Source organism: Talpa europaea (genome assembly GCF_964194135.1).
Source record: "Talpa europaea genome assembly, chromosome: 2".
NCBI lineage: Eukaryota > Metazoa > Chordata > Mammalia > Eulipotyphla > Talpidae > Talpa > Talpa europaea.
In genome coordinates, this window is record NC_140068.1 from 63,970,456 (window position 1) to 64,114,634 (window position 144,179).

General features: G+C 39.0%; 1 protein-coding gene across 1 annotated transcript; it reads right to left on the reverse strand.

Moving 5' to 3' along the window:
* Positions 1-53,026: 53,026 nt before the first annotated feature.
* Positions 53,027-120,456, reverse strand: SH3BGRL2 (SH3 domain binding glutamate rich protein like 2; the record flags this gene model as incomplete). The annotated part of the gene is made up of 4 exons (XM_084258622.1): positions 53,027-53,092; positions 57,846-57,926; positions 83,544-83,729; positions 120,412-120,456. 4 exons carry the CDS (start codon positions 120,454-120,456, stop codon positions 53,027-53,029), a joined length of 378 nt encoding a protein of 125 aa, XP_084114748.1.
* Between the last annotated feature and the right edge of the window lie 23,723 nt (positions 120,457-144,179).

Below are 144,179 nucleotides of genomic sequence, written 5' to 3' on the forward strand. Positions count from 1 at the left end.
GGACATAATGCCTGTCTGGCATTTTAACAGAATTTCCAAACACTTATCTGGTTAAATGTCTATTCCTTTTAAGTAGCAAAGAAAGAGTCACTAATTAGGTGTGCCGAAGGAAAATTCAATTCATTACAAATTATGTAGAAGCTGTATGTGCCATTCTACTATGAAGAATCAATCCTTCTCAGGGAACTAATGAGCCCTAGCTTCTCTGTTAAATCGGTGGCTGTCCTTTAAAATTATTCATGAATTTATACATGCCTACATTCAGGGTGAGGTATTTGTATGTAAATAGTACTTGTAGGGTAAGGAAAAATGTCAGGGTTTTCTGCCCTCCCTCCATTAGGATAAATGATGGAACCCTGCGGTCCTGAATGCATGCCTGATGACGGGCACCTGGAGTAGGGTGTGGGCATAGGTAGATGGGATTCGATTGGGCTTTTAAGGGCGGCATCATGGGGACGCCAGCAGAAGCCGAAAGAGAAGCAGAGAAGCCGAAAGAGAAGCAATGGAGATCGAACGCCAGAGAGCCCAGATAGGGTGAAGACTTGCTGGGGGCTGGGCAGTACCCCTGCCTTCTGTGTACCTGGTAAACCTCAATAAAAGCCTGCAAAAAGCCACTGAGGGCTCCAGGACTCTTTCCTCCTTTACTCCTGTCTGCATGGGATCACAGAAAACCTGCACCGTGTCCGTTCCTGCCCTTGTAGTACATACACCTAGTTTTTCTAAAAAGAAATTCATTCACTACTGTAGGGGCAGGAATGGACGGAGGAGGTTTTCTGATCCAGCAGACCGGGTAAAGGAGGAGTCCTGGAGCCCTCAGTGGCTTTTCAGGCTTTTATTGGGATTTACCAGATACATGGCTGGCGGGGGTTCTAGGGGGCCGGGAGGCTGGCAGGCCTCCCACCCCCCAGCAAGTCTTCACTCTTTCTGGGCTCTCCGGCCTTCTCTGGTTCTCTCTGCTTCCTCTACTTCTGCTGGCGTCCCCGTGACGCCGCCCTTAAAAGCCCAGTCTTAGCCCAGGTGAATCCCATCTATATATGTCCACGCCCTACTCCAGGTGCCCGCCATCAGGCATGCATTCAGGACCACAGAGTTCCGTCCTCTATCCTGATACTTTTTTCCTTACCCTACAACTACAGAGTCTAAAATCGGCATTATACTTTTTTTATGTTTTAGCAGAGCACAAATTTAAAGCTATTTCTTCAGTCATAAAGTGACAATAGTATGCAAATCCTTGAAGTGATATGCAATGCAAGAATAACATGGCTGCTAATTAAATTATATCTGCATTTCTGATCCCAAGCTTATATCTGTCTTCAAATTGCAAGAGAACACTAAACTCACTTCCACCCTCAAGTGTATTCACATGTTCAATTCTTTTTCTATATCCCCTCTTCTGCAGAACTGACGTCCAACTTCCATCATGACTATTAGGATTATTGAGCACAATCACATGAAAGGATTTCCAATAGCTCAGACAAAAACAGAAGCATAAATAAAAAAAGTAGGCCGCAATTCCTGTGGGCTGGCAAGATGGGACCTAGAAGTGAAGGCTAGTTCCCTCCCAGGGAAAATTTGGATTAGCCAACACACTGACTATAAAGTCCCCCAAACAAGGAGGTTTAGACAACTCAAGAATGGTTGCTTGATTTTATTTGTTTGTCAGTTGGTTTTCATTCCACTCCATTTAAAAAATAGATACATTTGCCTCTACTCACTGTATTTTAAAAACAACATAAAAAATGCCTATCTATGTTGGGGGGACTGCTGACCATTGTTTCCTATAGGATTGTATGCATATGAGGAGAAAAGTCTATCCAGTGACCATACTATCACAATTCCTTTATGGGCACTGAAGCCAAATTCAGCACATCCATCCAAATTTCCAGGAATATTTGTTCCTATAAATGGCAATATCAATGAAAGCCTAAAATGAGAGTGATTAGAAATAATTAATGTAATTCCGCTAATGATAAAGCTCAGGAAAAATTTTAGAACCAAAATGTATAGGACAATTTTAGCAACACCACAAATCTTTCTAGAAGTCTCACATTCAACTGATACAAACTTTAAAGTCTTTATGGCTATAATTCAAATTTTTTCTTTGAAGTTGAGAGAGACAAGGTGGTGTTGATATACTAAAAACACTTATGAAGTGTCTGTCATACACAAAATTTTAAAAAGTAAGTTTATTTTGTGAGTCCCTTACCCTATTTTGGGGAAATTTTTCTCTACACCCCTGTAATGTCTTTGGTGTTCAAGGTTTTTTTTCTTCAATTTAAAGATTTATTTATTTATGCACACAAGAGCTGGGGGGTAGGCCAGAGGTGCTGGGGGTGAGAGGATTCACCAGAGACAGAGTGGGGAGCAGAATAGGTGGACTGACTGAAATACACTGCCAAGGGGAGCAGAGGGCCAAGAAAGGAGGGTCTGCTGTGTCATGTGGGTTAGCTGCCTGGCTGGGGATTGCTTGATAGTGCTGGGACTTAATCCCTTGTGCCACCAGTTGTTCAAGTTTGTTTACTTACGAAGACCTAAGCATATACAGTGTTGTAAGCCAACACTACCTCAATAAAAAACAAAACATTAAATAAACTGATTGGTTATTTAAATTAAAAGTTAAAAAATAAAAACTAATTTTAGAAAAAGAGCTGATTAAATTCAATAATGCTAAAGTATGGACCAATTGAACATTTACTCCCAGGGGTGAGGCATTAAGCCAACACTAAAAAGTATTCTGATAGTGGAATTTTAACTCAAGTAATGTTAACAACAAATCTTAAATTTAAATTTATTGCTAGAAAGAGACTTGCTGTTTTTCTCCAAGTCTTAAATAATTTCCATAATTGAAATAACTAGGTAAAAAATCCATGTAAATGACTGTACCAAAAATTTTGCTAGGACTCACCATTTTAAATATTATATCAAAATTCTATAGTGAGCCAAAACCATTTTAGAAAAAAAATTTAATGCCCATTGGATGTATGTGATAAAACGCAGGTGCATGCTTTGATCTTTTACAGTAATATTTGTAATAGTACTATTTGTAACAACAACAAAACTTGTAAATAACAAATTTTCATCCATAGGGGAGCTGTAAACTGAAATACAATTAAATGGTTTGTAATCTTTGTGGGACATTTTTTATGTGTCCCAAATATACAGAAATAAAATTTAGAATTACAACTATTTTTTAATGTAAATTCAGTGACATGCAGCTACTTAAAATAAGGTTGATCTCTGTATGTTAAAATTATTAAAATTCTCCAAGATATATTGTTAAATGGAGAAAGTACAGTAAGACAGTATATATCAAATGAATCTGCTTGTAACACTTTTATTTGAAATAAATTTTTAAAAAGTAATGTGCAGAAAATAACGTCTCACCCATGAACTTACTCATGAAATGGCGATTCTTTTTTTTTTATGAATATATATATATTTTTAAAGATTTATTTATTTATTTATTTATACAAGCACTGGGTACAGTCAGAAGCATGGGAGGGTGAGAGAATTCACCAGAGCCAGAGCGGGGAGCAGAGCAGGCAGACTGACGAAGTACACTGCTGAGGGGAGCAGCTGGCAGCAGGAGAGGTCTGTGCGCCATGTGGGACCCTCCTCTGGTGGCCGGGGAGCAGCCGGGGATCGAATCCCAACCCAGCGCTCAACCACTGTGCCACCGGGGAGGCCCGACGAAATGGCGATTCTTAACACTGATCAACCAATCAATGTGTGTACAAAAATTACAGATTACCTTGAAGTCCCTTTGTCTCTCATCTTCTGTCCCTTGCACATTACTATCTTTCAAGAATCATAAATTTAGTGTTTCTGATTTATTTATCTTATACTTTTCCCATACATATATAAGCAATCAATGCAATATTATCGTTTTACATGAACTTTTAACTTTGCCTAAGTGTTATGACCTCTTCAGCTTGTTTTCTTATTCCTTTATCATTCTGAAACTTGTTTTCTTCATTTGACATTGTTCTTAAGTATGAATGTCAATTGTGTTATTAGTCTATTATATGCTTGTTTTCGTGAGGCAGATTATTGGGGACATACACAAGACATTATTAATAGCATTCACATCTAGAAAGAAACACTGGAATTCAGGATAGAGAGGTAGGACTCTTAATTTTCACTTTATACCCTCTGAAACATTGGATATTTTACTATAACTGTCATTTTTATAATAAATTAATTACATCTTTTAAGATGTGAAATTTTGATCCTATTCACGTTTCAGGGGCTGTGATATATCATGTCAGGTTACATGGGTTAAACGATTTTATTTTTCTGTCAGTGAATTCTGCTATCCAAGTGAAATGGGGACTCTGGGGGACACCACGAATTATGATGAAAGCAGTAACACTTTTAGAGAAATTATAGGTTCTAAGGGGTAGGGGACTCAGAGATTACACAGAGGAGGTCACTCAGCTCATTGAGTGTGGGAAAACTGAAGAATATCTGAATATCTGCCCCTTAGGGATGAATTAAATTAAAATGGAAATGACCAACAGGACCTCATGCTACACGTACAGAGGAAATATATTGAAATTGGGATGAACAGATTTGATTCCAAGTCCTAGTTTTGTCACTAACCATTACATTGTTTGACCAATTCATTTACCTCTCTCATTTTAGTACACAAGAAAGCTCAGATTTCTCCTCACTCCCCACTTACCCTTTCCTCCCTCCCTTCCTTCCTTCTGTCTTCTTCTCTCTGTTTCTTTCCACGAATGGTTATTTTTTTTTTAGGATTTATTTATTTATGCATACCAGAACTAGGGTACATGCCAGAGGTGTGGGGGTGGGGGTTGAGAGGATAAACCAGAGACAAGAGCGGGGAACAGAACAGGCAGACTGACTGAAACACACTGCTGAGGGGAGCCGCGTGGGAGACCGGAGCGGTCTGCTGCGCCATGTGGGTTGCTCCCTGGCAGGTAGGGGATCGAACTCATGCTGCAGTGGCTGGAGATAGCTTCACAGCGTTGTGCTCAGTTCCTTGCTCCACCAGGGAGGCCCCATTAATGGTTATTAAGTCTATAGTAGTTGCCAGTCACTGTACTATGTGATGAAAATACAAAGGTAAACAAGATGGGATTCCTTTCTTCATGAATTCCTAGTTTTTAACTAGAGTCAGTTGACATTCTCATTATCTTGTCACCAAAGGCTAGAAATAGGCAGCATCTCAACCAACAGAGACCAGTAAGTTCTGGATAATTCCCTGGACAGACTTGATGGTCCTAAGACAGAGGTCAGATGACAGAAAAGAGAATAGTTACTCCAAGAATCTAAGCAAGAATCCTGGAAACAAAACAGAAAAGATCCCAGTTGTTCTTGGGATTTAGGGAACTTACTTCAGCTGAAGGAGTACCAGGATGACCTAGAAGAACCACAACTAGAACTACAGAGAGAACTTACAACAGGGATGTAACAGTGAGTGAACAGGGAGGATATCTTTTGCTTCTTTAATCTGAATCAAACTAACTGAAATATGAGATTTATTCTATATCTTAGTTGTTTATACTTTTGAGATTCCCTTGCATGTTTTGTGTATGAACTTTAAAAATGGCTGATAACATAAACTGTATTATGTTGGATCAATAAGAAATGAAGACACTTTTGGAGACAAAATCTTCCTTTTCATATTGAAATTGACAGTATAGTCACTGTAGTGACACCATGAGTCACACAGAGAAGGCTTCCAGGTGCTGGGGGCTGAGAATTAATTCCAGGGCTTCTGAATGAGTCTCAGTTCATTGGATGTGGAGTCAAAATGGAAGAAGAGGGCCTCCCCTGGTGGCACAGTGGTTGAGCACTGGGCTGCGAAGCTGCCCACAGCCGTTGCAGCACTGGTTCGATCCCCGGCTGCTCCCCAGCCACCAGAGGAGGGTCCCACATGGCACGCAGACCTCTCCTGCCGCCCGCTGCTCCCCTCAGCAGTGTACTTCGGTCCTTCTGCTTGCTCTGCTCCCCGCTCTGGCTCTGGTGAATTCTGTCACCCTCCCATGCTTCTGACTGTACCCAGTGCTTGTATAAATAAATAAATAAATCTTAAAAAAAAAAAGAAAATATTTAAAAAAAAAACAAAATGGAAGAAGAACAGAAAAGCATGGACTGACCTCAGGACAAGAAGAAAGTAAATTAGTATCTTATAAAATGGGAATAATAATAACTACATCATAGACTTACAATGAGGAAGAATATATTTTTAAAATATGTATGTAAAATTTATCATTTCTTACGGTAATTTTGCAAAATAGTGTCATTACCATTCCCATTTTAAAAGATACAGTGTTGTAAGCCAATGTTCCCCTAATAAGAAATGATTTTTTAAAATCACATGGTTCACACAAAGGAATGGATTTACAAAAAAATAAAAGTATGTTTATAAAAACAAAATGAAATGTGGCTATCTGGTATAAACTGTAAAGAGCCTCACACTTAAGACTCTCTCTCTTTTGGTTGGGGTTCTGGAAGATATAAGTAATATTATTTCCTTGAAATATATTGTTCAATTCTCTGCACTCATAAAAAGATGCCAGATGCCCAACTGACCCGACTTATTTCAAGTCTCACCCTGTAGACAGCAACCTTATGTCTTGTTTGTGAAGGACTCTCATTACTAGAGGGTGTATTATGTGACCTGGTTCAGCAGAGGTCTGAGGGCATTTAGGGAAATATGAATTTGACAAAATCCAGCAGCAGAATTCAGATGGACATTTAAATCAAGAAACATATACATACCCTAACCTTAAAAACCTTTTAGAGATTTGGCTTATGATGCCAAATGAGGTATTATAATCTTTTCTTACTTGGATCCTGCTCATTATATACTAATTATAGCAGAGTATCTGAATTCTAAGAAAACATTTTCAAACTCTTCCTAGCTAATAATGGCGATGATAAAATTTGCCTCACATCTTTTTAAAAATATCTTTACAGTCTTTGTCACAAAAGATAAACAGTGCTCAATAGCTACACATTTAGAGAGAAATGAGCCCAAAGATAAAACACTTTAGAAATAGCATGTTCTTTTTTTTTTCTGTAAACACAGACAAGAAAAGCAATTTCTTAGCCCAATACAATCAATAGCCTGAAAGATTTTTCAGTATTACAATGATGGAATGCTTTCCACATACATCACTCAAATTTAACAATTTCTAGTCACTATTTAAATGGAAGATTTGGGAATGTTAACAATTTAGGAAATGTGGAGATAAAAGGAAATTATTTAGACTTTATAATTATCTAGTCCATAAGAAAATTATGGGGCACTCCCCTGGGAAAGATAAGAAAACCAGCAGAAAGAAAAAGAAATCAAATGTAATGGGAATTTGGAAAACAGAAAGGGGAAATCATGTCATTTGAAGAAAGGTGAGTTTCAAGGATTCTTGCAATAAGGTTTGGCTACTTTTTGAGGTAGAATTTCTTGCATATTGGACCCACACACATATCTTTGGAATGAGCTCTAGAATTAAATGACTGTCCCTTGGGATTCGGGAATCCTTAGTGAGGTGGGGATAAATTCAAAACCCACAGATTAATGTTAAGGGAGCAAATCCCTGAAAGTCATGTGCCAGACTATTGCAGATGTTAGATGCACTGGACAACTGGATGAGGGACTTGGGGGAACAACATACTTTATGTTCCCATCATGTAGCCATCAGGGAACAGAAGCGAATCAATGTGTCTTGTTCCAAATGGAATACAACCGATATTTAATGGCCCAAGGAGAATCTTATCCAAGTATGAAAATGAAAGTTCCTATTTTTTGTCCAAAAATTAGACTAATCATGCTCTATTGACCCCTCACATGCCTACATTTTAAATTGATAACTTAGGCTGATTGCATAACTTGTCAAACATGTGGTTATTAATTAAGACAGGGTGATTTTGTTTGCTAAATGTTAATCCTTCCCATTTAAAATTTTAATCTTACATTCAATTTAAAGGTCTCTTTCTACCCTCCTCCTTCTCCCTCAGCCTACCAGCTAGCACAGACAAGCTTGAGGCTCCAGAAATTTGGAAGGGGAAATGGGAGGGTTGCTGGGGCAAGGAGGGTGGAAATGGAAAAAAAAAAGTTGTGTCCATGTTATGCTACAGAGAAAATAGGTTTCCTATTTTCCGGTATCAAGGCAGCCCTCATACATGGTAATGAGGTTGTTGTTTGTATTCTTTTGCAATATATCGATAGTGTCATTACCTTGACTTAGCCCAAGCAACTTCCTTCAGTACCATAATCCAAATCTGGGGTCTCAATCACTAGTACCCACTTAGAACTTCAGGGACAGTTTTATCCTCTTTCCGCCACAAAATGCCATTATACCAACGTTCTCCCCGTTGGAAAACCAAGATATTTCATCAAGCATGAAGAGAAAGGAAATAACAAGTGAAAAAAGAGAGTAGTTTCCCTATTTATATGAGTCCACAGACCTTAAAAATAATTCTCTTGTCAAAGTGGATCAAAGACTTGGATTTGAGACCTGAAACCTAAAATACATAGACAAAAACTTAGGCAAAACACTCTATGACACTGGCTTCAGTGATGTCTTTGGGGACTTAATTCCAACAGCAGCAAAAGTAAAAAGATGGGACTATATCAACCAAAAAGCTTCTGCACAGCAAAAGAATCTATCATTAAAATGAAAAGATGCCCTAGCAAATGGGAGAAAATATTTGCACATCATACATCTGATAAGAGTAATTTCAAAGGTCTACAAAGAACACATATGTAGAATATAGAAAACAAAACAGAGTAGCAGGAAAAAAACAAACCCAAGCAAGTCCTAGAAACCTGACTACAAAATTGAGGCTACCAGCAGAGGTGAGAGGAGTGGGGGACAAAGTGTGGAGGGATCCCAATGGACTATGGTGGAGGATTGTTGTGCCTTGGTGGTGGATGTGATGTGGTGACATCCATTTGAAGAGGTGTGAACTAATACCTCTGAATTGTACATGTTATATATCAACATTACCTCAATAAAAAGTTAATACAATTAAAAATAAATAAATTAAAATAAAAGATTTCTTGTGACTTATTAAAAAATTTTCTTGTGGCTGGAGAATCATTGCGGGGAGGTGATGTACCACAGGTACGATGGTAGAGGAGTCTACAGCAGTACAGGCAATAAGACAGTGCATTATCTGTAGAGAATTTTAAAACTGACTAATGCCTCCCAGGTGGCACAAGCGGTTCAGACACAGCCTATGAAACTATCTGCAGCCACTGCAGCACAAGTTCGATCCCTGGTCAGGGAGGTGACCCATATGGCGCAGCAGACCTCTCCTGACCCGGCTGCTGTTTCCCTCAGCAGTGTATTTCAGTCAATGTGCCTGTTTTGCTCCCCACTCTGTCCCTGGTGAATCCTCTCACTCCCCACACTCTGGCCTGTACCCTGGTTCTTGCATGCATAAATAAACAAATCTTAAAAAAAAAACTGACTGTAAGTTAATATGCTTTTTATTACCATCACACACCAGCAATTCTATTTTTTAAGCTATGAAGCACTTGATTTTATTAAATCTTTTTTACATTAATTTTTTTACATCATTGTTCATTTTTAAACAATATTTGCTTCCCCAGCTCCCTCAGGTGTAGTCCCCATAGAGTTTCCTTCACCAATGCACCCGTGCACCATCACCTCAGTCCCCTGTGCTCCTCCCTCCCTCTGATCCCTCTTCCTCCTCCTTTCCTGCAGGTTGTCTCTGATTTATAATTGCCAGTTTTTGCTTTGTTGTGTTCTGTACTGTTATTATTTTTCACACCAGCAATTCTAACAGTATCAGTGAAAAAATTTTACTCCTCATAAATATCTTTTGTTGGCCTCAGCTGTAGACAACTATGGGCTAGTATGTTTGTGTGTTTTAAATTAATATATTTTATTGCTTATCTTTTAATAAATATTTATTCTATGAAGAAGTTAATTTGGAGAACTCCCCATTAGTCAGCTGGGCCCCAACACACGGGAATTCCGCAGTAGCATTCCTTTTGAGAGTAAGTTTGTCTGGTTTGGAAAACACTGTGGAAATTCATAGTCCCGCATTCAAATAGTGATTTAAAGTTAAATTGTAAATATAGTATAAAGATTGTTTTTTTTAAGGATTTATTTATTTTTGTATACAAGAACTGGGGAACAGGCCAGATGTGCAGGAGGGTGAGAGATTCACCAGAGACAGAGTGGGGAACAGAACAGGCAGACTGACTGAAATGCACTGTTGAGGGGAGCAGCAGGCGAGACAGGAGAGGTCTGCTGCACCATGTGGATCACCTCCCTGGTCAGGGATGGAACTCGTGCTGCAGTGGCTTGCAAATAGCTTCATAGTGCTATGTCTTAACCCCTTGCACAACCAGGGAGGCCCCTATAGTACAAAGATTGTAAGGAGAATGAGATAGAGATTTTCATTTTTGCTTGTCTATGTGGACACTCAGAGTTTTTATTTATGTTTAAAATGTAAAAGAGTGAAAATGCAGACTTCAAGGTAAGATATATCTGGTTAGGGTTAGTGCATGCTATTTCAGTTTTTACATATAATATTTTACTGACTTTGAATACATTGTTTAAAAAGTTGAAATATATTATCCTTTTAACTAAGGAATGTTAAACATTAAATCAGTGGTATCATTCAGCAGTGGCAGACATTAAAAAAGCATATTGCTTGGGAATTCTTTTTGCTTCTACTCTTCACACTTCACACACTGATCAAATGTGTAAAGTGTTCAGATATGTCCAAAATGAAGATGGTAAAAGCTGAAATAAAGGAATAATTTGCTATTTCTGGAAGACTGTTGCTGAGCATGCAAAAGAAATTTTGAAACAACTGAGTGGTGATGGGTGACCACGATCCTCAGTCAAGGCCAATGATGTGACAACGTGAAAAGTATAACAAATGCTCACAGTGTCAGGCCCAACAAAGGAATTGCTCTGATCCTTCTGTATGTCTCGTATAAAGCATTCCTTGAACCTTGGCAGAGTTCTTTTCAAGTGTTGCTGTACATGTGGCTCTGTCAGAACTTTGGGAAAAGTTATTTATCTATTTAATGCTCAGCTCATTGATGGGGAATCCTGGTGATGGTCACCCATCACCAGTCAGTTGTTCCAAAATTTCTTTTGCGGGCTCAGCAACAGTCTTCCAGAAATAGCAAATTATTCCTTTATTTCAGCTTTTACCAGCTTCAGTATGGAAGTATCTGAACATTTTACACACTTGATCAGTGTGTGAAGCGTGAAGAGTAGAAGCAAAAATTGTGTATACATTCTAGTATGCACAACAGTGAAAAGACCTTCCCAGACTGGACAACATGCTCTTTATGGGGTTGTCCATTAAGAACAAGTTTGAAAAGTTCATTTCAATCTTAAAAGTGCCAGGCAATCCAAAATAAACTATAAACCCAAGGGGATTAGTTTAAAATTTCTCAATAACATGCAATTTCTTTTCAGAGTTATCTTCACTTCTGCATGAAATTTTAGATGAGTTTAATCAGACCCCTAGGTATTCACAAATAGCCAAAATCAGCCTTGAACAATGTAGAGTGGAAAAAATAAGCTTTAAAATTGTTACTTGAAGATCAACCCACAAAGATTCTGAAGAACACTATATAGTTATGCCACATAGCATTGAAAAAAAAAACTTATTAAAATGAAAACATCCTAACTACAGCAGACACAAAAAGAGATCTTATAATAACTTCCCTTATCTGACCAAAGCAGAGCTTGGCGAGAGTCAGCTGGCACAGAGGCAATCCTCCTTGGGCACTGGGATCTTTCAGAATATTGTGTAAACAAGCCTCATCAGAACCTCCCACTCTGAATCTCCCACTCCTATTTTGCCCCCTTATTAAGCTGGTTTATAAACCTTTATCCCAAGGTGTTTCTGTAGAGTGCTCCACATGCATAACACATTTCTGCTCTGTTATTCTGTCTGTTGTCAAATACTTCACAGATCCCTAATTGTTCAGACATAAGTTGGTAGAGAAAAAGTTTTTCCTCCCAATCAATAAGCAATAAGAAAATTCATATTTACATGAAAAAAATCAAATTTTAAAGAAGAATGGCAGGAGAAATAACAAGAGATGCTAATCTTTTCGCTAGGAGATATAAATAATGGCTGGGATTAAAAAGCAAGAGATGAAATAATCTATCTGATTTTTGCAGAAGAAAACCTTAAAAAGTTTTGACGGACTATGATAAAAATTTATGTCGCATTTACTAGTTAAAATATTTTAGTGGAACTTTTTTAGTAGCGACTTCTGAAAGCTGCTAGAATAAACCTCAAAGAAGCAACGGCATGCTTAGTATTGCAATATCTGGAACTTATTGTGAAATAGGATTTTGTAAATCTCTGCCAAATGTATCCTTATGCTTTAGACTTTCCTATTCTGTTTGTATATGCATTGCTTCATGTGGAAAAGAAGGCTTTTGAAATTAAAATGAATAAAAAGTAGTTCTTCAACCAACCATGAGGAAGGATAGATTGTCAAATCTGGCTGTGCAATCATTGTGAAGAAGAGCCATTTGAATCAAATAATGGATGTTTACAGATCCATTTTGACGAAATTAAGACTTCTCAGAACCTGTAATGTTATTCATTATTGTGCTATACCATTATGAATGCATAATGTTTTTCACTTTTTACAAAAAAATGCATTTATATAATTAAAATATATTAATCTGTCACTATTTCCACTTTCCTGAATTATTTTGTTAATTTTTTTCTTACTAGCATGATTGTGCTTACATAATCAACAAGACATTTCTCACTGTATTTTTTTCCATTATTTAGTTTGTCCATACAACTTGTGATAGTTTCTGAAATAATTTTGTCCTGCTTTTAGAGAGATGTGTGAAAAATGATCTATTCTGGACGGAGAATACCCTAGGTGAGTCTCCAGTTGTACTACTGCTGAACTCTTAACTCCCCAGTCGGCCCTCACTGGCTTTCCTTTCACCCAAGCTCCCCCTCTTTCCTCTGGGCCATCTCATTTCAATCAAGGAGGTTGATATTGAAGTGGAGGTTTTGTATCAGTGATGTCAATCAACAAACACTTAGATACAGTTCTAATTATTCTCTGGAACTTAACGGTGGGATACTTAGTTACATTTAGTGTTAGAATTGGCGTTTGTCATCAATTCTGGAAAACAGGAAACATTTTGATCAACCACTCATGCCACCACACATGTTCAAACAAGTAGGAGATTAGCTCTTGAGTAGGAGATTAGCTCTTCTATTGTGGATGCTATTAGATTGACGTTGCTTAATGTGAATATTAAATGCTTTTAGATTAATGGAATAATTTTGAATCTTCACTTAATAAATTTTTAAAAACATTTTGATCTTTAACTTAAATACCCTGCATTACTTAAACATGTAGTTTTAAAGTAGAATGGTAGAGAAATTTAAAATTTGTGATAACATTTTAATACACAGGAAAAAAAAATAGGATGAATTAATTTCCCTGCAGCTGCTGTAATACTGACAGGATTTGCCAGTAATGAGAAACTGCTTCCATTTCCAGTTGAAAAAGATTAAAATGATTCTGATATTCAGTGGTATTCTGCAAAGAAGATGTATATTTATTAAATTAGGTTTAGAAAACTTGAGACTACGTGACATAAATCCTCTCTGAAATCATTCAGAGTTGCTCGAAGGCAAGTCATATTCCTATTGCTTCATCTGCTTTTGCTTCCCCAGGCTGGATGTGTGAGAGTTTGAGGGTGAATGATTCTCTTTGTGGTTTCCTCCCGGGAAGAAGTCGTGAATGCAGGACCGCAAATGAGCAGCCCAGGCTGTTTCTTGGTCGATGAACCAGAAGGCTGGGCAAATGGAAGCCAGCTTTTGTTTTTCTTTTCCTCCTGTCACTGGTTGTTAATGTAGGGACCTGTGATTAGTGTGTATTTGCTTTTCTCTGTGTAAGCTAACCCCGTCAGGTGGAGCCCTTAGAATAACAGAATGGGAAAGAGGAAAAGAAGATAATGAAGTTTACATTGTCTTTTGATTTGGAAAGGGATTTGGACTTTGTTTAATGATTTCTTTATAATGTACACTGCCTAAGAGAGAAAATGAAGGCTTCTGTATGTCTGTTCCCCACCTAATAAGAATATTGGCTCTAGTTCACTGACACAGAGACAGAAAAATTAGTAAACCAAGTTTAAACAATCATGATTAATGGCTACTAAAACAGTCTTTAAAATTATGCATCTTTTATCATTTAACAAGAGAGTTTGGGGCCTCCCTGGTGGCGCAGGGGGTTAAGCATAGCACTGTGAAGCTGTCCGCGGCCCCTGCAGCGCGGGTTCAATCGCCAGCAGGCTGGTGCAGCAGACCTCTCCTGTCTCACCCACTGTTCCCCTCAGCAGTGTATTTCAGTACATGTGACTGTTCTGTTCCCCACTCTGTTGCTGATGAATCTTCTCATCGCCCCCGTGACTCTGGCCTGTACCCTACTTCTTAAAAAAAAGAGTTATCTAGATTTGAATTGTAAAAAAAAAAATCCAAATTGTTAAAGATTGATATTTCAGAAAGGAAAAAGCTGAATCATAAAGGTGATACAGTATGACCTTAGTCTACTGAGTGAGGTTTTTTAACTTGGGAGACACCACCAGCATTAGGCCATTCCCTTTTAATCATCTGTTGTTATATCAATACTTCAACAAAATAGACTGAGATCCAAAATAAATACTTTCACAATTAAGATCAGCTCCCAGTCCTACATGTCATGGCCATTTAGGTTGAGAGCCTCAAAACCTTTTAAAAATTCCTTCAACCTGCATCTCAAGGCAATGTTTGCCTAGTATAAAGAAACAATTGTGATTATAAATAGAGTTAAAATAGTGGTTCTGTTGATTTTACTAATTCATGGTTTATAAAATTGCCTCAGTCTGTCACTGGGATTTGTCTGTCCAACAAGCTTTCCAGTCCTCTTCTCAAAACAGATACTAGTCCTTGGCAACAGGGGTGGAATCAGCTGATGAGTGAGTCCCAGGGTTCCTTCCCTCTTGGCCACAGCAATTGATCAAAGTGTGAGCGACATTGTGGGTCCAGTCATGACTTTTCGTCTGGATTTGAAAAATAAATACTTAAAGGAAAGAAAGTTCTCTCTTTGTAGCTGAATTACTAAATCCACACCGCCAAGGGACAGATCCCTGTCACAAGGAGATCAATAGGAGAGCATGACAGAGAATATAAGACTTGAGTCAAGCAGAGAAAGAATCTTGGCCTTCATGATCCCCAGGCATCATCTCTCAGCTCTGGTCTCTGAAGTCCTGCCCTTAGGTTTATCAACTGCAGTAGCAGTTCTTCCAGTTACCTAAGCAGTGAAACATCTCTTTTTTTCTACTTCAAAATCATTTGAGTTTCTGCAACTTGAAGCCAAAAAGTGGAGACAAATGCAGGCACAATTTTTACAACTTAGTTTAGCCTTGTGTTTTTGAATATATTTTTTAGTTTACATACAAGAAGACTCACTTTTTAATTTTTTTTTAATGTGCAGTTACCCTAGTCATGTTAGCTTTAGCAAACACATAGAGTCTTGTAAAGACTATCATAATAATATGCAGAACATTTCCATCATATCCCCAAAATGCAGACTTTTTAGAGTCCATTCCTGTAATCCAAGCCCAACCCCAAGTGATCTCCATTTCAATAGTTTTGCTATTTCCAGATTGTGTAAACAGATTGATAACATATGTTGTTCTTTGTGTCTTGCTTCCTACATTATCACAAGGATCAGCAAACTATTTCTGTAAAGGGCAGGTAGTAAATATTTTTGCTGTGTGGGCCATTTGGCCTCTGTTGCAAACATGGTCATGTGTTTCCTAAAGACAAGGATTCTTTCTAGGCAATTTTGTCCTTGTGCACTCATCAGAGAGTGTACAAACCTAGATATATAGCTACTACACCCCCAGGCTGTAGTGTAGCCCTTTGGGACTATATATTGTTCACCATTGACCAAAACGTTGTTGAGCTGTGTTGATTTATTCAACTCTGCCATAGTATCATGAGTGCAACCATAGATAACAGGTAAACCAATAGGTGTGACTGGATTTGGTCTTCAGATCAAGTAATTTGCTGACACCTGACTTAACATAAGCGCACCAATATGGTTGCTTGATTTTTGGCTAATATTCCATTGTATGGATATACCACAGTTTATTTATTCACTCAAGAGTTGAAAGACGTTTATATTGTTTCTAGTTTTGGGTGATTAAGAATAAAACCACTATCAACATCAGTGTACAGATTTTTAAAAGGAAAGTTTTCTTCTCTTGGGTAAAATACCAAGAAGTAGATTGTTGGTTTGTACAATTCTTGCATGTTTAGCTTTATGAGAAATTGCCAAACAATTGTTCAAAGAAGATGTATCATTTTGCATCCTGACATGCAGTATATGACAATTCCACTGCTCCTTATCATTGTTAGCAATTTTTTTTCAGTTTTTCCTATTCCAGTATGTATGTAATGATATCTTATGATTTAATTTGAATTTCTATAATGTTGGGCATCTTGTCAGATGCCTGCCTATCTATCTTTTTCGATTATGTGTCTATTCAAATCTTCTGCCAATGTTTAATTGGATTATTTTTTGAATTGATTTAATTATTTTTTAAATTGATTATTTTTTTCATTGATAGCAAAGTCTGTGCACTTTGCTATTTATTAAACAACTCCTTCCTTCCTTCGTTCCTATAATTTTTAATCTAATTTTAATTTTTTAACACCAGAAATAGTAGGGATGATCTATTGAATAGCTAATTAAGACAAACTTTTTAAATAATAATTTTGTTTCCCATAACTCAAACTCTATGAATTCATTTCTTTTTGCATAGTATATCCTTGAATAACTCCTCATGAAGGTATATGAGTGGTACATTTTCTTACACTGGTCTAAAAATATCTTTATTTTTTAGTCTCAGTCTTAGGTAATAATTTATCTAGACCTAATAAAATTCTAGGTTGATAGTTATTGTTCCCTTAGCACTTCAAGGATATCAGTATATTGCCCTCTGCCATCAATTGCTGCAAGCAATAAATGAGCTGTCAGTCTAATTGTCATTCCTTTATGGTAATCGCTAACATTTTCTGAATAACTACTCTGTGCTAGTGTGCTGAAGCAAAATTCTTCATTCACTTACACTTCACAGTAACTCTATGATATAAATATTGTTGACACATGTGTTATTGATAAGGAAATCAGAGCACCTAAAGTTGATATATCTTTATCAGTGCACAGCCCACTCATGGTAGAGCTGCGAGTGAGTGTCTTTACCATGCTCAACAAACTTAGTATGTGCTTTTGATGTCCTTTGACTCTGGATAATTCTCATCTAAATCTCTTCAAACACTGCTTTTCTATTATTCTCTCCTCACTCTCTTATCAAATGCCTTTGTTGACAAAGGTGCTATGTATGGTTGTGCAGGTAAACACTGCACAATTCTAGGGGTGCCTTTCTCATCAGAGACTATGGATTCTTTATTTTCAACCAATTTACACAGATTCTTTATTTTCAGCCAATTTACATGGAAACTTTTTTAAATTCAATTTTCAAGTGTCATGCTCCACTGTTTTAAAAAAATGATTGAGATGTATTGTTGAATCTAATCCTCATTACAGTCCTATAAGATAGTTTGGGAATAATCTCCTTACCCTTATTTGTTAGAATTACCCCCATTTGTTAGATAAGGAATCAGGTTCACAAAGAAACTAAGTGACTTACATAAGGCAGAACAGTAAGTGGGTCTTTGTCTTCTGAGTCTAAAATAGTGTTCACAACACTCTCAAGAACTAATGGTATTGCATAGTGAGGTGTAAAGCCAAAGGAAGCTATATTGTACCACCCCTGATTTGCCACTACTGTTATTAACTTTACCATTAAATAGACTGAATTAAGTAACACAATAAACCGCAAGGTGAGAAGTTTTAATGTGACACGAGATTATGTAGCACAAACAACATGAGTGGTTTCCCATGATTGAAGGATGAAGTTAGACACCATACCCTTTCACCTCTTGATTTTTTCTGGTCACTTTTCTTATTATTCCTGTGTTAGGTGCTACAATTTTTCAACATCCCTAAATACTTCAAGAATTTCAGAGCTGACATTACTCTTTTCTCTGATTTCTGCCTCTTCATTTCCTCTATGGAGCCCTTGGAGAAGACCACTCATAAGGTTGCCATGGATGAGATGACCTCATAGATCCTTCTTTACCAGTTTTCTCCTTTTCTGTGTTAGCTTCTTTCCCATTAAATTCTGAGATCCTAGAGAGTGGGAACTAGTTATTTGTGAATCCATTGTTCTGCATACAGGGCTTTGGCTGTACATAATGGGACCTAATATTTGATGAATGAAGGAATAAACTGAAACATATAACAAATATACCGATATAGTGTTATTTTGAGTTTCTCAATTTGAAAGCACTTTTACTGGAAATACTTAACCTTTCCATTTCAAGCTCTCTGAAGGATGCTAAATGCTGCATTAATATATGCCAAATGAATAATGAACAAATTAATGAATGAGCTAGTAGATCAAAACAATAAAATAATGCAGTACCCCTGTGTATTTAATAATAACTACTCTCACTTTAAAATTTAACGCAGTCCTTTTCATGTGCAATTAACTCTTAACCTTTACTGACATTAAAATCTATAAGCCCACAAAGTTAATCCTTAAAATAAATGCAATGTGAATTATTTAAAATTTGTCAGGGACTCTGAACCAAAAGGTATCAGCAGACATAGCTTGCCATGTTAGATATTGATTTCATCATTTCTGACCTGGGAAAATAAAATCAATGTTTAATATGGCAGCTGATGATGGATGATAGTGGAAAATGAGCTTCATGTGTGTATTCACTCTGATAATAAGTGAAACAAAAAGGATCCACTGTATATTACGTCTGCGGTGAAGTTGATTAAAACCTGTGTGCACCGCCACAGTATGACGGAAATATCGTCGGGTCCATGATGAGTTGCTTCTTCGGATGCTGTTTGCCTTGCGGGAGCAAGAGGCAGGCAGCTCTTCCTCAGCTCAGTGATTTTACTGCGTAGATACAATTTCAGCCAAGTGCAACAGAAATTTCTCGGAATAAGGACGGCATCAAAAAGACAGCCAAGCATAAATGACAGAATGGCTGTTTCAGAAAGCTCCGATGCAAGCGGCTGGGATGCTTGAGAAGCGTTAAGAAAGGAGCAATGGACGCCAAACATTCCATTACATTGTCAAATCCAGACTAGAGAAAAACACATCTCTGCTGGGTTTGTTAGCAGGCAGGGAAGGAAAGTGCAAGCAAATGTTCAAAGAGAGAGAAACATAATGTATTCACACCTGGTTCAAGTACATCCTGCTAAATTTAAAGAGAAATTTAAGAGATACAGGAGGTGGCAGTAGAGCAAAGGTAGAAAATTGTCATGTGATTGCTTGTGCTGGTGTATTTCCCTTCTCCATTCAACCGATATTAATAGGAACTTAACTGCGATATGTCTAGGATGCAAAGGAAACAGGTCCCATCTGTGCTCAAGTAGGCTTGCTCGTTTACAAATGCACTTTGCTATGATCAATTCGATTGTAGGTAGAGGTTGTAAGAGATGCTTGCATGAGCACATTTCCCACAGAGTCCTGAGAATTCTACATTATGTTGGATTCCACTATTATTATGTCATGGTGGAAGTATTTATTTGGGAGGCATGTAGCATCTTTTGGGCCATAGGAGTGTTGTTTAGGAAATGGTTGTTTCAAGTGCCTGAACATTATTATCTGTTTCAGCAGAGGATAAGAGTTAGGGGTGTTTATTTATTTATATGTTTGATTTAAGCAATTTACTTATTTCCTAAGGCTTTTTATAATCTGGTGTTCTCCCAAGCCATTTTAGAAATCTCTATTAGGCACATCCATTAAAACTGGATTCTATTTCCTCTGCGCTAAATAAGACATTAATTCTAGGTGTCAGTTACTTATAAAGTCTTTTCAGCTTTTATTCAAAAGCAAGCATAAAAATAAACATGGGTCCAGAAGTTCATGGGCTAAATTATCTGCCATATGGAAATAGTGGGAACAGCTTTTTCTGGGTCTCTGCATCTGTGGGTGTTCAGGACAAGTGCTGTAAACATATCAACACAATCACTTCACAGGTTGAGTTCAGGAATCAAGGGAGGGGCCTCTTAACCCTGGTGGCACAAAGGGTTAAGATGCAACCTGTGAAGCTATCCACAGCCACTGCAGCATGAGTTCGATCCCTGGCCAGGGAGCTACCCACATGGCACAGCAGACCTCTCCTAACTCATCATCTGTGCCCCTCAGCAGTGTATTTCAGTCAGTCTGCCTGTTCTGTGCCCCATTCTGTCTCTGGTGAATCCTCTCAACCCCCCACACCTCTGGCCTGTATCCCAGTTCTTGTACACATCAATAAATAAATCTTAAAAAAAAAAAAAAAAAAAGAACCAAGGGAGGGAGGAAACATCAGCAAAGGTGAGTACAGTGCTTATTGGGGGCTTATGCTATTCTAGATTTTTTTAATGTCAAGTTGCCTCTGTCTTGACTCTGTTCTCTCAGTTATTCAGCATTTGGTACATATACTTCACCATATCTTACATTATCCTTGTTTAATTCAATTCAATAAACAATATAAAGATTTTACTCATACTCCTGTCAACTGAAAAGCATATATCCCAAGGTCTGCATGTTAGAAAGACAAACTAACTGAAGCATAAACTGTGGGACAGTTTCTGGAATCTAAATTTTATGCAGGAGTCATCTTAAACATTTTTAATTAAAATTACTAATATCATTTGATAAACCTGAATATAAACTTTACATGAATTTTTTAAGATAAAGCACTTCAAAGGAGTTTCATCCTAAAGCAGTCTGAAGTTATATCTCCTTTTCTACTTTAAGTGGTACCTAGGGGGAAAACGTGAGCATATTCTGTACAACACGAGAAATGAAGCATGTAGCAAGGAAAGTACCAAGGCTGGCCATGTTCCTTTTACTCAAGGAGCTTATAATTGGGAAGTAGAAAATGTTTTCACAGTGAACAAATGAGGAGCTGTGGAAAGACATGAGGGAAGGATGAATCTGATTAATAGAAATGCCGGGTGACTGTTTGTACTTGGATAGGGCCTGGAAATTTGAGCATAGTTTCAGTAGGTGGAATGTGTAGGAATGTCCAGGGGCATGAACCAGATGCAGATCTAGTAACTAGAAACCACAGCATGTGAACCTGGGTGCTCATAGGCATGGGGCACAGGGAAGTAGATGTATCAAAAGTTGTGCTTAAAACCTCCCTGGTGGTGCAGAGGTTAAAGTCTCAGTGTTACGAAGCTATCTCCAGCCACTGCGGCATGAGTTGGATCCCCGGCCAGGGAGCTAACCCACATGGCGCAGCATACCTCTCCTGACTCACCCACTGCTCCCCTCAGCAGTGTATTTCAATAGATCCACCTGTTCTGCTCCCCTCTCTGTCTCTGGTGAATCCTCTCACTCCCTGCACCTCTAGCCTAGATCCCAGTTCTTGTATGCATAAGTAAATAAAATAAATCTTTTTACAAGAAGTTGTGCCTATATGTATTTTTTCTGTGTTATTTCAGGTAAACCAATGTCCAGTCATTCACAAAAATTTCTGCAAAGAATTAACTTTGTAAAGTGGAAATAACTGCCTTGTTTTTAAGCAAAAACTGATTTGGAAATTCATTTATATTGGGGCACAACTGCATATGATCACTCTGACAAAAGATTGGGTGAGCATTTTCCCCTCCATTTATCCACAGGTCTTCTGTTTGTTTCCACATACATTTATATAGTGCCGACAGTTGCTACACTCTGTGTTGGAACCAACTGGCAAAAAAAGGTCTTCCTCTTGCAAAAGAAAGGCAGAAAATTTCTGAAAGACACCTCAGAAAACAGAGCCATTTTATCCTAAGCTTGTGCTCCTCTGAGAGTTGGGAAGGTCAAGACTTAGTGGGACCTAAGAGTTAGGGGGATCCCAAGAAGGCAGCTTTTGGCCTCGGAGCACCTACTTTTGCCCTTTACCAACACATCCCAGTTGAAATCTGAAATTCAGTGCACCAGAGAACCAGTCCCCACGATGCCACCAGTTAAGATAATAAATCCCAATATACTCACAAACATAGAAGAAAGCAAATAAATCACACTTTGAATTCAATAGTAGAATTTCCTCTACAAGAGTTGGAGGATTTCCCCAGAGACCTCCCCTTACTTCCTTTTCCCTCACTCAGAAATAAACCCTCAGTTTCCTCTGAATAACCTGAGAAATTCAAAATTGTGAAAAATCAAGAAAAATGACCACATTAAAGTATTGCTTGGGAATGAAAAGAACAGCTGTCGAGGAGGAAAATTATTTCATTATCAAGAAGAATATTAACACTGACCCACATTAAGGTCATAGAATGACATAGCAAAATAAGTTTGGGTCTTAGCTGACTCTTAGGGTGCCTGAGACAGGTAGACGGAAGTAAGACAGAAAGACTGTCCAGGCCAAGAGGGCATTGACAGTTTGGGGACTCCTTGTTACAGTCACCACAGTCAGGGACTATGCACTAGCTCCCCACTCTGTCTCTGGTGAATCCCCTCACCCCCTGCACCTCTGGCCTGCACCCCAGCTCTTGTAAGCATACATAAATAAATCTTTTAAAAAAGAGAGAGATTTAATTGTGGTTTCCCAGGAAAGGAACCAGTAAGGCAGGTTTGGGATTGACTAGTTTTGAATGTTGTCATCTGGCTCCAGGGCATAGGGGCTGTGTACCTCATTGTCTGGTCCCCGATCCTGAGGTGATAAGGACAGGTGGAGAGTAGCAAAGAGTGTGAGTCCAATAAGGGAGATGAGGGGTGTGGGCTGCGGATTGGAGGCTTTGCATGTGAGGATGCATTCCTGGGTGCGTTAATTATTTAATTGAGAGGGGTAGTTTTCTGGCGTGAGCAAGGTCCCAAAGTGTCAAAGCTTCAGAAAATATGGTCATGCCTTGCTTAAAGACAGGGATATGTTTGGAAAAATGTGTCATGGGGCAATTTTGTTGTGCGAAAGCAATGTCAGCGGTGGATGGTGGATTTTGCATGTTTAGAGGCCATGATGAACCAAAAACCAAGCAATTTAATCAAGCACAAGGGAAAATTATGCTATTAAGAGATGTGGTAAACATCGCATTATAAAGTTGTTGCTGATTTAAAACACTATGGCAATTATGACATCACTAGGCAAAAGGAATGTGGGGCCACTACGGTTATGTGGTGCATGACTGTAAAAGACGTGATTAGTACACCAATTGAGGTCAATCTGACATAGACATAAATATTAGAGAAGCTCATTAATTCAAACTTTAATAAACATCACAAAAGGAGTAATTGAAAATGACTTAATGAAGACCATATGGAATAAGAACTATAAACAAATTATTCTAAATTAGCTTGGGCACCGTTCTTTATTACAAACTATAAATGCTATGCACAGTGCTATTTATAATAACTTCTAATTTATCTCATTAGGAATCCCTAGAACCCTTAGTGCCATTGGCTAAAGGATATTTTTGGATTTTTATCTTTTCTATCTTCAGTCCTGATATCCCAGTATTTGAGATCCTCTCGTGATTTTCATCAGTTTTTTTTTTTATCATTTTCATCATCAACTATAGAAAACACAGATTTTATTTTATTTATTTTTTTAAAGGTTTATTTATTTATGCATACAAGAACTGGGGTACAGGCCAGAGTTGTGGGGGGGTGAGTGGATTCACCAGAGATAGAGTGGGGAGCAGAACAGGCAGATCTACTGAAATACACTGCTGAGGGGAGCAGCAGGCGAGTCAGGAGAGGTCTGCTGTACCCCAGCTTCCTGGCTGGGGATCAAACTCGTGCTGCAGTGGCTGCGGATAGCTTCATAGGTTGCGTCTTAACCCCTTGCGATACTAGGGAGGCCCAAAACCACAGATTTTAGAAAGGCAAAATCTTCCCTAATTGTATTTTCTGCAACTTGTCAATTTGTTTTTAACTTAAAAATTTCATGAATTCTTCCTGAAAGGGCCATTGATAATTACCTTGGGATCGAGGATCGTGCTGATAGGCCAAGTTACAGAATACCACCAGACTATGTCCTAAGAGGTTTTTATCTAATACTTGGTTGTGACAGAAATTATGTTTTCTTCAATTAGCTTTCACATTTTATTTGATCCACTTGGGGTGTACCAGGACAATCTTCTCCACGTTCCCTGCAGACTCACTGGGCCTGTGCTGAGCTCTTTCACACATGAGGCCTGAGGTTGGTAGCACTGCCTTCTCCCACATCAAACTCTGTTTTCAAGTTCTATTTCTGATATTCAGCAAATTAACCTAATCTCTATATGCCTCCATTTCTTTCTCTATGAAACGAGCTTCCCAGTAATAACCCCCACTTCAGGAGCAGCACTGCTGCCCGCCTGTGCGTATGCAGGCCTCTCTCTTAGCAAACCTGTCTCTTTCCAGGCAGCTCTTTCTGCCGGCTTGTGTCTATGCAAATTTCCTATATTCTTCTCTCCCTCTTTATAATAAACCTACCCTTTTGTCTATAACTAAAATAATAATAATAATCACTTCATAAGGTTGCTATGAGGATCCATTGAGCGAGCACAATGAACATGGTATATCAGCACCTGGCTGATCGTAAATGCTCAATATTGGTTATAATTATTGTCACAGATATCCCAACTTCACTCTTCCATGGAGGTTTCTGTGTTGTAAGTAGTATTTGTAAATTATTGGTCCCAGTCATTGTGGGACCAATTTATTAGTTTTCATCTTAAAATGTAATTTTATTTTTAAGTGTTTCCACCAAAACCATCTAGAGCACCTAGAATGCAGAAACTCTTATAACCTCTCCTAAATTTCATCCAATCTGAAGTTTTACAAATTCCTGTGTGTCAGGACCTACAGTGATAGAGCCACATTATGACTTGTGGATCTTTCCCCCATAAAAAAATGCTAAAAACGATATTCATGAATGAACTATTGGTAAAAAAAGGCAAGTGCGATTGAGCCTGTATTTATTATTATATAGTCACCATTATTCTATCCCTTTTTTCTTCTAATTTTAAAAGAAATTAAAATGTTTTCATGGGGTCCTAAAAGTATCATGAACCCTAGTGTGAACCATGTATGAAGGGCAAGTCAGCTCTAAGGGTACACTCAGACCATGGTCAAGGAGTCCCCGTCACAGTATCTGAAAATGCAGCAAAAAAATACCGTATTGCTATAGCTATTTTATTAATGGAGACAATAAAGTCACTAGTAAAGTCTTGTAGTAAAATATAGAATGGCAAAAGTTTCAAGTGCCTTTGACCACCTAGTTCAAGACCATAGTCCAGCATTAAAAAATTAAGACTCAGTATCCAAATGATCTACTTGAATCCTTAGAGAATAAAAACCCATTTTTCTTGATTACCATGCAGTATTTTTCCACCACATGATCCACTGCTCTTCAAAGCCTGACCTGAGCTTATACCAAAACATTATGCAAAATCATCTCACTTGTTTCCTCACAAAGTAGCACTCCTGACACTGTACTGCCCTGTATATTTATAGGCCCTTATAGCATTAGATGTGAGCTGTTATTCTGGGATGGGATTTGAAATCTCTCCCCTACTGTATTAGCAGCAATTACCTTCCCATGTACACTGACTCTTCATTTATTTAAAATACTCTTAATAGTTTTCTAACATGAAATAACCCAGTTTAGCAATTAGAATGTAATCAACAGAACTCTGATGTATTCGGTGGCTTTAGAAAATGGTATGCTTGTCTAAATACCCAAAAGGATATCAACATGAGATCAAATAGATGGAAAACAATAAATGAATCAAATATTCTGTTAGTCAATAAATGATTATGGATCATCTGTCTTGTATCAGGGCCTGTGTCAACTCTGGTGATAGACATTTCATAGTAATACACGTAACAGTGTTGCTTTGATTTCTGATGATAGAAATAATGTGTGTTTACAGAGGACAATTTGTAAATGACCCAATTAGATATTTCAAGTTATTTTTAAACTATGTAGAACACTTGCAACGGACATTCTTGGTTTTCATTTGTTTGAAATCTTTTATATTTTGCTCATTTTTGAAAAAATAGTTTCTGTGAACATAGAATACTAAATTGACAGTTACTGTCACCTAGTACTTAGTTCCACTGTTTTCTGTATTTCATTAATGTTGAGACATTACCTTTTAGTCTAACTTTAGTGTAATCTGTCTTTTCTTCCCCTCCATTCTTTTATAAACTTTTTGGTGTCCCAGCATTTCACACGTCTTAGCAAAAATTACTTTTTATTTATCTGTCTTGGGATTTGTTTGGGCTTCCTGGATTTGAGAATTTGAGTCTACAATTTTGGAAAATTTTCATTATCTTCTTGGTCATTGACTTTCCTATATTCTGTTACCTTCTTCTCAAACTCTGAATTAAATAGTTAAACCTTCTCACTATAAACCTTTCTTTTTTATTTCTTTTTTTATAATTTTTTAAAAGATTTATTTATTTTTATACAAGAACTGGGGTACAGGTCAAAGGCGCAGGAAGGTGAGAGAATTCACCAGAGATAGAGCAGGGAGCAGAACAGGTGGATTTACTGAAATACACTGCCGAGGGGAGCAGCAGGCGAGACAGGAGAGACCTGCCGCACCATGTGTGCATCTCCCTGGCCAACTGGGAATTGAACCTGCACTGCAGAAGCTGCAGACCGCTTCACAGCACTGCACTCAACCCATTGTGCCACCAGGGAAGCCCTCTTTTTTATTTATTGTTTATTTTTAACTTGAGTGATTTCCTCTGATGTAGCTTCCAGTTCACAAGTCTCCTTCAATTTATGCCTGTTATTTAACATATCCATGGAGTTTCTAATTTCAGTGATTCTATATTTCTTTAGTTCTGTAAGTTTTATTGTTTTAAACTGATTAGTCACTTTATCTTTTTGCCCCACTCATATTTTTTAAGACTTTTTATATTTCTTTAAGACTACTAATACTTGATTTTCTATTCTGGTATCAAAATGTCCAATATCCAACTTGAATTCTACAGTTTATTGTTTCTCTTGGTTCTGATAGTTTATTTCCACTTGTATTTAGTCATTTTTAATTGGAGCTCATGTTTCCTGGGATATTCTCTCTAAGAATTTTATTGTGTTCTGAGTTTACAACACTTAGACTAGTGAAGAATTCTATTTCCTATTGCTAGGGACATTGTCTTGGAGCAGCTTAGACTAGTTCTCACCTCTGTCCTGTTTCACAAATCCTGCAGGTTACCTCTGTCCCACAGAGGCTGTTGCCTGGCACGGCAACCCTGGGAGAAGGCTCCTTCTCCCCAGGAGATGTGGCTTCTCCCTAGGGATTGAGTTTTCAAAGGCCAAGAAGCAAAGTTGGGGAAACATTTGTCAGGACTCTAGGACAAGTTCTAAACTGGGGGGTTTATAGCCAACCTGTCTTTTCATCTGGAGAATAGTTATCAATAGCTCATATCTTGAGCCCCACACCCCTATCGCTTGCTAAGTGAGTCAAACATGTAGGGAAGGCTGGAGATAATGAATACACTGAACATGCTGACTCTCCTAGGTACCATCCTCTCTTGACCCATAATTTTGGAGTGAATTCCAACATGAATTAAGCCTCTGCGGTTGTAGACCCAGGTTTTCCCAAGGTGCACATGTATTTGAATGCCATATTTTCCAGTAGGCTGTTCTATGTGGCCTGGTGTCAGTGATTCCAGCTTTGCTATAATACAGATTATAATACAGATTAATTACATCCTTGTGAAAATGCCAAAAGTTCAGCTTCACCAAGAGATTGTGTTGATCTATGGTGATTACATTAAGCACCCATCAACATTGCTGAGAAATAGCCCAGTACTATTGCAAAACCACACTAATCTAGCTGGAGCAGTCTTCTTATTATACACATACCATCAGTATTTCCATAGGATAGTTTCCATATGGATCATCTCCATGTTAACATACTAAAAAAGTATTTAAGATGAAATATTTAGCCTAAATGGAGAGGCATTAAAAACAAAGACCAGCTGTTATGTTTATGTACTTGGTAAAGAAACAGCTGGAATCAATATAGCATTTGGACACAAGGCTGAAGATGTGCTTTGTGTGAGGAATATGCCCTTGGGGCAATAGAACCTTTGCATTTGTGTACAACTGAAGTGGAAAATAGGAGAGAACCTTGAAAGCCAGGGACTGTCTTTAGTTACATGATAGAATGAAGAGTGAACAGTGAAAGCTTTGAAGGTTATTGATTATAAGGCAGCTGTGATAAACTGTGGAGTTTTAATTAAATCCTGCACACTGGCAGTGAAGGCCCTGTTCCAACTTCATCCTAAGTTTCAGGAATTGAGTATTAACAGGGTCTCTCAAAGTATGTAAATGGCCTGCACATGTTAGATCTGTGCTGTCCAGAACTAATCATTTCTGGCTATTTAAATTTAAATTAGTTTAAATGAAATACAATTTAAAATTCAGTTCCTCCGACTCACTAAAAACACTGTTCAAGTGTTCAATAGTCACATGTGGTTTGTGGCCATTGTATTGAACAGCACAAATATAGAACACTTCCATCACTGTAACAAGTTTCTTTGGACAGTACTATATTAGACAGCCAATAAATATACGTTAAATGAATGAGTGAATGCTCAACATTTTAAAGGAGAGAAAAGGTACTGCTCTTGTAAAAAGTTGAACAGATTTTTTTAAAGAATACACAATATTTGACAGGGGAGAAAATAGTGGTGAAGTGACATGATGACCTTTTAAAAAACATAATGTCACAATTCCATTGGTCACGGCTTGGATTTCTATGACAAACTCCTCTGAAATCTTCAGTAAGGTCTGCTTTGTTCCAGAAGGCTTGTGGGTGAAGCCTCTTTTGAGGAGCTCAGTGAAGGGGCTGCATTTGATATAGAACAGAGGCCAGATGTGAGGAAGGAGGAGCCAAGAGGTTGAGGAGGTCATGAGAGCATATGTCCACAGCAAACAGACAGGAACCTCAGTGACGGCTTTAAAATTCCACAGACCAGGGACTAAGGTCAAGCCAATTTGACCTTTAATTAAAGTGCCCTGGCTGATGTCTAGACTGACTTTAATATACGGTACCAGAGGTCAGCAAGTCAAATCTGTCCCACCACCTGTATTTGTTAAACCTAAAAGCTAAGAATGACTTTTGCATTTTTAAATGATTATTTTTAAAAAAATCTTAAAAATACTTATTCATGATATATGAAAATAATATGTAATTCCAATTTCAATATTCATAAAGTGTTTTGTGGGAACACAGCCACCTTATTTGTTTATGTAGTGTCTGTTGCTGATTTCATGTTCATGGCTGACTTGAGTGGTTGCTACAGAGACCACATGGCCTACAAATTTAAAATATTTATATTCTGGCCCTTTATAGAAAGAATTTTCCTGCCTCTGTACTTTTCCATCAATCATAGGAGAAGTAATTTGCAAACCACATATGACAAAACTCAAGGCCAGGAATGGGTCACACCTAAAGCAAAGCTGCCTCATGGGGAACCAGAACAAGACAGAATATTTAGAAGACTGGAGGATGATGGAAGGAATATGGAATTAGTTAACAGGGAAAAAAATCTACATCAAATTTAAACTACTAAATTTTTATTGATGCTGAAAGTAGAAACCTGTGGTATCAGGCAATTAAATATCTAATCCTCCTGACGATCAGTTCAATGTCACTTTTTCTTTATACCTTATTGGGTTAATGTTGAGGCTCGAATGCAAAGATCTACAAAAACTGTTTTGTATCATGTGCCATATAACTGTAAAAATAATCTCTACTATTAATTATATATAGTATGTATTTTTCATGTATTGTTATATAAGTACAATTAAGAAGTTGATTCTGAATACTTTTTGGAAACAGAGAGGCTGATCCCTATTTTACAGAGGAGTTAGTAAATAAAGTGTTTGGAAATACCTAATAAGAATGTCACTGAACTGCAGCCAGGACCAAGCAACCTCCACACGGTAGGCAAATTCCAAGAATGCCAAGCATCCAGCTGAACAGACAACTGTTGCCTGCTCAAATGCTGTCTTTACTACTCCAGTGCAGGGTGCCCTGCAGCCACTCTTCAGACAGCAGGGATCCACGTGCCATACAGCATAGGTTGGCACCAAAAGTTGCAGGTCATTTGCTCAAAAAAATGCCTATTGAGGGCCTCCCCGGTAGCACAGCAGTTGAGCGCTGGGTTGCGAAGCTGCCCGCGGCCTCTGCGGCGCTGGTTCGATCCCTGGCTGCTCGCTGGCCACCGGAGGAGGGTCCCACATGCCATGCAGACCTCTCCTGCCGCCCACTGCTCCCCTCAGCAGTGAGCTTTCCGGTCCTTCTGCCTGCTCTGCTCCCTGCTCTGGCTCTGGTGAATTCTCTCACCCTCCCGCGCTTCTGACTGTACCCAGTGCTTGTATAAATAAACAAATAAATTAATTAAATTAAATAAAATAAATCTTAAAAAAAATGCCTATTGAGTGTTGCCCATGGGGAAGCCCTGTGCTAAAGTCAAAGGGAGAGAAGAATAGGAAGCCTAAATTGTGGTCCTTATTCTCCAAAATACATTATCTTTTTGGAGAGGTGAAGAAACAGATTGGATTATTGGTGATAATCAAGTGGCAAAGGAGAAATTTGTAAACAAAATATAGAGCCATTCAGAAAAGAATAAGCTGACAATAGAAGACATAGTTAAGAAAGGAATTCAAAAGAAGAAAGGAAGGACCTGGGTTGGAGCTTGAAGGCTGTTTGGAGTGAAGAGAGGGGGAGAAAGGCATTTCCAAGTGGGAAATGGACATGTAATGGATGGACCTAGCACTGGGTGGCAAAAAGGCACATTTCAAAAGAGGAGGCTGAAGTAGGTAGATGCATATGGAGAAGATGGAGCTAGAGAACAATAGGTCAGGGACAGGGGTTTTGGAAAGTTTTTGAAAACAAGGATGAAGGGCTTGCCAGATTGACAGTGGAGAAACCTAGAGCATTTATGTAAAGAGGAGAGACAAGAGATTTGTATTCACCAAACCAATAACACAAAGCAAATAGAAAAGCATAAAGAAAAGAAAAATCTGATGGTATTCTGATAGGAGATAGATGAGTAGCAAGAAATAGAGTATACAGTCAGATTTACAAGAGAGGAAAAATATAGTCCTAACAGACAAATCATTTAGAACTTCTGAAGACAAAACATGACAAGAGTCCAAGAATAAAGATGGAATTGAGCAACAAGAAATGTAAGTTCAGGTACTTCATGCCCTGACTATCTGCTCGCCACATGTTGTGAGTGGCTTAGTTTTCACAAAGATCTTACAAGCTTCTTTGAAAAGATAATGAGTAGAACCATAGACACAGGAAACTGGCTCCTAAGAAAATGTTCTAACCGACTAGGGAAACAGAGACACCCTCTACCTTCCTAGTTAAAGGTTTAGAACAAACATGGGAAAATGACTTAGGAGAGATTCAGAGAATATTTGCTAAAATCATCATCCCTGAATGGGGAGGGAAAGACATTCTGAGTGGAATCCTGAGTAATAATTTTACTATCTTCTGACACAGCCTTTCCAGAACTTCTTTCCAAATTCCTACAGAGAAAGGAGCAGGAAGTAGAGGAAGTATAATGCACAAGAGCAAATCAAATAAATTATCTTTACTGTTGGTGAAATTACTTAACACACAGCAATGTCATTATCTTTTTTATTTTATCCCTTTTCTTGACCATTTCAGGATGGCAACAGAGTGAAATAGTGGCTACAACCTCAATTTTAGTGACAGGTAGGTGACCATGGCCTCATAACAATGCTGAGACATAATCATTGTCCATGAAGATTGGGATGACCCTCCTAAGGGATGCTCAGTGCACATATTAAGGTTTATGATCCCCTGTCTATGAAGACAATAAAATAAGCCTAAGAATTGCCGTTTCAGAGATTTCACTAAAATGCTAAGCAGTGGAGGCTACTGTTTTTATAGTACATTTAAGGACCAAGAATTTCACCATTTAGGTTGATGACCAACCCTAAAAATCTTGGCTCATATGATTAAACAAAATTATCTTTTATAAATTAGAGAAAAACAGTTTTCATTTTACAAGCATATTGAGCTTTGTGTATGGCTTCCACTAGGGAGTCATTCTGTCCCAACTATGACAACAAAGAAGACTTCCACGCACACAGTGAGCCCTGACTTGAACAGATCAGACTGGCTTGGAATGAATGACTTAAAGGCCAGTTTCATCTCATACAGAGGTCTTGTCGACACTGACCATAAATGCCCTTGGCATTTATATGAAAATAAAATACCATAAATAGAAATTATTCCATGATTAAGATGGCCTTTTGCAGGTGTGAAATAAAAAAATAACCTATTATCAGGCTGATTGCATAATTGAGGACATGAACTTGTTTTAAAAAATTAACAAAAATTTCAACACTCTACCTACCACTTGCAAATAGATTCATTGTCTCCAAGTATAAGGAGATTTAGCATGAATGGTTAGAAGACATAGTCCATACAGTTTCATATTTTAAAAGGTGTCTAAGACATGCAAACATTTTGCTAATGAATTCACAACTACATGAATAACTGGACTGGACAGGTATTGATGGCAGTACACTATGTTTCTAGACTAATATCTTTGTAGTAGTGTGCTTATACTAAATGAACTAACTCTATGAAGAACTAAAGGGTACACATGCATTATTTCTAATATCACATGATTTATTTTTGTGAAAGACAGGGAAGATAAGTAGAATTAAAAATATATGCAACTGGATGTCTATTTTCTTTTTTAAAATGTGGAATTATTAAATTATTCTGGATCAGATTATCAGTTACATTTTAATGGAACTCTTTAGGCAATTAGAATTAGATTGTAAAAATTCTAGGAAACTCAGAAACAAAGAAAAAAATGAAACTTCAAAGAAGACAAATTGATAGCTTGAAAAAAGATTTTATGCACCTTTCAGTTGAAAATAAAACACATTTAAATGATATCCAGTTTCTTTTTAAGAGTTTTTTTTTTTTAAATCATGATGTTCATGTAAGTCCCTGCAGTGAATACTAATGAGTGGTGAATGGTTTTCCTGGTACTTTCTCCACTCCATAAATTCAACAATGATGAACTGTCAAAAAAAAAAAAAAAAAAGAATACATTTATTTGTTTGGGAGTGCAGGCCACTACTTCCAGAACCCTAATTAGAGGGCAGTGCGTAGAACATTTTTTTGCTAACAAATCTAACCTATTTGTAGTTGAGATACAATCCTGGGAACATACATTCAAATGAAAAGGAGAACTTATTGTGAGTAAATGACTCTCTTTGCTTAAAATTGAATTGTTCTGAGGGAAATATTTGTTTGAAAGCAAGAAATGAGGTAAAGCATAATTAACAAATAAAGCATGAAATCAGGAAAATGAAGTACGGCAAAGTTCACCATTCACGGGATAAAGATATGTTTGGAGATGGAATTTAATCATATAACAAACAATTCATTTAACACTCACTTTTGGCTGGGAAAAAAAGGAGAGAAACGAGGACAAGGCACAGCTGCCTGACCTGACCACAGCAGCGCTGGCGGGTAGCTGACAGCCTGCAGCGGTAGCCGCGGGCGCTGGGAGAGGGTCGGAGGGTCCGCTCACTGTTACAGACGTGGAATTCCACAGACTAAACCTGTAGCAGCAGACAAACTAAACCTGTAGTAGCGTCTCAACAATCCTGAGACGCTTAACAAAATAATGCTTTCCAGTAGACAGACCATCCCCAAATATATACTTGTCACACAGGCAGGCAGCCCATTTTCTTAAGGCTTTAGTAAAAATATGCCTGCAAGTCCAGGGAACAGTATCTTGAAGGTAGTCTTAAAGTTATACACCGGAAAGTATGACCCGTTCTTCTGGTAGAACAGGTTATTCTTATTTAACTGAGATCTGTTGGTTATTCTTTTTATTTATTTAAAGATTTATTCCATTATGTATATTTGAACTGGGGTACAGGCCAGAGGTGCAGGGGGGTGAGAGGATCCACCAGAGACAGAGTGGGGAGCAGAACAGGCAGATTGACTGAAATACATTGCTGACGGGAGCAGTGGGCGAGACAGGAGAGGTCTGCTGTGCTGTGTGTGTTGCTCCCTGGCTGGGGTTCAAACTCGTGCTGCAGTGGCTGTGGACAGGGAGGCCCTGTTGATTATTCTTATTTAGCTCAAGGTTAGCTCTTATTTAGCTCAACAGGTTATTCTTATTTAGCTCAAGAGCTGTTGTGTTCAAGGGTGGGTTCAAATTTCATAGTTCTAAGAGCTTATGCAAAATTAATAATGAAAACAGTATGTAAAAGTGAGAAATTAGGTCTCCCCGGTGGCGCAGCTGGTTGAGCGCAGCGCTGTGAAGCTGTCTGCAGCCTCTGCAGTGCGGGTTCAATTCCCTGCCTGCCAGGGAGATTGCCACATAGCGCCGCAGACCTCTCCTGCCTCTGCGCTGCTCCCCTCAGCAGTGTCTTGGGTCCGACTGCCTTTTCTGCTCCCCGCTCTCTCTGGTGAATTCTCTCACCCTCCCATACTTCTAACCTGTATCCCAATTCTTGTATAAATAAATCTTTTTTTTTTAAATGAGAAACCATAAAAATTGTTTTAAAAAATGTACTAGTACCAACTCCTTAATTCAAAAAAAGCATATTTCTTATAATTAAATATCAAGCACATCTCTCATAACTTTCCTGACACTTTTGATTGTATATTCTTTACTTCTTTATATGAAAAAATTTTCCCCACATTTTAACAGCACAGGGGCACAGACACAAGCAGGTGGAAAGAGCTGTTGCTGTTGTTTTGCAAAGGGAAAAGTTTTGTGAAAAGAAACATCTGCATAGTCGCAGGCCAGCAGGAGAGCTGTTGGAAATTATTTTTTAATCCAATTTTGTGCATTTGTAGAGAAATAGATATCATTATTTCCTCTAGTATAGTTGATTGAATTTTTTAAAAAATGTATCAATAATTTAGGAAAGTATTTTTCTAACTTCACAACTCATTATTGTAATAGTCTATATATATTTAGGAAACTTCTCTCATACATGCATTGTAAGATTTCAGGGCATTTCAATTTTTATGTAGTGACAAATCTTAAATATTATTTGAACTGATAATACTCAATTTTGTGGTTTGTTTTATCTGGAACTACTGACCACATCAAGACAGCATGTACTAAAATTGCCAAGACCCAGTCTGATATATTAGAATGCATTAAAATATGTGACTCATTTATAGATATGTACTAACCTGCTACTGCTTATACGTCCAGACTTGGGAATTCCAATAGCTTTTATTTTATACAACTCTCATCAAAAAAAAAAAATTTAAAAAACATATGATGTTTTAATGATATGTGTGGTTTATTGCCTACATTCCTGACCAGAAAGAATTCTCTTTTGATGAAGTATCATGAGAACTGAGTACTCTGTGGACAATTTTATACAGAGAATTGGAAGATTTTCCACAGCCCCTTTTAGGACTCTGTATTACAAACCTTATTTTTCTCCTGTGCCCATATGTTTCAGCGGCAGCAGTTGTAGGACACATTTATAGCACAATGATGATGAGGGCCTGGTGTCCAGCAGGAGTCAGACTCCAAAGGGCTCTCTGTTCTTGTCTCAGCAAGGAGAGAGTTCAACATCAAGACCAGAATTAAGCAGGAAAGCAAGATGTTAATTGTCAGATAAGAGGGACAGGAAAGCTCTCTGAGCAGAGAGGGGACCCTAGGAGTTTGTCACTAAGGGAGCAAGAAGCAGAAGTTTAAATGAGTTTGCAGAAGGTGGCGTGAGGACTCAGATGTTCTGTGTCTCCTTGTTATCTCTTGTTGATTGGTTGAGACCCGTCAGGTCTCCCTGGTTACTTTGTCAGTTTTCCCAGAATGAGTTTTGGTCCGTTGCTTCGGCATTGTATGGGTTTTCTGAACAGTCAGTTTTTGCTGGCTTGGGGTACCCTGATCCTACCTGACTACCTACCTACTCCCAGTCTAACATCCTCATTCAGTTCACCTCTTTTTCTATCTCACTGTGGCTGCCAATCAGTGGCAACTAGAAGGGTTCCTGGAGCTCACCCTACACCAGTTAGCAATAACTTCCTTATACAAACTTACATAATCAATGAAACATTTTATCAAACTATGTATGTCCTCAATTCACCTTCCCCTTAGCCAAAATTTTGTTCTATGGTCAGTCCAACGTACTGGACACAAGAGGAGGGGTGACAAAGTACATCAGAAAAGAAAGAAATGACAATCTTATTTCGTTTATGGTTACCTTATACAAATATAAAGTCATGTGAGCACATTACTTGGGCTCCTTCCATAACCTTGAAAAGGAACTATGCAGACGAGGGACTCTGGAACTTAACAATCGTGAACAAATTCACCTCTGCTAATTAGTAGGTAATTTAACCATAGGCTTCTTGGTTTCTCCAAAAAGATTCTTTTCATTCATTGTTCTGTCTGAAAACTTGATGCAGCAAAACTGAGACTAGCCTGCTATAACTAAACATGAGGAGCTTTCCCCGAAGGTGTTCTGAACTAAAATTCAAGTGCACTGATACTCAGAGTTAGTGTGCAACGACTCTGAGAGTTAGCCCATGGCCTGAGATTATTCAACTGTCTAGCCTCAGCTTCTTTACTGGGCTTCTCTGTAGCTGGAATCCAGAAGAACAGAATGAAAGCAGAAGTTATCGAGCTTCATAAAGCCGATACTTGGAATTAGTACAGCCTCACTCCCACCCTATCATGCTGATCACAAAGCAAATCACTAGGCCAGCCCAGCTTCAAGGACAGAGGAAGCTGACTACTATTGCTGAGGCATGTGCTTGGCAGGTACAAGGGTGGAAAAATGTGTTGGTAGTCACCTTTGTAGGTAGTCTGCATGAAAAGAGACGGCCAGAAAAGTAAAACAACTCTTAGAAGGACAAAAAAAGTAGGAGGGAGTGAAACTCAGGGTTTTTTTGCCCTTTTGGCACCAAGAACTCTAAGTCTTCATTAGATTTCAGCAATTCTTCCTCTAATCATTCAGTCACTTGCCCTAAAGAAAATTGATAGTGCTGGGAGAAGGGAAGCTGCCTGCCCTGCTAGAAGGGAGCACCAGGAGGGTGACCTTATCTGAGGACCAACTTTCAGCGTGCAGGCCTCCAAACTGAAGATTTTCAATAGATGTTGAGCTGAGCTGATTCACTGAAATAAACACATTTTGCACACACACAGGCTGTGAAAATCATATTTCCATTTTATTAATTCGAAATTAGGAAATAACTGCTAAGATAACCAGAATATTATGTTCTCTGATTAGTACATTTTTTCATAGACATTGGACATTCATCTTGGAAAGCCATATTTGTCCAGAGGCAGAATGGAGGAATTAAATTTTCTTAAAATGGTGTCCTCTACTATAAACTTGAAGGAAGTGCTTGCCCAAGGGAGTAGTTAGCTAGACTATTAGTTCACCAATATATCAAACCTATGGCCTGTTTGTGAGCAACTTTCAAGGCAAGAATGAAAGTGTTATAAAGAAAAGCAAAGAGAAATCTATAACAGACCGTACATGACCAGCAAAGCTTAACATATTTACTACTGGGCCCTTTACAGAAAAGTATATTGAGCCCTGAACTGGGCAGTGAATTATTTGACAGCAGGCACTGTTTTTGCCTCTTATAAATATGAAATACACTGAACTGAAAATGTCATGGAGCACTGACTGCCATTGAAACAGTGATGTAGTATTATTATAATTATGATGTTTGGTGTGTGTGGGTGTGGGGGGGGTGTGTGTGTGTGTGCCCGCGTGTGTCTGTGTATATATAGGGTCTTGAAATATGATGTGTGATGTGTTTTTCAATTGGCTTATGGTCAAAATGTTTCAAAGCCCCACTGGTTTAGAATATAGTAGATGTTTACTTTATTGGGTAGACACTACTTGCCTCATCCTGTCAGTGTCCCTTCTGGGCTTCACTGAGAGATCTGCTTTTTGCTTTCCCTTCACTGTGAGGCTGCTGCGCCCCTCACATTACTTGTGGTATTATATTGTGCCAGGTCAGTTACAATCTTTTATACTGTCATGTCTATGACTCTGCCTTAAATCAAATTGTATAGCTTCTTGAATTGTGTGACTTTGATCATGTTCAGAACATTTCCAAATGGCTGATGTCACTCATTTGTTGGGATGTAGTTGACACTGATTATTTTCATATGATCAGTGTATCTTCCATGTGGCAATAGTCTCCCAACTTTTCTTTTCATGAATCACCCACCCTCTTCCATGTAGTTTTGGTAGGCTATCCTGCAGAGTGGGCCTGTGACCCAGACTGCAAGGTCCATTGCTGTAAGGACCACGTGGAGCAGGAGTTGTTTTTCTTTTGGCATGGAAGAACCCTCTCTGTGGAATGAAATCAGACACAGACTCAAGCCAAGTTGGTGAGAAAGAGTCCTGGCAACATGGCTGGACTCCTGAGCACCAACCATGCCTAAAGTGTGGACTTCAGTTCTCAATCTTGTTATCATTGCTCAAATTTAGCAAACCAGGCTGGTCCCATTTGCCTCACTTCTGAGTTTACCCTTGGGCTACAGTTTGCCATGAGTGCATGTAATGATAATAGGCACTAGCTCAACCAATAAGGAGCACTGGAGTGGTAAATGAGATGGGTTTAAGGAAAGATGATGGAAGCTAGATTCAGTACTGAGTGAATTCAATTATGAATTCAATCACCTGGGGAGATTGTTAGATGTGATTTTGACTAAAGTGGAGATTCCAGTAAACTCCATAGGTTGCTGCAGCTCTTTGCAACACAGTTTGAGTCTCAAGAATACCAGTTTCACGTCCAAATCCCAAAGCAGCACATACTCTGGTCCTCACTTAAGATTACAGCTGCAATTCCCAACATTTCCCCCAATACACCAGTGATGTTTTAATCACGCCAAACCTTCACCTCCTTCCAATGATCCTCCCAGTTTTCTAGTCACATTTCTCATATCTTTTGTCAGTAAGTGAAATAAGCACCAGCTGGGGATTAGTCCATATTCAAAAGATAAAGATCAAATAAAATTTCCATAATAGTAAGGAAATAGATGTTTTACAAGCTCTTTAGTGTGAAATGGTTCAATAATATCACATTTGTCTCACATTTCTTAACAATTCACCTTTGGGTCTTTACTACGGTAATCTTTTTTCCTTAATGAAAATCTCACTAAAAATTTTATAAGGCCAGTAGTGAGAGAACAGAACTATATTAAGAGCCTTATGAAAAATATATTATACATCTTTCTTCAGATATTGTCTTTTAATATTTCCATTGGATTATCAATTGCTTATCTCCATTCTGGTTTTATAACTCCTTTTTCTTCTATCATTAGCATGGCTAGTAAAAAGGTAGAATAATACAATTAAAAATACAATTGGCTGTTTGATGAGGATTATACATAAATTTCCTACAACACGAACCCCGGGAAGCAATGTTTTATTTTTTTAATGATTTATTTATTTACACATACAAGGGTTGGGATACAGTCCAGCAGTGTGGGGGGTGAGAGGATGCACCAGAGACAGCGTGGGGAGCAGAACAGGCAGACTGACTGAAATACACTGCTGAGGGGAGCAGTGGGTGAGTCAGGGGAGGTCTGCGATGCCATGTGGGTAGCTCCCTGGTTAGCTGGGATCAAAAAGTGCTGCAGAGGCTGTGGACAGCTTCATGGGTTGCGTCTTAACCCCTTGCGCCACTAGGGAGGCCCAAGAAAAGCAATGTTTATGTGAGAGAACGTCTTTTTTTTGAGCCCAAATATCATTATAGGAAGAAGAATCTCTTATAACATAGTTAAGCCATAGGTTCAACCTTATCTCCTACCTCATCACAAGAACACAGTCTGACATCTTAATCATGGAAACTGCTGAGCTTTTTTACTCATTTTTTAACTTTTGCATATGCTATTTTCTCTAATTAAAGCTGCCCTTCTCACCCTTCTAACTTTCTGAAATATTTTAGTTTCCCCTCCCCAAGCCTTCATTTCCAATCTAATGTAATTAAATATACAAAAATACTTTTACAAAAACTGCAGATTTCCTTTTCAGAGCTATTTTCACAGGTCTTTTTAATTGCCATGGTGACAGTTAAAATACAACAGGAAGTCCACTTTCTAACTTGTACTTGGCCATTAAGCCTCTAGGTGTCGCCACCACCCAAGTCCTGTTAGCAAAGGATGTGTCTACCTTATACGTCTGTGCTAAGCATTTAGTCATTTTTCAAGGCTATTGAGGGGGGGTGTGTGGAGGTTTATACACGGGTGCGTGTGCGTGTGTGCGTGTGTGCGTGTGTGTACACATATATAAATTACCTATTGGGGAAATATATATTGTTACAGGGCATGGAGAGGGGTACCTTAGAACCCCCAAACCTGCCAACTCTAAATAGGTTCTGCCATCCACCACATCAACACAAAACATTTAAGACTTTAATGGAAAGGAACTTAAATACAATTAGTAAACAATACAGAAAAGACAAAGAATAGTTTCTAAATCAAGCACCCAAAGTTACCCTTCTCCTCGTGGGTAAAAGTCCACCCAAACGGGATTGGCCCAGAACAAGGCCCAAAAGCCTGCCACACGTCTAAAGCACCTTTTAGCAGGGACCTGTAGACAAGGGTCAGAAACAGCTAGACACGTTTGGGAGGGAAAGACAAAAATTAAAATCAAGATAAAAGCTGCCATTGTTAACCTCCCCATGGGTCTCTCACCCACATCTGTTTCAACCAGTCCACGACCAAAAGGCAAGCTCAGTTTCTTCAAGTGTCTCTCTGCTCCATGTGCCTCCTCCAGGTCTTCTTCTGGCTCTCCATCCTGCTTCCTTCCTTCCTCAGTCTCTTCTCCAGCTTCTTCTCCCTCCCTGCTCAGCTCCACCCTCCCTTGGGTGGAGCAGGGAACCTGGAACTTCCCCTTTTCCTGGGGACCACCCTGTTACAATATTATGTATATTATACACACATAACAGAAGGTTGCTATTTCCCTTAACTCCACTCTATTTCTAGTTTTCTGTGCAAAATTTAAACTAGGAGAGTAAATGATGTACCTGTATACTTTAGCATTTTATTCTTTTATTCTGTTTTCCACATTAGCAGTGTAAATGATTTTTGACTATCAGAATATTCTCTAAAGATGCACACAGTTCCACAGACACACAAAACAGCTTGCTTTTCCTGTACAAAACCATTTCAGTATTTGCCCTTCTTCTAGATTTGCATACATTGTTGGAAGCTGCTGTGAGTTGATTTGGTTTTCAAAGCAAATGGAAGGCATCAAACATCAAAGTGGGTGCATTTGAGTTATGGGAATTCTCTGAAAGTTCACTACCCAGCCACCAGCATTTATTTACTTCTTGCCCATTCTGAAATTTTGCTACTGGTAAATATATGGCATCTTGAGCCTGAAATACAAATGCTGGGTGGGAGAATTTAGATGGGTTCTGAAAGGTTGAAGCCCTGCTTCTAGTATCCCATTTTCTGATTTTATAAACCTCTTTTTTTTAAATACCACTGAATTCAGAAGACTTATCTGTCTTGGTTTCAAAATATGCAACAAACTTTTTGTAAAAACCATCAATTTAGTTTTACTTTTTCTCTCTATGCTAAAATTGCATCATTTTCTCATGTGTCTTTAGTTGTGCTGTGGCATCGCTGACACTTCTACATTTCTGCCTCTCATAGACTTTGTAATTACCGCATTTACTTCTGAAGGATGCTTTAGGTCACATTCCATAGGCTAGGTGCAGATTTAAATAACGGGAAGAACATTCTGTTGAAAGAGACTCCTAATCTCTCTTCTTTTTTTTCTAAAACTGAGGTTTAAAAGAACTAAAAATGGAGACAGATCTCCACTATGTGTACACACACACACACACACACACACACAAATGAGAACTTTCCAAGTAGTACATTTAATATTTATGCAGTCATTTCTGACAGTTTTGAATATAACCAAAGCTATTGTTAAGCAAAGAACTTTGAGTATAATCAAGGTTATTGCAAGACAAGAGAACATGCTGCTTTTATCATCCACCCACTTGCTCTACCCAAGAAAAATACTGAACAGCAGTTAGCTCATATTAAGGGCTATATCTAGTTACTGCTAAACTGGCAGGCTTCTGTCAGACTTCTAAAAGCAATTCATATTGATTTCTGACTTTGGAGCTAAAATTAATAAGGATCCTAGAAAGGTCAGGTTTTTTCTTTGAACAGAGAAACAAGGTGAAGGCTGTGCTACTGACTGAATTGACTGTGCTAGTTAAGGATTTTTAAGACAATGTAAAATAATAAGAATATAAAAAGACTGTCAATCAAATTGAAAAAGTGGGTAGTTACATAATAAAAGTAATTATCAGATTTTGGTCTGCTTTCATTGAAAGCTCTCCCATTTTGATTTTGGAGAAATTAGAAAATTTAGTTAATATTTTTTTAAAGTAGTGAATAGTCCCAAACCTTCTTGGCACATGTATAAAACGTGGATAGAGTCTGGGCCTGTGGGGTAAGGGTAATAAATACTCAGAACTTGCACTGATGTCATGTCCTGACTTACAGACATCTGTAAGAGCCTAAGAATTAAAAGGTGCAGACGATAATCCCTTCCAGCTCTATCCATGTTGTTGCAAATGTCATGAGTTTATCCTTTTTGATGGCTAAGTAGTATTCCACTGTGTATACTATACATCTTCTTGAGTCACTCACCTGTTTTTAGACACTTAAGATGTCTTTATATCTTAACTACTGTAAATAGTGCTGCTATGTGAAGTAAGCCAGAAGGAGAAAGATAAATATTGGATGGGGTCATTTATGGGTAGAATATAGGAAAAACAAATAAAAGGTCAAAGACAAACTTTAAAACCAATCCTTGAGGGCATCCCTGGTGGTGCAGGCGGTTGAGTGCTGTGAAGCTGTCCACAGCCTCTACAGTGTGGGTTTGATCCCAGCCAGCCTGGGGAGATACCCACATGGGGCAGCAGACCTCTCCTGTCTCTCCCACCGCTCCCCTCAGTAGTGTATTTCATCAGTCTGCCTGTTCTGTTCCCCACTGTCTCTGGTGAATCCTCTCACCCTCCCGCACATCAACCCTCTACCCCAGGTTCTTGTATGTATAAATAAATCTTAAAAAAAAAAAAACCCAACCCTTGAAAGCTGAACATAGATCTGCAGCTTTCGGAGAGTGAGGGGGTTAGAAAGGGGCTAGAATGAAGGGGGTGGGAGAGCACGATGCACTATGGTGGGGGACTAAAGGTGCTTGGTGGTGAGAATGCTACATGACTACCCCTGAGGGGGAATCCAATACCGTCAAAACTCTAGTGAGGGTGTAAATCAATGGCACTTCAATAACAATTTTTTTTTTAGTAAATTTTATTGTTATATTCCCCATACAATTGCAGCCCCCCCATTCTGACCCCAATCCCTCCCCTCCCGCCCCCGCCCCCCTAAAAGTGTCTCTGGTTCATAGTTTTTTGTTGATTTTGATTTTCACTTTCTTATAGTTATTCATTTTCCTGGTCCCTTATTTAAGTTTTCTAGATTCCTGCTATGAGTGAGACCATCCGGTATTTTTCTTTTTCTTTTTGGCTTATTTCGCTGAGCATGATCCCTTCCAGTGCCATCCATGTTGCAGCAAATTGCATGTGTTTATCTTTTTTGAATGCTGAGTAATATTCCATGGTATATATGTACCACATCTTCTTGATCCAGTCATCTATTTTTGGGCATTTGGGTTGTTTCCAAAGCTAAAAAAGGAGGTACAGAGGTTCCCAACTGCAGCCTACTCACCTTCACAGAAATCCTTCCTGCGGGTGGACTTGTAAGTTCCTAATATGAGACACACCACACTGGGAGTCACTATCTCCAGAGTGGTGTTGGTACTCTGGCTGATACTCTTGATTTAGTACACGTCTTTATGGCACACAAAACCCTCCGCATCAGCAGCAAGTGGAGAGAGGCACTGACAAGGAACTGAGTGTCCTGGACTCACCATCTTTCGAAACCAATTACTTTCTAGATAAAATTAATTTTTCTTTCACTTCAGGCTCACTTAAAGTTAATAAAGGAAGGATATCTGGCAGGATCATCTCTCTCTCCATCTATCCACCCACTTAATCACTTAGACTGAGGGTCTGGGAATGCACATAATCATTGGAGTTAATTGGTTCTGGCACCTTCCATTTCCTAGTAACCTCTGCCTTGTCTCCCATTAGAGGTAAGATCTTTTAGGGTGAGAGTATAGGTCAGACTTTTCAGAGAATTTTTTCAATTTTCTGTATGCCACAGGAGTAAATTAAAATAAAAAGAGAAAGAGCCAATAGCTATGTCCTTTATGAAGTACTGGGCTCTTGTTATTGTAGGATTAAAGAGAAATTCCAGTGGTAGGCTAAGGCCAGTGCACATACCCTCTCCATAACTGATTAGTGAGAAGACCTCTCTATAAGTTTTAAGTACATACACGTTCATGCTTTTTCCTTTAAATAAATTTCAACTGCTTCATAAACTGAGAGCCACAAAGTAAGGATGACTAGAAGCCACAGTTATATACAAATCCTATAGCATTTGTATTTGTAATAAGACAGCCACAAGCTTCATTAACAGCTACATTTGCTAGCTCCCCACAATGAAGTTTTGGATAATTGAGAGCAAGTCAGCAGCATAGTTTTCTTATTCTATTAGAAAAAAATTACATGAAATTTTATTTAAATTACCTGTATGTGTGTGGCAAAGCACTGATGCCCTTTTGTTCCCAATGAACATGGCTAATTCCAAACAAGAAGTCACTAAGAGAATCCTTTTATGACAGATTCCAGTGCTAATTCATTAGGTCTTAGCCCCAAATTTATCTTAAAACACATTTTCTGTAATAATGGACAGAATACCTTGAAGCATCTTTTGTTCAGAGAGAGGACTTTGGCTTTCTCAGTAGAGTGCTGGAGGAATACTGGAGAAAAGGGACTCTCTCAGGGGGCTGCTGAAGGGGGTGTCATTAGAGTGGGTGCTGTCTCAGGTTGGGGGTCCCAGAACATGTGTCCTTCAGTGACCTTGCAGCTTTGGCCTGGTCTGGTGATAACCTCCCCACAGGTCCTTCCACATGGACACAATATGCTCCAGGGCTCCTGTCTGCACCGGCAACATTAATTTGGTGCATACACACACACACACACACACACACACACACACTCTCTCTCTCTCTCTCTCTCATACACACACTCACACGTGCCAGGCCATGGGCTGTGGCTCACCTGGCCCTCCATGCACTTCAGTGAGTTGCTTCCATTCTGTCCAGGACTACTGACCAGACTCATTTCTCTGCCCTCCGGTGGGCTGAACTTGTCCAAGGTCTGAAGTCCAGTCTTCCTTCCAAGTTTGTACCTTCTTTGGTGTTCTTCCTCAGTTAGAGGGTAAAATCAGTTTTCTTATATCTGATAGCAGCTTTTATCGGAATTTAATAATTCTTCACATTTCACTTCCACCATTTAGATCACCATGTGGTGTTTATCCCAACTGGTCACAGACTGAAACAACACACTACACACTACTCAGCAACTGGTAAATGTCAGGAGAAAAGAGAACAAGGAATCAAAGTTATTAGTGATGAAACTAGACTCTTCAGTATGTGGCCATTATTCACAGACAAGTATCACTGCAGACACACACCAATAAACCATGTACTTCACTTGATGTAGGGTCAGCTTTTATTTATTTTTAATTTATTTATTTATGCATACAAGAACTGGGGTACAGGCCAGAGGTGTAGGGGGTGAGAGGATGCACCAGAGACAGAGTGGGGAGCAGAACAGGCTGACTGAAATACACTGCTGAGGGGAGCAGCGGGCGAGACAGGAGAGGTCTGCTGTGCCATGTGGGTAGCTCCCTGGGCGGGGATCAAATCTGCAGTGGCTGCAGATTTCTCCATAGTTTGTGTCTTAACCCCTTGTACCACCAGGGAGGCCCAGGGTCAGGTTTTATATAATAAATGTAAACAAGTAGAACAACACATACAAGTAATTACTGTCACTACAAAGTTGACCCAGACAAATAGTATATACAAATTAAAAAAAAAATAACAAAAAAAGCAGCTTGTGAGATATTAAACAGCAGATATTTATGTTCACAAGTAAATTGCAGAGACTATACTTTCATCAACATCATGCAAACATAAATACTAACACCCAGGCCCAACAAACTCCACGTTAATATAACTAAGGGATAAAGATCTGTTTTTCTAACAACATACTGAATTTAACTGGTGACTGGTGATTATGCCCTTACTGAAAGAGGAAAGGTTTATTGTCTCCTTTTTCAAATGTTTACCAGGTACAAGACACAGTAGAGGTAAAAAATGACTTATTAGCATAAAGCTTTTAGGATTCAGCTTATTTGGTGACTCATGTCTACTGCAAGTCATGCAGAAGATGCTGTTCTAATCAGTAAAAAATGAGAATGTAACAAGATAGTGAAAATACTACTCAATAAAGAGCATTTGCAACGAGTGACTAATAAAGTTTCCAGTAATAAACATTGGAGAAAACAAATCAACACTTTTCATCTGTTCTCTGCTAAAATGACTCATTTTCAGAAAGATAGCTCTCTCTTTTAGGACACCACCACCACCTATATTCCCTTATCACTACCTTGTCATTTCCCTTCACCTATCTGATTCTGATTCTACTAGTACCTCTATCCATCCTCACTGCAGATATAACTCTTAAAGTTTGGGGGTTTTGGTAAAGTTGAGATCTGAGTCATTCTGAATGGATATACATAGGACATAGGAGCCCTAAATGAATCAACATCTCCAGAGGAAAGGATGTTCCTGCTATTGTCCTTCAGAAACTCCCAAGCCTGAATGCTGAAGTCATTTTACATGCTGAACACGTAACTGGTAGAATTCTGTCTGCCCAGTCACTTTATGACTAGGGTGATATATCCGTCAGTATTCAGTTTCTCATGATTGGGACACAGTATAATAACCAATATTTAGTAGGCATGTAAACTAAGACAGTACAATAGGGAGGCTGCAGCTGGAATCATTCCTTTTGGTTACCAGTCTGGGGAGTGAAAATATTGCTGTAGTCATCACTTCTGCTACTAGTTGGTTAGGATGTGGCAAAGAGCAGATTGTTTAAGAGTCGCTGACCACTAAAGACTGGAAGGGAGAGCAAAGGACAAGTCTAGTCTAGTTGATCAGAGCCATTGCCAAATGCTGCTCTCTTTGCCCCAACTATTGATCTCAGAGGGATTTTTTGAGCTTAGTCGTAGGTTGTCCCAGAGTCCAGAATCTGAATTTCAACAAGTGATGTGAACAGTATGTGACACGAACTGGATTGACAGGTGAGAAAAAGAGAGACATTTTAATAGATGGGATAATAATATCAATGAACTAAATAAATCAAATTAGCATGTAAAGTATTTGTCTATATTTATCTTGGGCAAGACCACATAGGTGTGGTAATTCACTAGAAAGACAAATAACGAGGTACAAAGCAACATGCAAAGCAGCTACAAAAAACGAGGCTTGTAAGGACTATAATTCACTCTAACTCTCATTTCAGGGCAGGGTTCCAAACAAAATAATTTAAAAAAAAAAAGAAAAAAATCCTTCTACTTAACAAGCATGGTTACCATCAATTATTTTAATGACAAAAACACAGGTTTTCCCCAAAAACTACTTTGCTAAGAGACTAGCACCAAAAATTGTTTAAAAGTCTGTTCAGGGAAAGGAAGATATTTTCCCATAATACATTCTTTTTTAATCTGTGGCAGATTAAAGATTAAATCTTTGGCAGAAACAAACTTTTTAACAGCAGATTATCTATATATTCTTATGAGCTCATATGAGTTTCACAGAGAGAATTAACATTTTAGAAAATCTAGGACTGAATCCTATTAATATTCATCACTGTTTTGTAGACTATAGATGGTATCTGTGTGGTTCATTAAATTCCCTCTTTTACAAAAAGGGAAAACACAAAATGCCACCCCTACTTAGTTCACAGATGTGAACCAATTCAACAGGGTCATCAACTTTGTAAGCCAATGCAGGAAGAAGAGGCTGGGCACATTAAGAGAGGTCACATGTTACAACACACACACACATTAACTTTTTTATTCCAGGCTAAAAAAGAACTTCTCTAAGAGAAATATTTTAAGTCAGAGGGACAAAAAAGCAAATGAGAAAAGCATTTATATCTTGGCAGTGGTAATAGAAAATTATCTTCCAGAAGCTGTTCACATTTCCTGTCATTTTACAAATGAAGGAAGGAGCTATTCTGCCAAAACTGAAAAAATGTTTTAAAGGTATTTACTTCTCTATTGTAAACTAGGGTAAAGAGGCTGGTACAGAACGGTTTTGTCCAAGAGAACTGTAATGCCACCCATATGCACAATTTGAAGTTTTCTAAGTGGTTATATTTTTAAAAGGATATTAGTCTTAATATTCACTTTTACCCAAAATTTAAAAATGCAACCAACATAAAATATTAATAATTTACATTCTTTCTTTATAACCAGCTCTTCAAAACCTGGAATATATTTTATACTCACAGTACATCACAAATTCAACATGGCACATTTCAAATGCTCAATTTCTCTGTGGCTTGTGGGTACCACACTGGACAGTACTGTTCTGTACAGAGAGATTTCATTTCTCTAACATTAATGATGAAAGATATTTATATTAGAACTTTTTCCATGGAAAGTTTGGTTATAGTGAATTTTCTTTAGAACCAAAAATGATGCATATAGTAAGCGTGGAGTATTGTTTTATAAAAAGGTCTAACATTTATGCCATTCATTATACCAATGTTGCACTTAATATATGAGTGCAGGGTCCTTAGCCTGTTAGCAGGAGTCTCAGAAGATCTATATTCTATATTCTTCTTGTACTTAAAACTATGTGAAACGTGCTGCTGCCACTACACACTCTGGGTGTTGCCCACATGATGTTCATTCAGTCAGAGGATTAATCTCGAGTATAAATTTAATACTAGTGCCTATGACTAAAAGAAATATTTTTTAAAACATTCTTTGAAGTATAACATCATTTTAGCCTATAGTTATGTCTATTTATATGTTGACATATTGGGGAAATGTGCATATATAAACATATAGTCTACGTTGAGATTTCCTATTGGTGAAATTTAGTAGCAGAAAATCAAATCTCGACATTAATTTCCTACCATGTAACTGGAATCATGAGCTTTAAAATAACTTCAAAGAAGGAAGCTTCTAGAGCATAAAGAGATTTTGACAGTACTTTTTATCTTAACTGATATGCTAACAAGTTGCAAAAATTAGACACAATTAAAACATATGCATTTAACTTTATTTTCTCCAAATAGGATAAAGTTTCACAAGCTTTTAATATTTCTACAAATATTTCATATTTTTCTACTCTAAAGATGGTTTCTTTTGACCTTAATAGTTAAATAAGCATTAACTGGTGAAAGGATAAAGAACTTTTAAAAATTAGTTTAAAATACAAAAGTAAAAAAACATGAATTATTTCTAAGAAGAAATACGAATTCCCATGGTAAAACATGTTCAACTTATTAGCAATCAAATACATGTAAAGTAAAATTACAATGAAATATCCTTTTACACTCATTAGCTTGTTAAAAATTTGAGTCTGATGATCCCAAATGCTGGCAAGATCTAGAACACTAGAAATTTTAGTATACTGATGGAGATGTAAGTTGTCATCATTATTTTAGAAATCGGGCCTTATCTATTAAAGTTGTTAATGTGCTTCATTACATGACATAGCAATTTGATATCTGGTATACATCCATTCCTATTTAAGTCCACCAGAAGCCACATAAATGAATGCTCATAGTACTACTTGTAATGACTTAGTTTTGTAGAAATTCATCAATTGGACTAGGATGGCTAAAGCCCAGTCTACCACCTTGTCTTCAATTCAAATTAAGTCTTGCTAGCAGAATAAGGAGGGTGAAACACTAAAATAATCATGTGGCTAATACAACTTTTTCAAGCTGTTTTCACTACAATTACCAATCTCGTATTTTCCTCACATTAAAAACTTACGTAAATTCAATGCATAAAATGAAAAGGAAAATGCCATTAAAAAATAATGTTCATAGAGACATTTCCTTTTTTATGTCAAAGAAAGTAGTTTCAATATCCAGCAATAGGGGAAAATTGTGATATATTCAAACAATGAAATAATACTTAGCAGTGAAAATAAACTAGAATACTTGTTTCAAAATGGTAACTCAATTGCAATGAACATAAAATCAAAGTGACAAGAATACAGTTTAATTCCATTTATTATTTAAGGATACATACATACAGATAAAATGATAAAGGACAGAAAGGCTATGATGGACAGAGTTCAGGAGACAGACTCCCTTTATCAAACGGGGGAGCACACCAAGCCTTAGAGGGAGGCCACAAGCTGGTGGCAGGGATGCAAGGGCTTATTACGCTTTCTATTTTTATATGTGTGAGTGTGTGTATTACATGGTATGCATATATATTCTATTGCATGTATAAAATAATTTCAAAACTGGAATCGTTGTAAGAAGCAAAGAAAAAGATCGTGCACAATGTTTGAGAATTCAATGAACATCACCTGGAGCGCTATGAACTTACCTCCGCTCTCATTCACCCTCGGCAGTGAGTGCTGCCTTTGCTTCTCTGTGTCTCTCATCCTTGAGGGAGAAGACTTGCTCTATTTAGTCAGCACTCGTAACATTCTGGGGCTCAACACTTAGTGACTGAAAGGATGACCAAACTAACCTGACCTGCATTTTTAGAAGAACTAGAAAATTCCAAAAATCTGGGTTACAAGTGGGTGGTAATTTTGGTTAAGTTTCACAATTTAGCATGTTTCTGAAAACTTACAGCCTGTTCTCTTTTATCTCCTCACATGCCCTCTGTTTTGGTGTTTAAGATTTGTAATAGTTCTGTGATGAAATCAATCTCCAACTCTGCCTTCAGAAATGGTTTCCTCTGCTTTCAGAGAAGTTGTATCAACGGGGGCGTGTTAATAGGATCTGGGGCTACAGTGTTCTTGTTTTCTGCAGCCAATTATAGGAACAAGTGCACCCCCTGTGGCTTCAGTGTACTTTGGGATCACACAGTAATCCATCTGAACCAAGCATGGGAGGGGAGATTTAAAGCCAGGCTAGGGCCTGGTCACTGTCTGAGATGATTCTGTGGTCCCCTCCCAATACACACAAACTTAGATCCACATGTGCATTTCAATGGTCAAATGATCTTTCTGTATCTTTACAACTAATTTGCAGCTTTCATGTATGGAGTTCACAGGTGGGAACAGAAATGTAGCATTTCATCAGGAAAGTTTCAACCAAACACAGAACTAAAATTAGAAAAATTATAAGAAATGGCAGGGAACAGTCCATTTTCAGAATATGTTTTCTGGAATTTACTCCCCTTTAATGCTGAATATAAAATTTGAAATTTCACCAATGCCTTTAGAGACAAATACATACACACTGAAATGTAAAAACAGTAATTGTGTGGATTAAAGTGGACGCCGACACTTAAGAAGAGCTGTTAAATTTCCAGAAAAAAACAAAACCCTACATAGCAAAATCAAACAAACAAGGAAACAAAATAAACAAATAGAAAGAGGCTTTGGTACCTTTGAAAAACAGAAGACAAAAATAAGTTTAATTCATTAATAAATTCATATAATACAAAAACATATGTGGGGGGTGTTGACTTAAATCTATAAAACAGAAACCAGTCTAAAATATATTAGAGTATGAGGGGGAAAAAAAAATCTTCCTTTTTTCTTCTCTGATTTTAAAGGAACACTACAATTTGGGAAAAGAAGTATTTCCCCAACTACATTTTCTTCTGGTCTGCATACACCTACAAGGATGGCCCTCTGTATTTTACTTAATTTTAAAATGGCATGATTTGACTTTCAGCAGCATGTTTTCTGTGCCCCAATAAGCCTACTACAGGAAATGCAAATTCTGCCTTCAGATACCCTTGATATCACATCTCTGTCTGCAATTCCCATCCATTTCTTTCCTAGGTTTTAAAGACAGCAATTATCAAAATTTAAAGGCAGCTAGTTAAGGAAAGGAATAGGAAAAATCATTATATGTTTGAAATTCAGCTGGCAAAACAGTCCAAGTAAAGACACAATATTTTCTGGATATTGTGTGGTTTCAAGAGATAATACCGCAGTACTCTACAGAGCCTGGGCACTGTGATCAGTGCCACATGACATGTTTCTAGTTGACTGTTAACAAGTACAGTAGCAGCTGGGACTGGTCTCATTTCTTTGCTAATTAAAAACAAAACTGGTGGGTGGGGGTAGATGACATGCACTAATTCAACACTATTATCTATCTACTCTGTTTAGGAGGATCATACTGGGTCTACTAAGGTTAATTTAAAAGTTTTAAGACAAACCAGTCTGAGTAACTTTTATTGTCTAGCCAGAATCATGTTTATCCTATAAACCCAGAATTAAACTTACAAAGTCTCAACATGACCAAGCTGGTTCTTGGTACTCACTGGCGAGAATAGACTAAATGTAAATCAGATAATTGTAACACAAAAGTTTAAAATTGCTGTATCTTAAAAAAAAATAATTGAAAGTCTTCAACAAAATATCCAGTTCAAAAAAATTTTTTCCTGGATAGTCCCTGGGATTTATCATATGGAATTTGATATGGACCTTATTTTAATATCAAGTAAACAGTAAGATCCATGATATCACAAAAAGCTTTCCTTGGAGAGGAAACTGTTGCTCATGTTATCTGTTCCAAGAAACAAGAAATCTGTGTCATGCTTTTCTTCTGGTTGTAGTCCTGGGCTGCAAATCTCAGGCTGGGATTTCACTTTAGCATTCAACAAGTTCTTTAGAATAGCCCATGTTCAACAAGTTGGGGGCTAAAGGAGGTGAAGAGGAGAAGGGGAGTGGGGAAGAGAGAGGCGGTGGGAGACACATGTGACAGGCCTTAATTCCTCTGTTCTTTCAACTTCTTCCAGACTTCCTGTTCAAAACGTGTTCCAGCAACATGATGCTGAGAATAGCAGAAAATTTTAGGCAGCCCTCTGAGCACTGATCCTCTTCAAGAAATGTTCCCACATTGGACAACTAAAATAGGCAGGTCAAGGACGCAGAAAAGTGCCCCCGTCCTAATAAAGTGGATGTGTTCTGAGTTTCTTAGCATCCATGCCAAAAGGGACAGAGATTTTACATAGCAAGTACAATTTGGAGTTATTCCAACAGCCCTTTTCTTATATATGCTGATCTGAAAATTTATTGGTGCTCATATATGGAATGAGAACATGTATCTACATTATTCTGAGAACTCTGAGACTGTGCATTGGCCAGAAACACATGCTAGTAAAGTCAGAGGACCAATGAAAAGTAACACAGGAAAAAAATTAAAATTTTGCAACAATATTAATGTCTTTTAGTATGCCTCATCAAGGGTTCACAAAATATCAATATATCTGAATAAGATCTTCCCTTCTCAAAAAATATAATCCCTTCACAAAATAGAATAAGCAGCTGTTAGGGGAGCTGCATTTAAAAATATATGTGCACTCACATAAAATAAATTGCTTAGAGTTGAAAATGCCTTCAGATATGAGTCAGACAATTTTCCTATAAAGTTACTATCTGATTTAGTGCACCTCTTAAAATATATCTTTTAAGCAATCTCATGTATTTAGGTGAAACCTTTCCCTCGCAAAAGATAAAGAAGCATATATTTTCCAACATAGCAATTACTTTCATCCTTGTAACTTGTTCCGATCATACAATATTACAAGTGATCTTCGATACATTTGTAGGCGCTCGGAAGATTTATGGGGGTAAAAATTTCTATTATCAAAAGAAGATTAGAACATCTAATTGTTTCTGCAGGTATTATTGCAAAGCACTGGAACAGTGATGCTTGTGATTCTGCAGCAAAAATTTTCAGCCCTTTGTCAATCAGCATTACTTTTTGCCTTTTCTGATCACAAGATTCTAATAGCTTAACAGACTAATTTCAAGGTTGCAACCCAGGCAGCTTATAGAGAAACAGGTCCGAAAAAAACTGGCATCAACTACAACCACCGGCAGATACAACATTTTCGCTCTAATGGTGCCACCCACTTGTTTTAGTAATTAAGGAAGAAAACCCATAATAGATTATAGTGCCTCCAGGTGAGTGAGGCAATGACAAGCAAATCTGAAAAAAAGAAAAGACCCACCACAGTCCTGATTTGATTTAAAGCAATCATGCAATTCCGTTATACCCACACCTTCCAAAAACACCTTTTTCATGGCAAGCAAAGTTACTGATGATGCATGTGGCTTTTGTCACAGTGATGCATTAGGTAAGCAGGTGTGTGCTGAGTACCAAGGGGCGCTCCAAAGTCAATCTCCATCATCTTCTGCTTTTCGTCTTTAAGGTTCTGCCTATATATTTTTTTTTAAAAAAAAAGTCAGTTATTGTATTGTGTTGTTAAGAAAATTCACCCTGCCCATAATAATTTAAATGTCAGGAACACAGATATTGGAAATCACAATAAATCACCCCCACGTGTCTGATAAAAGCAAATCTCGGGTTTTAGAATCAGAGCCCAGATTTAAATCACACCTACCCAACCTGCCAAATATATGAAAGTGGGAAGAAATTCATTTTCAAAAACTGCTGAGACTCCTCCCAGAGGTACTGTTCCACTCACACCCAGGGGAGTGGGGTGTGGGGGATTAGCTCGTGCAAAGGGCCCTGTAGAGGGTGACCTGAGGTGAAGAACAGTACCGGCATAGCATACCTATCCTAATAGCTGCCCCAGTCTCCCAAGAGCCTTCACTGACCCCTCCCTTTAGGAAGGCTCCAGGATGCATCCACTACACAGACGCCTGGCACAGGGGGCCAGTACCCAGGGTTTACATTTTATATATTTAAATATCACTCTTCAATGGCAGAGATCTGAAAGGAGAAACTTCTATTCAGGTCTTGACTTGAATCTATTAAAATAGCAAAGTTCATGGTTTTCTAGCTGAAAATCATAAGTACAACAGTCTCCTTTTCTCAGGATTAGGTAGGTACCACGTGGGGCAAGGTAGGTACCACTATAGCCTCTGGCATCCATGGGACACTGTTACAGAAAACTCCCAGGGTTTCTGTAACTTTCAACTTCTCGAGGTAAGTGGGAGATTGGTATTTTTGATATCAGCAAACCACTAGAATTCTCATTTTTGTTTTTTTTTAAGATTTATTTTTTATTTATACAATAGCGGGGATACAGGCCAGAGGCTCAGGAGGGTGAGAGGACTCACCAGAGACAGAGTGGGGAGCAGAACACGCAGAAGGACCAAGAGCACTGCTGAGGGGAGCAGCGGGGGTGACAGGAGAGGTCTGCTGCGCCACTACTGGAATTCTTTTAATGATTCTGTACAGAACAAATACATCTGGGGCCAATGTGGCCTGCAGGCTACCAACTTTGACCTCCTCCCTTCATCTGTCTTGGCCACCTTTGAGACAGTCCTGCCAGTCGGAATCTATGCTGCACCCAGGCCTGTTGGGGCCATGAACATTCTCTTTGGGTTGTCTTTCTTCCCTCGCCCTACTGTGTAGCAATTATAGATGCTAATGGTGTCTTTATATAAGATCCCTAGCAGGCTTTCTATGTTTTTTTTTTTTACATGTGTAAATGTAGAGAAGAAAGGGGAACTTTCACCTTTTAGTATATTGCACTCATGAATGCTTTGTTGCATACTTAGGCCACAGATTGTGTAATAAATTGCTACCAAAGGAAAAGAATAAATGACTAGAAAGGAGGCAAACACTGAACTGCTCTTAAAGATAGTGTTACTTCTTATCTAGAAGATGAACTATGAGCTGTTATTAACCCATAAAATCCCGAACAGCCGGTGAGATGGAAATACTGCTCCATGGACTTTCCACTCCGGTTCCATGCGTTACTACCCGGAGGGACTAACGCAGCCACCTGAAAATGGTGGGCTGAAAGGGAGGGATGCCCAGAGCCTTATTGCTTTCAGAATGGGCGACTGAAATCAAGTAAACATGAATGGCATCAAGACCAACTTTAATACTTTGGCCAGTAAGTCATGTGAGAATACACATTTTACAATTCATAGACATCCTAGAGATTTCTGAAAGAAATCATTTTTTTAAAGAGTAAAAAAAAGCCAGCCTGCAAAGTCTCTTAAGACATCTATATCTTTGGGGAAAATGAGAACAAAGATGGCAAGTACAAAGTATTTTTTAAGGTTTTTGCATAGAACAATGATGTGCACTGTATTTATACATCCATGATGTTACTCCAACCCCAGTTTTTTCCAGTTCTGTGAAAAGAAATCCAAAGTGTTTAGTATCTTTGGATGAAACACAACATAAAAGTACTGTAATTTCCCTAACAAGTATTCCAGTGTTCTATCTTTATAAAAATAGCTTTAAATATTATATATGTGGGTTTGCCTCTGTTTAAAACCTGTGCATGGAAACCACCCACAACCATCTGTGGACTTGCTGATTTAAAAACAAAGCAAGACTTCATATCAGCTATGAACTGCAGGTGCTAGTATATAATTTATATTATTGCTAGTCTCTGCCTTCCTCCCACAGGTGTTCCAGAAATGGTACAAATCCTGGGTGGCCGCAAAAGACCTATTACTTATAGACATCAAAGTTCCCAGTAATGTACTTTCATTTCAATTCAGTGTTAAAAATAGACACTTTAGAAATCAGTCTCAATCTGAAATACAGTCAAAACATCAATTACTATGTACTATATAAAGAGTACAAAGAAATATACCAAAAATATTAATGTAGTTATCTCTGGGTGGTGGGATAATTTTTCTACATGAGCCTAGACTATAATAATTTTAAAAAGTATTTTTTAAAGGGGGAAATAAAATATTATCTTACCCCCTGCCAAAAAAAATTCTATTTCTTACTTTGAAGGTAAATCCATGTGCTTCACAAACTTGCATTAATATAATACAAGACCACTTCCAGGTCTATATTTAGAAATGTCTGAGTCTTTTGTGATCTCTAAAAGACATGTAACATAATGAAGTGGCTTTAAAAACAGTCTGATTTACTTTCTGTTCTAGGTTGACCATCTGTTACTGTGGACCACCTCTCCTCCAATGTAAATGAAATAAACATACAAAAGATCTTAGAAATATGGGTCTGAAGCTATCTCAAAAAATATAATGTAAATTTACACTTAAAAAGAAAACACCAGGGCCTCCCCAGTGGCACAGCAGGTTGAGCGCTGCGCTGCAGGGCTGTCTGCAGCCTCTGCAGTGCAGGTTGGATTCCCAGCCAGCCGGGGAGAGACCCACATGGCATGGCAGACCTCTCCTACCTCCCCTGCTGCTCCCCTCAGCAGTGTCTTTGGTGTGTCTGCATGTTCTGCTCCCCGCTCTGTCTCTGGTGAATTCTCTCACCCTCCCGTGCCTCTGACTGCACCCCAGTTCTTGTATAAATAAATAAATCTTTATAAAAAAATGAACAATGATGTAAAAAAAATTGTTTAAATTAATTTAAAAAAAAGAAAACACCAATTGCTTTTTCCTACCTTAAATCTTTGACAAATGGGGAATAAATTATAAATAGGCTAAATTACAAATAAAAATAAATTCTAATATACAGCCTCAACTGAAAATTTGAAAAAAAAAAAAGTGAGTTTTTTAATGTTTTTATATTGGGCAGTCTCTAATTATGCTTTTCTCTAATATCTTCAACCCAACCCCTAAGAACAATTCAAGAAAGATAAATTTAAAACAAGAAAAGATTTCCTTACCTTTGATGCCAACCGTGATTTCAGGCCTAAGAATGAAAAGACTGTATTGCTTTCTTTTGATTCAAAAAAACTGTCATAATCCTAGGAAAAAAAGGAAAAAGAATCAAAAAACAATTATCTAAAAATTTGATATTTTGAAATTCTTACGGAAATAAAAAATGAGCCATTGCACTGGTCAGGCCAGGGTTTGCTATGCTTGGGTCTAAAAATTCCTTTGAGGGCCTCTCCAGTGGCGCAGCGGTTGAGCGCTGGGTTGCGAAGCTGCCCGCAGCCTCTGCAGCACCGGTTCAATCCCCGGCTGCTCCCCAGCTATGGAGGAGGGTCCCGTATGGTGCACAGACCTCTCCTGACGCCCGCTGCTCCCCTCAGCAGTGTACTTCGGTCCTTCTGCCTGCTCTGTTCCCCACTCTGGCTCTGGTGAATTCTCTCACCCTCCCTCACGTCCGACTGTACCCAGTGCATGTATAAATAAATAAATAAATAAATAAATATTTAAAATATATATATATATATAAAAATAAAAATTCCTTTGAGTATGATGATGAATGTAGTAAGTTTTTAATCTGAACCAAAAAGTAAAATGAAAACAGAAATGAAACTGGAAAGCACTCTTTCCCTTATGTGCCAAACTAACATTTATTTGTGTGTAATCACTCTGACCTAAGATTCCACTTTAGTACTTAAATATGGAAGGCTGCCTCCCAATTTCACTCTTGATATTTTGTTATCAAGAGCTTTTAAAAAATCACTAGGTAAACAGAAAGCCATAAAGGTCTCCATGTGTCAATGGGAGTGCTTCTATTCTGCTTTTGAAGTTTTCTACATTCTTTGAGACTGTGACTTCAGAGAGAATAAAAAGATCAAATAAAAACTAGAGGAAATGACAGTCTCTATTACATTATCTTTGCCTTGGATACAGAATCCTTTTTCTCTTGCTATTGTCACAAGAGAAGTCATTAGGACATTCCAGGAAATATGTTCATCAACTATTTCTTTGTCAAAGCTTGCATATATAATATTGCATAGCTTCTAAGTTGATGTAAAACACTCTTAAACTTTGGTGGAAGTTTCTTTTAAAATGTTATCTTAATGTTAAATATCATAAGTAGACAATGATCAGAGTCAATTTTAAACATTTGATCTATTGCTTGGGGCCTTACAATTTAATTTAATCTCCACGACAGCCTCCAACCAAGTTGGAGAAAGACTGAGCAAAGAAACACATTGCATGAGCTTCACTGTCAGTACATGCTGAGAATGCTGAGTTTGGGCCCATGTCTCATTGACATGGAAACTGATACATTTTCCATTGAATGATGTTTCCTGCCTAAGAGGAAAGCAGGCATGGGGCACTCTGTGTGCCAGTCACTAACCTTACAAATTCACTCCTGATATGAGTTAATGGCATCACAAGTACTTTTGAAACCTGTCTAGGAATCTAAATGGAAGTCAGTGACTTAGAGAATGGAGATTTGCTTCCTGCAAAGCATGCCTCATTTGATTAAAATTCTGAATTATGTGATTTTGTGTAGAGATTCTGCAAGTTGAGTCCTTTTTGGATTTGAAGTCTCCTGGATTTTAATTCAGTCATCTTAGCCTCATGTTTGCAGCTGATACTTCTATATATCTCCATGTAGCTTCCTGTCACATAAGATCAGCTCCAACAGTCACCTCCAAAAAGGCCTTCCTTTACCATGCCAAGGACAGCTGAACATATCTGAAGAGGGAGGTTCAGCAAAGACCTCCTTGAAAAATGGCAGTTACCTGAAAGTTGAAGGGTGAACAGAACTAATCAAGTAAAGCACTGGGACAGGGTATGCAGGGGTGAGGAACAACACGGTGGAGGAAAGCTGGAGGTTTGACAAGGTCGGCATATGCCTTATGTTGTAGACAAGAAAAGAGCTTGAATTTTATAAGTATAAAAGGAAATCATGTAAGGATTTTCAACAAGGGAGCAGAACAATCTAATTTCCTTTAAGAAAATACCTAATTCAACTATGCAAAGAATGGCTTACAGAGAGGGGGAGAAGGAAGGTAAGCAAGGAGAAAAGTTAAGAGAGTACAGAGGTAGTTCGAGTAGGAGATGGTCGCAGCACAAAGCTGAGGAATGGCAGTGGATACAGAGAGAAGTGGATAAATTAGGGATATATTTTGGAAGTAGAATTGATCAAATTTGATTGTGGAATTGGTACAGGGCATTTGAGAGAAATAAGAATTAAAGCAGTCTGAGCTTTGTGACTTGATGGAAAAGGCTACAAAAAACAGGTATAAGAGTAAAGATGGAGCTCAGTTTCAACATGTTAAGTTTGAGAAACTATGAGACAGTAAAGTGAAGAAGATACCAACTGGGCGGCTGAAGAGTTTCCTAGCAACTCTAGGATGTTATAGGTTTTATAGAAATTTATGGAAAGTTTTACAATTTTTTATTTAAAAAAAACTATGTCACAAGTAATACAGGTCTATGTTTACATAAAATATCAGTTCAGTTCCATGAACTGATCATTTTGTTACAAATACTCTTTGTAATAATGATATTTCTAAATAGTTGAGTAATATTTCATTGATCTGGTTCAGGATATAACCCTGTTCTATACACACTGTCTCTACCTGACAATTACTTGCTTATATTCAATGTAGAATAAAAGCTAAATAGGAAGAGCTAAATTACAGACAGATTTATTACATCCTTTTAGATAGCTACTATATGAAAACCGGTATATTTGATTCTCTCTTTACCAAATTCTGCTACTACTCAATCTAGATTCTTTCCTCAGGATCTCATTCACAGCCATGGCCTTCATTAAATTCTTGTCTCTAGCTCTTGATCTCTCTGCTGAGATGTGTTCTAGTTGATTATAGCAACTGACTGTTTGTAGACTTTTAAACAAGAGTCTAAATCACAATTCATGATTTTCTTTCCACTCTACAAGATGGAATTCTTAGCCCTACCTAAGGGGCGCTATCAGTCAGAAGTCTACCCTACTACCACCCAGTCACTCTCAAGTAAGGACATATGAATCTTTTTAAAAATGTAACTTTGATCATATCACCTTTGCCTTAATTTTTTTAAGAGTTTTCATTGCTCTTAGTTAAAAGTCTTATATGGCAACAAAAGTAGGAAGGGGGAGGGGGGGAGAACAAGTTCCTATGTAATCCAGTTCTGACTTAGTCAAGGTTGGGGGAAAAGAAATCTTACATTTCCACCTGCACCAACTACCATCTGGTTCATTTCTGGGAAACTCACTGGTAAATACACGCAGTCACTGTAGATATGACTGACATATGTGAGTTCTATGACCTTGATCAAGTCATTTAACTTTCCTCAGATTGTTTCTTCCTTTCTGTATCAGATACTGACAAAGTCCCTTGAAGTAATGGAGCTGGGTCCAATGTAAAGTCCAGAATGGGTATTCCACTACTAGACACACTGGCTTGAAAAGTTTAACCCAGTTTTAACCCAGAAAAAGAGACCGGTAGGAGGGAAAAAAAAAAAAAAAAAAAAAGAGAATTAATAGCTTAGTCATCAAAATGCTGTCCCTATTCTTGAAATTTTGAGAGATCTTTATTTGTTTTCACTTGGTTAATAATCTTTGACAGTGTGAAATTTAGGAATGAAAAACTAATAGTGTAGGAAATAAAAAATGAGAAACAACATCTCATTCTAACTCTACATATGTAGTGTGAACTCTATTTTCAAAAGACTAAAGTACAGATCTGAAAAGAATTGGGCAAAAAAAGAGATCAAATGGCAAGTTACAATAATATTCAATGTGTATAATTCCAGATTCAGAATTTACATTAAAAACCTTAATCTTAAAGTAACAATGCCCCAAATCACAAAACTGGAAATAAGGTCAACTCTCAGAAGCAAGTGTCACATATATAAGCAAGACATCAAATATACATGTGCAGAGACAACAATATATAATATTACAAACAATCCTTTTATACACACTGAACTAAAACTATTCTGATAAATTTTAGTCACCAACAAATGTATTAGAAATTTCACATACTGTAAAGATTATTGTTACTTTATGATCTCTTAATTCAGTGCAACTTCACTATGGCTATAGAGCTTCTTACCTAAATGGGATCTTTGCAACGATTTAGAAATTATCACTTAAGGTAATTAATTCCCTCCAAAATGACAAATATGAAATTTTGTAATTGACTTTGAAAGCATAATTTGAGAGGAAATCAATTTTAAAAGTCAATGTTAGGACAATACCTTGACATGTACTAGATTACCAGTAATATCTGTCAAGTGGATGAGTGAGTTCTGTTTTCTAATTAATGACTGATAAGCCATGTTTTACATAATCTCATCTCTTGCCAGTAATATAATTAAGTAAATTCTATTTCTACTCTTTTACTTACTGGTTTTAAAGAATTACCTACACTTTTTTTTTTTCACTCTTTCTTTTTTTTTTATTTTTATAATAAATTTTATTGTTATATTCCCCATACAATTGCAGCCCCCCCATTCTGACCCCAATCCCTCCCCTCCCGCCCCCGCCCCCCTAAAAGTGTCTCTGGTTCATAGTTTTTTGTTGATTTTGATTTTCACTTTCTTATAGTTATTCATTTTCCTGGTCCCTTATTTAAGTTTTCTAGATTCCTGCTATGAGTGAGACCATCCGGTATTTTTCTTTTTCTTTTTGGCTTATTTCGCTGAGCATGATCCCTTCCAGCGCCATCCATGTTGCTGCAAATTGCATGTGTTTATCTTTTTTGAATGCTGAGTAATATTCCATGGTGTATATGTACCACATCTTCTTGATCCAGTCATCTATTTTTGGGCATTTGGGTTGTTTCCAAAGCTTAGCTATTGTAAACAGTGCTGCTATAAACATAGGGGTGCAGGTGTTCTTTGGAATTGATGTTTCTGTGTCCTTTGGGTAAATACCTAGGAGTGGAATTGCTGGATCATATGGAAGCTCTATGTTTAGTAGGTCCAGAAATCTCCACACAGCTTTCCACAGTGGTTGGACCAGTTTGCACTCCCACCAACAGTGCAGAAGAGTTCCTTTTTCTCCACACCCTCGCCAGCATTTGTTGTTGCTAGTTTTTTTAATATGTGCCATTCGCACTGGTGTAAGATGGTATCTCATGGTAGTTTTGATTTGCATTTCCCTGATGGCAAGTGATGTTGAACATTTTTTCATATGCCTGTTGGCCATTTGCATTTCCTCTTCACAGAATTTTCTTTTTAGCTCTTCTGCCCATTTTTTGACTGGATTCTTTTCTTTGTTGTTGTTGAGTCTCATCAGCTCTTTGCAGATTTTTGTGATCAGTCCTTTATCATTAGTGTTGGGTGCAAAAATGTTCTCCCAGTTGGTGGGGTTTCTCTTTGTTTTTGTTATTGTCTCTTTTGCTGTGCAGAAGCTCTTTAATTTGATGTAGTCCCAGCTGTTTATCTTTGCCTTCACTATCACTGCTTTGGGTGATGTGTCTGTAAAGATGTCTTTGATGTGCAGATCACGTAGTGTTTCGCCTATATTTCCTTCTATATATTTTATGGTTTCAGGTCTTATGTCTAGTTCTTTAATCCATTTTGAGTTGATTTTTGTGTATGGTGTGAGGTAGTGGTCAAGCTTCATTCTTTTGCATGTAGCGACCCAGTTTTCCCAGCACCATTTATTGAACAAACTTTCTTTGCTCCAATGCATAGTCTTTGCTCCTTTGTCAAAGATTAGTTGACCATAAATCTGTGGGTTTATTTCTGGATTTTCTATTCGATTCCATTGGTCTGTATGTCTGTTCTTGTTCCAATACCATGCAGTTTTGATGATTATGGCTTTGTAGTACAGTTTGAAGTCTGGGAGTGTGATGCCTCCATTCCCTTCTTTTTTTTTCAGGAGAGCTTTGGCTATTCGGGGTTTTTTGTGATTCCATATGAATTTCATCAATAATTGTTCTATTTCTTTGAAGAATGACACTGAAATTTTCATTGGAATAGCATTGAATCTGTATATTGCTTTTGGAAGGATGGCCATTTTAATAATGTTTATTCTTCCAATCCACAAGCAGGGGATGTCTCTCCATTTCTTTGTGTCTTCTTCTATTTCTTTTAACAGTGTTTTATAGTTTTCTTTGTATAGGTCCTTTACCTCTTTTGTTAGATTTATTCCCAAATATTTGATTTTTTTTTGTTTCAATAACAAAAGGGATGGTTTTTTTGATTTCTTCTTCTTCAGATTTATTGTTTGTGTATAGGAAGGCTACTGACTTTTGCATGTTGATTTTGTATCATGCCACTTTACTGAACTGATTGATGAGTTGAATTAGCTTTTCTGTGGAGTTTTTGGGGTTCTCTATGTATAATATCATATTGTCTGCAAATAGTGATAGTTTGACTTCTTCTTTTCCTATTTGGATTCCTTGGATGTCTTTCTCTTGTCTTATTGCCCTGGCTAGGACTTCCAGTATTATATTGAAAAGCAGTGGTGAGAGTGGACATCCTTGTCTTGTTCCAGATCTTAATGGAATTGCTTTCAGCTTTTCACCATTGAGAATGATACTGGCTGTTGGCTTGTCATAGATGGCCTTTATGATGTTGAGGTATGTTCCTTGTATCCCAAGAATTTCAAGGGCTTTTATCATGAATGGGTGTTGCACTTTGTCGAAAGCTTTCTCAGCATCTATTGATATTATCATATGGTTTTTATGTTTCTTTTTGTTGATGTGTTGGATAACGTTGATTGATTTTCGGATGTTAAACCATCCTTGTGCCCCTGGAATGAATCCTACTTGGTCGTGGTGAATTATCTTATGGATACATTGTTGGATTCTGATGGCTAAAATTTTATTGAGGATTTTTGCATCAGTGTTCATTAGGGAGAGTGGCCTGTAGTTTTCCTTTTTTGTGTTGTCCTTGTTCGGTTTTGGTATTAGTGTAATGTTGGCTTCATAGAACGTGTTTGGTATTGTCCCTTCCTTCTCAATTTTTTGGAAGAGTTTGTGAAGGATAGGCACTAATTCGTCTCTGAATGTTTGGTAGAATTCATTTGTAAATCCATCAGGTCCTGGGCTTTTGTTTTTGGGGAGGTTTTTGATTACCATTTCAATTTCGCTAATTGTAATTGGTCTGTTTAGGTGTTCTATTTCTTCTTTATCTAGCTTTGGGTGATTGTAGAGTTGTAGGAATTTGTCCATCTCCTCTAGATTGTTAAACTTGTTTCCATATAACTGTTCATAGTAGTTACTGATTATTCTTTTGATTTCTGCTGTGTCCGTTGTGATTTCTCCTCTTTCATTGATGATCCTGTTTATTTGTGCTTTCTCCCTTTTTTCCTTTGTGAGCCTGGCTAGGGGTTTGTCTATTTTATTGATTTTTTCAAAGAACCAGCTCTTGGTTTCATTGATCTTTTGGATTGTTTTTTTAGTTTCAATTTCATTTATTTCTGCTTTGGTTTTTATTATTTCTTTTCTTCTACTGGTTTTGGGGTTTTTTTGTTGTTCTTTTTCTAGATCTTTGAGCTTCGAGATTAGGTTGTTTCTTTGAGTTCTTTCTTGTTTCTTGATGTGAGCTTCTATTGCTATATATTTTCCTCTTATTACTGCTTTTGCTGCATCCCATACATTTAGGATATTGGTGTCTTCCTTGTCGTTCAATTCAAAAAATTTTTTAATTTCTTCTTTGATCTCCTCATTAGTCCAGTGGTCTTCCAGTAGTGTGGTTTTTAATCTCCATGAGGTAGGAAAGTTCCTTGCCTTCTTTTTATGGTTTATTTCTAGTTTGATGCCTTCATGGTCAGAAAAGATGGTTGATATGATTTCAATCTTGGTGTATCTGTTGATGTTTGTCTTGTGCCCCAGTATGTGATCGATCCTGGAGAATGATCCGTGTGCGCTTGAGGAAAATGTGTACTCCGTTTTTTTGGGGTTTAGTGTTCTATAGATGTCTGTTAAGCCCAATTGCTCTAGGTCCTTATTTAGAGCTTTGGTTTCTTTACTTATTTTTTGTCTTGTTGATCTATCCATTGTTGATAGTGGTGTGTTGAAGTCTCCCACTACGTATGTGTTTTCTCTGATGTCTGTTTTCAGAGAGGACAACAGTTGTCTGATATATTTTGGTGCTCCTTCGTTTGGTGAGTATATGTTAATGAGTGTTATTTCTTCTTGAAGTATTGTCCCCTTGATCATAATGTAGTGACCATTGGGGTCTCTTTTTATCTTTTTGAGTTTGAAATCTGTTTTATCTGATATAAGTACAGCTGTTCCTGCTTTCTTTTTTGGTCCATTTGCTTGTAGGATTGTTTTCCATCCTTTAACTTTGAGCCTATTTTTATCTTTTGTAGCTAAATGTGTTTCCTGGAGACAGCAAAAGGTTGGGTTTTGTTTCTTAATCCAGGCTGCAACTCTGTGTCTTTTTATTGAAGAGTTTAGTCCATTTACATTTAGAGTTAATATTGATATGTTAACATCTGTATTTGCCATTGTGTTTGTCTTTCCTTTGATTTTATTTATTTATTCTTTCAATAACTTTTTTTTTTTTGGCCTTCTTTCATTGTTATTCGTCCCTCTGAGGTTCTGGCTTTAGGACTCCTTGTAGTATTTTTTGGAGTGGGGGTTTAGTTGCAATGAAATTCCGGAGTTTCTGTTTGTCTGGGAAGGTCCATATTCTTTCTTCAAAGAGGAAGGAGAGCTTTGCGGGATAGAGTATTCTTGGTTGGCATCTGTTTTCTTGGAGTCTGTTGACTATGTCCCTCCACTCTCTCCTTGCCCGTAGTGTTTCTTCGGAGAAGTCTGATGTCAGCCTGATTGGCTTTCCTTTGAATGTTATCTGTTTCTTCCCTCTTGCCAGCTTCATTATTTTTTCCTTGTCCTGGATTCTAGGGAGCTTTACTATTATGTGTCTTGCTGTATTTTTTCTTTCGTCGTGGAAGTTTGGTGTTCTTCTTGCTTTTTGTATATCAATTTTCAGCTCCTTCTTCACATTTGGGAAGTTCTCTTCAATTATCTCTTTGAATATTTTCTCTGTTCCTACTTCTCTCTCCTCTCCTTCTGGTATTCCTATAACTCTTATATTTCCTTTCCTCATGGAGTCAGATAGTTCCCGAAGTCTTTCTTCATTCTTTTTCCTTCGTACTTCTCTTTCCTTTTCTGTTTTGGTTCTTTTTATTTCTGTGTCTTCAAGAGCACTTATTCGTTCTTCCATTTCATCAATTCTGCTTTCATTGCTTTTCCCAGAATTCTTTAGTTCTTCCACTAATTCTTTGATCTCCTGCATTTCTTTTACTTCCCTCTTTAGGGACTCAATTTCATTCTTCTGATCGTTGATTATTTTTCCCTTATCATTGTTTTCCTTTATGACTTCTGTCAGTTTTTTAATCACGGCAATTTTAAATTCTCTTTCTGGAAGGCTCAGAAGTTCTTCCAAGTTACTGTCGTTGCAATCTGGGGGCTGGTTTTCTTTTTGTGGTGTGCTTTTTCTCTGGAGAGTTGCTAGGTTGCGTGTGGTTCTTCTCCTCCCTACTGTCTGTTTTCTAATTTGCCGTATGCGTTGGGACACTGTGTTGTTGGGACTGGCCGGCATCTTGGGTGAGCTTCTCTGCTCCCCTCTGGTTCCTCCAGGAGTCATCTGTCAGTTTCAAGCAGTCTTTATTGGAGAAAGGTCCCTGTCCTAAAATGTCGATGTGGGGACACACTCCCCTGTGCGCCTGGTCTGCCCCGGCGGTAGGTTCCTGCTCCCCCTCTGGGCTTGGACTGCAGGCCAGAGGGGGTCTGTCGTGGGTGAACTTCCCCCGCTCACCTCTGGCTCCTGAGGAAGCCTTCTGCAGGTAGTCTTTACTGAAGAAATGTCCCTGTTCTAAAATGGTGATGTGGGACACACTCCCTGCGCGTACGGTGTCAGGCACACTCTTCTGCGTGCCTGGTCTGCCCTGGCTGTGGGTGCTCGCTCTCCCTGTGGGCTCAGACTACTTGTTCGGAAGGGGCCGGGTGTGGGCTAACTCCCCAGCTGGCCACTAGCTCCTTCAGGAGCCTGTGCTGGCTTCAAGTCGCTAGGTGGCGCCAGAGATCTCTCCTAGAGCCCTTGGGGAGCTGATTTTCCACCCCGTGGGACAGGGAGCAGAGCGGGGATGGTAGGGTACACCTCAACGGCTTTGGGGTGCTGTATCTGCCTTGTGCCCCACCGTCGTGGGGAACCCACACCCCTAATTTCGTGCCCCGGGTCTCAGTTCCAAAGCCCTCAGTTCCAGGACGCGGGCTGTAGCCCAGTTCAGTGGCGCGGGAATGGCGCCTTTTGCACTGCTCCCGTGCCTGGGCGCCTGGTTCCTGCTTACTCAGGGAGGGACCTTCACCTCAGTGAGGACCTCCGCACGTCTCCCCGCAAGCCTAGGTCGTCTCCCAAGCCTAGGTCGCAGGCGCGGGGACCTGGGCAGCCGCTATCCCGGTCTGCACTTGCTTTTCAAGCGCGCCGAGCGCGCCCTTTTCCGCACAAGCTTACCAGCAGCCCGGGCTGTGTGCGACTCTCCCGGGGTCTTTGTTCTTCTCTAATGGCGCCCGGAGCCGTTCGCTCACCGCCGTGGCGAATCCTGCAGGGTTCGCCTCAGCTCCCATTCACGGGGTGTGGTGGCTGCAATAGTTCCTTTCCACTCACAGTCCCGCTTGCTGCGTCGTTTGTTCTTGTTGGCCGTTTTGGTTTGTTGTTTCCCTCCTCTCTGCCGGTTGGAGAGTGCCGCCTCTGTGGGCGGGGGAGGGGAGCAGGGTTCTGCGCTTCCCTCCCTTCTAGTCCTCTTTTATGGCCACTTTCTTCTTCGGGTAGTTTGCTGGAGTCACCCGTTTATCTTCCGTGTCCCAGTTCTCACTGGGACCTGCCGCTTTTCCTCCCTATTAACTTTTTTTAATGGGAGATCTTACTCACAGTGTCTCCTCGCCGCCATGTTGCTCCGCCCCCCTCTACCTACACTTTTTACTTTCTGACATCCAAAAGCTCTTGACTGGACTGGTGAATCCCAAAGAGCAAGAGCCTAAATTATTTTCTTTGTCATGTTCAGGCCAACATTTCTTAATGTTGAAAATTTCTTAAGAGTTAATACCACCTTTCAATGTCAATAAATTAAATAGTAAGATGTGAATTAACTTATGAGTAAAATATTAGACATTTTAAAATCATTTCTTATTAAGATATAAATTTTTATATTATGATCTTAGGTATTCTTCAATAAAAAGAAAATTTTCTTTCTTATAGGTTGATATTTTTAAAAACACATTAGGGTTTCTACTGAAAAGGTTAATGCACTGTATTTTTAAAACTCCTATAGAATTTCTAAATAGACTTTCTGAATTCCTTATAGTCAAAGACACGCTCTGAAATCATAAATACAAATCTCTAAGTTGCAGTATTCAGGACAAACAACCTTCTGTAACACAGAACATATTATCAGTTAACATCATCTTTGGAGAAGGGTATAAACATTCAAAGCATATTTAAGATTTAACTGTCCAGTTTTAGAAGCTGGTTTACTTTCATTGCATTTAAGACAAAGGACGAAAAATTCACTTTGTTTTCAGTGTCAACTGCTCATGAGAAGAAAAATTTCTGGACACTATAGCTATCAGCATAACTAAACAGTTTCTAGTGGAATATTTATCTAAATTATGCAATTTTAAGAATAAAGCAAGTCAAACAGCTGTTAAAAAGAGGGGGGAAAGAGCTTCTTCCATCACCTATACTTCTGCGTGTGTATAAATAAAAACCAAAGTTAGAGACATTTATGAGCTCATGATAAAATCTATAACAGGTAGACTTCACAATAGTCTCATTCTTCCAGAGCTTACTGAAGGACATTACTTGTATACCATGGTTAGATTATTATGGACTAGACCAGTATTTGAAACAAAGACCTTAAAGTTCTTTGCCCTTTCAGTGTTCCCTAAGAGAACAGTGAGGAAAAGCCACAACAGCCACTCTGAAAAGCTGTACTGCTTCCCACGCTAAGTCAATGACAATTAAGTGACAGACTATTATTTCTACACACCAAGGGTATAACCAAAACAGGAGGTGGTAGGAAACAAAAGCAACACGTGGCCTACAAGGAAGTGGTGGCAGCAATCAGTTCTAAATGAGCCAAAGCAAATTTTGTTTACCCCAAAGAAGAAAAAAAAGCATTTTAAACTTCTTTTTAAGACTACAAGAGTGACCACTGCTGCTACTTAACATGGACAGAGGCTCCTTCTTAAATCTCTTTCAAGCCTGAGGGTAAGCCTTGAGCAGAATTTATTGATTTTGTGGTTAAGGAAGGTGAATGCTACATTCAATTTTATAAAATCCTGATACAGAAAGAAAATGAAGTTTAAAGTTTAGATTCTGGTAGGATATGTAAGATATCATGTCTGAAACAGGTTCACTCAGCAGTTTTTATGCCAAATATGAAAAATATGAGCAGCCCCAAAGCTGAGGATTTTAAATTCCTAATTCATAGTTAATATTTCTGACCATACTGGCTCAAGATGGCAGAGCAAGCCAATACAGCAACCCGAGCACCAAATGAAGTTAGAGGGGTGAAATTTCTTTTGTGGTAAATTTGGGGAAGGCAAGTAGAAATAAACTCTTAAGAAATACCTGGAATATATAAAGCGAATACTACTGGACTGGTAGAGAAAACGAAGGGGAGGACACCACAGCCCCAAACAAAAGAAAAATTCTCTTCAAGGAACCCCCAAAGAAAGTGAAAGTCTGAAACAATTAATACAATGATCTGAAAGGGCAGCTAAGGGGCAAGCAGTAAGTACAATTGTCACTGCCAAGTCTGTCAAGTCTATGGGTACTTTTTCAAGTGCAGACAGCAATTCCAAGAAGTGTACTTAAAGGAATGTCGACTAATTGATGCAAACTACTAATGAGGCTTCAGAGAGGTCAGCAGAGACTACTGTGGTCACTTTGGACCTTACATGAGACAGAGAGGGAAAAATGGAAAAAAGCTGTGTCCCAGGGTGACATACTCTGAAGTCTGGTGCCTGAGTAAGTTTCTCCTTTCATTAGCATCAGAAGGTTGTCAGGCAGCTTTTCTGTTGCTGCATCCCCCTTTAGAAGCCACCCCCCCCCCAAACAACCCCCACACTGAAAGGGAAACAGGCCTGACTGCAGAAGTCTGGAGGAAAGCCAAGATAGGCTCCAAAGAAAGACAAAAATCAACAACCAGAACCATCCCCAACCCCTGAAAACAATAGAGATATTTCATAGAACATAAGAATCTTTTAAAAATGCCTTTAATATCCTTGGAGAGATTAAAGAAGATACTACACCCACCAAACAAGGGGGAAAAAAAAACACCATTTTTAAAACAGTAGTAAGAAACAAACAACAATTAAAGAGTTCCTGGAAATTAAATGTGACTGCCAAATTAAAATTTTAATAAACAGAACTGAATGATACTAAAAACCAAGCTGGTGATATAGAAAGCAAAAATTAAGAATGCCTCTTAGACTCTCAGAGATTCAAGATCAAGATATAGAAATTACTATACAAGAGTACTGCTAATTATAACATGGGGGTAGAACTTGATAAAGAAAAAAAAATTAAAACCCCACAGGTGGAAAAGAGAAACAATCAAAGAGAGGAAAAAGAAATCCAAGACAAAATAGGATTGATTCAAACTGGGGGGGGGGGGGTACTTTTAGATTAAAAAGTCCCTCCAATTCCTGAGAAGAAAGTTTTTGATTTTAAAAAAACACATACTGATTAAACTCTAGAAACTTGAAGAAAATTCTCAAACTTTCCATTGAGGAAAAGATTTTAAGAATCTAATCTAGCAAATATTAAGTCTCTTGAATAGAGAAAACAGAGTAATGCTTCCTGAGGAAACCTGAGTTAAATCTAGAATTTTATATCCAACCAAATTATACATTGACATATGTAAAGGCCAGGACTGGCCACAGTGCAGGTTTTCTGATCCCATGCAGACCGGGTAAAGGAGGAGTCAGAGTCCTCAGTAGTTTTGCAGGTTTTTTATTTGGGGTTCACCAGGCATATGGCAGGCAGGGGTGCTGGCTGGGAGGCTGGGAGGTTGGCAGGCCTCCCAGCCCCCAGCAAGTCTTCACTCTATCTGGACTCTCTGGCGTTCGTTCTGCTGCTTCTCGGCTTCTGCTTCGGCTTCTGCTTCTGCTGCTACTGGTGCTGCTGGCGTCCCCCCATGACGCCGCCCTTAAAAGCACAGTCTTAGCTCAGGTGAATCCCATCTACCTATACCCACACCCTATTCCAGGTGCCCGCCATCAGGCATGCATTCAGGCAAGGATCCATCATCTATCCTGATGGCGGAAGGGTAGGAAAGCCTGATATTTTCTTTACCCTACAGTCCACCCCCTCAGGGTTTTCTGCCATATAGTCCACGTATATACAATTTTTTAAGCAAACATAAACAGTGCAGCCATGGCCCACAAAAGCAAATACATCACAACAAAATACAACAGAACACAAATAAGTCCAGGCAGGGCACCAACCTAGTGCAAAAGACAATTATTGGTACCAGCAGATGAGCCACCAAATCTGCTGCCGAAGGCCCTGCTCATACGAGGGAGGGGAATCACTCACGGCATCTACTATATCACACCAGGAGCTGTCAGGCTTCCTGGCCTTCTCTGGCTGTAGTCTCGGCTACAAGGCACACACAGCATCCACCCCCGGGATGCACTAGCTCTGGGATTGGCAATTCTATTCTGTTGGGGGTAATCGCCAACCCTCAGGGTTTCTGTCTGCAGTCGCTCCAACACTCGGCCTTCACAGCCACCAGTGCAACTCACAGACCCCTGCACTCAAGCCAACCCACTGCACAATCACATGGGTCGGGTATCCAAACTCTGCATTCGGCTTGGGCTCCACCCCAAGCCACATTCCCCACCCGTCCCCCAAGGACAGGTTCCTCAGCTCCTCACCCTCACTCAAGAATGAGCAGGGCATCACCCACAGGTGATTTTACGAGACTCACAGTTCTTCAGCATACCCAGGCTGCTTAACAGCCGCTTAGGGCTTCTCAACTTAGCATCAGTACCAGCTTTTGCCTTCTTAGTTGGCTTTTCTCCTCCACCTGGCTGCTGGGCATGCACAGGCTGCTTTTGGCCATCAAGGCCCACTGGCCACCCCCAGATTCTCAAAAAAAAAAAAAACATAACCTGCCAAGGTCCTCCGCCTTCTGGCGGGATTGTCAGTCCAAGTTTATCAGTCCATGTCCATCAGTTGAAGTCCATTGGCCTCTCCTTGCATCAGCAACGGCCTGCTGCCTCAGGGGTCATTGGCTAGTCCTTTCCGGTGTCCTTGGCTGGTCCTATCCGGTGTCGTTGGCTGGTCCTTTCGGGCGTCTCCTTCACGCCAGGTCTCATCCTGTAGCTCGTGGACGTATCTACTATACCGCCATGGCGCCTCCAGCATCGTCACAGGCAGTCTTTTATTCCTTAGTCCCTCCAGGTCTTCGGAGGGCTCCAATACCCGTCTGCATGGATCCTGCTGACTTACGCCAATTGTAAAGGCAGGAACGGACACGGGGCAGGTTTTCTGATCCCATGCAGACCGGGTAAAAGAGGAGTCAAGAGTCCTCAGTAGTTTTGCAGGTTTTTTATTTGGGGTTTTCCAGGCATATGGCAGGCAGGGGTGCTGGCTGGGGGGGCTGGGAGGTTGGCAGGCCTCCCAGCCCCCAGCAAGTCTTCACTCTATCTGGACTCTCTGGCGTTCGTTCTGCTGCTTCTCGGCTTCTGCTTCGGCTTCTGCTTCAGCTTCTACTGTTGCTTCTGCTGCTACTGGTGCTGCTGGCGTCCCCCCATGACGCCGCCCTTAAAAGCACAGTCTTAGCTCAGCTGAATCCCATCTACCTATGCCCACACCCTATTCCAGGTGCCCGCCATCAGGCATGCATTCAGGCAAGGATCCATCATCTATCCTGATGGCGGAAGGGCAGAAAAGCCTGATATTTTCTTTACCCTACAACATTTCACATTAACACAATGCTTCAGGAAGCAATTCAAGCAAATAAAAAAGAAATATAAGAAAAGATGTATCTCTTATGTCTTTGCCAGACAAAGTCTAAAATTAATAAAATCCCTTGGAATATTGACACTTACATCATTTTCTAAGGTACGGGCATTTAGTCTGTAGGATTATACACTCTCTTCTATGGTTGCTCACACAACTAAACAGTTCAGTGGAGAACAGTATTTATATAGTTATAATACAAAGGAAATATCTTTATATATTGTATATTAGAGAAGAAAGCAACGTGATTAGCTATATTGTGCATATATGTGTTGTTAAATCAAACCGGGGAGAAAAAAGAAGTTGTAAGAATGCAAATTTCTCTTCATCTTTAAAAAAAAGCAAAAACTTCCTAAATTTTAAAATCAAGGAATACAGCTATTAATATATGAAACATAGAGTGGTGATAACTTAGAGAACTACACGGCAGAACCTCATAAAAGAAGTTACATCTAAGGACTCCAGGGGAGGACTCATATAAAGAAGAGCAAAAGAAAACTGATTTTTCACTTTTGATACTCCTGTCAAGGGGCTTTATTTTCTTCACACTGATATTAATGTAGCCTGGTCATCTTACTGTTTTGTTTGCTTTTCATTAACTTAAACTGCATAAGGCTCAGAAAGAGTGGAATTTTAATAAAAAGAAAACCTCCAGATGAATATTAGTTAAGATATAATGGTAAACATGCAATTCAATTGACCTTAAACTGTCTGGATGGAGATTTTCAATATTCACAGCACAAGCCATAGTTTTTATGAAAGTCACGTCCCAGGGATTCATCACTGTAGAATATTAAAGCAAACATCTCAGTAAGGTGAATTTGGGAGATTAAACATTTATAGACAGAAGGATAAAAACTAGTACTATAAAGAAGAGATAAAACTGCAAAAAATATCTAATTGATATGCTTCTGGGCTAATAGCTGATTAGCAATCAGCAATAAAAAAGAATTTATATCACTCCTTCCCCATCACCCATTTTTTTCTCTCCTAGTATCTGTGAAGAAGCCATGTGATGTTATTTACAGTAAAGCATCTGAAGAAGGCTGTCCTTGATTAGGTAAGTGATCTTTTAGACAGAAGGCCTTGGAATCCAGATTTCCAAATTGAGAACAAAAGGATCAAAAGTTTCCTAAGAAAATTCTATCTGTGGGATAGGTGAGCTTCTAATAGAGATAATTTCCCAGATTTCATTGTAAAAGTTTAGAAGAATGTTTAGTAAGCTTAGTTTCAACACATTTAGATTTTTTCTTTTATTAATAAAACAGGGATGCAAATCCTCAGAAAACCTTGACAAGGCAAGTCCCAACAAAATAGGGTAACTACCACTTCAGCTGAAAACATCTGTGTAGCTATTCACAGCTGTTACCAATGTTTAAGTATGTGCCATGTTCCTATATTCTGATAGGAGACATACACTGAGAGAAATATGACACAGCCTGCAGAGGGCTAGCACAAGTTGCTCAAGAGACTGATTAAGGGTAAAGACATGCAAAAAAAAAAATCTATACAATAAATGTCTTAACAGCAGTAATGAGGTACAGTTTTCCTGGGCTTGGGGGTGGGAGAGAAATAACCAGAGTCCTAGTTAATTAGAGAAAGTTCAATAACAAGGCACATTTGAATTGAGTTTTAAGAGAGAAATAGATCAGAATTAGTAGGAGATAAAAATTACAGGATTTAGTAGCCAAGTGAGTATACAAAGTAAGGAAAATGGTGTGGACTTTCAGAGCTTTGCCCTAAGTTACTAGATAGATGATGGAGCCATTAATCTGTGCGTAATTAAGAAAATTTTGGATTTTAGCTTTCTTTTTTATCCTTTATTGGCTCTAGATAGTGTTACATTAACCCATAATAACTGCAGACAGTCAGCTTTCAATGGAGGCTAAAATTTCTGTCCAACACTGTATTCTACTTGATTCCGATAGAGACACACTTAATTTTCATGAAGGAGAAACAGTTAATCATGCTATTTCTCAAATGTGACCACTGAAGGACCAGAAGGCAGACGGAAATGTGAATGGTATAGCAGGGTAAACTGGTGGCGGGGGGCAGGAGGGCTTGGGGAGGTGTCAGAGCTAAAAATGGTGTTGACACAATGCCTTAAGTATTTTACTAGTGGCCCAAAACCTGAGCCTAGAGGGTTGATAGATATATCTTGAGGCAGCTCCTACAAATTTGAAATTTCTTTGAAGTCTTATTTAGTCTTAAAAATTCATGGAGATGTGCATTCTGCCCCATAATATATCAGTGTTTGTTCTGCTATTAAAAAGTGTTGCCGGGCCTCCCTAGTGGCACAGTGGTTGAGCGCTGGGTTGTGAAGCTGCCCGCAGCCTCTACAGCGCCAGTTAGATCCCGGGCCACAGGTGAGGGTCCCTGTAAGGGCAGGACTGGGCACAGGTGCAGGTTTTCTGATCCCATGCAGACCGGGTAAAGGAGGAGTCAGAGTCCTCAGTAGTTTTGCAGGTTTTTTATTTGGGGTTCACCAGGCATATGGCAGGCAGGGGTGCTGGCTGGGGGGCTGGGAGCAAGTCTTCACTCTATTTGGGCTCTCTGGCGTTGGTTCTGCTGCTTCTCAGCTTTTCTTTCGGCTTCAGCTTCGGCTTCTACTGCGGCTGCTGCTACTGGTGCTGCTGGCGTCCCCCCGTGACGCCGCCCTTAAAAGCACAGTCAGTACTCAGCTGAATCCCATCTACCTATGCCCACACCCTACTCCAGGTGCCTGCCATCAGGCATGCATTCAGGATAAGAATCCATCATCTATCCTGATGGCGGAAGGGCAGAAAAGCCTGACATTTTCTTTACCCTACAGTCCACCCCCTCAGGGTTTTCTGCCATACAGTCTATATATATACAATTTTCTTATCAAACAGACAATGCAGCCATGGCCCACAAAAGCAAATACATCACAACAAAATACAACAGAACACAAATAAGTCCAGGCAGGGCACCAACCTAGTAGCAAAAGACAATTATTGGTACCAGGAGATGAGCCACCAAATCTGCTGCCGAAGGCCCTGCTCATACGAGGGAGGGGAATCACTCACGGCATCTACTATATCACACCAGGAGCCGTCAGGCTTCCTGGCCTTCTCTGGCTGTAGTCTCGGCTACAAGGCACACACAGCATCCACCCCCGGGATGCACTAGCTCTGGGATTGGCAATTTTATTCTGTTGGGGGTAATCGCCAACCCTCAGGGTTTCTGTCTGCAGTCGCTCCAACACTCGGCCTTCATGGCCACCCATGCGACTCGCAGACCCCTGCATTCAGGCCAACCCACCGCACAAGCACATGGGTTGGGGATCCAAACTCTACATTTGGCTTGGGCTCCACCCCAAGCCACGTTCCCCACCCGTCCCCCAAGGACAGGTTCCTCAGCTCCTCACCCTCACTCAAGAATGAGCAGGGCATCACCCACAGGTGATTTTACGAGACTCACAGTTCTTCAGCATACCCAGGCTGCTTAACAGCCGCTTAGGGCTTCTCAACTTAGCATCAGTACCAGCTTTTGCCTTCTTCGTTGGCTTTTCTCCTCCACCTGGCTGCTGGGCATGCACAGGCTGCTTTTGGCCATCAAGGCCCACTGGCCACCCCCAGATTCTCAAAAAAAAAAAAAACATAACCTGCCAAGGTCCTCTGCCTTCTGGCGGGATTGTCAGTCCAAGTTTATCTGTCCATGTCCATCAGTTGAAGTCCATTGGCCTCTCCTTGCATCAGCAACAGCAACGGCCTGCTGCCTCAGGGGTCATTGGCTAGTCCTTTCCGGTGTTGTTGGCTGGTCCTATCCGGTGTAGTTGGCTGGTCCTTTCGGGTGTCTCCTTCACGCCAGGTCTCATCCTGTAGCTCGTGGACGTATCCATCTTCTATACCACCATGGCGCCTCCAGCGTCGTCACAGGCAGTCTTTTACTCCTTAGTCCCTCCAGGTCTTTGGAGGGCTCCAATACCCGTCTGCATGGATCTTGCCGACTTACGCCATTTGTAAGGGCAGGACCTGGACACTGTGCAGGTTTTCTGATCCCATGCAGACCGGGTAAAGGAGGAGTCAGAGTCCTCAGTAGTTTTGCAGGTTTTTTATTTGGGGTTCACCAGGCATATGGCAGGCAGGGGTGCTGGCTTGGGGGCTGGGAGGTTGGCAGGCCTCCCAGCCCCCAGCAAGTCTTCACTCTATTTGGGCTCTCTGGCGTTGGTTCTGCTGCTTCTCAGCTTTTCTTTCGGCTTCAGCTTCGGCTTCTACTGCGGCTGCTGCTACTGGTGCTGCTGGCGTCCCCCCGTGACGCCGCCCTTAAAAGCACAGTCAGTACTCAGCTGAATCCCATCTACCTATGCCCACACCTTACTCCAGGTGCCTGCCATCAGGCATGCATTCAGGAAAAGAATCCATCATCTATCCTGATGGCGGAAGGGCAGAAAAGCCTGATATTTTCTTTACCCTACAGTCCCACATGGTGTGCAGACCTCTCCTGCTGCCCACTGCTCCCCTCAGCAGTGTACTTCATCAGTCTGCCTGTTCTGCTCCCTGCTCTGTCTCTGGTGAATTCTTTCATCCTCCCGTGCTTCTGACTGTACCCAGTGCTTGTATAAATAAATAAATAAATCTTAAAAAAAAAAAAAGTGTTCCGCTTCCCAGCAGACCTCTCCTGACTCCCACGCTGTCCCTCAGCAGTGTATTTCAGTCAATCTGCCTGTTCTGTTCCCCACTCTGTTTCTGGTAAATCCTCTCACCCTCCAGCCTCTGGCCTGTACCCCAGCTCTTGTATGCATAAATAAATAAATCTTAAAACAAAATGAATAAAAAGTGTTGCACTTTCAAGGGGCAATAGTGATGGATCACTGGTGCCATGCTGGTGGGAGAACTATGGGAACTACACCAATGGAGAGAAATCAAATCCTACCCCAAAATTAACATAGATATAAGGAAAAAAATTAATTTAAAAAAAAGTGTTGTGCTCTGAGAGGTACTCAAAATCTTCAAGTCAAATGACGGATGCTTTAGCCAGATAGAAAGCCTTTATTCTATGACTTTGGGCACGAGACTAAGCATGGAGAAACACAACTCTGATTTCACCAGCACTACATAAAATAATCACTTTGTTTTTAGTTTTACTAGTTTTCATTTCACAAATGACATTTCCTAGACCTTGAACAGAGCCTGGGGCCACCTACAATAATCTGTTCTATCTTGTTAACAGTATGCCCAAAATCTTTGTTATTTGACAGAGAACTCTAAGAACAACTCTAAAGGCTCTAGAAGTGAAACTCCCTTCCACTATATAAGGACAGTGTGGGAAGCTGGCAATGTGCAACACAGAAGAGAACCTTCACTAAAACCCAACAATGCTGTCAACCCTCTTTTGTACTTCCAGCCTACATTAAGTGTGAGAAATAAATTTTTGTGGTTTGTATATTACCCAGTTTGTGGTATTTTTTTATAGCAGCCTCAATGAATAAGACATACTACATGAATGAGCCGTGAGGACATTATACTTAGTGAAATATGCCAGTCACAAAAGGAATACAGTATTATTTCACTTCAATGAGGTATATGAAAGAGTCAAATTCATAGATACAGTAAGTATTTTGGTGGTTTCCAGGTGTGGAGAGAAACAAACAGGAATTGTTTGTATGTGTGTATGAATTTCAGTTCTGTAAAGTGAAAAAGTTCTACACACTGGAAAACTATTCAGCAATCAAAAAGGATAAACTCATGACATTTGCAGCAAATTAGATTGAGTTGGAAGGGATTATACTCAGTGAAATAAGTCAGAAGGAAAAAAAAATATCAGATGGTTTCAATTATAGGAGAAATATAGGGGAACCAAATAAGGGATCAGGAAAAAATAATAAATTAAAAAACAAAATTAACAGGTAACTATATATCAGAGACATTCTGCAAGGGAGGAGGAGGGAGAGGGGGATCAAAACAGGGAGGGAAGAGCACAAGGGACTATGGTGATTGTGAAGTAGTAAGTTGCTAAGTCTGCTGCTTGGATTCTGCTGCTTACTGGAGCGGAAAGTTCCTGCGGTGTGCTGCTCACCCACAGTAGCTGCCAAGGCTACCTTGAACCCCTTCCCAAACAATAAAGTCTGTGATAGATGGGGTGAGAAGTTTCCTCATTCAAACTGTAAAAAACCTTACCATTCCTGCAATTCGGGGCTCAGACTTTTGGGGAGCTATCCCACTGGACCTGCCGGGTATGAAAAATAAATCTCTCTCCACCTCTCTGAGTGCCATCTGCTTTCTCTGGGAAATTGCCATAACAATAGCCACTCCCAACAGATCCTGTGTTTCTCCATCATCTCCTGGATTATCCCATGTTCCCCTGGATGTTCAGATCCTGGAGTGGGAAGAACTGATTGAGCATGCTAAGGGGCTTCCATTTAGTGTGGTATTCCTTCCAATAGACAAGATAGTCAAATGCTAAAGGAGAGAAAGAAGGCAAGTGATAACATTGGTCACCAAGTAGCTTAGTGCTTTTTACATCTCACACACCCAGTAAATCCAGTCTAAAATAAAATGATAGGGCCTCCCAGGTGGCGCAGCGGTTGAGCGCTGGGTTGCGAAGCTGCCCGCGGCCTCTGAGGCGCCGGTTCGACCTCCAGCTGCTCCCAGGCCACCGGAGGAGGGTCCTACATGGCGCGCAGACCTCTCCTGCCGCCCGCTGCTGCCCTCTGCAGTGTACTTCGGTCCTTCTGCCTGCTCTGCTCCCCGCTCTGGCTCTGGTGAATTCTCTCACCCTCCCGCGCTTCTGACTGTACCCAGTGTATGTATAAACAAAACAAACAAACAAATAAATAAATAAACATGCCTCTATTAAAAATAAATAAATAAATAAAATAAAGTGATAAGTTTCCAGTCAATTTCAGGGAACAGGAAAATCTTCATGGTACTGGATTCTGACATTGGCAATGTGGCAGGTTTCCATAGGTTATTGAAGCAGATAGAACTACTCATAAAAAAACTATTACTGGGTAAAACAAGGAACACAGGACCAGTGGAAAGTCACAGTTAGTTGCCCTCTCATGCTTCTGCTTTTGACAAAGTTGAATTTACTTGACCTTGATAAAAGCAGGCACGGTCTTCAAAACTCCTGCCTGGACAGACTATAAAGACAGAGAACGTATACCAGTGCTGCTGTTACTGTCGCCATGGGACTAACACTGCTCAAGCAGAGAAATGTCATTTATCTGGCAAAGTTTAATCAACATGTAAGCCTCTAGCCAGCTTCCAGACAGTCTATCTGAAAAAAAATTTCCATTAACTCTGTAATGCAAAGCTACACAGGATTTTAAAAGTCTTGAAGAGGTAAAATAAAAAGGAATTAATTTTATTTCAAAATATTACATTATTTTATTTATTCAATGCATTACTCCATTGAAAGGTATTCTGAAGACTTGCTTTTATGATGATAGAGCAATGATGTCTTTACCTACTTTCTTTTGAAAGATTAACAAAATGACAAGGATTTAAAAAAAAAAACTAAAACTATCACTTTCTTACTCAGATTAGGAGATATCTACAGCCATTGTTAAAGAACAGAGAATGGTCAAATCTCAGTGTCTGCAGAGGCAGCATTAACAAGTTTCAGGGCTCCCAGAAAATATCAGGAAATGGAGGTATTGCTATTGTGAAGATGGGCAAAGGCAGAAAATAAGGAGACTGTTTGAAAGTCTATATAGGCAGCAGTTAGACACCTAGGATATCTTATTCTCCCAAAAGAAGAGAGGAAGACACTTCCTTAATACACATGGCTTTTGAGTAGCAACAAACTTACAAACACCAGCACAAAAGAGAATGGCGGTGAAAATAGGGATATGATGTGAAAATGTGCAGGATAGACAGCAAGATCGACAAAGTCCCCAACCCTGCAAACCTAGAATTCCAACAGCCAGATTGATATTCCCAAAGAAAGAGACTGAAGGGCCATTCTCTAGAAAAAATAGACCATCATATGAGAAAAGACCTACAGATAGTATTATCAGTATCTTCAATGAGAATACTAAAAGTCTATCCCATTATTCTACAACAAAACCCACCAAGAAGCAAGTCTACAAGCAGATTCAGGCACAGACAGAGCTTCTAATTAGCTTTTTAGTGTCTCACCTCATAAGTAAATAAATGACAAGGATCACCGGACATCTGAGGAAAGTCTGTCACACTCTAGAAAAGACCAAAATAAACTAAGAGGAAAGTTGTAGAAATGGGGATGATATTGAAAAACAGGGAGAAGAGAATTTCAAAGACATATAATATATTCATTAAACTGAGATGTTACATTCACACTATAAAAGCAAAACATGATTAAAATGATAAAAAAAATCAGAACAAGGAAGAAAAAAAGATATAAAAAATTCAATGACAGGATTAAGAGGTAAAATTAGAAAAATCTCCCAGAAAGTAGTCAAAAAAATAAAGAAGTGGGCAATACTCCCCAAAAAGATGAGAACATTAAAAATCAATGTAAGAAGTCTAACATCCAAATTAACAGGTACTCCAGAGCAAGAGAACAAGGGGAAAAGAAGGGAGAAACTTTTCAAAGAAAATAACATAAGAACATATTTAATAACTCAATCCCGTAATTCCTAGAACACAGGGCTTACTGAACACTCAGAACAATGAATGAAAAATAGCATTCACACATTTTAGGATACACATGAAAAACAATCTTAAAAGTTGGCACAGAAGAAACTGAGGGGAAAAATGCAAAAGATTAGGAAAATGGCACTAGACTTCTTTGCAGTACTGGAAACCAGATGGTAATGAAGAAAAACCATCAAAATTCTTTGCAATCTAGAATTCTATACCCAGTCAAATTACCACAGAGTCAACATCTATGTGTAGTGCCCAGTTTAGAATTCTCCTCATGACAAGTTTGTCAAAAGTTTGTGTATAATATTTATGGCTTTATTTTCTAATATCGTATTCTTTTTATGCACATGAGGGAGGGGATCCATTTCAAGTCACAAAAAGCAACCTGCCATCCCTGTCCTAATGCCACCCCAACAATAATCCAGCTACTTATTTTGTCTCAAGTACCTCAGCACAGTAGCCCCTTCTTCTCTAGACCATCCTTAAAGTACAGGTCCCAATAAACACAGACCTATATACTTAGAATTCTAGGCAAAAGACAAGTAATAACATATTCATTAGAAAGAAGTTTCTCTCTTTTTTTCCTTACCCTAAAGAGCAAAAAGGAAAATAAATAGCCAAAACTACTTCGTCTTCTCATATGCTATATACAGCAGAAGGGCACCTAATGCACTTTAGATGTCCATAATGATCCATCTGGATCACTATCATATAAAAGTAAAACTCTAGTCTATAATCAGTTATTAGTTCTTTTACACTATGGAAGAATAAACATTCAAGAATAATTATCCCTTCCAGTCTATCCCCCCAAATGTTTTAAATATCAAAAAATGTTCCATAATTTTTTATAATTTTACAATTTTGAACATAATTATTATGTTCCCTTCCCAGTCCCTTTTCCAAAGCAAACAGAGAAACAGGAAGACTGACAGATACACATATACTCATATTTACACACAGTCTGTGACCCTGAACTCATATTCCCTCTCTGCTTCACCCTCTAATGAACATGTGGATCTGAATAAGCACTGGGTGAAGAGGTCACTGTCCTCACTGAAAAAACCCAACTGCATTCTAGGTGACTCCATGGTTTTGAGTCATGCAAAGAAATAGTCTGGTAATCTGGCTACTTACTCCACAGTATCGATCATCATTGAATATCTGAGGTGGCAGAGGGTTGCCCTGAGTGGGTTTCTTTTCCGGAGGCACATTTTTGTACATCCATTGCCTTTGTTCTTCGGACATGGTAATATCCACCTCCTCAAATTCTATCTTGTTGGCTTCTAGAAATCTAACCACATCCTGCTGTTTCTTCTTTATCTAAAAAGAGAAGACAAATAAGGAGACATGATCATCCAAAACTATATGTAAATATTCCCAAACTGAACGAGATTTGATTTCCCATTGTCAGAAGTCACTGATAGAGAAAGGAGCAATATTCATTGGCACCATACACTGACCACTGACTGGATACGAGCAGACATCTAAACAACTCTTGATGCGGTGATTTCTCCACCTACACTCCCCAGGAATCTGGGGTAGAACTCAGGCTGCCTGGAAGGAACAGACTGTCTAAGGTGAGAGTTTGACTTAGTTCTCATTGGGTCATAATCAATCCTCCCTCCCTCCCACCCACAGGAGTTCACATTTTCATTCATGAAAGCTCCCTTGGCACAAAGCCATTTGAAATCACGTATAGCCCATCTGAGACGTCAACACTTCATTGATTCCTGTGAGTAGCAACATTTTTATTCCCCTCAGCAGCCTTTCAGATATTCCACAATGATAGCCCCTGTCATGAAAGCATCCTTTCATCAATTCACCAGAGAAAAATGTTCTCCACCTCTAAAGTGTGAATAAACAACAAGCCCCATCTACTTAAGACTATTTCTTAACCCCTGTCATTCCCCGATCTTTCATGTTTCCTTCTTCAGTCACTAGGGGGCAGGTGTGCTCTTAGGAGTGGCAAACACATCTGTAGGCTTTCAAAATGCTGCCAATTCTCCTTAATTTAAAGGCACATACTGGGCCTCCCCGGTGGCGCAGCGGTTGAGCGCTGGGTTGCGAAACTGCGCACGGCCTCTGCGGCGCCGGTTCGATCCCCGGCTGCTCCCCGGCCACCAGAGGAGGGTCCCACATGGCGTGCAGACCTCTCCTGCCGCCCGCTGCTCCCCTCGGCAGTGTACTTCGGTCCTTCTGCCTGCTCTGCTCCCCGCTCTGGCTCTGGTGAATTCTCTCACCCTCCCGCGCTTCTGACTGTACCCAGTGCATGTATAAACAAAACAAACAAACCAGCAAACAAATAAATAAAGCATGCCTCTATTAAAAAAAAAAAAAATTAAAAAAAAATATTTTAAAAAAAAAAAAAAATAAAAAAAAAAAATAAAGGCACATACTAATTTAGATGGGTGATAATACTGAATATCTTAAACACAGCACTATATATTGATAAATACCAAAACAAGTATGTTTTTTATAAAGGTTCTTGGAAATCTGCATAAAAACAAACTTAAGTGGTGAAATATATCTGTATTTTGGTTTATAATAATTTACAAAAGTTATTGATGGAACATTGCATTATAACATTATGTAAGTTTCAGGTTTACATCATTATAAATCTGTATCTGTATACATTAAAAGTCCAATTCTATCCATTACCAAATATCTAACACTTTTAACCCAATTTGCCCATTCCCCCTTCCTCTTGGGGCAACCACTAATTTGGTCTTATATTTTAAAATTTTCACCTTTTTCCTTAATTCATTTACTTGTTTTTCTTGAAGTAAATAGTTTAATGGCCAAAGAAAAGAATCATCTTGAGAGGTTAGACCTACAGAAAGAACTTGTCATAGAAAATAAAATACTTAAAGAACAAACTTTCACATACCAACTGCCACTACCAATCCCTCTCCTTCTAAATGCCTCCCAGAATGTTCAAAGACCTGTGCCTCTGAGGTGGAAATCTGTAATATACCTTGAGTAAAGAGATTCTGATTACCATTTGAAGTCTATGAATGACTAATAAGATGGCATAATTACTATGGACAGAACCAAAAAAGATATCTTTAAAATCAGTATCAGAAAATGAGAGAATTACTGTATGGTTATAAATCCAGAATGATAATGGCATTATCTTAACTTCCCAAATTATTTTTCATTTCTGAAAAAAGTTAACTTTCTTTCCTTACTAACAGACAATTTCAGAAATATAGTTACATTACTTTACTTTGACTGGCAAAAGGATACCATCCATTCTACTTCCCCTAACAGTCCTACAAGGCAGATTTTATTATTTCTGAAAGTAGTCAATTATTTTGATCAAGGCCTGGGGTGTGCTCTTGTTAAGACAATCATGTCATTCTCTACTTAAAATCCCTCTTTAGTGGATCCCGAATGCCCCTGGAAGAACATACACATTTCTCAGCATAGCAAGATGCCCTTCATGATCTAGTTCCCTTGACTATAAAAGTAATTTATCTACATTTTCAAAAAATACAGAAACTGTAAAATGACAAACAGAAAAATTACCTAATTCTTCTATCCAGGTGACCACTGTAAAAATTTAATTAAAGGAAATGGTCTGGATCCAATGTCCAGATTATAATACAATATGTGGAATCTACATATCCAGCACATTTTAAATGTTCATGAGTGATAAAAAAATGAACTGACATATAGCCAGGCCTTATTTTCCTTTATAACATATAAACACATAGCATCCACCACTATGCTAAAACACTGAGTACCTAAAATCTATATCTATACAGTCTCAGTATTAGCGTGCATCAAAACACATGCTTACTTCTTTACTTTCCCACCCCCTTGTCATACAGATACATGCACATAACTTATAACTTTCACCACTAGAAATAACATCACATAGTGAACTCCTTTACTTAGAAATCTTTAGCTACTCCCTCAATACTACTCAGTACTACTTAGAACAAAACCCTATGAATAAAACCCAGGGCATAGGTCAGATATATTTTCCAAGCTCCTGAAGGATTCATGCCATTAATAAACTACTTTTCAAAAGGGCCCCATCAATTTACATTTCCACTAGCAATGTTGGAAGTGTCCATGTCTCAATACCCCTCCCTCCTTATACTAAGTATTTGAAAGCTGTATTGCAGAATATTAAAATTTTAATAATGTGAGGTGATGAATGCTAATTAAACTATTGAGGTAATCATTTTTTGGAAGCAAACTGAAACTGATTTGGGGGTTAGGACTTGGAACTAGGGCAGAGTTAAGCAGCCATGCATGGCTTAAAACAGAACACATGTAGGCTTGAGCTTCGCTGGCTTTTCCAGCTCAGCTTGCACCCTGGCACTGCTTAGGAGACTTAGAGGTTTTCAGGCCTCAGCAGTCTCCACTTTGGGTCAGTCCTGTTTGGCTGGGCATTCACCAGGGTAATCTGAGAGTCTTACTGGGAAACTATTTTTTTTTAATATTTATTTATTTATGCATACAAGAACTGTGGTACAGGCCAGAGGTGCAGGGGGGTGAGAGGATTCACCAGAGACAAAGTGGGAAACAGAACAGGCGGACTGACTGAAATACACTGCTGAGGGGAGCAGTGGGCGAGTCAGGAGAGGCCTGCTGCGCCATGTGGGTCAACTACCTGGGTAGGGATTGAACTTGTGCTGCAGTGGCTGGTGATAGATAGCTTGATAGTGCTGTCTTTAACCCCTGCGCCACCAGGAAGGCCCCTCTTGGGAAACTATTATTGGAAATCGTTTTCTCTCTATCCCCCAATTGCCCTGCACACTAATTCTTTAAAAATCTATCACACTAAGAGTGCTTCCTTTGCCTTTGTGCATATGAATGGCTCAACCCCTTTTAAAGCATGAACTACTTAACATTTTTGGGTCCTGGATGGCCCTTGGTCATGCATTAACAATTTCACAACACATACACATATCAAGTCATTATATTGTGTACCTTAAACTTGCACAGTGCTGTGTGTCAATTATATCTCAAAGAATCTAGGAAAAAAATGGTTGCTGTTCTAAAAAAAAAATTCAAATGCATCATTTTACACTAACAATCCTCAGAAAGCAAAGGACAGTCCCTTACTAACAATGATGATGATTGACAGTAGCGTGAGAATAAATTGTAAAAAAAGGAGGGAGGCAGGGAAGGCATGGTATGACCAGGTTTGTGTTTCAAAGAAATCACTTTAATACTACACAACTTAAAAAGAAAAAAAAAAAAAAAAAAGGAGAAAAACTGTGTGTACTCTGTTAACACTTATAAAAAGATCTCCAAGATATATTAGTAAATGGGAAAAAAATAAAAACAAGTAGCAGAACTGTGCATAGCCTAGACATACATTTGGGGGGAAAAAAAGGGGACAAAGATAGGAACACATTTTTATTTGCCAGTACTCATATATATATATTTTTTTTTTTAACATGGCCAAGTTCATATGAAAAGCAGGGAGAGACACCTGAATAGACACAGGCAGGCAGGAGAGCTGCCTATATTCACATTTAAAATAAAAACTCTTGAAGGTTAGATAAGAAACAAAAAAAAAAATTACCTGGATATTGGGACAAGTTTTCACTCTCTTCTGTGTAAACCAAAATTTTTGAACAGTGTGAATGTGTCAAAAGATTAAATAGAAGAAATTTATTTTAAGAGAGAAAGAGCTTCACATGGAGAACAGTAGAGATGGGGAAGCTTGTCTATGGGGGCACAGACAAGCGTGTTTGACAGAAGCCACGCTTTCCCAGCAGAACATGGGGTAGGACTTGGAGAATGTTGTTACTCATTGGTCTCCAAGTTTCCTTACAGTTGTAAGAAAGGGCAGGTGATTAAAAAGAAATTAAAAGGAGAGGTAAGGCTATAAAAAATTGGCAGTACTACAGCAACCCACCCAACTAAACAAAAAGGAGAAATTTAACTCAGAGAAGGAAGTTTTCAAGTGGATACTTGTGCCACTAGTGTTGGGAAGGAAGATGAGTCACTTCACCATGGATGTTTTTTAAGAGTTGTTTTTAAGATTTACTCAGGTGACTGTGGCGTGGATTGTGTGAGCTCAGGCTTGAGAGAGAGGAGGACAGGCCACCTCAGGAGGCAGGGACTTCTGAGAAGACACTGGCCTGCTGGGTAGGGCCCAGGTAATAGAAAGGCTTCCCCTGTGGCCACAGGAAGCTGCTAAGGGCTTCATGTGCTGGCATCAACCCAGAGTTCAAATAACAATAACATACAGTCATTTCCTTGATACAAAGAGCTTCATTCTCCCAACGTTCAACTGTTCTGAAACAAAATGTACAATGTCCAAAGAAATTTAGGGAACAAATGGAAGAGAAGAAGTAAATTGTGGGACCAAGAGTCACTGCCTTCACTCATGACAATTTAGCCATGAATGGCTAAATTATGTAATGTGATTTTGTTTTTTGTCTTTTTTAAACACTTAGAAGCCAAGGCTGATAACTCTACTTATTTACCCAATAGCCAATGACCGTATGTTTCTTAATAACAGAAGCCTGGTTTTTGTTTAGAAAAGCAATGTGCTCAGCTACAAAAACTTATTTGCCAAAACACCTCTGCAGCTAGGGGTGCTTGATCACATGACACAGTTATGGCCAACGAGAGTAAGGAAAGGTTCCATTTAATGAGCAAAAAGACAAAGTTGTTTCGCACTCGCCCCTTCTTCCAGGTAGAAGCAATTTTGCAAATGTGAAAACAAACACCCCATGTTCAGACTGGTCAAGCAGAATGACAGGAGGCTGAGTCCCTGATGACATTTTACAGCTTCCACACCAGTCTTATGTAGCTGACTCTAAACTTTCTGTGTTAGACAAATAAATCCCTAATTAGTTTAACCACTCTTCATCAAGTTTTCTATGCTTGCATCTAAATGCAACGCTACTTGGGCCTCCCCGGTGGCGCAGCGGTTGAGCGCTGGGTTGCGAAGCTGCCCACGGCCTCTGCAGCGTCGGTTCGATCCCCGGCTGCTCCCCGGCCACCGGAGGAGGGTCCCACATGGCGCGCAGACCTCTCCTGCCGCCCGCTGCTCCCCTCAGCAGTGTACTTTGGTCCTTCTGCCTGCTCTGCTCCCCGCTCTGGCTCTGGTGAATTCTCTCACCCTCCTGTGCTTCTGACTGTACCCAATGCATATATAAACAAAAAACAAACAAACAAACAAATAAATAAATAAAACATGCCTCTATTAAATGCAACGCTACTTGGTAAAATTCATAACTGCTACTTAAAATGTATTCAGAAACATGATAGTATGGTGGATTGAAAATAAAAGTTGTCACTCCAGAGCAGAAACTAAAAATCTAAGTGTTACGATATAAATTTAATATAAGTAAGGTATTGGTTATTGTATAAGCAGATAAATTTTCAGTTTTCTTTATAAGACAGCAAATTCCCTGGTACTAAAACAGGAAGATATTTATGAAAGTATGAAAGTCATATTTTACCTTATCCTTCAAACATACACCATTACATATCATCCAAAGCAATTAAAGAAAACAGACATTGCTCCATCTCTTGGGCTAGATCTCAGGTAGCAAGCTAAATCTAGCCCATTATTTTTATATATCCCACAGCCAAAAATAGCCTTATATTTTAAATGGCTGGGAAAAAATAGCATTTTGTGACAAAAAAAATTACAAAATACAAATTTCAGTGTCCATAAATAAAGGTGTATTGGAAGACAATTGCATCCGCTCATTTACATATTGTCTCTGGCTGCTTTCACCCTACCTGGCATGGTTGTAGATGCAACAGAAGCTGTGCAGTTCCCAAAGTACAGAAAAAATTGCCAACCCTGGACTAGACCACAGAGCTGCATTAGTGGTTCAAAGTTCACTTTCTCAGTAAGGCCTTCCCTGCCCACTTGATATGACGTTTTTCCCAGTTACCCAGAACTCCCTACATCCCTGACGCCTCCATTTTTACCACAGGACTTTGCATCTGACACACTGTATGCTTAACATATTTGTTTGCCCATCTCCCCTTGCTAGAATATAAATTCCTTAAGAACAGGGGTTTTTGGCTACTGTTTTGTTCACTGCTGTTTCCCATGGCTTAGAATGGTATCTGGCACAAAGCAGACACTCAATAAACATTTGTTAATAAGTATACAGGATTTTTACAAATAGAAGGTCAATTGTAACAGGAGGGTTTCATTGCTTCCCTCAGCTGTGCTGATACTCTCATCATTTAAGAAGAAGCACCTTAAGTGTCACCTCCTTGGAGAACCCTCGCTAAGCATCTGAGGTGAAGTTGTATTGCCTAAATTTATTAACATTTTACTTGTTTTACTTGTTTCTTTGCTCATCTCTCCCTCCACAATGTCAGCGTGGGGACTGGCACACAGGGGACCTCTCAGTAAATATTAACTGACTGGATAATAAAGAATTGCCACTCTAGAGCTGAACATCAAAGGTTTCCAGGCGATGTTCAAGAAATCAAACTGAGTGGGTAACCTAAGAACAAATGGATCTGAAGTTTAGTCAGACAGGAATGTAGATCAAATAGCAATATGAATTTAAATAGTGTGTCTGGGATGTTACATATAACTGTAAATAGTGTAAATAATTTAGAATCTTTAGACTTTGGATGTGAAAAAGGTTTTACTTCTAACATTGACAATGAAGAAGAACGTTGTATGAAATTGGTATGTTTAAATAAATGCTATTGACTCATTTATGAGGGGAATAGATCTCAAAAATATGAAGATACACAAAATAGTTCTGGATTGTCTGTCTGATTCAAATATTAAGTAGATAACCTTATTTGACTAAAGTTTATATTTGTCTTAAAAAATAAGGCCTTAATATTTTTAAAAAAATAAAAATTTACAAGTACATAATTCAATGTTTTGTGCAAACTCTTATTAAATTATTGATATATTTGCAAATTGATGGCAGCTGAGAATTAAGCAAATATGCTGGTATTTTCCTTGACTCTGCTTCCAATTGCTATCGCAGAATTCATCCACCCTCAAACACTTGCCCCAGATATCTCCAGGAGCTCTTAAACACTGTTTTGAAGCAAACTTCTTGGCCACTGCATGGATTGTATGGTCTAAATATGCCCCCTCCCCACCCCAATTCATACAGTATGTTGAAACCTATTTCCAAGGTGGTGGGTATTAATTTGAAGGTGGGTCTGTTGCGGGGAGTGATAGGTTATAAAGCAGAAGCCACATGAATGGGGAACTCCCTTGGCCCCTTTCAGGCATGTGAAGACACAGCAAGAGGTCCACAGTCCATAACCCCAAAGGCAGCTTTTATCAGAACCCATCCATACTGCCACTCTGAGCTTGGCCTGCAGCTTCTAAACAGACAAAGAATATAAATCTTTTTCTTTAACTCTGGACCCCTCTGGACCCCTCTGGACCCCTGCAGGACCCAATCTGCTGAGACCTGAATGCCTGCAGCCAAGTCCTGGTGACCCAACCCAACACATGCCTGGGTGATAAGCTGTCTGGACTGGTACTACTGAATACACTGATGTGATCTCATTGACCCATGGAAATCTTAGTGAAGATTCCACAGCTTGCACTGACAACCTCTTGGCTCCAATAATCCCTTGGGAATGGATCAGAGGACATCCTAAATAAATTACATTGCCCCTACTCTGTGGCACAGAATTCTAAGTAATCGTGCATTCCTGCACTCTCTCTTCTTATAGGATTAGTTCTTTCCCAGAAGGCTGCCAGCTGACTTATGTATTATGCAGCCCCTGCCAGATCTCTTTCACAGGCTTCGAGACATGTCTAGTCAAAAATGAATTCCAGGGTGTAGACAGTTTATGTTGTACCCTGGGACCTTAGAAGTCACTAGTAAATAATGAGACATAATGAATTTAAATAAGGTAGGGATAGAAAAAAAATTGTATACATAATTTGTAGTATATTATTACCTTTATTATTTTTAATTGAGATAACATTGGTTTACATCATTGTTTTTAGAAGCGTTAAGATCTCCTCCTTCACACCACACCCACCACTGAAACTCCCACAGTCTACTGTGCTCACTCCCCACTTTGTTCTTACCGGCCCTGCCCCTCAATTCTATAGTCAGCTTTCAAGGATTAGTTTTTTTAGTTTGGCTATATCTGGCTCTTTGTTTGGTTTCTTTTATTCTACATATTAGTGACACTATCTTGTATTTCTCCTTCTGACTCATTTTGCTTGGCATGCCCCCCTCCTGCTTATTGCCACCAAATGCAAGAATTCTTTTTTGATAGCTGAATAGTATTCCAATGTGTGTGTGCATGTGCGCATGCGCTCACATTTACTTCATGTGAGCAGTTGTAGGAAAGCAAGGTTAAAGACACATGAGGCACAGACGGAAGACAACATGGATAAGTTTGGAGTTAGATTATCTTAGCTTTACTTCTAGCCCTTTTGGTTGAGCAGCCTTGGAGAAAGGACTTAGCTTTTTTCTCAGCCTGAGTTTCCAAATCTATGAAATGGACCTAATTATCTTTTTTTCATAGGTTCACTGGGATGATTTAATAAGAGCTAAATAACAATATGCACTTGCTCAATTGTTTCATTCACTCAAACATATTAACTTTTCTTTCTTTGCCCTAGATTTGACCTTCTGAAAAAAAAAAATACAGTTACCTCTGGGTACTTTCAAAGACTAGATTTCCCACACAATACTTCTGTAGTATACCTATTTTGCAATTCAAAATCTGTTTTCTTTTTTCTGATTTGAGGTAGATGTCTGATTTATGGCCTTTTATGTGTATCACATGGAAAAAAGTCAAAGACAGGAAAGAGAGAAGGAAGGGCAGAATTTCCCACAATTTGTAAGAACTCTTAGATTATAAAAGTTTACATACTTTTTACAAAGGAGGAGCTGGACTGGACCAGGAGAGGCAGAGGGCCGGAGGAAACTCCTCTTTTCAACTATAAGGGAGTAAAGGACTCATGATCTTGCCTTGGCAAAGGACCCAGGAACTTTCCAGCAATTGAGCGGGGTATCTCAAAGACAACATTTCAAGGCAAGTTCTTTAAATAATACCTCACTTTTGGACTCACTAAGCATTATATTGTCATAAAGAGGATACAAACGCCATAAAGTATTGTGGTAGATACTAGACTACTTACCCCAAAACTATTCATCACCTCTCCTGTGAATGCCCCCATTTGTCTTGACATCCTGGCAGCTGGGGCTACTCTGTGACTTAGATCTGGCCCCTGCCAGATCTGGGCGGGGCTCTCCACACCTGATGATGCAGATAGATTAAGATGGTAGGTCCTTTGTCCCTGACCTTCTTTCCACTTCCTGCTTGGATTGCAGGTGGGAGGGATAGAGGTGTGGAGGTGAGACCATAAGTATGAGGGAAAGGCCAGAAGAATTTTAGAAACACATGTCCTAAACAAGTGAGCCTCCAGACCTACCAGGAAGGACCAAACAGTTGTATTCATTTAAGCTCCTGTTAATCAGGTTCTCTCTTACTTGCAGATCAACACATTCCTAACTAAAACACTCACCGATGTTTCATTGTTAGGGAGTAGGACAAGAGTGCTGAGTAAAACTTAAGAAGTCATCTACTGTCAACATTCTAATGATATTAAATTAAACATGAGATTGCCCATAAAATACCATGTCTTTGGATTCTGTTTCAGTTTATCTTACTAGAAAACAAATACCAGGTTACCAGGCCAAAGATAACTAAAAAGCCTGTCTTAAAAGAGATTGCAACTTGAGTTTTAGAGAATCAGAGTGTTAGAAGATAGACTATGAAATACAGAGTAATTTTTGAAAGACGTTCCATTACAGGTTGTAAACTACAGCAATATAATTTTAATGATAGAAAAGATTATGTGTTTCTGTCTATCATTAGCACAGTCCCTGTCATCAATGAGGCACTCAATACGCTTATATTAAATAAATGTTGAGTTTTAATAAATACTTTTATTTAATACTTCTCTTTTTCTTTTTAACCAGTCAGCAATTTTTGGTCCAGTTTTCTTAACCAGCTTCTATTAAGCTTCTTTTTCCATGTTTATGATGTTGCTGTCATCTTTTCAATTTAAAATGTTTTCAATTTAAAAAGCTCATAATCTCATTATCCTGAAGTAATTATTTTTCATAATACCTTCCAAGGACTCAACATTTAGAAATGTAGTTTACATTGTTCCCATAACAACACACATTTTAGGGATGGAATGTTTCAATTGTTTTACTAGTATTTTGTTTCTATAATCATCATCTTATAGCATTCATAAATTCTATTAAGTACTTACTCTACTGTGGTATAATGTAGAGTATTATCCTACTATTGGAAATTTAAACACACTCTAGAGGTTTTTTCTTTTATAAAAAAGATAACTGTTTTAAAAGTGCTGACTTTTTCATGATGACCAACAGTATCAGCAGTAAGCTAATTAAACATATCAAAACACAATGACTCTCACAGATACAGACACACCCTCTTCCTTCTTGATTTGTCCCTTCAAGGGAAATGTATTTTGTCAAGAAACTTGCTTTTCAGGATGTAAGGGTTTTGCAAAATGTAGTTTAAGAAATGTTTGATATTATTTTGTTATTGAAAACATTGCTTTTTGTCTATAAAAATTGTTACTATAGAAACAGAAACAAATTTCTAAGCTCCTCAAATCTTTCAAATGAAAAATTTCTGTAAGCTTTCTTTTTTTTTTTTTAGGTTTATTTATTTATGCATACAAGAACTGGGGTAGCCAGAGGTGCAGGGGGTGAGAGGATTTATCAGAGACAGAGTGGGGAACAGAATAGGCAGACTGACTGAAATACACTGCTGAGGGAAGTAGTGGGCGAGTCAGGAGAGGTCTGCTGCACCATGTGGGTAGCTCCCTGGCAGCCAGGGATCAAACTCATGCTGCAGAGGCTGCACATTTGCTTCATAGTGGGGTGCTTAACCCTTGTGCCCCCAGGAAGGCCCTCCGTGAGTTTTCTTAATGTGAAAAAAAAAAAATGCAGTGTCTTTCAACTGATCGATACAGGGAAGACAGTACATTTTCACCATCAAAAATTTTAACAACTTTTGGCAGCAATCCCACTGCCCACCTGTGACTATGCAGGTGCCTCTTTTCACCAACTCTCTCCCTCTGCAGGGTAGCAGCCTTCCTGCCTCCCTGTGACCTGTCAAGGATGCCCACCTGCAACCATGCAGACCTCTCCTAGCAAACCTGTCCCCTTCTGGGACAGCTCTTCCTGCCCGCTTATGTCTATGTAAGTGTCATTAACTGTTTTATCCCTTCCCTAATAAAGCTGTCCTTTAAATACAAAAAAAAAAAAAATTAACAACTTTTGCATGACTAATAAGCTCCAAAGCACAATTATCATTATTCTTTTTTTCAATCTTTTTTCTTTTAAATTTTATTTTTATATTCCCCATACAATTGCAACCCCCTTATTCTTTAATTATAATGATGCTCATCTTTCATTTGCATCTATGTATTTTGCTGAGGTACCTTTTCAACTTTAAAGCATATCTTCAGAGTATAGCATCAGTAATTGGCTCAGGTACTCAGTGAGAAATATTGTATTTGAGGAGAGAAAAAGGAATCATTTAATCATTAAAAATTAGTATTAAGAATACTGTCTCAACTGTATCCCATCATTTCCATTGCTATTTTGCGGACATTTTCTAACATATACATTTTGCTAGTATAGTAATATATGTATATATAACTTATTTAAAACATACTTACATTGAAAATATATGCTCAAACAATTTTTTTATTATTGGAGTATGTAATCAAAAATCTTTACAGACCATTGCGCAAGAGAACTGGGAAGACCAGGAGAAATGTGGGTATACAAACACAAGATTATATATTATTTCCTCTAGCAATATTTATGTCTAAATAACTTCCAAGCCAGAAGGCAAATTTATGGTCCACACATTTGAAAATATTAAATTCTATTATTCTGATTTTCCAGTGCCCATTTTCTTATACTAGATTTTAAAAGTCAATTTATATATTCCTATCTTGCAAAACTAGCAAAAAATAAAAGGAAAAAAAATCTCATCACATTTCCAGAAGTATATCTTAAATCTTAAATGCTAGAAGCATTTTAGCATAGATAACTGGGAAATCATAGAAAAGTAACCCAAGTTTCACTGTAAATACAGAAGTATATTGTACTAATATATTTTTTATGGATTAACAAAAATGGACATATTAAATCTAGAGGCAGAAAAGATAGGAGTATCAACACACACAACATACTTGAATCAGGCAAAACAGAGACATCATAAGGTCATGCAATATCATTTATAATCTGTTTTCCTTCATATTAATAGTTTTGCCTAGGAGGCATCACAAGCTTCTATGACTTCAACCATCATCTCTACGAAGAGACAGCAAAAATTTGCATTTAAAAACTGGCCTCTTCCACAAGGGTCAATTCCATAGTTCCAAAGCCTTTCTGGAAATTTATGCTTATATGTCCCACAGTTACCTCAAATCTGACTGCTAAAACAATAAAAATCTTGTCAACCCATCAACCAGCTCTTAGCTTTCTTGTTCTTATCAACAAAACACCACTTTGTTAATGACTCAGCACACAAAACCAAAACTTAACCTGTTACAAAAATGAAAACCACCACCACCACCACCCTCACACACAGTTTTAGACCACAGGAAGGGAGCCTCCTGTGTTCAGTTTGCAGCCTGAAACAGGGACTATAAAGAGTAGATTGGGAGGTTAAGTCTGGCCTTTATAAACTTTACTCCGAGGTCTGAAGGGGCCCTGGTTCATCTGGGACATTCTCCCTGATGGTTAGAACACTGTTATAATGATGCCAAGGGCAGTAAACTAAATTCTCATTTGGCCCACTTAGCTGTGATTTATGTTCTAACCTGGACAGTCAGAAAAAGATCGTTCTATGTTACCTCAGGAATGTTTCTAAATCTCAGTTTCCTCATCTGTGAAAAGCTGATCATAATTCAGCTCAGAGGGTTGCAAAGAAAATTAAATGTCATAGTGCTCATGGAGTGGTGCATGGCATGCTGGAACAATGCAGCTCCGTTGATTACTTTTATTATAATGTCTATTCTAAAGCCATAGCCTCATCACGTATTCTGTTCTTCAGCAAGAATATTCTTCTGCCAGTCCCTGGGTTACACATCATTACAGCCACTTGTTTTCTCTTTTTCCTTTCATCCAGACTCACTTAACTGTTCATCCCACAAGGGTATTTTTAGGATCTAGCAGATGTGAGGCACTCCAGCTTACCCCCAAGTAAGGTGTGAGTAAAAGGGAGTCAATAAACAAGCACTGGTAGTGCCTGAATGAGGGAACTTGACACAGGACCCACTCTATGGGAAAGGACACTTCAGTAAGAATGGATTTCCCTTTAAATCTAAGCAGACTGCTGTCACACTAGCAGATCATATTCTGACAGGGTTTATTTTCCACCCAAACTCATGCTAACCCCCATGCTCCCATGCTAGCCCAGGCAGCAGGTTAAAGCAGACTGACAATGAAGAGGGCACAAAAGGGTCTCCTTGTCGAGGCCCTTGCACAAAACCTGACATGAGCAAAAGGAGTTCCACCACCCCACCCAGACTAGCCAAACCAGGAAGCAGACGCTATTCATTGCTGTGTTCACAAGAGTAACCTTTGACTTCTGCATCTCTGCTGCATACAGTGACTTGGGAAAAGGAATACTAAAATTATAAATAGAAAGGGAAAACCAGAGATTCCAGCCACGTAAAAAGGAATTAAATGTCCCTACTACTCTGTCCCCTAGGACTTAAAATCTCTCCTGGTGTATTTTTAAGCCGGTAATCAGTATAAATTTAAACACCTTTTTATTTTGAGACCCACTCAATTGTCTCTCTTTTAGAATCACAGACTTAGATGAAAAGTTAATATGTAATTAAACCCAATCATTTCATTTAATTTCCCAACTGAAATGTAGGCAGGTTTTCAGATTTTATGGTCTACTTAAGCTTAAGGAAATATCTCATAACAGATCAAAGAAAGGCATTACTGCCTTGCCTCAAGCAAGAATGATTCTTCTGATGAATTTGACTCTAATCCACCATTAACAAAAATGTTACCTATGAAGATTTCCTGACTGGGAATTCATCTTTTCACAATAGCATAGTCAACTCCCTTCACATTCCAGGGTCAAAGGTTACTGAAATTATATTTGTTTCTAATTCCTGACATAACTTTGTAAGACAACTAAGTAGGACAATACTAGAAATAAATTAAAGTTGAAAAAGAAAGATAAAGGAGTCTATAAAATCTGTTGTCTCAAATTTAGTAACCGTTTTTCAAAACTACACTTAAATATTTAATACTATGTAATTACTTGTTCATGTTAAAAAACTGAAGTCAGTGTCTTCCACTGCCCTTCTCTCTCCACAGTTTCTCCATCAGGGGCTACAAGAGTCTTATCCTTTTCCAGCTTCCTAATAACCATGAAGTTGTCTCCTTTGTTTCTCTTTCCTTCAGCTGCCAAGTCCTGAAAATTTTACTTCGACTCCTATATTGTCCATTTCCCCCCTTTCTACAGTCTCTAGCCTGCTGCTATCTACACCTCCAGGAATTTTAGGAGAGTATGCTTCTCAAGCAGGTATCACTCACTGCCTTTTCAGTATTTTACATTCCCCATTGGGGAATGATAAAAATAATAAATTTGATAAAAATAATAAATTTGATAAATAATAATAATAAATTTGATAAATAATAAATTTGATAAAAATAATAAATAAATAAAACACAGTTCCAGAGCCTTCAATCCCTAGATTTCAGGGCCCTCATCTTCCACCTCACCCTTAAAATCTGGGAATCTTGAGGTGTACTGGGTCACACCCCCCACCCTAGTCAGTTCACACCTCAAATCTCTTCTCTCATCAACACACTGCATTTCTTCTCTCTAAATTATACAAATCTTGGAAAGATCTTTTCACACATGGTTGTAGTCAAACACCTTGGTCACAACTTTATTTTCTATTTTCTCAAACATTTATATTCTTTATTTTGTTACATACACACTAATATTGGTTCTTACATTTTGAGAGATGAGGGAAGTCTCTGTAGTGCTAGAAAGGCACAGAGCAGTATCTCTATGATCTGGGCAGATGAGTAAAGGAGAGTTCTGAAGCCCCCGGTGGCTTTTCAGGCTTTTATTGAGGTTTTTAAAAGGCAGGGGGACTGGGGGGCCAGGCCCCCAGCAAATCTTCACTCTGGGCTCTGGCGTTCTCCTGTGGTCTCTGCTTCTCTGCTGGTTCTCCTCTCGCTCTGTTGTTCTCATTCTTCTCATTCTGCTAGCATACCCGTGATGCTGTCCTTATAAGCCCAGTCTCAGCCCCAGCGTGCCCACCTATGCACGCCCACACCCTACTCCAAGGGTCCGCCATCAGGCATGCATGTAGGACTGCAAGGATCCATCATTAATGCTAATGGTGGGAGGGCGGAAAAGCCTGATAATTTTTCACTTACCCTACATCTCCCAAGAGCATTTTCCACAGAGTATGTAGGCAAATTTTATCCAATACTATTTTCTCTGGGGTTGCTGGAAGAGTAGATTCCAGATGGAAAACCAGTGGCTATGATTTACCCATACATCAGACTACCAGAAAATTCAGATCTTAGAGATAAGAGATAGTACCAATCCCCTGCCCAACCCAGAAACCTGGATTTCACCTTTGACTTTCATTAATGATGCAATTAATCATCAAGTCATGGGTATTCTGCTTTCAATTTTATTCTTAAACCCATCAATGTTTCTCCATTTTTACTTCCACAAGCCCAACCAACATCTCTGGTCTGAAACTTTCTGCATATTCTACTAACTAGATTTCCCCAAAATCACCTTTCATAGTTAAGCTAAAATCGATTTTTAAAAGCATAAACCTAATAGTTTCACATCTCTGTTTAAAAACTTTCAGTAACTTATCAGTATTGAGAAAAAGGTAAAAATCTCCACCCCAGCCCATAATCCCCTTCTCCAGCTCACCTCCAGTCCCTCTCCCACTCATCTGCAGCAGTGATTTCTCTGCCAGCAGGTGATATGGGCCACTTGGAGGGCCAAAGAAGGGAGGTCAACTGTGAAGCTGAAGTTTCAGTAAGACTTTGTGTGGGACTCAATAGTTTGCATCCCATAGTCATACAGTGGAGTACTATTTGACCAAGTAATACACATGACAACATGGATGAACCTTGAAAACATTCTAAGTGAAAGAAGCTACTCATAAAGGACCATAACTTGTATGATTCCATTGATATAAAATGTTTAGCAAACAGACCAATCTACAGACACATAATAAATGAGTGCTTGCCTAGGGCAGGAGTGAGAAGGATAAGGGACGTGGGGGGTATGGCTGAGTGTAAAACTGGCATTTTAGGTCCCTAGTTCTCTATCTAATCTCCCACCTTTCCTTTCCTACACTTACTTGCTCACCACAGTGACTGGTCCTTATTTCCTTTGCCTTGAATGCCCTCTTACCTTCTCAACATTTACGTCCTACTCTTCTGACAATGCCCAATACTTTCGCATAGTACCACTTCAGACCAGAATATTCACCACTTCCTTCCTCTGAACTTCCAGAGAATATGCAACCTGTATTCATTTTGAGTCTGAGATCTACTGAGTCTTGTCTAGTCAAGTCATTTTAACTTCTGGAGGGCAGAGAACCTATGGCATGCCTCTCTGACTTCAAAGAACCTTCCACACTACCTCAGTAAGTGATGTTGCACAATGGAGGTGAAACTGCCTTAAGTCTAGATCATGATCCTGCAGTCATTTCCCCTACACTTTTTAATGTACTATCAACCTACTCTTTAATAAGATGATAAAACTGAGAGGTAGAGTGGTTAAGCAACTTACTCCAAATAAGGACAGGACAGGAACCCAGATCTCCTAATAAGCAGTCCAACACCCACTTGCCATTCTGCCAGATTACTTAATTAGGAGTTGGGAAACCAAGAGCTCATGTCCCATAAATTACCAAATGAAATACAAAGCCTTAAGCTTCATATATTATGCTAAGCAATTAGTTTCAATATACTTGCAAACAAGTAGTTAATATTTAGAAATTAAGCATTCTAAGAAACATACAAGGCATCCTGAGTTACTAACATTAAAAGGGGAAAATCCAAACACTTCACACTGAAATTATCAGGTACAGAATATTAAAAAAAAAAAAAAAAGTATGCCTAAGGTGTTCAAAGGCAGGTGGAATCTCAGCAAACTAAAAAAAGTTCGCCAAAACTTCTAGAGAAGATGAGCACAGCCCAGGCCACTGCTAAGCAATAGCCTCCATACCAACATTATCCACAGGTCTAAAGAGAATTCAGATTTCTGTAGTGAGGCAGACACATTACTATATAAATAGGGTCAAAAGTACAGACCTTTTCCACTCACAGAAAATGCCAATAAATCAAAATGTACTTTCTTATTTCTTTAAGGGACAATAATAAGCATCACCAAATAACCAAAGGCTATTCTGTGCCAGAGACATACCAGTGTTTATAAACCCCAAGAGAAAAGGGCACACATAATTTGACACACAGGCCTAAAACGTACAAATCTATACAAATTAAATTTTCAAATGGATAATTACATCTTCAAAATTATAATCTAAGGGCAAACAATTACAAAAGACTTCTAATGGGAATAATCAGATGAACTGAAAGACAAAAACCAGAGAGAGAGGCTAAATTACATTAATATACCCTTTTAGAAGTCACTTCCATCTCAAAGACAGTCGCTGGATCTTCCCTTCCCATTCCTAAATCCATTCTGCTCAGCTTGGAGGCTTTCCAGGCATTCATTCAGTCAGTCATCTTAAAAATAATTATTGAGTCCAGGCCTAAGATGGGTCAGATGCCTTACAAGAACTCAGAAACCAGTCTGACTACCCGGTCCATCAGGCGATCATTCTGCCCCACCCTGCACCCTAAATCCAGTTTAGTCACATCCTCTACACTTCTCAAAGTATCAGTAGTAAAGGACCAGCTTGCTGCTGCTGTAGTTTTAAAGCTCCAATCTGTCACACCCTGATAGTTTTAGAAAATGAATTTCTAGAAAAATGGAAAAAACAAAATACTAACCTAATTTTCAGCATTTTAAGTCAAAAAATATAAAAATGCTCTATAGACTTACTATAAAAGTTTATAAATTCAATTGCAGTGTTACAGCTACCCATGAGTTCCCAACATGGGGAGGGGGTAGATTTTGCCTCCCCCAGGAATTTGGCAATGTCTTGAAACAGTTTTGATTGTCACTAATGGAGGGTATTATTAGCACTTCATGGGCAGAGGCCAGGGATGCTGCTTAACACCCACAGCTGCCCACAACAAAGCATCATCTAGCCCAAAATGTCAGTAGTGCCCAGACTGGGGAACCCTGATTTCTGCCAACTAATGAACTCCAATACAAGATCATCTCCTTCACCAAACTGATTAAAACTCGTAGTCGCCACCAACCTAGCAATGAATGACTCACAGTCTGGCACTGTTCAGTCCCATTTGCATGAATCTGTGCCTCTTTCCCCAACTTACCACAAATTCCTTTGGAAGGTGAAGACTGTGCAAGTCACCTCTTCATCCTACAGGGGACCCAGAAGGTAGCTTCAGGGGAGATGCTCAGTCTTCTTTCCTACATGTCTGATGCAACGTAAGTGGCTCTAACTAAATTCTCCATCAACAAATGTATTAAACTACTTTCAGTCTGCATATTTAAAAAACCCTGTATTACTTAGAGATGTGAAGCCATAATAAAACACTAACCAAAAAACATGGAAAAGGGATATGGGTGGTTTGATATTGTTTTTCCATCCCCTGTCAAAATTATGTTTACTTTCTTAAAGAGAAAAGTCAGCCAAGTATAAAATATGAATTTCTCATGCTACTATTTCATAAGACTATCTATGAAAATTATATACAACTATTCAAACACTTTCTTCCTATTAATTAGAGAATACTCTGTAGAAGAGCTGCTCCAGCAAAACTTGCTGTAATAGTCAAAATCCTGTGTAGTAAGGAGGAAATTCTGCTGAGGATAGTATTTCCCCCAGGCAAGAATTACAGGACTTCAGCCAAAGGCCATGCTTTTATCAATGACCTGAAACATACTCTGCAGCATGGTGTGCTTCGGAATATGGTGTTCCCATAGTAACCCCAGTCAATCATTTGTGTGAAAAGTGATCCTGAAAGATCGAGAAGCTGATTGCTTATATTTGAAAAATAATTGGGGGAACCACATATCATTTTCACAATTACATTTTATAGGAGATCATGTAATTAGTTCACATTTCCACAGCAGGCACAAATAGGGCACCACTAAGAAAGGTTGGATGCTCTTTCCTGTATTCTGTGGATCCCATCTTAAGAGTTTTTTCCTCCCTCCTTGGGCTACTGAGTGATGCTAGTGTGTCTTTTCTTCTAAAAATTTCAACTACCTAACTTCAGCTGGAAACACAGCTGTTTTGGTCCTGCACGACTGCCACTGGGAGCTTTCACAGATCTCTGAACCCCCCCACAGGTACTTCCTACAGATGACTCTAATTCTTCCTTTCCAGACAAGATAAAATCAGTCCAGAACAGTGCCTCCAAATTCTGGGGTCTCCATCTCAAAATTTGTCTCTGTCTTTGGCCACATAATTCTCCATTTCATCTTGATGCGAAAGAGAAGGTAGAAAATTAACAAAGGAGGGTGAGAGAGGAAGAGCAGAGGGAGAGTGAGGGAGGGATATAATAAAGCCTTTAATTTGATTAGTGCATAGTCTAATGGGAGGGGTAGGGGAGGGAGGAAGGAGACAGAGCGAGTCAACAAGTAATTTCCACAGGAAAAGTGGCAGTAACAGAGGAGCGCTCATGTGGTCGGCAATGATACAGTCCCTGCCTTAAACTTTAACCTAGCAGCTTTGTTCAACACACTGCACCACATTCCTCAGGGTCATGGTAATGGGTGGCCTAATACTTAGATATTTTTGTTCCTTCTAGAATGCTGATAACATCAGTGCCTGATGACCACCTGTAAGTCACTGAAAATTTTTTTTTCTGTTTAAATTTTTTTTTATTGTAGTACCACTGGTTTATATTATTGTGTTTTGGAAGTATAGGATCTCCCCCTTCAGAGGTAGTTAATGTAGGGCATCCATCACCAAAGCATCCATAGTCCTCCACCACAATCCATTGTGCTCTCTCTTCATTTTAAATTGACAATGCGGAAGTGAGCAACTACCCAGGAAGATCATCCATAAACCTGTGGCTGATTGACCCCAGACTGAAAACGAAGAAACCCTCTTCATACCCCTCGCTCCCTCACATTCCTTTCTTACCTGTATAATCTTCCTTCACTTGGCACTTGGGGAGATGTTTTTTCCAGACTACCAACTGCTTTTCTCCCATTATCCTTTGTGGAAACCATCTCATGGCCCAGAGTCTGTCTTTTGGAGCAGTGAGCCACGTGACCCAGGAATGTGGGTAACACCTACAGAGCCAGGGCAGCCCAAAAGTGGGCACTGCATGGGCAGGTGTATAGGGAGGGCTGCAAAGTTCCAGTGATGTGTACACCAAAGACAAAAGCACATCAGAAATATAAAAAGAAGAAATATAAAATAAAGAGTGTCTAAGATGGTAAGGGGATGTTTCACCAGAAGATGGAGAAAAAGAGGAAAATGGAAGGCAAAGAGGTGAGGAATAGAGTTAGGAGCAGACAAGTAGCCTTCTCTTGAAGCTGGAGACTGAAGCTTTCTGTATAACTGAAGCTCATCCCTTTAAACACAAATTTGCTATTATTTTATTTTTAAACTATTTTTGTTTAGAAATCTTCTTAAAGTGCACCACATGAGTTCCTGCATTATTCAGTACATCAAACCAAAATAAGGCAAACCCAACTGAATCTGTCCTGGACTAAGAATCACCATTATGATCCATGGTTGTACTTTGATGTGGTGCTCAGAGTCCACTGATGTGAAAAGTCTGTTGTTTTACACTTTACCTAATAGAATTCAAAGCTGAGCTTCTAAAATTCTCCAGTTTTGCCTCCTGAAGGCAGCTGTCCCTTGTAAGAGCTTTTCCTGTGACTCCCTCACTTGGGCCAAAGACTCCTGTGGCCCAGTTTCATTCACAGTTGTCTGGGTGGGGCCCTGAGGGCAGCCCCCTATCCTGAGAATGTAGAATAGCTGATAATCTCTCAGCAGCCTTTTGATTTCATTCCAGGTCTCCAGCTTAGCACGCGCTCTAGAATTCTAACATCTGGATAAGAGAAGCAACAGTATAATAAAATTACCACAAATAACACAGATTCTTCATGCCACTGATTTGAAAAGCAAAAAACCATGATCCTCCCAGCCTATGTACACTCTGGAGGGTCATGGCATCTCCATTAGCTTTACATATTTGATCTGGAAACCATAGAAACAATATATCCTTTTTATTCATTTAAATAAAACTACATGCCAATCTTTCTACTAGAAAGCACTGGGCAGGGGCTTCCCTGGTGGCAAAGGAATAAGACTATGAAGCTATCCACAGCCACTGCAGCATGAGTTCGATCCCCAGCCAAGGAGGTGACCCACATGGCACAGTGGACCTCTCTTGTTTCGCCCACTGCTGCCCTCGGCAGTGTATTTCAATCTGCCTGCTCTGCTCCCAACTCTGTCTCTGGTGGATCCTCTCACCCCCACATATCTGGCCTGTACCCCAGTTCATGTATGCATAAATAGATAAATCTTACAAAAAAAAAAAGCATTGGGCAGAAGAAAAGATAAAGGGACCCACCCCTGACATTATACAGTTCAATCATCTTGGTACAAAATAATTAGAAACAAGGGTACTACATGCTGAGACCCCCAAAAGAGCAGTTCCATGGGCTGTACCAAGGAGGGCGTTGGAAGCAGTTTTCCCGGTTTAGAAGGGGAGGAGGGTGGGAGAAATATCTCAAGGAACACTCATTGAAAAATAGCATGGGCTTAATAAAAACACAATCAAGGCAAAGAAAATGGCAGGAGAAAAGGCACAGACATGCTGGGTGGTAGCCTGGTGTGTTTAAATTAGAGTCAAAAGAATAGTAAGAGAAAATGTTGCAAAGGAATGCCAGAACCAGATCAAGTTTAAAATGCCAGGCAAAAAAATTGAGGTCGTGAAACTCTAAGCTCTAAGTGGCCAGCGAGATTTTTTTAGGCTTTCTGAACCTAACTACAGAATTACTTTTGTTAAAAGGATGATGTCTTTTTTTTTTCTTTAATGGAAAAGGAATTAAAAAGCTGAATTATTAATCATCGCATCCCTGTTAATTATCTCCTAGAACCAAGCTCATTATTAAAATATCACTAGGGAACTAACTATAGAGCACCCATTTGTCTTGCTCTCACACCACAGGAAGTATATACCAATGAAAAAGGAGTCTTTTAGTCTAAAACAAAAGGCAGCATGAGTATACAAATCAAGTTTATTTCTTTGATAAAAAAAAGAACAGGGAGAATGACATCTGTTCCAGTTCACAAGTTCATACATAATATTTTGAAAAAGAAAATCTTAATTTTTTACTGGTACCTTTTATTTAAGTAACATTTTCTACAATCCTTAAAAAAAAAAAAAATTACTTTCCCAACTCAAGAGTTGCTATTTTTCTGTCCAGCTCTGAATATAATTTCTTTTGCCCTTATCCAAATAAATATACCTGCCCAGTGACTTATCTGCAGGATGGGTAGTTTTATTAATAGCATTACTCCCTACAACTGTGCTATGCTCCACTCTCTATATTCATCTTGTCTCCTCAATCAGATTATGAGCTATTTGGGGGAAAAGGACTATGCCATATACTTATTCTGCACTCTGAAATGGGCTGAACGCTGGTTAATAGAAGGTACTCTTAAATACATAGGAAATGATTAACTTCACAACAATACATGCCCCAAAGATTCAATTCTGTCATATTGGTTTGTGTGTGGAACAGATGAAAAAATGAAAAACTCAGAACCAGATCTTTCAGAAGATCTAAACCAGTTCTTAAAAAACAACATTAACATTATCAGTCACGAGGGAGATATACATCAAAACCACACTGACACAGCACTGAAATGGCTATCATCGAAAAGACAGATGAGTAACAAGTGTTGGTGAAGATATAGAGAATTGGAGCCCTCATATATTGCTTTTAGAAATGTAAAATGGAAGAGCAACTTTGGAAAACAGTTTGAAAGCTCCTCACAAAGTTAACACAGAGTTATCATGTGAAATCACCAATTCTACTCTCCTGGGTATATACCCAAGTGAACTAAAAACATATGCTTACACAAAAGCTTGTATACAATGTTCACTGCAGCATTATTCATAATAGCCAAAGAGTAGAAACAATCCAAACATCTACCAAGTGATGAATGAATAAACAAAATGTGGTATATTCATACAACGGAATATTTTTTAGTCATTAAAAAAAACAACAAAGTGCAGAAATCATTCTACAACATGATGGACTTTGAAAACGTGCCAAATGAACAAAGCCAGAGACAAAAGGTCACAGGCTGCATGATTCCATTTACATAAAATGTCCAGATTAGGCCAATCTACAGAGGAAGAACATAGATCAGTGGGCCAGAGGGAAGAGGGAATGGAGAATGAATACTAATAGACATGTGGGCTCCTTCTGGGGCGATGCAAGTTTCCAGAAGTAGACAGCAGTGATGCTTGCACTACATAATGATTACACTGAAAACCACTGACACGTACAGTTGAAAGGAGCATGTTTTATGATATGTAAATTAGCTCAATTAGAAAACAATGGTAAAAGCACCTGTGAAGCCTGAATCACAAAGAAGCTAAATTTCTTGTCCAAAGATACAACATTGACTAAATGCATCAACAGAACCAGACTTCAAGTCTCCTAGGCATAGGAGACTTTGAATCCTAGGTCTAGGTCCACAGTACTTGGCTCTAGGAGTATTCAGGACAAGCAGTAGAGACTTGAGCTGGTTACTTAACAGCTCACATCTCATCAGAAAAGGAAAAAAATTAAATAATCTCAGTCACTCCCAATTTTAAAGCAATATGAGTCTTCTCATGTGAACATTTCTTTTCTCATAGTATTGTTTAAAATAGGGGTTCTCAACAAGGGGTGATTTTGCCCACCCCCCAGGTGACATTTTTGGTTGTCACCACTGGGGATAAAGGACCAGGCATGTTTCTCTATGTCTACAATGCACAGGGAAACCCTCACAACAAAGAATTATGCCATGCAAAATGTCAACAGTGATACTGGTGTTAGACAACTTCATTTTTAAGCTTTTCATGGACATTCACTCCTAGAATATAATGACCTCAAAGCAGCAATTCTGAGAGTTGAGAGTGACTGGGAGGCTAGCTCCTGGCACCCAGAGACACTTCTTACCCCTTATAATAATTAGCTTCCACAAAGAGTTGAATACTCAAATGCCCACAGGCATCAGTCAGTTAACATAAAGGAATGAAGCCAACAAACACCTCATAACCATTTAGAATTATTATTTCCTTTCCTCCACAAACAACTTTCACACTGACTCCCATTATCCATGAAATATATGTAACCTTTTCAATAGAATCATGTAGTTTTCCAAGGTTGACAGATGCCAACAAAAACTTTCCATTATAAGACCAAGAATACTACAAGTTCAATAACAAATGGCTCAGAGTTGGAAATGGTGGGGAGCTGTCGTGACCCCAAGGGTATATGCTCCAGTGAAAGTGTCACTGCTTAAACAGCTTCAATGGATCCATGCCAGGAGGATGGAGCAAGGTACTGGGATCAAGAAAGAGATCTTCAGAAGTCTTAAAAAGACTAGGAAATTCAGATAATGTGTATGTGTGAGGAAGCTATCTCCCAGTATTTAAAATGTCTGCTCAAAATATTTTACACTAAGGCAAAAAAGGAGGGGTTTCAGTTTTTGCAGCCAGATTGTGACCTCTTGCCTATACTAACCCTAAAAACAATGTCAGTTTTGGGTCTTCCTATGGCTTTGTCTGCCTAACTCAGGACCTTTTTGCCTGATTATAAGAATTTTTCTTCCCCTTAATTAAGTCTTTATTGTTCATTTAAAGTTGGAATTTCACCAAAGACCAGATAATTATTGAAGACATAAATTCAAATTAAATTCATATTATTATTAACAGCCGATATTTCATTAAGCTGCAACATCTTTGATACTGAGATCCAGAAGTTAAAAGACTTGCTAAGCCAGCAGGTCAGGGTTCCAGCACCATAATTTAAATGTCAGGTCTTGCTTCTCCTCAAGTTCACATCCTTTTCACGTCACCTTGCTTGTATCATAAAATTTATTCTATACAGCAACATTATCAGACTTTTTCAGCAAATTACATGTACAGAATCTGATCTTTGAAAAAGAGATGGCTGGCAATAAACAAGACACAAGGTCAAGGATTAATTAAACTGGATGAGATGTCTGAATGGAGGGTTCACAGGCCCAATCCTAGGGTCCTCTTATCCCCCTGTTCCTACTGACAGCATCTTTCCCCTTATACTTGTGGCTGCCTGCACTCTGGCAAGCCAACCTCATCACCCACCAACCACAACAGCCATCACTCTGGCCTCCCACTTTCTTCTTCACTCTTGTATTGGACACCCACAGTGGGCTGCAATAGGCTAACAAATTCTTTCTACTCAAAAGAAAACAGAGCGTGATCAGCACATGGAGAAGATGTCTGCCAGAAACCCAGGACTTAAGACAGAATAAGGTCACACACTTTCACCATTACCATTTCTCCTGTTGCCCAAAAGATCCCAAGAGACTAAATATCTGTGTCCTCAGCCAAGTTCTGTGTTCTAGTCACCCCCAACTTTCCTTCTTCTATATCACCTTCGATCCCATCGTGCTCCCTCCAGTTCAACTTAATTTTATCAAACAAAACAAGACAATCACATTTGAAAGCAAATTATACATTTGGCTTCAGGGCATGCAACCAAATACTCAAAAGTCCCTTTGGAGCACTGCCTATTCTAACTTCTCTTTAACCTTTGATTCTTTGCCATTATTAGGAAAAAGGATGTCACTGATCTGGGTTTGTGTACCTTCATGGTCATGACAAGGCAAGTTATTCAGAGCTTCTGAGCTTCGATTTCCTATTCTATGAGAAGAGGCTGGGGAAAGAAGATATAGAAAATGCATGACTGTCATGCTGAGTAAGGAATAGAAATAAAAACAAAGTTCCTTAGTACTTTTGGCACATGATGGATAAAATATTTGTTATTATTGTTTACTATTATTATCATTGTGAAATTAGTTTTCCATTTCAGCCCACACTTACAGCTTTTATCAATCTCTACAGAAGCAAAACCATTGCTTTCACATGCCCTGGGGACACTGTCTACAATTACCTGCTCAGCAGCTGACGGGAAACACCTGGAACTACTCTTTAGGCATCTTCCTCTAGCCCCTCTCTCTAGCTTGGGCTCACACACAGTTAGCCAAGCCTGCATTCTGGGTCAGCACAACCCAGGTTCTCACTGGTTTCTGATCAGGGGGCTCTTCTAGTGGGCAATGTGGAGTAATAAAAAAAGTACACAAAATCAGAAGACAGAGGTTAGAATGGATACAATAAGCCATAATTTGTAAGGTTTCTGTAAGGATCAAATGGCCTGCAGGGAAAATCCTATCATACCATTGGGCACAGTAAATACTATTTACCTGATCCTACAAAGCTCCACAGCTCAGCACAGCAGATAAGCAAATACCAGAGGCCACCTATTCCAATGTCTTTCCCCTCTCTCTCTCCTATTTTTACCATCTTTTCCATAAATCTCCCTTAAATTTTTTCTACCATCCATTAGCCCATCTCCCAAATTTGGAAGTATGTCTATGTTTCCACAAGCATCAAGATTCAGTGTTCAGTTTCATGGCAAGGCTAATCACTATCTTTTCTGAGAAGTACCACATATCTTCACTAAGCACAGAAATCCTGGCTCTTACCCAACCTTCCCCCACCCTAAATGTGAGGTGAGATGGTTTCAGAGGATATTATCAATTCAACTTGGTGTTTCATATTCCTCTTTCCTATTACTCACAGACTGAAAATATACTACATTCAGTTACACAAATTTGAAAGATGGAGTCTAACTAAACAAAGTCTACAAAGAGATCTGCAAACAGATGGCACAAATCTGTGCCATCTCTCCTCTGGTGCCTGAGCAGACATCAATAATCAATCACACTACTTTCCAGTTGATCTCAGACAAGACTCAAAACCCTCATCCCTCTCTCTCTCCAGGCAGTCACAATCTATCAGTCAAAGCTGTCATTTGAGATGAAATCTACTTGCCATGTTTGGAAAGCCTTAAATCAAACCAGGACTTTAAAATCAAGTATTATACACAGCAAAGAATGGTGACCATATGCACAGTAGTGAGCACTTTGCAGGTAGTGAATAAATACAGTTTAGTGAATCACGTACAGCATGTTCCGCACCCATAAAATGTCCGAATCAGAGAAGAACTTCAATTAAGTGGTTTGGAGAATGACCTCAAATTGTAATGTTCTTATTAATTCAAATTTCAGTAGGAAACTACTCATAATTAAACTTACTAAAAATTCTAAAATTATACCAGCATGCATGCTCAGCTTAGTAAGTACTATATATTTTTTTGGATAATTAAAGATCTTACATACACCAAGGTTATAATTTTTGTTATTTTTTTTGCTACTATTGTACTGCTACTATAGATAATACAATAAAAATAGCAGATAAAGTGCACTGAGTACTTTATTAAGTACCTGAAACTCTGTTAAATGCCTTATGTAAATTATATCATTTATTCAATGCTCACAGCAACCTCATATAAAAGGTACCATTACTATCCCACTTTTACTTACCTAAGGCCACATCTCTTATCAATGGTAGAAGTGGGATTTGACCTTAGCCCCTGCCTTAAACATGGGGCTATGCTGCCTCCTCTACCCTCCCCCTCCATGAGAGGTCATCCATAACTGAAAAGAGGTAGATACATTGTTTAAATATAAGCTGACTCCAGAATTAAATAAATAAGCAAATTTTCAACCCAAATACCTACTTTAGCTAGCAAGTAGTTTATCATAAAGGGCAGTACAACCCCAAACTCCTATGAACTGGGGGACCCAGGCTCACAGAAATGACTAATGCCCATTCAAAGAAACTATGCTAAATAATTAGTAAATTATTTACTAAATATTACTAGAGGAGAGAACCAGCAAACTTCAATCCACATAGGAATGTAATGAATGAAGAAGATCATACTCCCACTCCTTGTGCAACCCACAGAAGGAAAACAAACTAAATCAAAAGATATGTTGGCTATGTTGCTTTGGGGTTTTGTTTTGTTTTTTTTAATATTGGATTGGTATGCAGTACTAGCGGCTGGCTTACATTTGCATTTACCAAATACCACTGAACTGACCTGTCAAACGAGACCCCTAATTGACTCTCATTCTCAGCCCTCCACTCCCAAAGCCACTAGATTCAACATGATAAAAATCCATTTCCAGATCTGGGCCATCACCAGGAGGAAATGGAAAATACATCCTCAAGTACTTAGAACCTTTTGCCCTCAGTCATAGTCAACATCCCATTTCCGGCTTCGGAGGCACTCAGAAGCGATGTTGGCAGAAAGCCCACAACAAAGCAGACACACCCTGGTGTACATCCCACCCTGCCCTTCCACTTCCAAGGGTCAGGCCTCCTCAGGAATAAATAAGCTGTCAATGGTGATAACAAAAGGAACCAGATCCAGGGGACCAACCAAATTGTTCCAGAGCCAGGAGTTGCACCAGACTAAAAGTACCTGGAAGGAAAGAAGAAGTCATCAGCCTGTGTCTGAGTTCAGCTTTCAGAGTCTAAAGGAAATATTCAAAATTACGTGCTTTTCCTAGGTTGACAAATTCGGAAAAACCCAACTGAACATGAAAGAAGTAACAACACTAAATTTAAGTTACCTGCATACAGCCAACACTGGCAAATAAGCTCAGATAAATAAGCCTATTAAGAGAAGGGGACAGGAGGGACGTGCACTGCCTTTAACTAGATGCCCACTTCTCCCAGTCACCCCAAACAATCCCCCAAAACTAGGGCAAGGTACACACTGATCATTATTGATCTAAAAAAATCACTCAGCAGAAAAGGTCAACACATGTTTGTAAAGCTACAATTAGAAAGAGGACACAAGACACTCATTTGTACATTATCTAGAATGGGGAAATGTCCCCGAAATGGTAGCATTTGCCATTTCAGAGAAAAAAATACATTTTCATTAAATTTCTAATTTGGAAAACTAAGATCCTTTTACACAAAAATGGATAAATAGTATAATATATAAAGTTAGTCACAGAAAAATAATGAATGCAGGAATGTAATTTTAATCAGAAGAACCCAAGTTTCTAACTGTAGTGATAACCATTAAAGTAGCTCCTGCTAAAAAGGAAAAAAAAAAAAGGCTGAAACCTAAAAGAGTCACCTGCTGATTTTAGAAATTTTAGAGTTGGGAGGATAACTATTTTAAAAATTGATCTTTAGCAGCTGAATTAACAATTCATTGATCCCATTTTTAAAATCTGCATTTCAAAATAAAGTATTTCAAACATTCATATATAATGATCAGTAAAGCATGCCAATTTTTAAAAAGCAAAACATTCACTAAGAATCTAGACTTCTGTCACCAGTTTTAACTGTACTTAAAAAATTATTTTCAGAAAATTTTATAAATTAAACATTAAAAAATCTAAAGAAGGGGGCCTCCCTGGTGGCGCAAGGGGTTAAGACGCAACCTATGAGACTGTACTCTGCCTCTGCAGCACAAGTTTGATCCCCAGCCAGCCAGGGAACTACCCAGATGGTGCAGCAGACCTCTCCTGTCTCACCTGCTGCTCTCCTCACCTGCTGTACTTCGGTTGATCTGCCTGTTCTGTTCCCCACTCTGTCTCTGGTGAATCTTCTCACTGCCCACCCCGCATACCTCTGGCTTGTACCCCAGCTCTTGTATGCATAAATAAATAAATCTTAAAAAAAAAATCTAAAGGGCCTACCTGGGGGTAACCCACACAACGCAGCAGACCTCTCCTGTCTCTGCAGTGTATTTCAGTAGATATGCCTGCACTGCTCCCCACTGTCTGGTGAATCCTCGCGTACTCCCACACCTCTGGCCTATACCCCAGTTCTTCTATGCATAAATAAATATATAAATTTTTTTAAAAATCTAAGGAAAAATATTTTTATAGTTAGTGTCTCACACTGCTTTCCACTGAGCTGCTGGGTTTTTGTTTTGTTTTTTTTTTTCCCCCACACTAGCTATTTTTCTTTTTTGTTTTTGGGGGAAAAAAAAAAGCCTGAAAAACAAAAATCAAGAGTCCAGCAGTCTTACATCCCTACAATGTGGAAACCACCATATACTTCATATTATAAATATTTGTCAAAATTTTATTTACTCAAATAGACCGAGATGTTTATTAAAAGCATCCTAACACATGGCTTAAAAAGTCCTTAATTTCATAAAGGAGTCCATGCCTGTGATTATAAGTTTAACATATTATTGCAGTATAGAAAAACATCAAATTTGGTAAATGTTAAAATTAACTAGAAAAATGGAGATGAGGTCTTCACTTGGGATATTGACACAGACCCCTCTTTCTTGCAGCAGACCTTATATATTGTCTACAAGTCCATATATTCCATATCCAGCTGCTGACTTGATTCAAGAAATCTGCCTATAGTCTTTCCAATTTAAGGGAGGAAATTCCATCAGTCTTTCTATTTCAAGCTTCATTTGCATACTGGGGTTGAATTGTGTTCCCCCAAAAGATACCGAAGTCCTAATCCCCATTACCTGTGAAAATGACTTTCTGTAGAAATAGTATCTTTGCAGATGATCAAATTAAGATGAGGTATTAGACCAGACTCTAATTCAATATTACAGTGTCCTTACAAGATGGGGAAATTTGTGCACAGAGACAGACATGCACACAAAGAAAGCCCATGTGAACAGGAAGGCAGATATCAGGGTGATACATCGATATACCAAAGGAATGCCAAAGACTGCCAGGCAGGCACTAGAGGCTAGGAGAGAGGCATGGAAAAGTCTCCCTCGCAACCCTCAAAAGGAAGCAACTATGCAACACCTTATCCAGACTTCTAGTTTCTAGAACCTTGAGGCAATTTCTGTGGTTTAAGTATCCCTAGCTTTTGGTACTTATTAATTGTGAAATCTTGAGATAAGGGCTGCTTTCTAATAAACATGCCTTCCCAGTTCAGCCTTCCCTTAAAACTAAATTCCTGTCTTTGCATTCCAAACCATTCCTGCTACTCATGATCATTTCTTTGTTCCCCCCTCTTCCTTAACCTCACCCCACACCCTGCCTTAACAATGCCCTTCAGCACTGTTTTTTAGCAGTTCCACTGGCATTTTGGAAGACACAGTTCTTATGCAGGCTTGTCCTAAACTGCAGACTGCTAGGCATCCCTGGTACTCTCATTCCCCCAGGGAGCAACCGTGCCCACAGTGTAAACTTCTGCCCTAGAAATTTTGGAGCTACTAGCATGCCAGAGTTTGAGGGTCCCACTATCTACTGCATAAGATCTCAGTGAGGTCATTAACAGCCATCTCTCCATTTGCGAAAGGGGAATAAAGAACTACCTTGCTATGCGACTCTCATGATTCAATGAATCAAAGTTCCTAAGGAATCCAAGTTTATCCCTACCAGCTCACTTAGAAATTAACACCTAGTTTGTTCTACATGGTCACATCTTAACATTAACAGTCCTGGGAATCCTTTTAGAGGATTCCTTATATAGTGAAGCTTCACTAAATACGTTTGTGGAAATGCAACTGCTTAACTGCTCACTGCATGTTTAAAATAGCTGTAAGTCAAGCAAAGTAGCAGGACTTTGCAAGAACACTTGCAAAGAGCCAGACAAGTCTGAGAGGGGCTTCTGTGTTGCCCTCCCTCCATTCCCACGCTCACCTGAAAACATAGCTGCAGCTCTAGGCAAAGCACCTTGCTTTCCAACTTCACTTCCAATCTCCCTGCTTCTCCAACAGCCCTGGATATACTGCCCAGCTGGCTAAGGAAACATCCCCCAAGCCAGCATCAGCACTAATTTGTGCCATGAAGCCAGATCTATGCCCATTCCCTGACCATCAGGCACACTCACACTCAAAACAACACCTGGGGTTGCTTTAAGAGAGCCTGGTGCTTAGTAGGTTTCAATGACTGGTGAATACATGGATCAATCAATGCATGCATGAGCACATGGCTGCATGAACAAGAAATGAATAAATTCAAGTTGTTAAATTCAACTTCCATTTTACCTTCAAGCTCAGCACTGACACAAATGACCTCAGAGCAAGACACTTTACTCTCTATACTGAAATTTCCTCCTCTGTGAAATTAGGTAATTGGATTTCACTATAAAAATCTCTTAGGTTTTCTTCTAGCTCTAAAAACTAAGCCCAGGAACTTTATAGCCAAGAACTGAAGATTTTATATCCTTTTTGAGAACTTTTATTTAAAGCAATGGGGGGGAGGGGTAAAGGTTTTTCTGAGATCACATACCATAGGTCCCTTCCTCGAAGGTAGCACAAAAGGAGGGGATGAAAGCCTGCAGAAAATATACAAGCTGCAAATAAAATACTGAAGACAAGGCTGAGTTAACTGAGCACTGTGGAGCAAATTATTTTTGGTTTCTTTCAAGGACTCAGAGTCTACCCAATCCTCAAAAAAAGGACCTTAGGGGCCTCTGCTGACTGCTCCCTCCCACCTAAAGCTCCCCTTTCCAGCCTAGGAAGGCTCATGCACTCTCTCCCAGGCCCCAAATCTAACCCAATCCCTCTCCCTGCCATCTGCCTAAGGCTCCCACATGCATAATTTATGATTTCTGGCACATTTCCTCCTTATCTGACATCCTGCAATGCATCCCTCTGCCACCTATATTATTTCTATCTCTGGTAAGAATGTTCCTGAAAGAGGCATGTGTCCTTGAACTGTACTTTATATCACTGGTTTTACCTTTCCTATCTTATCTCCTCACCTGGTCCCTGAATTCCCAGAAGAGAAAGACCACACCCTCTGTTCTCCTTCAGTTCTCCACCTATAGGACCAAGAGAAGAGGTGGGCAAGCAGCAGATATTTAGAAAATACTTGTTGAATGAACAAAATAATGAATGAATTAATGAACTGACAGATTTCCATGTCTTTAAATGTAAAGACATTAATATATTAATATTAAAAGTCATATTAATATATTTATTCCTAGATAAAATGACTAAAACCTTTTAAGGTATACAACCCAGAATAAATTAAATCTTTAAAAGATACTTCTATGAATACACTATATTTCTTCAAATTGAAATAAAATGTCCTTCACTACAATATGACTGACAGCAACATTATCAGCTGCATAAGAAATCTGATTTTCAGGTATCCATAGCATAATAATATGGCATTGTTCTAATTCCCTAGTAAAAGAAAAGTTTACCTGGATCTGGGAAGGATAAAAGGGCAAATGACCCTTGGTATTAATTATTACAACTATCACTGGCATGTTTTGAAGCTGAAGAGTCTGGGGAAATCAAAACAAGATATGAGGATGTCTTTTAGATTGTTAACTTTATTGTTGATCTGAGCAGAAGATCATTTTGGAATTCCCTAGGACTTACTTAGCTAAGTCTAATTCTAGTCACATTCCTTGCTTGGGATTTATCAATTCCAGCTAAAACCAAACTGACTTGGGAATGAAATTATTTTTCTCCCATTTCTTGCTGGTCACCACAGATCAGCGTCAATGGTCAATGCAAACCGCTGAAGGGAAAGCATTATGACTCTGTCATCAGTAATACAACTTAATGCTACATTCCCCATTAGTCTCCTCATACCTATAGTTGACCTACACAATTTCATTATCTCTTAGAAATCATTATTCTTGCAAATAAGTATAAATTTAGCATCACCTATTTAGTATACTACATTTACAGGAAAACTGTGTACTAACATAGGAGATAATATTACAATTAGAGAGACTCCATGAGTATTGCCTAAAAATCAGGTCTTAAATAACAGACTATTAACATAGATAATTAGTGTTTATGGGTTGTCCATCAGGTAATAACAGTATGTTTTCCAGCTCACTCAAACCATGTCAGAACACACACTACCAGTGAGAGCACGGCGGACACCCGCGATCACAATAAAACACAAAGGAAAAAACACACACACACACACACGTTAAAGTAAAAGAAACTGTTAGGAGAACATATCCACATTTATCAAACTGATAAAGTCAAAACATTTTAAAGCTAGAATTCAATTCTGAGTTATTCATCACAATCCTTCACACTCCAGAAGAGAAACTCAGGCAAGGACCTTATCCAAGTTTACATCAGCTCTTGGTCAGAGCTCACATGAAAACTGGGGTTCTTGGTCTAGCTTCATGTGCTGAACATATACCATTAAATTTAAAAATTAAAAAGGCACATATCAGACAGGCAATAAATACCTGTCAATGGAATTAAGGTACCAGAGATGCAAGGTTCCAGAACTATCTTGAGATACTACCTACTGCCAGGGCAAATCATGTACTGACTTCAAGTTTTCACTTTGACTAGATCAACATAGCTTAGGCTTCTTAATCTTGAAAGCATCCCTCTACAATCAAGAAAATGCTATTGGAACAATTACTGAAGGAAGCAAGTTGGTGGTGAAACCAAAAGCTTTGTAGCATTCTTAGGATGCTATCCATGAAAAGATGGGTCTCCAAACATGTGAAATACAGTTTCAGTGGAGAAATCTTTAAAAGGCAGGTATGACTAAGCAACCACAAATAACTAGAAATGGCAAAAACTCAGCACTCTGGGGACAAGTGCATGCCTGCATATACAGATAAGTTGGAGTTTCCTCATCTATTGTTCCTAATGCAAAAGGGGGTCTTTTTTTGCACTAGTGTTGATTTCCTTTTAAATAAATGATCTTAATGGTTAATAAGGATTTGCAAACAATATTTTATTCCATCCTGTATCCCACCTGCTTCAGAAATAAAATTTGGGATAGCCTGGTTGAGTTAGTTGGTGGGGATCCTAATGGCACTATTCGATGTATTTGATTATATACTTCACCAAAGAGCCTCTTAAATCGATAATTTAACTCTTAGCTAAGGAAAGTAAATATTAATAATGTAAAACATGTTGCTACATGACTTAAGTACAGTACCACGTGTTTCCTTAAACTCTAATAACTCTAGCTATTTAACTTCTCTTCTTCCTAAGAAAAATTCTTCCTACAAAAATCATGAACATGGACTAAATAAAACAACTTAAAATAATTACATCTATCTATCTATATAAAGAGATATATGTATATATGTGTATGTATATATGACGAAATTGACCACAACATTACAGGGGAAAAGAACCCAAACACACAGATTTACCTAAAGATATAAAAATATTGATAGCACCTTAAGCAAAAAAAAGTGACAATTAAACAAATAAAAATCCCTGGCAGGACAGAACAAACCTGGTTTGTTGTTCTCTTGGCTCCGATATATAACTAAAGAAATGTACTTAGTGGTGGGGAAGGGCATGTGGAGAGAAATGACTACCTAAACTTGTTTCAATCAAGACTTAGTCTAGCAAATCAAACAATCAAGAAAACTCCGGTACGAAACACAACCAGGCTGAATGTCCCAAAACGGAATGAACTGACACTAAGGGAAGAGGGAACCCCAAAGCTCTCCGACACCCCTTTCCCCCAAATTACCGAGGCACACAAATGGAGTTGGGGGCTTATCCCAGACTCCATTTTCCCCGCCAGCTGTCTCCTTCCCAGGGCGCACAGGATGGGCACGGAGGTGAGTCCCGGAGTCTCCCGCCCACCTTAGCTCTCCAACCCTTTCATTGTTGTCCAACTGTGCTACATCACCTGCCCCGCGCGGACTCCCGCGGTGGGACGCGCCGCGCGCCGGAACCCGCAGGAACCAGCGACCCGAGCCCCCCGCCGGACCGCGTCCCCCACCCCCCGCAGAGCCGAGCCCGGTCGACTGCCGGACCCCGCAGTGCTCACCGCCACGAAACCCGAGGAGGAGGCGACGAACACGCGCACGACCATCCTCTCACCAAGACGGGACAGACCGTCTGTCCCGCCGGCTCCGGGCAGGCTCCGGATGCTGTGGCAGAAGTCAGTTTACAGAAGCCGCCGCAGCCGCCAAGCCAAAACGCTCCCGTCGGGCAAGATCGCGGGGATCTGCCTCCCTCCCGCCGCGTCCGCAGATGAAAGCCCAGCGTCTGCCCGCCGCCAGCCGTGGGGGAGGAGGGGGAGGAGGAGGAGGGAGCCGCCGCGGGGCGTGATGGGAGTTGTAGTTTCCGCCTCGCCCTGGTGTGGCTTGTGGACTGAGCTCTTCCCGGTCCCCTTTTTACTGCGCGTCAGGGTACGCGCGCAGGTGAGCGGTGACGCGGAGGGGGCAAGGACCCTGGCTAGCGAGGGTGGAGGCGTCGGGGATAAGAAAAGTGGGCACGAGGGCTAGGTTCAAAGGCCAAGTGTGAGTTTGTGTTGTGATTTTTGAGTTTGGAGGTTCCCCACCCTGAAACACCAGTGTACTCGGTCGAGCCTTGGAGACCCTTCGCCTCAGGGCCGCCCGCGCGCTGGGCTGGCGCAGCTACCCGCGGCGGGCGAGGTGGGTGGGCCGGTTCCGGGGGCGGGGGCGGTGGGGTCGGTGCGGCTCTCTTTTCCCAGAGACTCTGGAGACTAGTGAAAGGTGATTCTTTTCGGTAAATGAGATGATTTCTTTTTCTGTGGACGCTGAAAATTAGAAACCCAGATGAGAGCACAACCGATATTTTCTTTTTCTCAGCAAAACTGTAATTGTAGTAGAAAAAAATAAATAGCAGGCGAAATTAGAATCCTTCGATCAGCACTGGAATCAAGACCCCACCCGCCACACCCCTACCCTACACAATGGCTTTGCCTCTCTGCACCTAATATTTACAGTTGAGCCAAATCTGTGCCATTTTCAGACCCACTGCACATTCCAGCACAGTCTCCCAGGAGGTCGCTGTTAAAATAAAAACCTTTATGTAGTTGCTAGTAGTTTAGGAATAGTTCTTTAGCAAGTGTTTGCTGTTAAACAAAAGCGCAAGCCTCTCACAGTTGTGTGGCATTGAACCAATTTTCCCTACAGTACTGTATTTACTTTGTGCCTCTCAGCAGGGGAGTCTAGCGGAGTTCTGGGAACATTGTTAATTAATAGTTTGAGAAAGAAAAAAATTAGATGTGGTTTCTGCTCTCGGATAAATTACTTGCACGAATACTAATCGTTTTTGGATCAATTTTTTAGAGATCTTTTGAATATCTCAAGTTTATAACCTTTCCTATTATCTAAGTTAGTTCTGTAGTATTCCCTATTGATTTAGTAAAATAGCAAAAGATATAATCTTAATGAAAAATTTTCATATTCATAATATTCAACAATTTTAAATGTGTTTTATCACAGTTAACATCTCTGCTGATGTATCTTAATTTGGCTACCAAAAATGTAGACATGTTTGTTTATAAAATTTAAAATAACTTTCTTAGATATTATATTTACTATATAAATATCTTCGTAAACGTCAACATTTTCTTAGGTTGGAATTATTCAACTATGAAGTCATGATTAAACTCAAATAGGAACTCATAACCTATTCTGTGAAATGTTCCAGAGTGGATGAAAAGTTGAACGAGTCGTTTCAGCACCCAGCAGAGTATCTATTGTCTGCAATAAAGGTACAAAAATAGCAACTGAACAGGACACCACGTACCAAAAGAGTGTTGTGTGGATATAAAGAAAGAGAGGGAAAGGGTGGGTTTTTAGAAGACACCTTAAATTTCTTTGGGCAGGTGAGGATGCTAGGTTAGAACATGCAGTGAGTGTGAGAAGAGCAAGGAGTTGGTTTTGTTTTAGAGAGGAGTATGAAAAGACTAATAGACAAGTTGAAACTGTAAGTTGGAATGAATACAGCAGGGGTCTGTCAATGGATTGTCTGCCCAGCTCTTCTCCTTTTCTGTCATCTGTTCCTCTGCTTTGATCCAAGAGGTTGGTTATTCCCCAATACCTGTCATACAGCATAACCCATCCCCTGATCCCAGCTGTTTGGTTAGGGGTAACACCTGACTCAAGCAAGGCTAGGCAACATTCCTACCCCCAAAGAATTAGGACTGGGAAAGAGAGAGAGAACTTGAACTTCAACTTAGAAGCTAAGTTTTTCAGAGAAACTGAAAAAACTAGTCAGTAAGAAGAGAACACAGAATATTAAACCAATTTTTAATATGGTTATGTATATACTTCTGTATTATTAAATGTCATGATATAGTGGTGGACCAAATAGCTACCATAATTTTGAAAATCATGGGAAAAAATAAAATTTTGAGATATTTGCAACAATTAGAAACTGAAAATACTTGGGATTTCTGTTGGTTACAAAGTCACAAATACTATTGCTGTTACAGTGGTTTGTTGTCTGCATTCACAGAGGAAGGTTTTCATAAATATATGTTAGAGTTTAGTGCAAATATAAAGATTTTTTTCTCAAGTTCATGAACCCTCTAAATTGTATTCAGAAGTCCCATACTAGAGGTGAGTGGGGAGTCCAAGAACCTCAAATTAAGAAGCCCTGGTGTCTGGTTGTATCCAGTTTATACAAGCCTACAAATTTGCTTAAGAAAATAGTATAACATACATAAATAAGGAGCCAAGATGAATGCCTTGGAGAACTCCTACATTTAAGAATTAGAAAGAGAAGAGGAAATTAAAGAGTGGAAGAGCAATCAAAGTGCAAAACCTAAATAGTATAATGTCACAGAATCCAAGAGAAGAGTTGTAAGTTTCAGGAAGTAGAGGAGAGCTATGAATGTTACTCCACCTGGAAGTTAAGAAAAATGATTACAAAAATAGAGACTGAATTTGTTGGTTATGCAATCTGAGTTCTCATTCTAGCTTTGCCATTTAATATTTTGTCATATTTCATCACCTCTCGAAGCCTCAGTTTTCATGTCAATAAAATGAATATAAATAATGCCTCTTAACTCAAGATTAATTATGCTTAGGATACTCTCCAAGTTATATCTTGTGGTATCTGTCTACCCATAGTCCTTCTAAAGCACATTCCAGTCTACCTAGTTACAGCTTCGTTTGAAACACATCTGTGTACCTACAGTGTGACCTATTACAGCTTGAAAGTAATGTATGATATATATGATGGTGCCTAGAAATACATGCTGGTCTTCTTTCAAGGATCTGCAATTGAAAAATGGAAAAACTAGCAGTGGGAATACAAAGGAGGATGCTGCAGGGAGGGTAGAATGGGGGTGAGAAACTGAGCAAGTAGAGGCAATGAAGGAAATGAAATGAAGAGTAAAAGGAAGTCCATCTATGACAAGGAGAGAAGAGAGCCACTATAGAATGAAAAGCAGACACTAGCAAGGAGATTTGCAGTTGTCTTTTTTCCAACCTCTCTTTCTATGAATCCAGGTTGGCACAGTTCCTGCCCTGAGGTTGCTGTTTAATAATACCCACCTTTTATCTCATGAGGTTTAAATAGGTCTCTTTTCCTGGGACCGATCCAATCCTGAAAACACCCATACAAATCATTTTCCTCTGTGAGTATTGCAGGGGGTGTAATGTCACATACCAACTGGAAAACATAGACCCTAAATAGATTTTTGTCTGAAGTATTTTGATTTTTTCAATGTTGACACAAAAACTGAGTCAGCTAAGCCAAAACTTCTACAAATCCTATAAATATGGTTCTCCAGGTTTCTTCTTCCAATGAAAATTAAGTGTAGAGCCCGTGTTTGGTGCCCAATAAATCCACAAGAAGTGCTAAGTGTTATTATCTTGATGATCTATTATCACCACTGACCTTTGTGAAAAAGAACTTGCAGCGGAAGCACAGAGACTGAAGACAGATTGCAGTGGCTTTGGGACTGAGAGCCAGTGAGGCCAGGATGGCAACAATATAGTCTGTTCTCATTGGGAGTTGAGTAGTATTCAGAAGGGATGAGCAAAGGCAGAAGCTTGAAGGGGAATCTGGGAACATAAACATTCTTCATTAAGGTTTATCTACAGATTAAATAAAGAGCTCTCTTAAACAGTCTGGTATCTCAGCTGTCCAAATTTTATTTTTAGAATGGAACTGAATCTGATTGATAATTCTGTGAGGGCTGCCCTGTTCTTACACACTTAATCTGATACCATCTAGCTCCCCATAGATTTAACTCTCAAAGAAAGTTAAATTGTTCCTCTGAAATTGTTGTTCCTCTGAAAGCTGAGTTGACATCTTTGACAGTTAGTAGGTGACAGATTTGTAGGCGAGGAGGTTATAAGCCAAAGGGCAGGGGTAGGTGAGAGTGATTAAGGAACAGCCTCTGAGCCAGCCCTGGATTAATGACACAGCTGTATGACCTTCCTTTGGCAGTTTCCATAACTTACTGTTACCCCACCTTCCCTGTTGTTGCAGGGGGGTGCGGATCTTAATGGAGATGATATATGTAAAGTGCTTTTTCACATAATGGCTGGAACACAGGACACAATAAGTATTAACTATTATTAATCTTGTAAAGTAAATCAGGAATGTCTTTCATCTGCATAAGGCATGTAAACGATACAAATATTTCTGTTTCAATTATATGATTTTAGCTTTCCAAACAAGGGTCTAGTTTGTACAACCCTCTTTGTATAGCATCATGTTCAGTTCAAGTACTTACCTTTTTTATGTTAATGAAGTTTAGAAGCCATACTTAAGATAAAAGGAGTTTTAGTGAAATGAAGCAGCAATGAAGTCAAGTAATGCAGACTGAATTTCATAAGAGAATACTTCCATTGCTTTTATGTTGCTTCTTCAGACCCATTCTGTCTATTCTTAATAAAATAAGCTCTTAATTAAGAGGATCCATGCCAACCAATCCCTCAGTTGGACAGAACCTTCAGCATTAATGTTCAAGGACTAGAAGCAAATCATAAAATAAGGAATAAGGGTTGAAGCCAACATTCAGAGCAACTGTGAACCAACCTAACCAACCCTCTCTAAAGGAAAAAACACTTTTATTTTCCCAATGCCTCATTCCCACCAGAAACTGAAAAAGATATGAGAAAGGAGGCGAATGGCACAAACCTATAACAAGAAGGCTCTGAGCTCTGCTAGTAACTGTGAAACAACTGAAAACTTTGTGATGTGCTAGATATTATGCTAAATGCAAGGTAGTCAGCAGGAAATCAAATAATATCCATGCCCTCATGGAGAGTATGGCCTTGTGGAGACAAAAATTGAACAAGAATATTCTAGATGCCTGAAGGAAAAGACCAGATATTGTTGTTTGGGTATTTTTGTGCAAGTTCAAAAATTCTCATTTTTAAACTCGTAAAACAATTTTTTCACTTTCACAGTTTGGTTATAGATATAGCTTGCCCCAAAATTACATTCCAGGTTGAGATTATATATATCATTATAAAAAAATAAAGGTTAAATATTGATATAATAATTTCAATAGTTTGAGGCAACACAAGTTAGAGGAACTTCCAATATTCTACAATATTTTGATTATTACTTCACTGCTTTGTAAATGATTACCATGTTATAATAAACAAAAATTTACATTTAGGTTATTGTCGAATTCTGAAGCTATTTTTGACTTCCTCATAAATACATTGCTAATGAGTTTTCAGTTCATTATAATATCTCATTATGCTAGGCATAAAGGCCATTTACAATAATTGCAACAAAGGAAGTATAAGAAAGTATTTATAGATAACTGCAATTAGAGAAAATGGAAAAGTCAGGTTAAATTAACATTAATTGTTATTTTTGTTGTAGCAATTATTTTTGTTATTGTTTTTCCCTGTGCTTTTGAAGGGCCTACTGAATGGAAATTATGAACATTTGCTTTTAGTACTTTTTAATACCTTAAGCCATAGTGATTTTGAAAAGAGCAATGAGGTCTTTATATTTACATTCCTCGACTTCTTCCTCAAAGTAAAACTGAAGGATGAGAATACAGAGAGCTTCAAGCATTAGGTCATCACTCCTTTTTTTCAGTTTCTTGCATCCATCTCTATCCAATTCACTCAGAGGCAACTTAAGTTGCAGACATCACTCTACTTGGGTGAACACTGCATACAGCCCACAAAGCCTTTGGGTTTAAAGAAATGGAGAGCATTTTTGCATTAAATAGAATTCTACTTTATGCTGATGTCAGGAAACGAGATGGACTATGAATATAACTCTCCATACTCAGAAGAAGCCAGGATCTGACTTAGATATCACTAAATTTATCACATAACAGTATTATCTGCTCCCTGGTTATGTATCAGATATATTTAAAAAATTCATTCTTCAAGACAACAAAAATGTTAATGTGTCCTTGTAATTTTAAGCAGCCTGTGACTTTGATAGCTATTCAGTAGAGGGTTATTATCCAATTTTAATTCAATACCACAAGCATTTATTGAGTTCCTGCTGTGCACTCAGCACTCTACTAGATGCTAGGAATATGAAAACTAGTAAAATAGAATGAGTGAAACAATTTTAGCACAAGCTAAAATCATGGATAGAAGCACCAGCAAAGGTCAGTGGGTGAGTGGTTATGTGAGAAAAATGCAGAGAGACTTGGAATATGGGCCCTTTGAAAGGAAACCTTGTATGTGATCTAACATTCACTTGCAATATGTATCATTACCTTCTGGTTTCACCTAGTAAAGTAGAATGTAATATTTTAGGTAATCTCATCAGTATCTATTATTCTACAACTGCTACATTTAATGTTTATTCCTCCAGTTAAGAGTAACAACTGTGTATTTAGAGTCAAGGTTGAGGCTGGGAGGTGCTGGAGGAGACATTTCTGCAGTACTGAATAGCAGTTTCTCAGCCCAAAACAGAGACAGGCTTGCTGTGTCCAAAATCTTTTTCTATTGCTCTATCAGTTGATATACATGCAGCTGCAAGATTGGCTAAGCCTGGCCAGCATCCAGCAGCCATAGTCGCATCGCATTATTCACATTACAAGACGAGCACAAGGAGATGGAGCTAAGTTTATTTTGTAGTCTGACAATGTCCTCAAGCCCAGGACACTTTCCATTCTGTAGCCTCAGCATAATGATGCTCTTCTTTGGACTTGTGAAGTGGCTGACAAAGCTGCAAGTATGGCATCTTCCCAAAGGCACCCCAAATAGTACAAAATAAGAGGACAAGCAGAAAATATTTTTCCTCTCATGGTGGAGGAAAAGCATTTCCAGAAGCCCCTAAGTGGACTTTTTTTTTTTTCAAAGATTTATTTATTAATGCATACAAGAGCTGGGATACAGGCCAGAGGTAGGGTGCGGGGGAGGACGTTGAGAGGATTCACCTGAGACTGAGTGGGGAGCAGAAAAGGCAAACTGAAATACACTGCTGAGGGGAGCAGTGGATGAGTCAGGAGATGTTGTAAAGGGCAGGAACTGGACACGGTGCAGGTTTTCTGATCCAGCAAACCGGGTAAAGGAGGAGTCAGAGTCCTCAGTGGTTTTTTGCAGGTCTTTTATTGGGGTTACCAGGTACACAGCAGGCAGGGGTGCTGGGGGGCCAGGAGGCTGGCAGTCCTCCCATCCCCCAGCAAATCCTCACTTTATCTGGGCTCTCCGGTGATGTTGGCTTCTCTTCGGCTTCTGCCGCTGCTGCTGGCGTCCCCGTGACGCCGCCCTTAAAAGCCCAGTCTTAGCCCAGGTGAATCCCATCTACATCTGCCCACACCCTACTCCAGGTGCCCACCATCAGGCATGCATTCAGGGCCGCAAGGATCCATCATCTATCCTGATGGCGGGAGGGCAGAAAAGCCTGATATTTTTTCCTTACCCTACAGATGTCTACTGAGCCATGTGGGTAACCTCCCCAGGTGGGTCACCTCCCTGGCTGGCCAAGGATTGAACTGAACTCGTGCTGCAGAGGATGTGGATAGCATCATGGTGCTGTGCTTAACCCCTTGTGCCACCCAGGAGCACCCCCCTCCCACCAAGTGGACTTCTTAAATCTTATCAGTCAAAGCTGGATCACATAGCCAGCACATAGCAAGAGATGCTGGGGAAATGTGTATTAGAAGAAAGATGTCTAGAGCCTAGATGGTTTCAGGTCTGTTACCATTCATCCTGGGACTGGACAGAGAGTGGGCATGAACTACTAACATGACCTACTGGGGTTCTGCTAGCAAGGAAAATGTTAGGTGTGAGAGGGTACAAGTGGCAAAAACAATGATTGCTACAGGGCCTCCCTGGTGGCGCAAGGGGTTAAGACAAAACATATGAAATTAACCGCAGCCACTACAGCCACTACAGCCACTACAGCATGAGTTCGATCCCCTGCCAAGGAGCAACCCACATGGTGCAGCAGACCTCTCCTGACTCACCTGCCACTCACCTCAGCAGTGTATTTCAGTCGATCTGCCTGTTTTGTTCCCCACTCTGTCTCTGGTGAATCCTTTCCCCCTCACCCCCAGACACACACCCCTGCACCTCTGGCCTGTATCTCAGCTCTTGTGTGCATAAAAATAAATAAATCTTTAAAAAAAAAAAAAAAAAACGATGATTGCTACAGTCATTTGTGTAGAGTAACTTTGGGGTAATTATTTAGCAACTGTGCCTCAGTTTCCACATCAGTAAAATGGAGATAATAAAACCTAATTGCTACATTCAGTGAGAATTAAATGACCTAATTCATGACAAGTGCTTAAATAAGTGCCTAGTACATGGTTGAGCACTCATAAATGTTAGCCACTAATAAAAAAGAGGCACTGTATTTCTAAAAGTGCTTGATTTACCACGAAATTCCTGAGTTTTCCTGAGTAGCACCATATATAGAAGATACAGAACTGGAAAACATAACTTCCAACCTCAAAGGAGAGTTCCTTCCCCTAGATTTATGTGTGATAGTTTAGACCTTTCTGTTTCTTCCCTGCAGTATCCTCCATTAACACCCCCCCCATTCCTTTCTATCCCTCATTGCCTCTTTTCTCATATCTGCTCTTCCATTGTTTTTTCAATGCATGTTGCTGTTCTCTCTCATGACCCCTCCCCCTTCCTCTCAGTCAGGACATTCCCACTGCTTTACCTTTTTCCTGACTTTAAGGCTAAAAAAGATGTTAATCCTCAGACAGGATTTTTCAGCTATCCTCCAAAGACTAATAGGTGATATATTCAGAACTTGGCTAATTTATTTTACATATGCCAAAGCATAAATAATTCATAAGCAGATCATAGTCATGTACCTAGCTTGCATGAATTAACTGATAAACATGCTTCATTCCATCAGTTTCTATTTGCCATATCATTCCCATAAAGGTTGGAAGAAAATCATTTTAGGAAAAGACAAAATCGTTTTTAATTTAACTAACTTTACTACTTATCCACTATTTTTAAATAATGCTAGGCAGAAATATAATAAATAACTTAAGAAATAAACTTGGAAGGAGTAGATTTACAAAAGTATTACCTAGAAGAAAGAACACTTACTTATATCTGCAAAAAAGACAGATTCTTAAGGTCCTACGAAATTGAGGTTGGTGAATAGAATATAGCAGAAAATGAAAACTAGAAAATGAGTTTTGGAGGTGAGCGGCAAGTTGGCATATAGAGAACTCACATACTGAATGTTTAAAGCTATTCTGAAAAATTCTGAAGAAATTCTGAGAAATCAAAAATTTATTTTTGAAAGTGGAAACCCCAGTTTCAGTGTGCAACAAAATCTCAAAATCTATTTGAGAAGGAAAGGGAAGAGATGTAGCAGCTAAAACGAAGCTGTGTGAAAGCCACACTCCTGCCCTCGTTCATCATTACTCCCCTCTCCATCTAAACAGGAAAAATCCCCACAGGGAACTTGAGGCTGCATTTGAAGGAAAATAAGCAGCAGTAGGGTTCTTATTTACCCTCATTTTCACCAAATGCAAGTGAGTTAATGTGATGAATCCTCTGGGAATCATTGTACCTCGCTTTCTTGCCTCTACTCAGCAGTATAGCCATGGAGGAGATCAAAACTTCAAATACCTAAGAGAACCAGAAAGGTATAAACAAAGGCAAAAAGGGCCATCAATAAGATAATATATATTAAACTGCTTGTTTTAAGACTAATTCATATAGTAATGCTGTATAAAGTGCGTAGTAACAAAAAAGAATGGGGGAGATTTGTAAGTACTTAGTTGAATTTTCCAGGATGTTTTGTTGATATCGTTAGAAAAAATCAAAACTCAGAGCAGTGACTATAGTTTACTCTCTTTTGTGTAAGAAGGGAAGGGAAATTATACACACAGATATAAAATATCAAACCAACAAGAATATAATTGGTGGGGGTGATGAATAAGAGGTGGGAATAGGGATGATTGATGCATTTTTACATACATTTTAACTTGAGTCATAAAAATGACAAATATGTTTTACCTGTTCAAAAATAAGATTTGATCCCAAAGAAATCAAAGCAAACCAAATGTGATATCAAATGGAGACAAATTAACTACATAATATATGGGTAGCATAATATACATAGAAATTATTTCAAATGACTTTGGAACATATTACTCCTACTATTCATCTTTAATCCAACACCTAAGGACATAAAATGAAATTCCCAGCCTCCACCAAAAAAAAGTCTAAATTTCACCAAATAGTTTTCAGGTTTGTTTATTTATTTATTCTCACTAGAGCACTGATTTATTAGAAAGGGTACTAAAGAAAAGGATCAACTGTCAGCTGGAGGCAATACATAGGGTACGCTATGAAGTAACAGGTGAAGCTCTTCCATGCTCCAAATCTCATGACATTCTCCCGCAAATCTCCACGTATTCACCACCTGAGAAGTTCCTTTGCTATTTTAATTTTACATCTACTTTACATAGCTTGTTAATTATAGCAAATACGTAAATATACCAATTTTATTAAGAACTGAAATTTCCTATGTAAGAAATGAGGAATATAAAATTAAGAAAACCATGTAGTATTACATTTTAATGTGAACATGTGATTTACATAAATACATTTCTTAGCTTTAGACACTAAAAGAACTTAGAGGCAATGACACTCTAGGGGCAAGGAGATTGCCAAGTATATAGATCTTAGTTTTTAAATGTTATTTTCCAATAATAGGAGAACAGGGCTCCCTGGAGAAATTTCTGATTCTGGTTTGAGACACAGAAAGTGTAAAGTGAACCCAGGATATTTTCTTTGCCAAAAAGCAGGGGAATGCTGGAAGAATGATAAGGACGTTTCAAAGGATACAGGAACCAGCCTGCTTGAAGGAGCTTTTTTTGGTCAAATTTGGGGCAGTTTGAATACCAAAAAGATAAGTGACTGCAACTGATTATAAAAATGGAATAAACACAAATGCACACATCCATAAGACTGTTCAACAAAAAAGAGACAGAAAAAAACTAATTTACTACCGCTGAATATGATTATACCAGCAACTCCTTGCTCTGAAAGTTAGCAATCAGAAAAATAGAATTATTTAATTAAATACTTAAAATGACAGACCTTTTTTTTAAGGAACTATAATTTATCCCTAATAGGTAAAAAAAAAAAATGCTCTTGCTTACAGATGTATGCCTGCAATTGTCAAATGATATACACAAAATAAATATCAATAGATACTTATACCATTAAGTACAAGGTTGTTGTGGAACAAATTATTCACACCTTGCTGAACAGATTTCCTAGGGAATCCCACACCTTTACAATGCAAGAGCCTGTGGGTCCTTACTTTGGCCACGTTCTTACTTAAGTGTCACTGATTTTTGGACATCTAGCATTATGTCCCTCCTGTATTGAAGCAATACAGACTACAAATCACCCATGCAGTCTCCCTGCCAAAAATGTTTAACTTGATTCCAATTTACACCTTATACCCAACTTTGGGAGTGGGGTAGTTAAGTAACAACTTGGAAACAATCCACCAAATCCAGAAGATGGGCCATTCGAGCAGACTTCTAAAAGTCAAAGTCATGCAATACAGCAAACATATCAAAGTCTGATGGACTGTCCTTGCTTAACTTGCTGAACCAAATACAGTGGCACTTGATTGGATCTTAGGTGGAAAAAACAACAAACAACAAAGAAAAAAACTTTTGGAAAAAGGAAATTTTATCTGGACTGGCTATTAAGCTTGGGTATATTGCTAACTGTCTTGGGTTTGAGTATGGTCTATGGTTATGAAAGAAAACACCTTATACTTAGGAGTTGTAGGATGAAATACATAGGAGTGAAATCTCAAGATATTTACTACTTTATTTCAAAAATTTAGACAAATGATAGAGATACAGAAGAATCAAATCTGGAAAAAATTTAGTAATTGTTGAATCAGGTGCTTGATATTTTTCATAATCAAAAGTTGGATGGAAATTCATACATGAATTAGATAGACTAACAGACAGTGTCTGGCTTTTAATAAATAGGTACCGGCTTTTTGCTTCCCTAGATCATTGAACAGAGTTTCCCAAAGTGACAACAACAGATTTTGAGAGGTGATCAGACCATGGAGGTCATGACTCCAACCCTTAATGTAATCATGAGGAAGATGAGGTCAAGTACCTGAAAACAGTAGTTGTTCTTCCCAATAAGAGAATGAGCTCTATAATCCAAAAGACAAGAATACAAAGCTCCTGTATGATCTTGGGCAAGTCACTTAAAGTCACTGAGATGTATTCTTTTCCTGTTAACATCCTGCTACCAGGATAATAAACATCTATCACATAGTCTTCATGAGAGTGACATAAGAAAAATATGTATGAAGAACCTAGAGCAGAACTGCCACATGGCCCAGAATCCCAGTAAATGTTGGTTCTTGTTACTCCTGCCTCCAGCACCTCATCACCTTTCATTTTTCTACTTCTGTGACTCTTTCTCTCTTCCACATTCATCTCGTTTGGGCTTTCATGAGAAAGAGCATACTCTCCCTCTACTCACCACACTGAGGAATTTTTTTTCTTTATTTTGAGTGCTAACTGCTGTTAAAAACTTCCTGTGGAAGCAATCTCATGCTTTACAGTCTGTCTTTCTTTTTTTATTATTATTTATATATATTTTACATCATTGTTCATTTTTAAATAATATTTGCTCCTCCCCACCCCCGGGTATAGTTCCCATAGAATTTCCTTCACCAATTCACCCGTGCACCATCACCAACAGTCTAGCTTTCTGAGCTGCAAGTGGTAGAACCCAGTTAGGTTGGTATCACTGTTATGATAAAATACCATAGACTGGGTGGCTTAAGCATGAGATATTTATTTTTTATAATTAGACTCAGATCAAAGTGCCAGCAGATTCAGTTGTTAATATAGGCCTGCTTCTTGGCTCACTGATGTCCACCTTCTTGCTCTATGCTCAGATGACCTTTCCTGGGTTTGTGTACATGGAGAGAATATTCTGGCCTCCCTTCCTATTATAAAGGCACTAATCCCATCGTGAAGGCCCCACCTTCATGAACTAATCTCAGCCTAATTAGTTCCAAAAGACCCCACCTCCTACTACCATCACATTGGAGGTTAGGGCTTCATTACATGAATTTGGGGGGACACAAATATTTAGTCTATAACACTGTGCTAGCCCTACAATGGCCCTGGACTGTCAGGTGATTCTGCATCTGCCTCATATCTGGCACCCACACTGGACACTCAGGGCCTGAGGTTATCTTCAGAACCATCCTGTGCCATCCCTCTGACACTTGGCACCCTCTTCAGAACGACTCCCACAGGGACACTTGGTGCTCTCCCTCCCCTCAGCAGAGACCTAGGAAAATCCCCTTTCTAATCTAGGTAGAAGCTGGCTCTCCCTCCAGTGTCATCTAGGCCTGCCTCTCCCTCAAATAGGTCCTCTTTGGCTTTTGGCTTTTGGAAAATAAAACCCAGAAGGGCCTGCAGATTTTCTATGTCCCATCTTGCCCTGTGCCTCCTCTGAGACAATGAAAATAATGGAGAGAAGTGCACAGGGGGAAGAAACAGAGAATGTTTATCAAGAAAAAATATAGGACCTCCCTGGTGGCGCAGAAGGTTGAGTGCAGCGCTATGAAGCTGTCCGCAGCCTCTGCAGTGCGGGTTCAATTCCCAGCATGCCAGGGAGATACCCACATGGTGTGACAGACTTCTCCTGTCTTGCCTGCTGCTCCCCTCGGCAGTGCTCTTGGTCTGTCTGCCTGTTCTGCTGCCCACTCTGTCTCTGGTGAATCTTCTCATCCTCCCATGCCTCTGGCCTGTACCCCAGCTCTTGTATAAATAAATAAATCTTTTAAAAAAGAAGAAAAAATATAATAGACTTATTATCCAGCCACCGTGTTATGCGGAGTGTCCTCTAAACAGTTAGGATGTTCATTATGACTTTTCGCTCAATGACCCCTTGAGCCAATAGCTCAGCTTAGAGTTGCCCCCACTTCCTATCACCTACTAACCCTAACTCACCTTCCTTCAGGAAGAGTACAATAATGTCATTAAAGGAATCAGGTCAAATTAACTTGCTTTTCAGGAGTAACCGAAGTAGAATTTTCTGATAGGTGGCAGTTCAAAAGTTTATCCAAACACTGTTTCCAAAGTTTACTCAAAAATCTTATCTCTTGAGTGTAAATATTATCACATATTGAGAAATACTACGTAACTCCTTCTCAACATTTCCCCAAAATAGTTCCAGAAATGATGGATTATAATATAATGTTTAAAATTAGTCCATTTTACTCAGCTAAGAGAATGCAGCTCTTTGCTTCCCTGGGTCATTACTCACCCATTTCAGGCACTTTGGGGACAAAAGCCTGTTTGAGGCACATGAACAGCTGGTGTTGATGGGGATTTTGATGCTGGAATGAGAATGAGGAGATAGTACTTTCGAAACTTCCCACCTTTTGAATTGCAGATTCTTTGCTGATTCTAGAAAAGACATCCTAGATCTTAAATTAGCTGTGGTCTAAAACAGAGTGATTCTTGCTTTGTTGTTAACACAGCCTTCTAGAGGTGCCCCTCACCAACCCCTTAAGTTGTGGACATCAGGGTCAGAGGTCAGCTGTCCTAATGGGCTACTCCCCAAACCTCTATGTGATCAGGAAGGACACAGATGCATGTAAGTGAGACTGACAGGTCTCAATTCTCTGCACTAGATGTAAAGATAGGTTTCCCACCAGATGAGTAGAAAATTTTTTGCTCTAGGCATTTTGTGGATTACTAGAAAATTTCTGTAGTAAATATTTAAAATTGAACAAGCTGAGTTTCTCAGAAAGTGGGTAGATTTTGACCTGGGTCTGTCTTCGTTAGTTGATGTGAGCTTAGGCAATGAAATTGATTTTATCCTAAACATAGCTTCATCTCAAAGTCAAATAAAAATTATTTTGTATTACTCACTGATTTAGATAACTTAAATGTTCCAAGCTTGTGTTTTAGCAGTACTGGAACAAGGAATAGGTTGCAATAATTATTTTTTGTTGGAACTGGATTAAATGTGCTCACCCACTTATTACAGGTCCTTGGTAATAATCTGGAAGTTCCCAGATAAGGCTAGGTGAAGGGTAGAAACCGTTATAGGGGATGCTGGCAGAAATGATTATAGGCTGAAATTGGGAGAATAGAATTTAATAGATTACATGTTCCTGTTCATTCCCATTGATGATGACGTTATAAAAAAAAAACCCAGGATCCAGTCTTACCTAACACTGTGAATTTGTGATTATAGCTGGGAGCCTTTCCTATGCCAAATTTTTATGTAAAACTAATCTCACACACAAAAAAAACCAACAAAAAAAGGATAATAATCCATATTTTACACATTAAGAAACAGGTACTATGTGGTTATTGACCTCTCTGAGGATACACAGCTTGAGAGTGGCTATGTTAGTGTTAATTAGTATCTGGGTTTGACCAACACTGGAGTCTATGACTGAATACTTTCAAACTTGAGTTATATGCTGTAGTTAATTAAAGACCAGTTGATTTAGCAAAGCTCTATCTATGTCTATTAGCTAAAAGAGAAGAGAAACAATAATGAAAACAGCAACAATAATCATTGTTGTTTACCTTCAGGTATGTTTCTAAGGTTCTCATCTCACTGATTTCATTTAAGCTACTAGGATGGTTATCTACCTTTATAGATGAAGGCGATGAGATAAGACTCCCCAGCAATTTCATTGACAGTTCAGGGACTATCCGGTGGAATTCAGGATGATTACACTGTGCATCCAAGGTGTGGGTAAAGTTAGCTATAGAATCTCGAGCTGAAAGTGATAATCTAGCGCTTCTATTTTACATGTGGGAGAACTTAAGTTTAGAACCTTTCCCAGAAAAAAATCACCTATTAGGTTAGCAATAACTCTACGACTAGAATACAGCAATTCAATCAATTTTGATTTGAGTGCCTGCCTAGGACTTTTTCTGTCGGAAAGTAGGACATGATGCCTGAAATTTTGCAGCTCACACCTACTTGTAAAGGTGATGACCCCCAAGTCCTGATGAGTAAAGAAAACAGATGATGACAGGAATTGAAGAAAGAATTGTGTCCACTCATTCATTCACTGACTTTCTGTTCTTACAATATGCCTCTTGTCTTGTTGATCTGTGAACTAAGACAGATGTGCATGCAACTCCTGCGTGCTGTCAGACCTTGTGTAAGGTGGCTTTGTGGCCAGGATGTGAGATCTAAGACATAGAACTGACAACAACTAGTGAGAAAATTTTCAGTCTGCTATAAAGCCAAAGCGGGAGGAATCAGAGCTAGAGTATCTAGCACAACTTGATCTGAAACAAGAATGTCAAAAATACATTCTGAGTTACTTTTGAAATAACTTGTCTTGCACAGAATGAACTCTAAGTCTTTTGATTAGAGCCTCACTGGATGAGTTATTTTAATGCAGTTAGTAAAAATAATGAGAAACATCTGTTTCTATAACAAAGGACCACCAGGTTCATGACTTGTAAACTGCTGGGAACACTTACGGGCCCCACAGACTCAGGGTGCAGCTTCCCCATTTGCTTCAAGGACATGAAACACTTTCTATCTCTCCAAGCCAAAAGCATGAACTCCTAGAACATTTCATGAGAGTTTTTTGGCTCTAAACATTTGCACATAATTTAAGAAGTATATGTTAAATTAAAAAAATGCATGACTGGGCCTCCCTGGTGGTTCAGGGGGTTAAGATGTAACCTATGAATCTGTCCACAGCCTCTGCAGCACTAGTTAGATCCTCTGGCTGGCCAGGGAGCAACCCACATGGTGCAGCAGACCTCTCCTGAGTCGCCTGCTGCTCCCCTCAGCAGTGTACTTTGGTCAATCTGCCTGTTCTGTTCCCCTGTTCTGTCTCTGGTGAATCCTCTCATCCCCCACACCTCTGGCCTGTACCCCAGCCCTTGTATGCATAAATAAATAAATCTTAAAAAGCAAACAAACAAACAAAAATGCATGACTGAGGAAAGTAAGCTTAATGAGTTAAATGACTATCCAAGATTATGTAACCCATTAGCAGCAATCTTGGACCTGACGCCTCCATCCAATTCCTATTGCATTCTCCCAATGAAAAAGAAATTTGTGTCTTTGGGAACTTTCAACACTATAAAAAAGGATAGTAATATTATGCCTTCCATTATATTATTCCAGAATATAAATGTCAGCAAAATGTCTTGCAAACTTTGAAGAAGCAAAAGTAAAGTCAGTGGCTAGAGAGGCAGACATTATGTCAGACTACATATCTTTAAAACTATAGCAGGTTGTATAATGGTATTTCTAAAATGCTCCAATATGACATTGTAAATGTGCTTTCCATGTACAGAAATGCAATCATAATTCTATTTGCTGCATTACATTAGAAATGAATGGCCTGACTTCTTCGGTCAGATAAATGGATGATAATATTCTAGCTAGTCTCTTCTGACTCTCTATCCACACATTTCCTGAGCTAGTGGGAAATAAGACTCTCTTTAGTATAAAGCTGGCCAGGCTGAGGCATGACTGATTCAATACTTGAATCCTGACAACTAGTAGAAATATAGCTATGTGACTGCATAGATTACTAGGACCATTAGATCAACTGTGTATGAATGAACTAGTAACAACAGCCAAAGAAAAAGAATTGTGTAAACTCAGATGACTCTGCTGACTTAGCCAAGCTGTGGGGCAGGAGATAGATACAGTCAAAAAGAATGAAAGACTCCTTGAATTGGGACAGCCACCTGTCAGCAGGGAAGAGAGCCGGTGGCTGCAGGTTGGGACCCTGGAACTGGAAAGGCAGGGCACATTCTTGAATCTCAGCCAGCATCAGGTCTGGTCATTCCTCCTCTTCTAGTTAGACTTGTCTGGATGTGTCTAAGCAATGTCAATGTGGATTTTGAGGTGCCTGCAGGATATCCACGTGGAAGAGCTGCAGGCTGGAAATATAGAGTGAGGAATGACTGGCCTTCATGGGACTCTAACAGTGGTTTTTCTAGGGAGCCTGAGATGTTTGGGGATGGAACTGGAAAAATCCAAAACCTGCCCAGTTGTCACTTGTCATGATTGAAGTTACTAATCTGCGACTGGCATGTCTAATAGATTGTGTTGTGGGCCGTGAGTAGGTGAGGGTCAGGACTGGTTTTTATGCCAGTTGTGATACAATTCTTATCATAGTTCCTGTGAACTTGCACAGAAAGCTCTATTTCTAGGAGACATTTGTATTTAGAATATTCTCTGTTCTAAGGGGAGTATATTCTTTGTTTTCTGCATTGAAGGAAAATAGGATTTTTGGTCAGTGGAGGGTCTCATTTGCTTGTAGAGAACAGTTCTCCTGTTTTAATCTTACTTTGGTTTATTTGTAAAGCAATTGCAATTGAAAACATATAAATATATCAACTGCTGTGACATTGCTTAATTATAAATTAAACAATAACCTCCAAAGGATTGAAAATCAAGACCTTTGCAGTATTTAAGATAGTGCTTGATGGTCTTAAGGGGAGTTTTTCTGCATCCTAGTGTTTCATGTAGAGGTAGACCTCAAGAGCCTATGTGTAGTATTGTATTCTGATTTGGAATCACTAGAGGGAGAGGGATCAGAGGGAGGGAGGGAGGAGCACAGAGGACTGTGGTGATGGTGCACGGGTGCACTGGTGAAGGAAATTCTATGGCGACTACACCTGAGGGGGAGGGGAGCAAATATTGTTTAAAAATGAACAATGATGTAAAAAATAAAAATAAATAAATAATAACATTTTTCACTGATAGGACCATTTTAATATTTAGTTGGGTAGGTCTAATATTTAAGTCTTGTTTTCTGTCAGCATTTTTCAACATCAAATTTCCTTTAAAGCATAAGCTCACTCTCCCTCGCCACCGCCCCCCACCCTAGTTTTACCCCTTTCTTCTTTTGCATTCTCCCCCTTGGTTCTTGCTCAGCAGAACAACAGAAAGTTTCATATAACTTCCTTCTGGTTGATATAACTTCAATCTCTAAATTATTTAAATCATGAATGTGAACATGAATTGGAGTTGCATGTTTCTGTAGGGAAGCAAAATTTGTCACCCCAAAGTATATCTCTTTGGCATTAGGATTATTTTAGACTTTTTAAGAAATAGAAAAGTCAGGAATTTTTTTTTCTTTTTACCTCCCCCTGAACTGCCTAAGAGAATGTAGACAGAGGACATGTTCCATGAAGGGAACTATCGACAGAGATGACTATAAAGAATATGAGCTAAGTGTGGTATACTAGCAGGAAGTTAGCAAGGCCTATTTGTTCAAATTCCACTCTGTTCTTTTGTTTCCCCATGGTGTGGCAAACATTGCTTACCAAACTTTTGCTGTTCCCAGCTTCCTGTAAATTGTCTTTCTCCCTGTGAAGTCTCAGACTCCTACTCCTTCTCCCCAGCTCAGGGTGGCATAGAAACCTCATTTTCCTGACTATCAGGGAGTCTCTTGTCTGTGGGGGTTCTGTACTATGAAATTATATTGTCTTCCTCCCATTAATCTGTCCTTTTTTTTTTACTAGGGTGTTTCAGCCAAGAGCCTAGAAGGGTAGAGGAAGTTTTTCTCTTCTACATTTCCATCATAAAACTATTTCTTGTCACTCTTTAACTTAAATAGGAGGTATGGGAAGGAAAGTAATTATAAGACCAAAATACGACTGTTTTTTAAAATCTGAGTTCAGGTTAAAGTCACATAAATCCAAGTATGTTGGCACGCACCTTTGAGAGTAGATTTTGTTCTTGTAGCAGATTTTGCTTTAGGTTAATCTGAGTTCTAGCTACCTTCACATTGTTTCTTGACTCTCAATCCCAAGGACCTTACACTTTAGCCTACTTACTAAATATCTGGAGTCTGTACTTTGCCCCTCTATAACATTGCTAAGCAGCTACCTGACAAGCACACTGAGTCTCTAACTCAAAAGTCAAGTCCTATGTAGCAATATGTTAGAGCCTTGTCCTCTAAAATGTAATCTGTCCAGAAGCTATATTTTATCTCTTACTTCATTTTTATTTATTTTTTATTTATACAAACACTGGGTACAGTCAGAAGCGCAGGAGGGTGAGAGAATTCACCAGAGCCAGAGTGGGGAACAGAACAGGCAAACTGATGAAGAAATACACTGCTGAGGGGAGCAGCGGGCAGCAGGAGAGGTCTGTCGCGCGATGTGGGACCCTCGCCCAGTAGCCGGGGATCGAACCAGCACTGCTGAGGCTGTGGGCAGCTTAGAAGCCCAGCGCTCAACCGCTGTGCCACCAGGGGAGGCCCTCTTACTTCATTTTTAAATGTCATCTCCCCAAGGAGGCCCTTCTTGAGCTTTATTCTCTTTGTTTCCTTATACTTCTTAAATGTGACTTATATTTATTTGTTTGATAATTTGTTTATTGTATTGCTTCCAATATATTCTAAGTTCTATTAGTGCAGGACCATTGCTGAAATGTTTGACATTGTATTCCCAGTGTGTTATAGAGGATTTGACTTATTGTAAGTATTCATACCTTTCAAATAAATTAATATTTCATTTTTATATAAAGTCCTATTAGATTTGGTTACAAAACAAAGCCTGTTTTTCTAATTTGAATGTTGGCATGGTTTCTTTTATCCTTTTTACATTGACTGTTAGGAAGCTCAAGTTAGTGCTTAACCCATGTAGTTGTGTTTGTATTTGTATAGGCATATTTGTTTCCTTTCTTTTTGCATGGTGTTTATTTTCTTTTATTACATGGTTACATTATCTTTTTTTTTTTAAAGATTTATTTATGCATACAAGAACTGGGGTACAGGCCAGAGGAATGGGGGTGAGAGGAATCACCAGAGACAGAGCGGGTAACCAGAATAGGCAGATTGAGGGGAGTAGTGGGCAAGTCAGGAGAGGTCTGCTGTGCCATGTGGGTCACCTCCCTGGCTGGGGATGGAACTCGTGTGGCAGTGGCTGCAGATAGCTTCATAGTGCTGAGACTTAACCCCTTGCGCCACCAGGAAGGCCCTGGTCACATTATCTTTTATGGTATTTTTTTTTTAAGATTTATTTTATTTATACAAGAGCCGGGGTACAGTCCAGATGCGTGGGAGGGTGAGAGGATTCACTAGAGACAGAGTGGAGAACAGAACAGGCAGACTGAAGAAATACACTGCTGAGGGGAACAGCGGGCGAGACAGGAGTGGTGTGCTCATCATGTGGTTTGCTCCGAGGCCAGCGGGGATCGAACCGGTGCTGCAGAGGCTGCTGACAGCTCCACAGCGCTGCACTCAACTGCCTGCGCCACAGGGAGACTCTATGTTTTTTTTTTTTTAAAGCCACCTCAAACACTTCTTGAAATCAATCACCATACAATGACAATAAATAAAAATAATATCTGTCATAGTAAAATAATATTTTAAGAAACTCCCTTAGAGAATATTATGTATTATGAATGGTTAGCTCTATTAAATATTGACAAGAGATGTGACCAAAGAAATTTTAAGTAATAGATAATTGAAAGGGCCCTTTTACTTTTTTAGCTATATTACAGGGTATTGAATAAGTAAACATATATATATATATATATATGTATCAGGTCATATTTATCTACAAAATTGCAAAACGTTAAAGGGTAAAATCCACTGGAATTAGTAAATCATTACTACCATACAAATAAAACATACACACACACATATATTCTTGTAGTAGACTAGCTTAAAACATCTTTTTTCTGTGGTCTATAAGGCTCCCTATTGCCTTTTATAGAAAATAAAAAACAACCTGCCAAAAAAAATCATGTTTCATGGGTTTTAGCACCTTAGGTAAACAGTGTTGTCAGGTGACCCAGGTTGGCATATTCAAGACATGAACTCCTTCAGTTGACACAGGATTTGTTTACAGTTGCTAGAGGGTAAGGAGAAGTAGCTAAGTAGCCTTAGATGCTTTGTAATATCTGTGGCCAGAAGAGGAAGATGTGATGAGGGAGCAAATCAGTGACATCAGTGTCACCTGGGAAGATGGTGAGACAAGTGAGGGTTTATTAATAGAAAGGACAACTAGGAAAATGTCACACTTAGAAAATGAATGAATAGTGGAAAACAGAAGCTGGGAATCTCCACTTCAGAGAGAAGGAATTATTTTTCCTAGCAAAAAGATAGACAATATCTACTTCAGTGTTTCAGAGGATGAAAAGGAAATGGTAATCAGTTTGGTTTTCTCCTTATCTTCTGGGTGATTAATGTGGATGCAAGATCTGAACTGTTCAAGAATGGAAGGTCCAGTGGCTCCTTTTGTCCCTGTTCCTTATTCTCTGGAGCTGAGTCTCCACTGCACAAATGAAGTGATTGGCCTTCTGCCTTCTGTCTGCTTTTACCTTTCCCCTAAACATAGTAAGGGACAGAGTGTCTATTACCATAGCATCCCATCTTAAACCTTGGAAACCTCCTTTCCGTGCTTCTTTTATCAAAGTAGTATGGTAGTGACATAAAAGCAGATATTTAGGCCAATGGAACAGAACAGAGCCCAGAAATAAATTCAAACATATACTGTCAACTAATTTTCATCAAAAGTACCAAGAATCTATTTAACCATAATGGGGGAAAAGATAGACAATGCACAAAATGAATTTAAGCTGTAAATATAAGACCTGAAACTGCAAAATTCCTAGAAGGAAATATAGGAGGGAAATGCCTTGATAATGATTTTTTGGTACCAGAATGTCATTATAAAATCAGGAAAGAAAAGCAAAAACACACAAATGGGACTGCTTCAAACTAGAATGTGTTTATACAGCAAAGGAAACAACAACAACAAAAAAAAAACCAATCCAGTGAATAGAAGAAATATCTGCAAACCATCTGTCTGATAAGGGGTTGATATCCAAAATATATAAGAAATTCATACAATTCAATAGCAAAAAAAATCAATCTGATTTTAAAATTGTCAAACTGAATAGACATTTTCAAAAGATCTTACAAATTGCAAAGCACATGTAAAGGTGCTCAACATCACTAATTATTAGAGAAATACAAATCAAAGCCACAATGAGATATCATCTCACACCTGTTAAAATTGTCTTTATCAAAAAAATAAAAGATAATAAGTGTTGGATGTAGTGAAAAGAGAATCCTTGTGTATTGTTGATGAGAAATATCAATTGATATTGCCATGTTGGAAAATAATATGCAGATTCCTAAAAAAAAAAATAGAACTATTACCCAGCAATCCCTTTTCCCAAAGGAAATAAAACCAGAAGACTAAAGGGAAGAAGTTGTTCCGTAGCAGTGACCCAGGGCACCCTCTCCAGCTTCCTCAGTGTTGGGAGAAATTTAAGGAGCCAGTTAATTGTTTAGGCATGATTACAACCAAAAAAGAAATAATTCCCCTAATACATCATTATTCACAGATAAAATAAGCATTTACATTTAAAAAACAGC